At 46.9% G+C, this 137,455-nt stretch overlaps 25 protein-coding genes across 25 annotated transcripts; 13 read left to right on the top strand and 12 right to left on the bottom strand.

The window, feature by feature from the left end:
- Positions 1-33,417: 33,417 nt before the first annotated feature.
- GGS23DRAFT_444548 (uncharacterized protein) lies at positions 33,418-34,439 on the bottom strand. The gene is made up of 2 exons (XM_051513957.1): positions 34,231-34,439; positions 33,418-34,167 (listed from the first exon to the last, which is right to left on the bottom strand). The coding sequence occupies exons 1-2, from the start codon at positions 34,282-34,284 to the stop codon at positions 33,919-33,921; spliced, it is 303 nt and encodes a 100-aa protein (XP_051367270.1). The 5' UTR covers positions 34,285-34,439; the 3' UTR covers positions 33,418-33,918.
- A 1,421-nt stretch (positions 34,440-35,860) lies between these two features.
- GGS23DRAFT_589828 (thioredoxin-like protein) lies at positions 35,861-37,222 on the bottom strand. Its single transcript, XM_051517650.1, has 2 exons — positions 36,979-37,222; positions 35,861-36,802 (listed from the first exon to the last, which is right to left on the bottom strand). The coding sequence occupies exons 1-2, from the start codon at positions 37,083-37,085 to the stop codon at positions 36,241-36,243; spliced, it is 669 nt and encodes a 222-aa protein (XP_051367269.1). The 5' UTR covers positions 37,086-37,222; the 3' UTR covers positions 35,861-36,240.
- Positions 37,223-38,114: 892 nt separating this feature from the next.
- GGS23DRAFT_444476 (NAD(P)-binding protein) lies at positions 38,115-39,652 on the top strand. The gene has a single exon (XM_051513956.1). The coding sequence runs from the start codon at positions 38,393-38,395 to the stop codon at positions 39,314-39,316; it is 924 nt and encodes a 307-aa protein (XP_051367268.1). The 5' UTR covers positions 38,115-38,392; the 3' UTR covers positions 39,317-39,652.
- On the bottom strand, positions 39,486-43,025 carry GGS23DRAFT_618952 (ankyrin repeat-containing domain protein; the record flags this gene model as incomplete). Its single annotated transcript, XM_051520971.1, has 6 exons — positions 39,486-39,979; positions 40,068-40,352; positions 40,434-40,693; positions 40,823-41,218; positions 41,308-41,654; positions 41,776-43,025. 6 exons carry the CDS (start codon positions 43,023-43,025, stop codon positions 39,656-39,658), a joined length of 2,862 nt encoding a protein of 953 aa, XP_051367267.1. The 3' UTR covers positions 39,486-39,655.
- A 2,371-nt stretch (positions 43,026-45,396) lies between these two features.
- On the top strand, positions 45,397-47,796 carry GGS23DRAFT_444385 (aldehyde dehydrogenase). Its single transcript, XM_051513955.1, has 3 exons — positions 45,397-45,643; positions 45,708-45,749; positions 45,879-47,796. The coding sequence occupies exons 1-3, from the start codon at positions 45,585-45,587 to the stop codon at positions 47,329-47,331; spliced, it is 1,554 nt and encodes a 517-aa protein (XP_051367266.1). The 5' UTR covers positions 45,397-45,584; the 3' UTR covers positions 47,332-47,796.
- A 1,546-nt stretch (positions 47,797-49,342) lies between these two features.
- On the top strand, positions 49,343-53,184 carry GGS23DRAFT_444326 (bifunctional P-450:NADPH-P450 reductase). The gene is made up of 6 exons (XM_051513954.1): positions 49,343-50,319; positions 50,424-50,540; positions 50,604-51,611; positions 51,672-51,974; positions 52,045-52,358; positions 52,424-53,184. Exons 1-6 carry the CDS (start codon positions 49,477-49,479, stop codon positions 53,097-53,099), a joined length of 3,261 nt encoding a protein of 1,086 aa, XP_051367265.1. The 5' UTR covers positions 49,343-49,476; the 3' UTR covers positions 53,100-53,184.
- Positions 53,185-54,278: 1,094 nt separating this feature from the next.
- Positions 54,279-56,196, top strand: GGS23DRAFT_444251 (FAD/NAD(P)-binding domain-containing protein). Its single transcript, XM_051513952.1, has 5 exons — positions 54,279-54,745; positions 54,828-54,922; positions 54,974-55,038; positions 55,095-55,479; positions 55,540-56,196. Exons 1-5 carry the CDS (start codon positions 54,622-54,624, stop codon positions 56,077-56,079), a joined length of 1,209 nt encoding a protein of 402 aa, XP_051367264.1. The 5' UTR covers positions 54,279-54,621; the 3' UTR covers positions 56,080-56,196.
- A 119-nt stretch (positions 56,197-56,315) lies between these two features.
- Positions 56,316-56,759, bottom strand: GGS23DRAFT_601380 (uncharacterized protein; the record flags this gene model as incomplete). Its single annotated transcript, XM_051519196.1, has 1 exon — positions 56,316-56,759. One exon carries the CDS (start codon positions 56,757-56,759, stop codon positions 56,316-56,318), a length of 444 nt encoding a protein of 147 aa, XP_051367263.1.
- Positions 56,760-56,976: 217 nt separating this feature from the next.
- On the bottom strand, positions 56,977-57,604 carry GGS23DRAFT_601379 (uncharacterized protein; the record flags this gene model as incomplete). The annotated part of the gene is made up of 3 exons (XM_051519195.1): positions 56,977-57,099; positions 57,185-57,277; positions 57,341-57,604. The coding sequence occupies 3 exons, from the start codon at positions 57,602-57,604 to the stop codon at positions 56,977-56,979; spliced, it is 480 nt and encodes a 159-aa protein (XP_051367262.1).
- A 531-nt stretch (positions 57,605-58,135) lies between these two features.
- Positions 58,136-59,271, top strand: GGS23DRAFT_444205 (DOC family protein). The gene has a single exon (XM_051513951.1). It carries the CDS (start codon positions 58,506-58,508, stop codon positions 58,965-58,967), a length of 462 nt encoding a protein of 153 aa, XP_051367261.1. The 5' UTR covers positions 58,136-58,505; the 3' UTR covers positions 58,968-59,271.
- On the bottom strand, positions 58,838-59,985 carry GGS23DRAFT_444295 (uncharacterized protein). The gene is made up of 4 exons (XM_051513953.1): positions 59,503-59,985; positions 59,324-59,452; positions 59,162-59,271; positions 58,838-59,071 (listed from the first exon to the last, which is right to left on the bottom strand). Exons 1-3 carry the CDS (start codon positions 59,810-59,812, stop codon positions 59,198-59,200), a joined length of 513 nt encoding a protein of 170 aa, XP_051367260.1. The 5' UTR covers positions 59,813-59,985; the 3' UTR covers positions 58,838-59,071; positions 59,162-59,197.
- A 2,981-nt stretch (positions 59,986-62,966) lies between these two features.
- GGS23DRAFT_589767 (integral membrane protein DUF92-domain-containing protein) lies at positions 62,967-64,980 on the bottom strand. Its single transcript, XM_051517649.1, has one exon. It carries the CDS (start codon positions 64,709-64,711, stop codon positions 63,548-63,550), a length of 1,164 nt encoding a protein of 387 aa, XP_051367259.1. The 5' UTR covers positions 64,712-64,980; the 3' UTR covers positions 62,967-63,547.
- Positions 64,981-65,545: 565 nt separating this feature from the next.
- On the bottom strand, positions 65,546-66,800 carry GGS23DRAFT_601374 (uncharacterized protein; the record flags this gene model as incomplete). Its single annotated transcript, XM_051519194.1, has 4 exons — positions 65,546-65,617; positions 65,754-65,908; positions 66,308-66,438; positions 66,742-66,800. 4 exons carry the CDS (start codon positions 66,798-66,800, stop codon positions 65,546-65,548), a joined length of 417 nt encoding a protein of 138 aa, XP_051367258.1.
- A 468-nt stretch (positions 66,801-67,268) lies between these two features.
- Positions 67,269-68,685, top strand: GGS23DRAFT_444054 (NUDIX hydrolase domain-like protein). Its single transcript, XM_051513950.1, has 2 exons — positions 67,269-67,358; positions 67,420-68,685. Exon 2 carries the CDS (start codon positions 67,649-67,651, stop codon positions 68,273-68,275), a length of 627 nt encoding a protein of 208 aa, XP_051367257.1. The 5' UTR covers positions 67,269-67,358; positions 67,420-67,648; the 3' UTR covers positions 68,276-68,685.
- Positions 68,686-71,071, top strand: GGS23DRAFT_443800 (phosphoglycerate mutase-like protein). Its single transcript, XM_051513949.1, has 3 exons — positions 68,686-69,511; positions 69,623-70,567; positions 70,755-71,071. Exons 1-3 carry the CDS (start codon positions 69,095-69,097, stop codon positions 71,052-71,054), a joined length of 1,662 nt encoding a protein of 553 aa, XP_051367256.1. The 5' UTR covers positions 68,686-69,094; the 3' UTR covers positions 71,055-71,071.
- Positions 70,575-72,580, bottom strand: GGS23DRAFT_589757 (protein prenylyltransferase). The gene is made up of 2 exons (XM_051517648.1): positions 72,470-72,580; positions 70,575-72,362 (listed from the first exon to the last, which is right to left on the bottom strand). The coding sequence occupies exons 1-2, from the start codon at positions 72,476-72,478 to the stop codon at positions 71,088-71,090; spliced, it is 1,284 nt and encodes a 427-aa protein (XP_051367255.1). The 5' UTR covers positions 72,479-72,580; the 3' UTR covers positions 70,575-71,087.
- A 696-nt stretch (positions 72,581-73,276) lies between these two features.
- GGS23DRAFT_608157 (WD40 repeat-like protein) lies at positions 73,277-75,369 on the top strand (the record flags this gene model as incomplete). Its single annotated transcript, XM_051520165.1, has 4 exons — positions 73,277-73,856; positions 73,910-73,952; positions 74,007-74,421; positions 74,479-75,369. 4 exons carry the CDS (start codon positions 73,277-73,279, stop codon positions 75,367-75,369), a joined length of 1,929 nt encoding a protein of 642 aa, XP_051367254.1.
- A 1,871-nt stretch (positions 75,370-77,240) lies between these two features.
- Positions 77,241-78,031, top strand: GGS23DRAFT_608156 (microtubule-associated protein; the record flags this gene model as incomplete). The annotated part of the gene is made up of 3 exons (XM_051520164.1): positions 77,241-77,330; positions 77,688-77,905; positions 77,980-78,031. 3 exons carry the CDS (start codon positions 77,241-77,243, stop codon positions 78,029-78,031), a joined length of 360 nt encoding a protein of 119 aa, XP_051367253.1.
- A 2,138-nt stretch (positions 78,032-80,169) lies between these two features.
- Positions 80,170-82,323, bottom strand: GGS23DRAFT_608155 (LIM-domain binding protein-domain-containing protein; the record flags this gene model as incomplete). Its single annotated transcript, XM_051520163.1, has 6 exons — positions 80,170-80,658; positions 80,734-80,760; positions 80,816-81,127; positions 81,196-81,504; positions 81,584-82,189; positions 82,252-82,323. 6 exons carry the CDS (start codon positions 82,321-82,323, stop codon positions 80,170-80,172), a joined length of 1,815 nt encoding a protein of 604 aa, XP_051367252.1.
- Positions 82,324-84,820: 2,497 nt separating this feature from the next.
- On the top strand, positions 84,821-85,927 carry GGS23DRAFT_589736 (uncharacterized protein; the record flags this gene model as incomplete). The annotated part of the gene is made up of 2 exons (XM_051517647.1): positions 84,821-85,529; positions 85,789-85,927. A coding segment is annotated over exon 1 (233 nt), but the record flags the coding sequence as incomplete, so codon positions are not given.
- On the bottom strand, positions 85,789-89,086 carry GGS23DRAFT_443555 (HbrB-like protein). Its single transcript, XM_051513947.1, has one exon. It carries the CDS (start codon positions 88,608-88,610, stop codon positions 86,052-86,054), a length of 2,559 nt encoding a protein of 852 aa, XP_051367250.1. The 5' UTR covers positions 88,611-89,086; the 3' UTR covers positions 85,789-86,051.
- Position 89,087: 1 nt separating this feature from the next.
- GGS23DRAFT_443567 (uncharacterized protein) lies at positions 89,088-90,219 on the top strand. Its single transcript, XM_051513948.1, has one exon. It carries the CDS (start codon positions 89,422-89,424, stop codon positions 89,743-89,745), a length of 324 nt encoding a protein of 107 aa, XP_051367249.1. The 5' UTR covers positions 89,088-89,421; the 3' UTR covers positions 89,746-90,219.
- On the bottom strand, positions 90,191-98,441 carry GGS23DRAFT_608153 (SPX-domain-containing protein; the record flags this gene model as incomplete). The annotated part of the gene is made up of 11 exons (XM_051520162.1): positions 90,191-90,307; positions 90,393-90,819; positions 90,873-90,981; positions 91,052-91,098; positions 91,132-93,493; positions 93,561-93,623; positions 95,236-96,013; positions 96,077-96,421; positions 96,482-97,682; positions 97,766-97,917; positions 98,340-98,441. The coding sequence occupies 11 exons, from the start codon at positions 98,439-98,441 to the stop codon at positions 90,191-90,193; spliced, it is 5,703 nt and encodes a 1,900-aa protein (XP_051367248.1).
- A 1,259-nt stretch (positions 98,442-99,700) lies between these two features.
- GGS23DRAFT_443307 (uncharacterized protein) lies at positions 99,701-100,878 on the top strand. Its single transcript, XM_051513945.1, has 2 exons — positions 99,701-100,618; positions 100,798-100,878. Exon 1 carries the CDS (start codon positions 99,878-99,880, stop codon positions 100,475-100,477), a length of 600 nt encoding a protein of 199 aa, XP_051367247.1. The 5' UTR covers positions 99,701-99,877; the 3' UTR covers positions 100,478-100,618; positions 100,798-100,878.
- On the top strand, positions 100,614-102,329 carry GGS23DRAFT_443312 (uncharacterized protein). The gene is made up of 4 exons (XM_051513946.1): positions 100,614-100,618; positions 100,798-101,430; positions 101,498-101,845; positions 101,905-102,329. Exons 2-4 carry the CDS (start codon positions 101,101-101,103, stop codon positions 102,271-102,273), a joined length of 1,047 nt encoding a protein of 348 aa, XP_051367246.1. The 5' UTR covers positions 100,614-100,618; positions 100,798-101,100; the 3' UTR covers positions 102,274-102,329.
- The last annotated feature ends 35,126 nt before the right edge of the window (positions 102,330-137,455 follow it).

Here is a 137,455-nt window from a genome sequence, read left to right as displayed (position 1 = left end):
CGTAACACGCTATAATAGGCCTTATACCTATATAGAGTAACTATAGCTTCCGTAAGTACAGGCTATGCCATGCTTATTATTTAATTTATTACCTAGTTAGATTACTATCTTTACCATTTTTACCTTAATTAAAGATCCGTTTTCGCTATTATATTCGTCGTTTTCCGATTAGTATATCTATCTTAATTATAAGCGCTTAAGTTATTTTATTATACCGCTATAGCCGAATAAGTAACTTTTGCGTTTAGCCTTTTTCCTTTCTTTACCTTTTATACCTTCGGGTTAACGACTACTATATCTTTATAACCAAGGGATATACTTAAGATACGATAATTATATTAGATTCCTCGTCTTTCGATTAATATAGCGATATTAGTTTTATTTATTTTAGATTATCGTACGTATTATAGTCTTCGATAAAGTATACTTTCGAGTAAGCCTATCCGGGTCTTTAATATTACGTACGCTTTACTCTTTCTTAATAGCTAAGAATAACGTAAGTTAAAACATTTACCGCTTAGGAGGTACCCTCGTCCTATAGTAGTACGGTAGATCTAGGCTACGTATCCTTTTCGATATTTATTTATATAGGTCCCGTACTTATATTTTCATTAATTAAACTTAGACCTATAGCTATTACGGCCTTATAGCTATTTATTTATTTCTCGTAACGCCTTTTCTCGCTATCCTCGTTACCCTCTTTTTCTCGTCTCTCCTTTCCTAGCTACCGTTTTTAGCTAGCCGATTAACCGATTATAGCTATTTATAGTTATAATCTTTAGTTAATCGGTACTAAGCTAGTTATTAGTAGTTAGGTAGCCCTTTTCGTACCTCCGTTAGCGTACCTACGCTACTCCTCTTTAGTTACGATATAAGTACCTACGTACCTTATACCCTAGTACTAATTATATATCTTCTTCTTATTTACTTATAAAAGAATACTCGTTTATTATAAAATAATATAATAAATTCTAATAAGATTTAAAATTTTATATTTTTATTTAATATTATCTTTTAACGATTCGTTAGTACTCTTTTCTTTATTTATTAAATATATCCTATTAACGGGATTTTAATCTACGAATTTTAAAAAGTTATTATATATAAAATTAATTGAAATTAAATTACTAGATTTTATACGTATAATTTTAATATATTTATAAGAGAACTATACGTATTATTACTTTTAGCTAAACAAGATAGGTAAATATTACATCATTATTTTAAAGTAAGTTATTATTTCTCGATAGGTTATAACTTTCGGCGAATTCCTTAGTTAATTTAGGGTAAGTTCCGGGTATTAAGGTAAGTTTAGGGTAAGTTTAGGGTAAGTTTAGGGTTACTTAAGGGTAACTTAAGGATAGGTTACCTTATAGTAGGTCTAGTTTCGTTAGTTTCTCCTTAGTTATATTAAATGCGTTATAAATTTAGTTATGGTAATCGGCCCTTACTTATTTTGCTTACCTTAGACTTTTTCGGAACCATACTACTTAGTACCCTACCCGTATAACCCGTATAAATAACCTACTTAAGGTCGGTAGGTATATAAAAAGGCAGATGGTTTACGTAATATCGCGTAGCTATTACGCGTTTTACTTATTAATAAAACTAATAGGTATATATCTTAATAATAAGATACTAACGGCTACTATAGGGAGCTATCCTTAAGGCGTATTAGTAATTAATTTTTAGGTAACCTTTAGTAGGTTCCTATTACCTTTACTAAAGGTATAGCGACCCTTTTAGGGAACCTTTAGTAGGCTACTGCTACCTTTACTAAAGGTATAGCGACCCTTTTAAGTAACCTTTAGTAGGCTATTACTACCTTTACTAAAGGTATAGCGACCCTTTTAAGGGACCTTTAATAGGCTACTACTACCTTTATTAAAGATATAGTAACTCTTTTAGGTAACCTTTAATAAGTTCCTATTATCTTTACTAAAGGTATACCGACTCTTTTAGGTTATTTAATATCCGGTTACTAGTCGTTTTAATAGGTATTAGGGCCTTTTAATAACTCGCTCCTATAACTATAGAGGGGTAAGCGAATTCCTTTAATGCCTTTATAGTACCTTTAAACGTTAAGTACGCCTGCTATACGTTAAAAGATAAGTCGCTCTAGGGCTTTTTAGGGTCTCTATCGTTTATAATACCTTCTATATAAAGGTCGGTTTAGCGATTAAAACCTTATTCTCCTACGGCGTATTAGGGCTTCCTAGTAGCTTCCCTACCCCGGGGTAGCGAACTCCTTTAATACGGTATACGAATTAATCTCGTAGTAGGTCTTTTAATGCTTTTACCTACCTTTATAAAGGCTTTCTTATATTTATATAACGGTCGTTTTACGGGTTTCCTTAATTACCTCGACGAATTACCGCTCGGTAATAAGAGGATTCGTAACGTCGTTAGCTCTTCTTTATGTATTAAGACTTCGGCGTTTTCGCTAGGTTAACGTATAAAGCCTAGAAAGTCTAGTTATTATTAGGCGTTTCTTTCGACTTAATAGCGGTTAATTACGTTCTATAGCTAACTAATGAGATATTAATAAGTATTACCCCTAAGGTATATTAATAACTAATTTTTAAATAACCTTTAGTAGGTTACTGCTACCTTTATTAAAGGTATAATAACTCTTTTAGGTAGTTTAATATCCGGTTCCTAGCCGTTTTAATAGGCGTTAGGGCCTCTTAGTAGCTTCCTTTTATAACTATAAAAGGTTAAGCGAATTCCCCTAATGCTTTTATAGTACCTCGTATATATCTTAGTAATAAGATCCTATAAGGTACTGCCTTTAGGGCGTATTAGTAACCGATTTTTAGATAACTTATAGTAGGTTACCGCTACCTTTACTAAAGGTATGGTAACTTTTTTAGGTGGTTTATTATGCGGTTATTAGCCGTTTTAATAAGTATTAAGGCCTTTTAATAGCTCCCTCCTATAACTATAAAGGGTTAAGCGAACTCCCCTAATACTTTTATAGTACCTTATTCGTATCTTATTACTACCCTTAAGGCGTATTAGTAATTGATTTTTAGGTACCCTTTAGTAGGTTACCGCTACCTTTACTAAAGGTATGGCGACTCTTTTAGGTTATCTAAAATTAGGTTACTAGCCGTTTTAGTAGGTATTAATACCTCTTACGAGCTTAATCCTATAACTATAACGAGGTAAACGAACTCCCCTAATGCTTTTATAGTACCTTTTTCGTATCTTAATAATAAGATACTAAAGGATACTAACGGGTACTACCTTTAAAGCGTATTAGTAACTAAATTTAGGTAACCTTTAATATGTTTTAGCTACCTTTACTAAAGGTATAAGTAATTCTTTTAGGTAGTTTAATATTCGGTTACTAGCCGTTTTAACGAATATTAAGGCCTCTAAGTAGCTCGCTCCTATAACTATAAAGAGATAAACGAATACCCTTAACGCTTTTATAATACCTCGTTTATCTTTTAGAATCGAGATATTAAAAGATTCCGATAGGTACTACCTCTAGGGCGTATTAGGAATTGATTTTTAGGTAACCTTTAATAAGTTACCGTTACCTTTACTTAAGGTATGGTAATTCTTTTAGGTAGTTTAATATTCGGTTACTAGCCGTTTTAATGAATATTAGGGCCTCCTAATAACTTGCTTCTATAAATATAGAATATAAATAGGTATAATTAGGTATTAAAAAGCCTTTGAAAGACTATTACTACTATAAAGTTATAGCGGTCTTTCTAGGTAATCTAATATCCGGTTAGTATTCGTTCTAGAGGGCATTAGGGTCTCCTAGTAACCCTTCTTCTAAGAAGGAGAGTAAACTCCCCTACCGCTACTATAGTACTTTTAATAATAAGCGCGCCTATTACTATATATAAATCGAAAAGTCGTCTTAGGGCCTCCTAGCGCCGGTTAACGTCTCTAAACCCCTCTTTTAGAAGGTTATTTTAGCGTTTAATCGCCTATCCCCTATAGCGCGTTAGGGCCCCTTAGTAACGGTCTTTTTTCTAAAGATAGTAAACTTCCTTAGCGTAATACGACCGCGATTTTATAACAGGCTAGTATTGCCTTAGCCTTTTATAAAAACCCTATTTTCCTTTATATAATAATGATTCTACGGGTCTTTTTACTTTTCTTAGTAAATCGATACTAGAGCTATAAAGTAACCTATAACGCTATTATATAGGGCATATAAGTAGCTACTTTTTAAATAACCTTTAATAGGTTACGGGTACCTTTTTAGGTACATAGTAACCTTCTTTAGGCAGTCTAATATTTAGCTATTACGTATCTTAATAAGCGTTCGGGCCGGCGTTTAAAGGGCCTCCTAATAACCTACTTTCTAATAAGGAGAGTAAACTCCCCTTACGTACGTTCCTACCGAACCCTATAACGGTAAGCGTATTCGTTACGTATTAATAAGATACGTTATCCTAAGGCCTTTTAGCGTTAATCGACGTTTATAACGCCCTCTCGGGAGGTCGTTTTAGCGTTCGATCGCTTATTCCCTACGGCGCGTTAGGACCTTCTAATAACTATCTTTCGAAGATAACGAATTCCCCTAGCGCGATACGACGAATCTTACGACGGATTATACCTTTTATTATTTTTTTCTCTTACCGCCGTAACGGTCGTCTTACGGGTCTCCCTAACTCCCTTAGCTATTATAACGCTAGGTTATAAGAGGGTTCGTATCGTCGTTAGATATTCTTAAGGTACTAAGGCTTTAGTATTCTCGCTAAACCTACGCGTAAAGCTTAGGAAATTTAATTACCGTTAGGCGTTTCTTTCGACTTAATAACGGCTAGTTAGATTTTATAGTTAAAAGGAGCTAGGCGGCTAGCCCGCTCGGCCCTCGCTTTTTATAAAGCGTCGAAAGATACCTACCCGTCGGACTTTGCCCTTTACTAATACCTATTAGGAGCGTAGGTTTCCTCTCGAGGCTTATAAAGCCTACCTTTTATTCTTTATCTACGGGACTTTAAAGCGTAAGGCGGATTAACGCCTTAGGAAATATAAAGAGGTAAAGCGAAACGCGACTTTAGCGGTAGTAAAACCCTCCGTTCCTCGCTACCGAAGCCGTTTATAATTAAATCCTTAAGCTAAGTAATAAATATATTCCCGTAATAACGTAAATAAATACTTACCTTCTAAAAGAATAAAAAGGCGAGTATCTAGCGGAAGGCGGTCGCCTATATAACTAAGGATAAGGTAAGCTAGAAACGGTTACCGCCTAGAAGGTACCCTCGTACCGGTAGAACTACCTTCGTACCTTATACCCCGGTACCTATCCCGTACCTTCCTATCGCTTCCTTATAACTATCTCTTTACCTTAAGTTAAATAATCGCCTTAATTACGAATCGATATAGTATTACTTACGTTATACTATTAATCCTATTAATTATCTTAGGGTATTAGATATTAAATTAAGCTTTATTAATATAGCCGGCTAATCCTACCGATTAATCCCGCTAACCTCCGTTTCCTAAGCGTATATAAAATTTTTCTATTATTACGCCTCCTCTTTTTAACCTTCTTTATTTTTCCTACTTATCGGCTCTTTTTTTTATCGCTTCGTTTATTTATCTTATCCTTTTTTAACCGAATAACTAACTAAGAGCCGCCGATCTACCTAGGTATTACTACCCCTATCCCTTTATTTCGCTATCGATACGCTTACGGTACGCCGTCCTTCGATTTCCTTTCTCCTTCTTAAGTTAAGCCCGGCGTAATATAGTCGAAACGTTATCGTTAATATAACCTAAAACCCGCCTACCGAATACGCGTCGCCGGTAAAGAACGTAAATCTCCCGTATATAATTTACTTTCGATATCGCCTAAAGTACTTTAAAATGCCGTTTCGTTCCTTATATATATTCCCTAACGCCGCCTCCTCGAAGTACGGCTTCTATACGTACCGCCGTAAGGAATATACCCTAGTAAGTTATTATTATAGCGCGCGTTCCGGACGCGTTTCGCTAACGTATCTATATAGCTAATTAACGGTATTACCGGTAATACGCGCGGCTTATTCGTCGTAATTAACTTCGTTAACCGATACTACGAAGTAAAGGTTAACGAAGACGGCGTACCGGGCGAGTTTATATATTCGTCCGACCTTCGAAACGCCTTCGCTACCCTTATCTACCGCTTCTTTTACGCTTTTAAGTAAATAAAGAAAAGTTATAGGGCTAGCTTCTACGAAAGCGGCGCTAAGCGTAGCCGCGTAATACGTTATCCCTATAATAACGACGCGTTATTAACGCGCTAGCGTTTATCGTATATATCGCGGGTATTAATTCTTATATATAAAGGATTTAAGAATACGAGTTATAAGTAACGAACCGTCGTAACCTCCTCGCTACTTGCTACCCGTACCTAAGCCCTAAGGCCGTAAGTATCCCCCGTTTCGTATATAACGCGTCGTTTAACCGCTATTTCTAGAACGACGTCGCCTTCGCCTAGTAATAGCTTTAGGTTACCTACCGCTTAATAAGCGGCGACGCGGGATTCTCCGCCTGGATTACCGCGAAAAACGTATTTATACGTAAGTTAAACGAGATTATAAAGGAGTACCTAATTAATACGGAATACTTTAATAACTAAAACGAATTCCTAGAGCTTTCCGCCGACGATTAAACGGCGCGCTAATAACGTAAAGCCGGGTACGGCTACTTTTTAATTTTCCCGTCGCTCCGGCGACGCTTCGGTATCGTTTTAATAGTATTATAGCCGGGCTCCGGTATTTTATCGCTATCTTTTTATTCCGCCTTCGGGTATTTTTATAGAGTAGTTCTTAGGTATCCTTTTTAGGGAAATTTTAAAACCCTTAGTTTTAAGGCGGTTTTCTTTTCCGCCTTTTTTAATTCTTCGTTTCGAACTACTTAATTTTAATCGTTACGTTATTTATATTCCTTTCGGACCTATTAGTTATATTCCGACGGCTAGCCCGTTTACTTTATAAAGTAAAAGGTATTTTTTTCTTTTTATCGCTTTCCCTAGACTTCTTCTACCTCTTATTTATTATTATTTTCTTCTAGTTCTAGTATTATTAAGAATTAAGGCTCCTATTTCTATTTCCTTACTTTCTAAGGTTCTAATAGGAAAATAGGGAAGACATTATATAGCGATACGCCGAAGATCCGATAGTATTAAAAATCCGGGAGAGTTTAATAAATCTAGGTACTTAACTTTAGATTAATACGTTTAAGCTTTAGATTCTTTATAAAAAGTTCTACCTAGCTACCTCTTTTTAACCTAAGGAGCTTATAGCGTTTATTATAGTACTTCGCTTACGATTCGATAGCCTTTTCCTAGTATAGTCGCGCCGCGCTCGCCTATATTTTCTAGGATCTCTATCCTTTCCTTCGCCGCCGGTACCCTCCTTTTAAGGACGTTATTACTAACGTTAGATTTTAAAAAATTAATAAGTAGTATCTCATTAGGGTTACGAATAATAATAATCGTATTATTACGTTCCTAGCGTTATTATAAGTAAATTATACTTCGTTTAATATACTCGGCTAATTCGTTTATATATCGCTAACGAAATATCGGAGGTAGTATTCTAAGGTTTAATTTGCCCTTTTTATTTACCCGTTTATCTACGGATAATACGCTATCGAGAGCTCTCTTTTTATCTTCGAGTAATAATATAAATTAAACTAATAATCGCTCGTAAATAAGCTTTCCTTATCCGTAACTATCCTATCTAAATAACCGTATATTATATATATATTTTTAATATAGTAATTTTATTAATTCGGTAACTAATAAGGTAATAGTAGTAGGGAAGAACTCTATTATTTTCGTATAGCGATTTACTACTACGAGGATAACGTTTACTTTAACCTTAATATTAAACTTCCGAGATTTCCGTTATAAAGTCTATCGAGATCTCCTTTTAAGAGCCGGTTAATAGGAGTAAAGACTATAATTCGCTATAAAAGTAATACCGAGGCGCTTATATCCCTTAATAAACCTAATATCTTATAACCTACTTTTTTATATTTAGTTTTATACCTCTTTAGTAATAATCGTAAAAGAAAAACTCGTAAGTCTTTTTCTCGTTAAGATATCCCGCTAAAGGGTCGTTATAATAACGTATTATAAGCTTTTCCCTAACGCCCGGCTCTATAAGTATATAAATTCGGTTTTAATATCTAACTAACCTATTTCTATTAATCGCTAATAGGAAGCTATCGGCTCTAACGGAGCTATTCGCTACCTCTAGCTCCTTTCTTCGCGTTTTAAGCTTAGGGTTACTCTTCTAAATACGTTAGAATAGTACTCCTATAATTTCGGTAGCGTTTTCGTATATCGTTTCTTAAATTATTATTTCGCTAATTCGTCGCTTACGGATAATCTATAGAATATACCTTAAGTATTCTTCCTTAAAGGATTCTCTATCCTTATTAGATATTTTAATTACGACTAGCTTCGCTTCTAGTAATAATAGTAGTTCTATTTAGGCTCCTTTCTCTTCGTAATAATCGGGTCGCTTCGACGGCGTATCGGCGGGATTACGCTTAACGCTACGATATTATATTACGAAATCGTAAGGTATTAATTATATATATTACTTATCCTACCTTTCGTTAAGCTTAGGTTATTTTATAAACGTTTAAAGATTATAATAATCCGATAGTTCCGTAATAATATATCGACTCCTTTATATATAATACCTTTCGTATTTAAATAATTCTATAATAGTTATTAACTTATAACTAGGAGTTCTATACTAAAGCTTTACGCCTTTAAACTTCCTCGATTAAAACGCGGTAAGGTAATATAGGCCTTTTTCGTTTTATTCTAATAAAATCGCCGATATAACGTACCCGGAAGCGTTAGTTTCGATCTTTATATGCGCTTCGGGATCGAAGTATCGGAATAGTAGCGCTTTCGTAAAGGCGTCGTATAAGCGTCGAAACGCTAGTACCTCTTCGTTTACGAGCTAAAGTTTTCCTAGTTTCTTTCTATTAACGCTTCCTTTTAATAGTTTATAAAGAGTTTCTATTATACGGAAATATCCTTCTATAAATCTACGGTAGAAGTTATAAAATTCTAAAAACTATTATATTTCGTAAAAGGTCGTAGGTTCTAGCTAGTTTCGGATAATATCTACCCTTTTCGAGTCTATCGATACTCTTTCTTATGATATATAAAACTCTAGGAATTCGATATTATTACGATAAAAGGAATATTTCGCTACGTTAGCGTAAAGGTCGGCCTATTATAGTCTTTCGAGGACTTAGCGGAAATTATATATATAAATTTCTCGGTCTTATACGAAAACGAGGATATCGTTAAGGTACTTTATATAAACGATATCGATTAACCTATAAGGCGCCTTATAGATATAATTTTAAAAGGTAATAAAGATATTAGTTAATTTAAAAGGCATTATTAAATATTTATAGTAATTATATCGAGTTCGGAAGGCGGTTTTATACTTATTACCTTCCTTAATTCGTATTTTATAATACGCGTCCTTTAAATTTATTTTTAAAAGAATCTTCCGAAGGCTTCCGATACCTTATCGAGAGTTTCGGGTATAAGGAGGAGGGAGTATCGGTTTTTAATCGTTCGTTAGTTTAACCTTCTATAATTAACGTATAGCCTTAATTCTCCGTTCTTTTAGGTACGAAGAGAATGGGAGCTCCTATAAGGCTCTTCGATTCTCGTATACGTCTAAGTTTTAAGTTTTCTTATATATATTTCCATAGCCTATCGAATTCGTTTTAAGCTAAAGGCTATATAGGACTTTAGGGAGGTACGAAGTTCTCCGGCGTTTCGATAACGTAGTCGGCCTATTAAAAGAAAGGTAGTACGGTTATTTCTTTATTATCGAATATATTAATAAAGTCTCGTAACTCCTCCGGTAAGTTTTCGATACGTCCTAGTAACGATACCTCCTTATTAGGTAATAGGATAGGTTCTAGTTATTAAACTACCGTAAAGACTTTCTCTTTATTCTTTCGTACGTATTTTACGAACGGATAAGGTTTTATAAATTCGTACGTTAGTTTTATAATCTTAAACTACGACCGATTCGTTTCCGTATCGAATAATATACGCTCGTGCTTTAATATTATTATAAAGAATAATATAGAGCTCCCCTTTAATTTAGGGTCGCGGTCGGTTACTATATAAGCGCGTTTCATTATCTTCGCCGTACCCTTATTATCGGTAAGTTATAATAATATAATATATATACTATAGCTTAAGTACCGTAAATCGCCGATAACGCGTAGTCCCGGCGTTATAAGTTTAAGTCGCTAAAGCCTCGCTTACTTAACGAATTTAACGCTAATATAGTTTATTTCGGCGCCCGAATCGAAATCGACGTATATTTCGATAGTCGTTAATACTTTTATTATAGCTTTAATATAGAACCGTATTATAACTTCTATTAATAGGTAAGGCTTTATAGGTTAGCGTATACCTAAGGATCCTAGGCTTTTCCCTTTCCTTTAACGAGGCCTCCGATATAAGTCGAGTTTCTCTTAGGGCATCGGTTAGTTAAGTACGCCTCGCTATCGTAAATATAATACCTTAAGGTATTTCCGTCCTAATTTATAAGGTTCTTTTTAAGCGAGGTCGTAGTATCGTCGTATCGTTAACGTTCTTTTAACGTAGCGGTATTATTACCCTTATTAGTTTTCTACGGGAGCGTATCCTCGGTATTATTTCTTTTCTTCCAAGTTAGGCTTTAAATAGACTTAATTACTTATTAAATACCCTACTTAGTCTTTACCTAATCGACGATACTTACGCGGCTCGTCGGCCTTTCGCTACCGAAACTTTTTAGGTATAACTTAAAGGATACGTAGAGTTTAGCGTAAAACGTTAAGGCCTTCTGGCTCTTTAACCTAGGTTTACTTTATTTTCCGATTAAGTAAGTAGATATTAAAATGCTACGGAAACTAATTAAAATATTATTAAACGTTCTCTATCTAATCCGCTAATTTATATTCGGGGTTAGTTCCGTTTTTTAAGAGGAACAGAGCCTATATTTTAAATATTTAAAGTCTTTAAACGCTACGTTTCGCTATACTTACGTCGGTATCTCGCTCGTATAGTATCTTTATAGTATTCTTACCTTTAGTTCTATATAGCGGATAGCGTATAGGATCTATTTCAAGGTCGATTTAAACTTCTTAGGGGCGTTAAGATATATAAGGTCGAGATCCTTTAGCTATTCTTCGAATGTCCTAAAGCTAAAGTCTCTTTAGAAGATAGAGGTCTCTTTTATCTTAAGGTCGGGGTCCTGGCTTTCGTTTAACGAACTAATGTTATTTCGATAGCGTCTACCTATACTTAAGCGCTTATTAGAGTTACTATAGACCTCGTTCTCTAATTCTTTAAAGCGTTATTAGGCCTTTTTAAAGGCTTTAAGTTATCTAATCTTCTCTTTAACTTTTTAAAGGTTCTCTTATAGGATATTTAGTTCGGTACGGAAGCTATTACTCGCTACGCCTTCGTAGGTATCGCTTTTTTATTAGCGAATTCGTTTATTCTAGGAACTATTACGAGTTACCTACGATTCGCTTCCTATATATTCGTTCTCGCTTCCTCCTATAATACGGGCTATCTTTATTAAGTAGCTTTTGAAAAGTACTTAAATTATAATAAAATCCTTAAGCTAGGTAATAAGTACATTCTCGTAATAACGTAAATAAATACCTACCTTCTAAAAGGATAAGAAGGCGAGTACCTAGCGGAAGGCGGCCGCCTTTATAGCTCGGAGCGGGGTAAGCTAAAACGATTACCGCCTAGAAGGTACCTCCGTACCTTATACCCCGGTACCTATCGTATATCTTCTTATGGCTCCTTTATAATAAATTATAAAAGTATAGTTTATCGATCCTTTAATCTCTCGAAATTTAAGGCTAGATATACTAGAAAAGTTACTATGGAAATAACTAGCTTATAGCGGCTAAGCGTTTATAGCGACGTCGCTTTTAAATCCTTTAATATCGGCTCTTTTTATTATACCGAAATAAAATTTAATAAGCGTTAGATTATTTACCTACTAATAAGAAATTTAAGCTAGGTTTAGACTATCGTAGAATAGGTTGGTTTTACATTATTAATAACCTCGCCGTAATAATAATTTAACTTAGTACGAGAAGAACCGTTAATTTAAATAATTAATTCTTATAGCTATCTAATTAGATAGTACCGCGACGCTATTATCTATTGGATAATAGCTAAATACCTTTAAGTTAGAATTTATATTAGAATGCGGTAATACCTCCTATACGTCGTAGATAGATAGAAATAAGCTCCGGCTTCGTATCTTAGTTAGCGATTACTCCGCCTAGCCGGAAGAGGCTCGGTAGTACTTCGCGGATTATAATTTCGATACGTATAGGGTTAAATCTTTTATAAACGACTTAGCTATACGAAAGTATTTTATAAGTAGTAGAATAGCTTTATTATTACGATTTATTAAGGGTAAGTCCTCCTTCGTTTAGATTTATTATATCGGAGCTACCGACGAAAGCCGGAGTAGTAAGAAAAAAAACTAAAGAAGTAGGATCGAGTTTACTTAAAAGGGCGTTATAGAACCTCGGAGTTAGTTAGTTTAGGATAGGGTATTACTTAAGGGTAGGTTAAGGGTAGGTTTAGCTTAGGGTTAAGTTAAGGGTAGGTTAAGGGTAGGTTTAACTTAAGGTTAAGTTAAGGGTAGGTTAAGGGTAGGTTTAACTTAGGGTTAAGTTAAGGATAGGTTAAGGGTAGGTTTAACTCAGGGTTAAGTTAAGGGTAGGTTAAGGGTAGGTTTAACTTAGGGTTAAGTTAAGGGTAGGTTAAGGGTAGGTTTAACTTAGGGTTAAGTTAAGGGTAGGTTAAGGGTAGGTTTAACTTAGGGTTAAGTTAAAGGTAGGTTAAGGGTAGGTTTAACTTAGGGTTAAGTTAAGGGTAGGTTAGGGGTAGGTTTAACTTAGGGTTAAGTTAAGGGTAGGTTAAGGGTAGGTTTAACTTAGGGTTAAGTTAAAGGTAGGTTAAGGGTAGGTTTAACTTAGGGTTAAGTTAAAGGTAGGTTAAGGGTAGGTTTAACTTAGGGTTAAGTTAAGGGTAGGTTAAGTATAGGTTTAACTTACGGTTAAGTTAAGGGTAGATTAAGGGTAGGTTAAAGGTAGGTTAAGAGTAGGTTAAGGGTAGGTTTAACTTAGGGTTAAGTTAAAGGTAGGTTAAGGGTAGGTTTAACTTAGGGTTAAGTTAAGGGTAGATTAAGGGTAGGTTAAAGGTAGGTTAAGAGTAGGTTAAACTTAGAGGTAGGTTTAGGGTATCTTAAGGATAGGTTAAGGGTATGTTAAAATTAGACGTAGGTTTAGGGTAACTTAAGGGTAAGTTAAGGGTAGATTTAACTTAAGGGTTATTTAAGGGTAACTTAAGGGTAAGTTAGGATAAGTTTAACTTTTAGGTAACTTAAGGGTAACTTAAGGGTAGGTTTAACTTAAGGGTAGGTTTTAAACCTACCGGCGGTAGTCTCTTATTATCTATACTAAATACGTCTTAAATTTAGCTATAGTAGACCTTACTTACCTATTTTATTCCCCTTGGACTTTTTCGGAACGATATTAATTTAGTACCCTACCCGTATAATCCGTATAGATATCCTACCTAGGGCCGGTAGGTATATAAGAAGGCGGGTGGTTTATATAGTATGTAGTTATTACGCGCTTTACTTATTAGCGGCCTTAATAAGTAAGCGGCTTAGTAACGGATTACCGCTAGCTTTAGTAGGAGGTTATTACTAATAGGTATTACCTTTAAGGCGTAAAGATAACTAAGTATAGGATAGCCTTTAATAGATTATTACTACCGTTATTACGTTATAGTAGTCTTTTTAGGTAGTCTAACGTTTAGTTAGTACTCGTTCTAAAGGGCATTAAGGTCTCCTAATAACCCTTCTTCTAGGAAGGAGAGTAAACTCCCCTAACGCTACTATGGTACTTTTAGTAGTAAGCGTACCTATTATTATATATAAATCGAAAAGTCGTTTTAGGGCCTCCTAGCGCCGATCGACGTCCTTAACGCCCTTTCTTAGAAGGTTATTTTAGCGTTTAATCGCCTATCCCTTATAGCGCGTTAGGGCCTCCTAGTAACGGTCTTTTTTCTAAAGATAATAAACTCCCCTAGCGTAGTACGACCGCGATTTTATAGTAAGTTAATATTACCTTAGCCTTTTATAAAAACCCTATTTTTCCTTATATAATAATAATTCTATAGGTCTTTTTACTTTTCTTAGTAAATCGATACTAAAGCTATAAGGTAACCTATAGCGTTATTATATAGGGTACGTAAGTAACTACTTTTAAGATAGTCTTTAGTAGGTTACGGGTACCTTTCTAGGTATATAGTAACCTTCTTTAGGTAGTTCGATATATAGCTCTTACGTATCTTAGCAGGCGTTCGGGCCGGCGTTTAAGGGGCCTCTTAGTAACCTACCTTTTAATAAGGAAAGTAAACTCCTCTTACGTACGCTCCTACGGTACTTTATAATAATAAGCGTATTCGTTACGTATTATTAAGATAAGTTATCCTAAGGCCTCCTAGCGTTAGTCGACGTTTTTAACGCCCTTTCTCGGGAGATTATTTTAACGTTTAATCGCTTATTCCCTACGACGCGTTAGGGCCTCCTAGTAACGGTTTTTTATCTAAAGATAATAAACTCTTTTAGCGTAATACGACGGATTTTACGACGGATCCTTACTTTTTATTATATCTTTTTCGTATTAGCCTAGCGGTTATTTTACGGGTCTCCTTAATTACCCTAGCTATTATAACGTAAGGTTATAAGGGGTTCGTAGCGCCATTAGACTTTTTCGAAGCGCTATAACTTTTAGCGTTTTCGTTAAGCCGGCGCGTAAAGCTTAGGATATCCGGTTATTATTAGGCCTTTTTTTCGACTTAATAACGGCTGGTTAGGTTTTATAGTTAAAGGAGGCTAGGCGGCTAGCCCGTTCGGCCCTAGCTTTCCGTAAAGCGTCGGAAAATACTTACCCGTCGGGTTTTACCTCTTAATATGGTATCCGTCGGAAGTATAGGTCTCCTTTCGAGGCCTATAAGCTCTACCTTTTGCCTTTTATTTACCGGGCTTTAAAGCGTAGAGCGGATTAACGCCTTAAGGAATATAAAGGAGTAAAGCGGAACGCGACTCTAGTAATAAGGGAGCCCTCGGTTCCTCGCTACCGGGGCCGTTTAACTACCTTTAGCGGTAGTAACCGGTATTAATTCTTCCGCGTTACGAAGCGCGGTCGGCTAACCCCGGCGTACGATAATTACCTAGTTAATTTTACAAGTAGTTATATACTTATCTTAAAGATTAAGCCATATATATTTAAATATAAGTAATTATATAGCGAAACTACGAACGGCTTATGAAATTAATTATCGTTTATTTAATAATATTTTTATTACTTAAATAACCGTAGTAATTCTAGAGCTAATATATATTAAGAATCCTAACTTACGGAAGAACGTATTTATTAGATTTTAATCTAATACCCTTTAGGGCTTCCTAGTAATTTATAATAACTTATCGGATCGTATGGCCTTACGCCGGCGACGGTATATTTAAATTTCTGCCTTATTAACTTTCGATAGTAAGGTTTTAATCCGCTATAGTTATAATTAGTAACGGATAACGGAGGGTTAGGGCTCGACCTTAAGGCAGGAGCCTAAGAAACGGCTATTATATTTTAAGGAAGGTAGAATAACTTAAGACGGCTATTATTTTTAAAGAAGGTAGCAGAGGGGTAACGAGGAATAATAAAAGGATAAATAAAGGGTAAGTCCGGTACTAATAAGCGCGGTAGTTCTAGCGATACTAGAACCTCGAACTAAGGAATACTAAGAATTTATAGCATATATAAATAAAATATATACTAAAGGATAGATTCGTTATCCGCGATCCTTAAAGCTAAGAAAGGTAACATTTCGTATAGGGATATAAAAGGACGATAGCTACTAAAATAAATACTCGTTATTAAGAACTTCTAAAGGTAATATTTCATTTAGGGAAAGTAGAAATATAATACCTATTAAAGCTAGTATTCGGTTTAAGGACCTATAAAGCTAAGAAAGGAAATATCTTATTACGCGGTTTAGCGTAGGAGGCTTTATAGAAGGCTACGTATGGAAGTACGAGAAACGAGATAGCAGACGCCTAACGGCTAAGGGTCGTAAAGATCGTATCCTATCCCTAAAACGGGAAGCGGTACGCCGCTAGCTTAAGGAAAGGTTAAACTCCCGATAGAAAGGAGCCGTCGACGAAATTAAAGGTCTAAGTAACCTTATAAGGAATTAATAAGATCGTTAATCGTATAGCGTTTATTCGGATATAGAAGGTTAGGTTAATAGGTAGGTTAACCGAAGAGGTATAATCCTTAAAAAGCTAATAGAGATAAAGTTAATTAAGTTAATAGGATATATTATATCTTCGAGGCTCGACGGCTCGCTTAGCGAATCTCTTATAGACTAAATAAGGGAGTATCCTTAGGTATAAAGGTTTAGGGGACGGGGTACGGGGGGTTACGATAGCTAAAACTATTATTAAATTAAGAAAGCTAGAGATTTAATACCTAAGGGCAGAGGTATTCGGCTTAGGGGTATCTTTTAAGAAGGTACCCTAAAAGGGAGATATTCGGTTATATAAACAGAAACCTTAAAGAGATAATACCTAAGCTAGTTAGGTATTTTTATCTAAGGAGCCTCGTAATTATTAAGGAATAATACGTACGCGCGGTTTATTACGTATATAATAAAAATACCTTAGGATAGGGTAGGCTAGAAAGGTAATATCTCGTAGGTAGGTATTCCTTATTCGGGCCCTTTAAGAGGCGAAAGAGTTAAGAAACGACTTACCGTATTTATAATACGGAAAGAATACGGACTTAAGAATAATTCGACGGTAGTATATACTTCTTAAGATCGGGTTATTATTTTATCTAAAGCGGTTTAAGTTTCGTACCTTTTTATTAATACGAATACCTCGTAATTCCCGCGGTTATATACCCGCTTTATTAAAAGTTAACGTATTCGCCCGGCTCGGTTAGGTCGTTTTCCTTTTCCTTATCTTCTTCCTCCGTATTATCGCTATCGTTAGCTTCTTCGTTCTTCTCGGAAAGCCGTTCTACGACCTAATAAACCTCCCTTAATTCTATATCGAGGTACGACTTATACTTAAAAGCTATACCGATAAAGTCGAGGTAAGGATTAAATAAAACTATAAAATATCGGTTATATTATATCTTAAAGTCCGGCCGAGTTCGATCGTCGGTAAATACTATACCAAGCGAAAAGGTTTCGTTATAAAGTTCGTCGTTTATAGTTAATATAGCCGGATATTATAACGGTACTATGGTTTCGGTATTAAAAAATACGACGAAATCCGATATAAACGAGTTAGGTTTAGGGTTTTATATCCTAAAGTACCGTAAGGAAAGACGGAGGAAGTAATCGGATTTATCGACCCGAAACGCGTCGAGAATTAAAGTAAGCGTCTTTAGGTAACGGACGTAAGCGCGAGGGCCGAAGTAATTAATAATATTAAGGACTTCGTAATATCCGGGCGATAAAGGAGAAAGGTTAGTTATTACTAACGACCTCGTAAGCTTATCTTCGAATTAAATAAGACCTCGCGTAGCCTTACGTATTTACGCATATATTAAATAATCGTTTAAGCGGCGTATATAGTAGCGGTTTAAGGCTAATTTATTACCTATTACTAGAACGGGGACGTAATAACCGATCCCGAAGAACGTAGGAATATCCGAACGGGCCCTCGACGATTACCTAAAGAAAAACTTAGTCTTATTAAGGCTCGGCGTTATAAGGATCTTAATCCCGGCGTACTACCGGATATAAGCGACCTAGGCTTTAGCGAAATAAAGGTCGTTAGAATATTCCGTAACGATAGTTTAATATAAACGAACGAACCTCTTATTAGCCTAGGACGCCTTATTATCGTACGTATCTAATATAAAGGCTACGTAAACTAACTAAAAGGCCTAATTCTTATATAAGAAACTAGCTAGTTCTAATATCCTAATAAAACGGCGGGCGCTTACGGTAGGAAATGATAGTAAGCCGTCGGGTCCTCTTACGGACGACTCGAATACGCTACGCCTTAATATACGGTATATTTCGGCGTAACGGGTAAATATATCTATCGAAGTTAGGATTAATATATAGCCGTACGGGATATTAAGTTTAAAGATCGCCTTAAGTATTTTTTTCTAATCGCGGCTAATACCGGCGATAGCCTCGACGAGCGGTTAATAAGCCTCGAGGAATTCTATATTAAAACGAAATGCGATTTAATCGAAGGTAAGGCTAAAGTACTTATTACGGTTAATCCTTTTATCGCTCCGATACCTTCGTACTTAAGCCTCTTTTATTTACGAAAGGTACCTTAGTTTCCTTACCTATAATATCTTTTCGAATCTTAGTATATAACTTACGGTTAAGCCGGGTTTAGAGGCGTACCGCCTCGGCTAGCCGCCTTTCGATACCGACCCCGCGGCGCCGGAAATCCTTAAGGTTACCTAAAGATCGGAACGGATAATAAGGCCCTTTCATAAGAACGTTTCGTCGGGAAGCTATAATATACCGAGGCGTTCGTTAACTTTACCGACGCTTAGGCCTACGTATTATCGAACGCGTATCGGGTCTTATCGAAAACCGCGGAAGCGGATAAAATACTTCCTTTTTTAGATCTACGGCTCTCCCGAAGGTATACCGTTATTATAGGATAAGCGTAAGAAGGATATTAATAGTTAATTCGTCGCTATATGTTTTATTTAGGTAGCGTTATCGAAGTTAACGCGGGCGGTTCGGTTATTCGGTAACGCGAAAACGGTAAAGCGTTCGATAGTAAGGACGAAACGGGCGCTACCGGCTAAGATAAAGGCGTTTAAATCGGTAGTAGGAACAACGAAGAATGGAATATAAAGGCTTAGTTCGAAGAAAATAAACGAACGCCGGCCGCGTAAAAACGGAAGGAATACCTTAGCGGTTAGGTTAGTAAGATAGGACCATAAAACCCGGTATTCGCGCCGGAAACCGAAGGATAAAGTAGATCCGGGGGTTAATATAATATCGAACGCGCTTAATAACCTTTCCTTATATATTTAGAAGACTTTTAACGCATAGTCGCGATTTAAATAATACCGGCTACGACCGGCGGGGTAATTAATATCGAGTTATTTATTAAAGAGTTCCGGTCCTAGGTATAGGATATTTAATAAGGATAAGGAAAAAGGAATCGTATTTAAACCGAAGTTAATATATAACTTATAGTTATTATAAATCTTCGTTTAATAAAGGCTATCGTCGGTAATAAAACGCTCCGCTCTCGGGTTTACGAATTAAGAGTTAGTTAGATTTATTAAACCGTACTATACCTAGTATTACGCTTTAAAACCAACGAAGTAATTATAATTACGATTAAGGAAGGTATATACGTACGTCTTACGTAATATAAACGTTACCGGTAAGAGATAGGTTACTTACGACCGCTTATTACCGTTTACGCCGAAGGCCGATAGGTCGCGTATACCGAAGTTTACTTACGTAAATTCCGAGTAAAACTAATAAGGGTCGTATCCGTTAAGGTACTTCTAATGGAACTTCGTTACGGCTTATTCCGGAAAGTTTACGGCGGTAAGGTCCTTTAAGCCGTAAGCTTAGTAAATTAATATCGGTTCCCGGAAGTAACGCGAAGAATAAGCATTATACCGCCGTTTAAATTCGTTTTAAAAAACGCTAGTATATTCCGACGATAGCGGGAACGACGTAATACGTAAGTATTCGTTATTAATAATAGCCGCCCGCGTATGCGTTTAGGCGTAATTCTACGCGTATTATTATAATACGACCGCCGGGTAGGTTATACGGAAGGCGGGAAGGAGGTAGCCGTTTACGAGCTCTAAAGTTATTTCGTTAGTTAGTAAGAGGAACCCGGATAAGCCGACTTTAAGAGCTAACGGAAAAAATAAAGATATAAACGAAAGGCGGTCGTTATTAAAATTACCGAATAATATATTTCGAGTTTTATATAGCTTTACGCCGTCGAATAAGTAATATATATTTTATTAGATAAACCGGCTAAAGGGCGATAAATAAACTATATGGAAGTCCGATTTAAGGAACGCCTTAAAGGAGTAGATCCGGATAATATAGCTATCGATATTATATAATCGATCGACGGAAAGGCTTAGGTATTACCGCTAGACTTTCCGTTCCGTATACGGGAAGAAAAGCGGCCGCTTTTCGTTATCCGAGAATATAGATATATAAGTAAAGTTATTCGATTCGTAACGTATCCGGTTCTCGTTAAGGTTACGGATATCTCCTTTAAGCTTTTTATATAACTCGGATACGGGCCGGTTATTAATAATAATAAACGTAGCCTCCTTTATAAACTAACCGCGGGAATACGTAAGTAAATAACCTTAAATATAAAGTATTAATATTAATACGCGGTAAGCCCGGGTAAGGAAAGATATCGAAAACGACTTACCGTAATTATAATACGCGAAGAATATAGCTTCGAATTATATTAATAACGTATCTAAGGCCGCGTTTACCGGAGTAAGGAATTATTAGGATAGGTTTAAAAAGGTAGAATTACCTTAAGTAACGTTATTCGGGACGGTATTTAATTAAAACTTATCGCGTAATAGGATATCGTAAATATCCGGGAAGTCGGCGGGATCCGGGGTAAAAGGAAAGGAAGAGGATACCGAAGGAAAACCGGATACCGAAAAACGGAACGGGAAAGAAGGCGAAGGTACCGAAAAACGAAACGAAGGAGAAGGCGAGGATACCGAAGAACGAAGCAAGGGAGAAGGCGAGGGTACCGAAGAACGAAGCGAGGGAAAAGGCAAGGGTACCGAAGAACGAGGTAAGGAAGAAGGCGAGGGTACCGAAGAACGGAACGGAAAAAGCGGTAATAACGAAAGGGAAAGGGCCGGTAGCGCGGAAAGGATCGGCAGAAAGGATAAGGAAGAATAAGAAGAACGTAAGAATAAAAAGAGCGAGTCTTTCGACCGAAGCTCGTCGTTTATAAACTATAATTAATTATCGTCGCTTTCGGTTAATAAATTAAAGCTAGGCTTTAAAAATATATAAGAATTAAACGATCCCGAGAGTTACGAGGATAGGTTAATAAGAGGAAGCGGGCCGTTAGGATTAGAAAAAGTCGGCCGAGGAAATTACGAAAGTAGATTAATAAATAAAAGCGAGCCGCTAAGGCTAAAGAAGGTCGGCTAAAGGAATTACGAAGGTAAATTAATAAACGAAAGAGGGCCGCTAAGGCTAAAGAAGGTCGGCTAAGGAAATTACGAAGGTAGATTAATAAATAGAAGCGAGCTATTAAGACTAAAGGAGGTCGGTTAAAAGGATTACGAAGGTAGATTAATAAATAGGAGAAGGCCGTTAAAGCTAGAGGAGATCGGCCGGAGGGATTACGAAGATAGATTAATAAACGAAAGAAAGCCGCTAGGACTAGAAGAAATCGGCCGGGGGAATTACGAAGATAGATTAATAAACGGAAGCGAGCCGTTAGGGCTAAAAGAGGTCGGCTAAGAGGATTACGAAGGTAGATTAATAAACGGGAGAGGGCCGTTAAGGCTAGAGGAGGTCGGTTAGGAGGATTACGAAGGTAGATTAATAAACGGGAAAGAGCCGTTAGGGCTAGAGGAGATCGGCTAAGGGAATTACGAAGGTAGATTAATAAACGGGAGAAGGCCGTTAAGGCTAAAGGAGGTCGGCCGGGGGAATTACGAAGGTAGATTAATAAACGGGAAAGAGCCGCTAGGGCTAGAGGAGGTCGGCTAAGGAAATTACGAAGGTAGATTAATAAACGGGAGAGGGCCGCTAGGACTAAAGAAGGTCGGCTAAGGGAATTACGAGAGGCTATTTAATTACGAAGGCGTCGACGATTACTAGAACTACGAAGGTAAACTAATAGGAAGAGGCGGGCCGTAAGTCGGCTAAAGGAATTACGAAGGGCTATTAATTTATAAAGGCGTCGACGATTACCGTAATTACGAAGGTAAATTAATAAGAGGAAGGCTATATAAAATATACCTTATCGAGTTTACGTTAGAAGAATAAAATAAAGGAAAGAGTTTTATATACTTAAAACGCAAATATTAAGATCGTTAGTAATATCCCGGAGGATAGTTTATTAAATAAGAAGGCGTCGCCGGGTTATATATTATTATTAACGGATACGTCTAGGAGTTCTTCTTACTATAGAGGAATTAGCGATAAGCGACGACCTTTTCCTAGGAAATTCTTTAAGGAAGGATAGAATGAATAAGAGATCCCGAGACGGCGATAGACGAGGAAATGCTATTATTATAAAAGTAGAAGGAATGAAACTATAATTTACGGAATAAAGTAAAAAGGGATAGGATTAAAGAAGCGCGACGATAAAAGCGAGGAAGCGAGAGGAAATAAAAGAAAAGAATACCTTTTTCGTATATAAGGAGCCGAGAAAAGTATATATGGTTTATTACAAATGATCTAAAGATCTTAGGAAGACTAACGAAAACGAAACGTAACGGAAACACGAGAAAGAATACGGATCGAAAGAAGGTAGATTAATAAATAGGGGTATAGGAAGCGAAACTAAGGTAGATTAAAAATAAGAAACGGAAGAAGAAACGAAGGTCGAATCATAAGGCTAGAGATAATATAAAGTAGCGATTAGATTATATGGAGAGAATTAAGAAACGAAAAGGGGCTAAATATTTATTAGGATTACGTAATAAAGTCTAAAAGACCCGGAACCGAATAATATTCTTATGCTAGGTCGGGAAGGAAATAAGGTACGTAGCTACGTACCGGATATTTATATTACGGAAGGTATTTATATTAAGAAAGTAGGGGTTCTTTTTCGGTTTAAAGGGGAAATAAGAGAAAAGGAATAGCTTTCTTATCTTTCGGAAAGTACCTTACCTTATAACCTCCTAAGGCCCGGGTACGTACCTAGGCTAAGATACCGGTACGTATTTACTATCGATAACGTAAGTACGTACCTACGCCAAGCTATCGGTACGTACCGGATTTTCCTATACGTAGAGAAACCCTTCCGTAAGAACGTCTAGAAAGATAAGAAAGCTATTCCTTCTATCTTAAATCCGGTACGTACCGATAGCTTAGCGTAAGTACGTACTTACGTTATCGATAGTAGGTACGTACCGGTATCTTAGCCTAGGTACGTACCCGGGCCTTGGGAGGTTATAAGGTAGGGTGCTTTCGGAAAGATAAGAAAGCTATTCCTTCTCTTTCGACGAGGGATACGATATACGGGACGATCTCTTTACGTAAGGCTCTTATAAGTATAAGGATTCTATGGGATATTTTTAAAAAAAAGAAAAAAAATACCTCGGTACGATAGAAAATTTCTAAGTTTCGGCCGGTACGTACCGAAGTACTTCGTACCGGCTAGGGTTTATTAATACGGTACGTACCGAAGTACTTCGTACCGGCTGCTGATACGGTACGTACCGAAGTACTTCGTACCGGCTAGGGTTTATTAATACGGTACGTACCGAAGTACTTCGTACCGGCTGTTAATACGGTACGTACCGAAGTACTTCGTATCGGCTAGGGTTTACTAATACGGTACGTACCGAAGTACTTCGTACCTACTAGGGTTTACTAATACGGTACGTACCGAAGTACTTCGTACCGGCGAAAAATCTTTTATTTTTAACGTAACGAAAAAGGATATATAGGATATAAGAAAGACGTTTTTCTACGAATTATAATAAGAGAAAAAGGGTTATAACGTTTAAAATAATAAAGAAATTTTTTACGTAGAAAAAACGGAAAAAGTATCGGAAAAAAGAGAAAACTTTTTTCTTCTTATCGTATAAATCGGCGGATATATCCTTAGAGGATATAAGAAATTTTATACCTTCTCCCGACGTAATACCGGATCGGATAGGTATCTTTCGAAAAAGAAAAAAACTCGCATACCGGAACGAAAAATAAAAAAAGTGGCAAGCGTCGATCTTCTTAAATTCCGAAAAACGTAACTCGGGTTTTCCGCTACGGGTTTTAGAGATGCGGGATCGAAAATTCTACATTACTATAAAGAGAAAAAGGAAATTCGAGTAAACCCGAGGCGAACCGGATCCGACGTATTTTCGTCGCGAAATGCTATAAAGACCGTTCTACGATACTTTTTAAAAAAAAAACATATAGAAATATTCTTCCCGATTTCTTAATAAGATAATAAGAATAAAAGTATAACTATTTCTATATGGAAAAGATATCGTTATAAAGAGCGAAAAATCTATTAAATTCGTATAAGATCTTTATCGCTATCCGATCTATAGAAAATATAAAAAGAAAGATGGAAGATATAAGGTCCGTAGAAAAGAATAAGGTTTTAAATTTTCTCTTTTTCTACCTTACGTAATATATCTTTCTTATAACCTTAAAAAGTAAAGAAAAATGTAACCTATTTAGTAACGAAGAGCCTGATTTTCTATCGATTTTATTCCTCGTCTTCTCTCGAAAAACGTACGAATAACGGCGGGGTAGGAGGGGTACGTAGGGTACGTACCGCCGGAGCCTCGCCCGCTAATAAAGGCCTAAGAAAAGGTAGGTCTACCTTCCGAAAAAGGTAATAATAAAAAGTGTTTAGAATCGCGAGAAACGGATGTAGGAAAAATTTCATATGCAGGGGTTTTTGAAAAAAAAAACAACTAAGTCCCTCGTTTCCTATAGACCTAACCCCCTAACTATCTCCCATGCCTAGCTTAGATCCTTCATTAAAAGGGGGTTACGATTTATCCTCGCTCGAAGGTAGGTAAACCGCTCGTTACGAAATTTATAACGTATTCCGTTAATAAAAAAGAGGTAGATACCGTAAAAGTACCTAAAGATACGATCGAAGGCTAGGGATCAGTAGGAAAAGAAAGGCTATATACCCGCGTATTTAACGGTATCGGAAGAGGTAAGCCGGCGCTCGTAATACTAATAAGGTATCTCGTTAAATACCCTATACTATTAAACGAATAAACTAACGACGTAACGAGGATCCGTCGCTAGTCGACGGAAATACTCGTTAATCGGGTCCTTATTATTAATCTCTATAAATAACGTCCGGCGGCGAAAGAACTAAACGTAACGAACGAGGAATATAACATAGCTCTAAAGGTAGGTAACCTTTTAAAAGTCCTTACTTATAATCTCCTATACGATATACCGGCCGGCTACCGGCCTATCTAAAAAATAAAACCAAACGTTACGAATTATCTTATTATTAATTAATATAGCCTTCGATTAATAGATCTTATTAATATTAAGAGTTATATACTTAGCGCTATTAGTTTATTATCCGAATCCCTTCGATGCCTCGGAGTTACCGGCCGATAATTACTTTCGGGCTTTAGTTTAACGGACGGAAGTACGGGACGTACGGTACCTACTAAGGCTTAGGAATTAACCGATTAACGTCCCGGAATTCCTCGGTAGAGGATAAGCGGCGGAAGGATTCGTCGGGTTACTTATCTATTAAATTTACCGGCGGCGGTATCGACTTAACCCGTTAATGCGTTACGGCCTTCTTTTTATCCTTCTTAGCCTTTTTAAACGCCCCGGTAATCTCTTCGTCGGTAATTCCCGTAGTCTTTAACTACTCGAATAGCTTAAGGACGGTCGCTCGGTTTAATTTAAGGAATTACTTTTAAATAATAGGATTTATTATATATATATATATAAGAAAAAAAGAAATAGGAACGACGAAATTATAAATCTAGAATTAAGAAAAATCGAAAAACGAATTAAAACGAAGATAAAGGACTTAAGGAATAAAAGAAAAGAAGTAGATTAAGACCGTAAAATAACGAGAAATAAGAGGAAAGGTCGGACGAGAATAAGAGAGTCGAATACGTTACCTAGGTCGTAAGTACCGTACTTAAGAGAATCTCGATAATACCTACCTTAACTTACGTTTAATTATAAGTCTACGAACGTACGTACTTATTACTTTACTAAGAGTATATAATAGGAAGCTATAAGCTAACGCGTTTCTTATTATAACTTTATACGTATACGGGGGAACGCGTTTTCCTAAAGCGTTAGCCGTAAAGATATATCTAACTATATCGTTAATACGTCTCCCTTCCTCCCTTTCTTTTTCCTCTTTAGGTATCCTATTTCGAAACCCCTCCCCTTATAATTATTATATTCTTATTAATTTCTAGCCTACCTTTCTTATTATTAATTTAAATTCTTATTTTTACCTTTAACTTATTATCTTTTTCCTCCTCCCTCTTAATTCTTTTTATTTATTTTTACGATATCTTTCCCCCGCTCCGCCGGAATCCCCCTTTCCTTCTCCCTTCCTTCCGTTTATAGAAACGTACGTCGCGCCGATCTAGCCGACTTAATTAAACTCCTACGGGAAATTTACGGTAATAAAGATAACTAAAGTAATATAGAGGAATATTAGCTTAATATTTTAAATAATTACGATTCGGGAAAGGGTCCGATCGAATTAAAATCCGATATAACCTAAGCCCTCCGGCTATTCGTTAATCGATTCCGAACCATAAACTAATAGCTATAAGAATAAACGAAAGTAGCCCTAGCTAATTCTCTCGTATGCCTCGCCCGCTACGACTACCTTATTAACGAAAATATCCGCGCCCTTTATACCATAACTAACTACGGCCTTAAAAGCCGAAAGGCGGCCTTTAAAGTAAACCCGTATTAAACGATAGGTTATCGATCGGTAGAATCGTTTAACTTCCTAACCCGCTAATACCTCTTCGATAACCCTACCTTTACTTTAGTTTTTACGATCTATACGAATCTAATAAACCCCGAACGAATTATTACCGACCCTTTAAAGTTCTTCTAAGCCTATTTCGCCGTAATACTATACCTCTCTAAGCCCCGGAAATTATTTAGCTTTAATATAGTTAAAAACGGCGCCTTCGATCGGGCGGCGTACGCGCTCGGCTAGCTATAGCGAGTATAAAAAGACGGTAATCTCGAGCCTAATATAATCCCTTAGTCTACTTATTACGTCGCGTTAATAAACTAATAAAATAGCTTTAGTTACGGTTTTTAAAGCGGTATTTTACCGTATCTTATCTTTAAACGACCGATCGAAGTCGCGCGCTAAGCCTAAGAAAATAAAGGGCTCGATTTCCTTAATACCATAAGAAAATACGCCGAAGTAATAAAGTAATTTTATAGCGTTCGAGTTTTAAAAGGAAGGGTAGGTATCGTTAAGCGTCTTCGGTAAGCCGTAAATTACTAAAAGCGAATTAACCTTATTAACGCTATAATATCCGCTTAGAATACGCCGATCGGCGAGTCCCTTAACCGTAAATCCTTCGTTCGGTTTATCGTATGAACCGAAGTCCGTCGTTCTTTTATAGCCTTAGTACCTAATCCCCCTTACTCCCTCGTATCGGCGGACGTAAACCTCCGCTATAATAACCTCGTTAAGGTTATAACGCGCCCCCTTCCTCCCCCCGGATTAAAAAGGATTAAGGCTTTTTAATCGGGGGAGACCTTTATACCGTATAAGTAAAGGAAAGATACCTAATTAATCCTTAGGACGCGCCCGCTTCCTTATTATTCCCTTAACTAAAAGGGTTAGAACGAAACTAAGAAGAAGGTAACCGAAATAAAGAAAGAAAACGCCGATCGGGTTAGATCGGTAAAGGTAAACCGGGCTAAGTTAGTTATAAAGTAATAGAAAGGCCTCCTTATAATATTAAACGAGAAGTTAAAGGCGCGACGGTAGTAATTAAATAATAGCCGGTAGAATAAAGTTTCGCGGTAGTTTTTAAGGGGAGATATTAATCAGGATATACCGTATTATCCTTTTTAGTTTAATTATTTCTTACGGTATAATTAAACTAAAAAGGCTATAGTAATACGGTAAGACATACCCTCTTAATATATTACGTAATGCGCTACGATAAGCCTTATACCTATATAAAGTAACTATAGCTCCCGTAAGTACGGGATATACCATACTTATCATCGAATTTACGACCTAGCTAAATTACTATCTTTATTATTTTTACTTTAATTAAAGATTCGTTTTTATTATTAGATTCGTCGTTCTCCGATCAATATATTTATTTTAGTTATAAGCGCTTAAGTTACTTCGTCGTACCGTTATAGCCGAATAAGTAACTTTTACGTTTTACCCCTTTTCTTTCCTTACCTCTTATACCTTCGGGCTAGCGACTATTATATCTCTACGACCAAGGGATATAGCTAAGATACGATAACTACATTAAATTCCTTACCTCTCGATTAATATAGCGATATTAGTTTTATCTATCTTAGACCATCGTACGTACTATAGTCTTCGATAGAATATACTTTCGAGTAAATATATCCGGGTCTCTAGCATCGCGTACGCTCTACTCCTCCTTAGTATACGCAAAATAAGATATAATAAGTAATCGGTTCTCCTTTACGCTTAACTTAGGTAATAATCGATCCTAGGGTTAATATTAACTCTAGCTTATCCGGGTCTCCGTTCTCGAGGTAATATAGTCGCTTATTATTCCTATAGTAGAACCGATTCTACGTTATATTTATTAATAACGGATGGCGGCTATAGTTATAAAGCCGATCGAAAGTATTATAAAATTAATATTCGAATTCCTTATAGTTATTCGTTTAGGTTAATAAAATCTTATTACGTATACTTCGGTAATTTAATATGGTATTACGTTTAGAACTTATTAAGATCCTTCCGTTAGTTTATAGGTTATAAAGACTTAGGTTCCGAACCGCGTTTACTAAGAACGGGTTTTCCTATTAATATTATTAATCGGCGCCGTACGTATCCTTAGGGCTATAAAAGCTATTCTCTTAACCGTAGTTTTACGAAGTTATCTTTATCTCTAAAGCGTTAAGTCGGTCGTAAAAGGCTTATATACTAGCTTCTTAACTAGTATTTAGGTAGCCGTAAAAAGGTCTAAGCTATAAGGAAGGCGGTAGTAAAGGCATTTAAAGGCTAGGAGTCGTTAATCGTTAAATTATTTATATTATAAGCTTCTCGGGTTCTTCGAGAGTTACCGTTTTTTACTATCGTCGTTCTTCGGCTTAGGCCCTATCGGTAATTTATATTACTATACGTCGTTCCGCTTACTTATAAAGCTAGATATATAAAGTCCGGTAGTCGATATTTCCGATCTTATTATAATTATAATCTTCCGTTTTATAAAACTTTATAATTAAGGATATCTGGAGTTTATCGGTTAGGTATCCTACTTTTTAGGAAAGCTTTCCGTTATCGTTTACGAGCTTAAAAAGACGTTTATAGTTTATAAGATACGTAAAGATCGCTTTAGGATCGTTAATTACGTTGCTTCGTTTTAGCTATACGAGTTTACGTTTAACGTTAGCTTAGCTTAGTTTCTCGGTAATCCTAAAACGGTACTTTAAGGCTATAACGATAACTCTTTAGATCGTTTAATCCTTCGTAACGTCGTTAATACGCTTCCTAATAATTTTAATCGCAATCTATTCGCCGATCTCCTTAATCTTATCGTCGTTACTTATACGGTAGCGGTTAAATAATCGATCCATCCTTTTTAGCTATTAAGTTACGTTATATTTATTAAACTTAAGCCTAGGGTAATTAGTAAAGTTAGGGAATCTAATAGCTAGTATTACGATAGTCGGGATAGCTATTGGTATATTCTAATTACTAGAGGCCCCGTTATTACTATTCTAAAATAACGCTATAAGGATTAGCGGGATAAGTATAAAGCCGCGGGTAAGGGGTAGCTAAGTAAGAGTTTTATCGTCGTCCTCCTTCTCTTCGGGCGGATATAAAGGCGGAAAGCTAATATCGACTCTTAAGGTTTTTAATAGTAGTTTAATCTTTATTACTTTAGGTCCCGATAGCGATTTATTCCGTTTCCTAGCTATAAACTCCGTTTAATCTAACGGTACGAGGTATAAAATAAAAAGAGGAGTAGTAAGGGTTTTATTATCTAATATAAGAGTAAAGGTATAATAGTTATTATTTATATCCTAATACTTTTCCTCTAGTATAGGTATGTTATTATTTATTATATTATTCCGAACGATAGGGTCCGGGTATTATACGAGCTTCTCTAGTTAGCTAACGCTTAATTAAAGTACGATACGTATTTCCTAAATTAATAGTTTAATTATTATAAATAAATCGACGATAAATCCTCTTATTAAGGTCTAGAACTCCTAACGTATAACCTTCGTTAAAGTAATACGTATAGAAAATGGATCCCGAGTAAAGGATCGCGTTAGATACGATACCGGTTATAGCTATAGGCCGGTTTCGATCTAACGGGGATTATTTAATAGTATTAACGGTATTACCGCTAGGCGCCGTTTTACGTCTATATTAATACTTCTCGCTATACTAACTATTAGTTAGTAATATAAGGCTAGCCTATATATAGATATACCTATTAGCTCGACTCTAGTTCCGTTTCCTTAATCCTTTATATCTACGTAATCTTATTAATATTAATTCCTAGTTCTTTTTAAAACTATCGGTTATTAGTAGTTATTAGTTTATTAATTCTTATTTATATTATTAATATAAATATCTATATTATATCGTATACTATATCGTCGAGTTACTACGCCTAGGTATCCTAAAATACCTTTAGTATAATAAATTATTAGTATTTATATATTTAGTTTATATCGATTAATAAGTTTAAAGGGAAAAAGAAGCTATCGTAAGATCGGTTAAGGCATACCTATTATTAGCCTTTATCCGCCTTTAGTATTAATAAGGGAGTAGCGGGTCGTATAGGTTATCGTAATTTATACTAAGGCGCTCGTACGTCTAGTTTATATAGTAAATAAATAACCATAAGGGGGCTATCCTAATCGCTATAAGCTTTATTTACTCGTACGAGATATATTATATTATTAGCGGTTCGAGGGAGCGGTTAGTATCGAAGGCTAAGTACTATTCCTAATAGCGGTAGTATTACGACGATAATTTCCTAGGCTTACGAGTACCTCCTTATAAGTAGGTAAAAGGTTATACGAGGTTTACGTTAATCGCTATAAGCGCTATTTATTCGTCGTATTAGATCGTAATATCGATAGCTTATTAGCGTTATAAGTATTAAGGGCTAGGTAATATCCTAATAGCTATGGTATCGTAAAAGTTCCTAGGCTTATACGTACCTCTTTATACCAGATAAATAACCATAAGGCGGGATACTCTATTTCATATAAAACGCGGACTACTTCGCGGGTTAAATAGCGGCGCCGACGGCGATCGGTATCCTCTAAATCCTAATAGCGTAATAGAAACTCCGTAAACTAAAGGTTAAGGGGTCGAAAAAAGTTATAAGGTAGTCGCTACTAAGGAGGAATAAAGCGTACGCGATATTAAAGACCCGGATAGGTTTACTCGAAAGTATATTCTATCGAAGATTATAATACGTACGATAATCTAAGATAAATAAAACTAATATTACTATATTAATTAAAAGGTAAGAAATCTAATGTAATTATCGTATCTTAGCTATACCCCTTAGTCGTAGAGATATAATAGTCGCTAGCCCGAAGGCATAAGAGGTAAGGAAAGAAAAGGGGTAAAACGCAAAAGTCTCTTATTCGGCCATAACGATACGACGAAGTAACTTAAGCGCCTATAACTAAAATAAATATACTAATCGAAGAACGACAAATCTAATAATAAAAACGAATCTTTAATTAAAGTAAAAATAGTAAAGATAATAATCTAGCTAGGTAATAAACTAAATAATAAGTATAATATATCCCGTACTTACGGGAGCTATGGTTACTTTATATAGGCATAAGGCCTATCGTAACGTGTTACGTAATGCATCAAGAGGGCATGTCTTACCGCACCACTACAGTATACCTTAAAATGAGGCCCGAAAACGAACTAAGAATGCCTCTTTTTAATGGAAAACGACGAACTGGAGTATTACCTTTTAGTAAATAATAACGAAATAGGGGGTACTCTTATACGAGCGGGACGAGCTTTCTGAGACCCTCTATACGAAGAAGTTAAAGCGGGATAAAAATAACGAGAAAATAACTAAGCGTACCCGTAGTCTAGATGCCTCTTTAATGCCTGGGTTCGATTACTAGCTAGATAGAATATAAAACGTACTTAATTCCTAAAACCTCCTATCTAAGGTACCCTTACTAAACAATACCCTTTAACTCTCGAGGGTTACTTATATAACGCGTATTATATAATCAGAAGGGCTCGTACTCAGCTGGTATATAGGCAGTAGAGGGAACTTTCGGGCGGACGCTAGCCATTTCGGGGCAGCCGTAATAGGGTCTGCGTCCGGCGTTAGTAGCTTCTTTAAGCATTTCTTCAAGCATTTCTTCAAGGTATACTCTAAGAAGCCGGACAACCGTTCTTATGGGTATGTACGTGGACCTGCCCTTGGCTGCGACGGAGGGTCTGCGATCCATACCTAAGCTCAATGGCGGCGAAGTACGCGAGATAGGCAAGATCACAGACTGGAAATCTGGTGCCACCGTAGCCGGCAGGAATTTCAGGGATAGCCTCGTGGACGGGTTCACAGATCTTGTCCGCGAACCCATGAAGGGGGGCAAAGAAGAGGGGGCGCTGGGGGCAATTAGAGGTATCGGAAGGGGGTCTACGAACATGGTCGCTAAGGTATCTTCAGGTAAGCGCACCCCCTTTTACCATTCCATTCTTAGGAGGCATACCGTTAACGTGCTTGTGCTTTTCAAAGGGGCGATAGGGTTGTTGACCTACCCCGGCCGCGGTATCTGCAAGAGTATCTCCGCGTCCGTTCATGCCGCAACCGTCGGGTCTATCAACCATGCTGGACGGTCCGAAGGGCGGTATTTAGCTAACGATTCGACCGGGGCTTGCGGGAAGATCGACGAATCGTCGGTGCTGCAGTCATTCGACACACCTATGTCACGCTAGCGCGGACAGCCCTGTTCGAGGTCGACTTTTACAGCTCCCAACACCTACCACCATTGTTGGAATATGAATATACGTGACGCATGCCTTTAGGGGGGGTCGCCATGGTTAACTCCGAAATGGTATCTGGCTTATGTAGGGTGACCTCATCTAAATGTGAAAGAGACTGGTGGTCCGACCGTTGCGGTTTTCGATATTTCTCGGGTCATTGCCACCTTCAGACCCATTGATCTGGGTTAGAGCTTGCTCGACAGTCTACCGGGATCTAACGATACTTACGACTCAGGCTCTACGCCAATTTCCGAAGCAGATCTCCATTGCGCTGTAAACTCACGGTGGAATCTCTGGGGCGATCTGCCCGTCCTCAGGACAACTTTCGATAACACGAAGACGGCTGAGTTCAGAGCGTGAGAGCCTCAGATTAGGAGCTTCAGGAACCCCGGCCCCTATGTCTCAAAAGACGAGATAGACAATTCAGTAGCCGTCGCGTGCTTCTTAGGATCGGCCAGACAAGTGGCTTCAGCTGGCCTGAAAGAGCGAGGCGTGATCAACACGGCCTTGGATAGGAAGACGGTGGGACCGATGCTTAGTTGACATTGTCGTAGATGCCAGGAGAGGAGGCGGGTGGTTGAATTTAAGTTAAGTGTTATAGATGATGGCCATCTCTCTCTATTACACCCCCCGCGCAGATGATTGAATTACGGGCCTCACGGGCAACGACGCCACGTCCATGAATTCAGACTGGCTTGTCGGGCTGGGTCAAAGGGGCCCTTGCCGGGTTGTAGATATTGGCGATACCACGACGTCTTCGCGCATGTCTCAAGAGCGCGCCTTACAAACCAGGTTGGTGAGGCGTGCATGACTTGAATAGCACAAGAGTCGGTCGGGTATACAGGCCAACCATGCCACCACTTTGGAGAGCCAGGGCACAGGTCTAGGCTCGGTGCCGGTTCTGGATCTAGCCGCACACTTGGGCCAGGGCCCTCTCTCTGCAGTTGTTGCCGCCGTGCTGCCAGCACTGGGACTGGATGTAGTTGACGGTCGAGAACACGCTGTAGATGCACTGGGCATAAGCGGACGAGGTGGCGCACTTTGGGGCGCACTGCGGGCAGGCATCGGCGTACGACCCGGCCGCTTCTTCACAGACGGTCAGGTCGGGTGGGCCGGTAGGAGTGGGCGTGGCGCTGATAGTCGAGGTGGTCAACGACTGCGGCGACGGTTAGAAATCTGCCACGAACGGAAGCGGTCGCGTGAGCATGGGAAAACATACCTGGGCCAGAGCCACTGCGGGCAGCGCTAGGGCGACGATAGAGGCGAACTTCATAATGGCGGCGATCGGCGAGGCGGGATTCGATCGGGTGGTCGGCGCAGAGAGGCTGGGAGAGCGAGGGAAATATTCCGGTATAAGTCGAGGGAATTATCCCCAAACAACAGAAGTCTGCCCTACCTTATATATATGGCGAGAGAGTGCGGAAAATTTGCCTGGTAGAGGCGTTCGGATCTGGATCATCGTGTGGGGCGAGGAAGCCTAACTCAGCAGCTCCGTCTTGTCAGATCCGCCCTCTCCCGGTTGGCGGCATGGACATTGCAATCTCCCTTCACCACGGATCCCTGGATCCCCTATACTCCGTAGTATGTTCAGAGTATGTATACGGTTAGGCAGCCGCTTGCCCCTGGAAATCGGAAACGTATACATATGTGCACATTTACCCAGCATAGGACCCCCTGCTCGAATATATCCCTACATTTGCAGTGGAGTCGCCGTCTTGACAGAACACCAAGAGGCAAATCTAACCACCGGACAGCTCGAAGCGTTGAGCCGAGGAGGGCGGAATCGGGGGTGTAGCTCTTGTCCCTCTGCGGACGCGAGTGTCACAGAGTCCAGTGCCTTTGAGCGGTACCGACATGTGGCCGGGTGTGGGTGGTAGAAATGAGGGCATCGCGCGAGTGGTGCGCCAGGACGGTGCTGACGCAGCAGAGGAGGGTCCGACGAAGGGCGATCGTGGAAGCTCGCGATCGAGAATGGCCAGAAGTTACCTGGGTCGTGGGCGTAAAGCTGGGACGGGACCCGGGGACTCCTGCCAGAGAGACGGATCCGGTTCGGGGACGAGATGGTTGCGAAGCTCTAGAAGAAGTCGTGGCATTTCTCCGCTTTTCTCGGCCTCACGACGCGATGGGCCGTAAAGAAAAGACCGAGTGAAACCAAAAAAAAAAAAGGGACGGCATCTCCGGTGGTGGAATGAGATTCTAAGCCGGCCGCGGAGCTCTTGTCTGGGGTAAGCATGCGTGCGGCGGTCTCATCATACTGATGGACTCTCGCGCCATCGCTGGCAGCTGGAAGAAGAACAGCTTTCGCAATTTTCGTGGGGGCCCATCTGGCCCCCTGGATAAAGATGCATAAAGGCCTGCCACGCTGCTGCTCCTATCGCTGTTGCTTGACACAACGTACACAGGATCGACTCCGGTTCAATTCTGTGCTTCTTTTTCGCCTCATGCTCACTGATCGCACACTTGTTGTCCTCGTATCAATCCGAATAGCAGAGCATAGCGAAGAAGTGCTGATGAACGAAGCGCGTGTCATTTCTGGGGTACTACGCAGCAACTTAATGGTGAGATGCCCTGGAGTATAAATGGTACTTGGGCAGGTATGCAATGGCTGTATAGGTAGAAACGCCAAAATCAATCCCGCAACGGCGTCTTGCCATTTCCTGAGGTTGCTCTGGGTATTATATACGCATGTGTAGGTATGTCTATGTCTACCTCTTACCTTGCTTGAAGGAATTGTCGTGCCCCCCGTCCCCTCCCCTCCCCTGGGCGCTGCCGAGTGCTTGGCTGCTGCGTCATTTCTCCGTGATAATCTGGTTCGAGGGATCTGTGGAAACCATCAGAGTCCCCAACACGTTGAAACGAAATTAGTTACCATCGTCGTCGCGCTCCTCTACATTCCCCCGACGCGAAATGCATCCTATGGGAGACGAGGGAGTGTTACATACGACACTCTCAGCCGGGCGTCTCCATTCGCGGTGACGTGAACGGGCTGCATCTTCATGTGACTACCGGCCTTAGTGTGCCGTCGTAATCAATGTCTCCAACTGTGGTGAGGGGTAACTGCTTAGGTTGACGTATTGATTCAGCCTCATCTCTACCTCAGTTTAAGAACAAGCACGCCGTCCCGCTTCTAATTCTTCTATGCGGCTTGTGCACATTCTATGGCCTTGCCCTCTTCCGTGACCCTGCCCTCTCCGGCACCATTGCCAGTGCCCGTGCTCCCTCCTGTGCTTCAATTGACCCTCAGCCGCTTCTTACCCTCGCCGTTTCCGTTGGCGGTGCCGTTGCCGTTAGCGTCTGCACCCTCCTCCTGGGCGGCGAAATACTCCAAGCTGCCCTTGGGATCGGCCTTCATACCCTTGCTGCCGTTCTGCCAGCCGGCCGGGCAGACCTCGCCGTGCTCGTCGGTGAACTGGAACGCCTCGACCAGGCGGATGGTCTCCTCGACGTTGCGGCCCACGGGGAGGTCGTTGACGGTGATCTGTCGCAGGACGCCCTTGGGGTCGATGATGAACAGGCCGCGCAGCGCGACGCCCTCCTCCTCGATCAGGACGCCGTAGCTCCGGGAAATCTTGTGCGACTTGTCCGCGACGAGCGGCAGCTCCAAGTCGGCACCGAGGCCACCCTGCTTGCGGGGCCGCTCGGTCCAGGCCAGGTGGGAGAAGTGCGAGTCGGTGGAGACTCCGAGCACGGTCGTGTTGATGGCGCGGAAGCGAGGGAGCGCATCGTTATACTGGATGATCTCGGTCGGGCAGACGAAGGTGAAGTCCAGCGGGTAGAACAGGAGGACGACCCTACGCGGCGGAGCAGGCCAAGTCAGTTGTCAGCTGCCACGGCTGCGAGCCACGCCCTCCCGCTACGAGTGCGTGGTCTACCCCGCGTGTCTAAGACACGCGGGGACGGACGACAACGACCGCGACAGCACGGACAGGAGACTGAAGCGCAGAGAGGGAGAGAGAGAGAGACGTACCATTGGCCAAGATAGTCGGACAGGGAGACGTCCTTGAACTCGCCGCCGGGGAGGACGGTGGTGGCGGTGAAGGCCGGAGCCGGGCGCTGGACGAAGGCGGTAGACATTGTCGGCGATGCAGACAGGTGATGGGGATAGAGCGTGATGGGGCAGTGCGGATGTTGCTGCGGGTGTGTTGTTGTCGAGGGAAGAGAAGAGAAGAGAAGAGAAGAGAAGAGAAGAGAAGAGAAGAGAAGAGAAGAGAGACGGTTCGGAAGAGAAGAGTGTTCGGGCTATGGCCAGGTTTACCGTTCTCGGTGAATGGATGGTAAGGGAAAGAAGGGCATAGAAATGTGGAAAGGGGGGCCCGTCCGGGTTTTGGCGAGGAAATTCCAGCGCCGCTTAGGCCCCTGGGGTTGCCCTGGGTTGCCCTGGAACCGGGGGATGAGGGAAGAGGTGCGTCGGCGCCTTATCGGAGCAAAGTGCGATTGCGCAGAGAGAGGCCGGGATGGATCGACGACATCAGATAGGGCGGATGGATTGACCGACCTTGACAGCTCGCGCCCGCCTAGATCCCCTAAGCCTACTTAGGCCGTCCTCGGGTCACCCTCTGGCTCGCCGCGGTCTAGCTTCGCGGTTTGCTCCGTCTCGCCATCTCGCCAATACCGCCTTTTCCACCCCCGATATCGCGTGATTTCGCTGAGGCGTGTCGCGTTCACGCGTCTGCCTCCCCTCTCCCCCAGATGAGCGAAATAGCGAAGAGTACCAAGTGGCGCTGTCAGGAATCGGGCCTATCCTTCGTCAAGTAAAGGTACCTAATATCGGAGCCAGGCCGGTAAGTACAGGAAGATACCTGGGTACCGTCCATGGCAATCCTCCCTCCGAGGAAACCCATCATATTCCATCTTATCTTATCTCATCGTAACCCACCACACCGCACCACACCACACCTCTCTTCTTCTTATGACACTTTGCATCCGCCGTCACAGTGCCTTGCTCTTCTTCTTCCTATTTCGGACTTGCATGTTCAAACGTAGCCGGGCTTGGACCACGCCAAATGTCCAAAAAATAAAAAAAATAATCAAAAAAAAATAAAAACTTGCTCTTCTTACCTGCATCCCCACGCATCGGAGCTGGGGGATACGCCGTCGTCACATAATCAATTCCACAGTCGGACGATGCGGATGGGAGAGGTGCTGATGACGCCAATCAATCGATGACTTGCTTCGAGGATGGGCGCGCGTGCGCTTACATAGATACTCCGACCTCGAAAAGACGTGGGATCGATAGAAATATGTTAGGTTTACTGTAGCTAGCTTCCTAGCTTACCCCGTATTGGCGATTCCCAGCCTCTCCGTACTCCTCGCCCTCTTTCTCCACGCAAGCTCTCGCCCCGCCCGTCTCGGGCATTCTACCGCATATTGCCAACGTAACCATGCTAGTCCTTGTCACTGGCGCTACCGGCAACATCGGCCGACATGTCATAAGCAGCCTCCTGGCTAGGGGCCATCGGGTCCGAGCCCTCGCTCGCAGCCCCTCCTCGTCCTTCTCGTCTGACACTTTGTCGCGCCTCGAGAGCGTCGTGCCCACCAGCGGCTACGACGATGTCGCTGCTTTAGATCGTGGCTGCGCCGGCGTCGACGCCATCGTCAACGCGTACAGCGGGAAGCCCGAGCTCACGCTCGAAGGCCAACTCCTGCTGCTCCGGGCGGCCGAGCGAGCCGGCGTGAAGCGGTTTGTCGCGTCGAGTTGGAGCTACGACTGGACCGCCCTGCAGCTCGGCCAGCACGAGAGCTACGACCCGTTTATCGCCTTTCGTAACCACGTCGAGCTCACGTCCGAGATCCGACCCATCTACATCCTGACCGGCGTCTTTGCCGAGGTTTTCTTCGCCGTCCCGGGACACGGCGACTTTACCCCCCGAAATCACGGATGCTGGGATCCGCAGCGGAGAAGACTCGAGATCTGGGGTACGGGCGACGAGCCCTGGCAGTGGACCACCGAAAAAGATGCCGCCGAGATTGCCGCCGAGATTGTGCAGCGGGACGATGCCGCCGAGGGCGGGTTCTGGCGTGTCTGCTCCGGTGTGAACACGCTGAGAGAAATCGCCGCCACGTACGAGCGCGTTCGGGAGACGAAGGTGGACGTTGAGGTCATGGGGGATGTAGCAGAGCTCAGAGAACAAGCCATGCGAGCAAGACGTAACGGATCCCGGCGCAACTTCTGGCCATACATCGGGTGGTTCTACCAACTCTTTACCGTCGATGGGACGTGGACCCTTACGCGCCTAGATAACGAGAAGCTAGGGGTTCCCACGACAACCCTAGAGCAGTTCTTACGAGAGCACCCGACCCTCTAGCAAATGAAACGGTATTTGGGGCCAACATGCTAGTTAGTATGGAAAGGTTCGTATATATATTATATATGCCTATCCGCCGCCCCGCAGCTGTGATTTGCGAGATGCGGCTCTATCGTCCGCGCATGAACGTACATAGGGTAGATGAAAGCATCGAACCGTTGTCCATATTAGTACGGTATCTTCAGGACCGACTGTCGTTCGTCCGTACCTCCGCCTACCCAGAACCGCCGTGGCAAGGAAAGATGGATATCTGTCGAGCTGATAAAAACGATAACAAAAGAGAGGGGGAACAGGTCAGCAAGTAATAGTTAGTTCGTGTCATCTCTCGGTCGGGCCTCTCTACGACGCCGGCTTCGCAGCCCGTAGTATCCGAAGGCCCTCTTCCCAACCGCGCTGTTCGGCGATCTCCGTTATCGTCATCCCCGAGTCGTCTTTGGCGCTGAGGTCGACACCGCACTTGTCGACGATAAGCTTCAGTACGTCCGCGTCGCCATTCTCGATAGCTTGGATGATGGCGTTGTGGCCACGGTATATCTTGTTGGGGTCCGCGCCGTAATTCAGCAGCAGCTCGATGATCTCCGTGTCCGCCCCGTGGGTTCGCCGGAGCGCCTTAACAATAGGCAAGTGCTCGCCCGGGGCATTGACATCGGCGCCGGCCTCTTCCTACAGATTCGACATTCGTCAGCACGCGCCGTCCTTCGTGCGGGTATGTTGCGTTACTCGGCCGTAGACGGGGCGGGGGACGCCTTACCAATAGATAATGGACAATCTCCTTGCGCTCCTCGCGGATGGCCGTCGTCAAAGGCGAAAACACCCCGCCGTTGCGATCCTCGACGCTCACGCCTGCCTTGAGCAGCAGCTTGATGCTCTCCAACTGGTTGGCCACGACAGCCATCTCCATCACTCCCTTGAATGCGCGCGGTTCCGCCAACGCCGGCAGGAGGCGCCTCAGGATTGCTGGTTGACGCACTGCCATGCATACCGGCCAGTTCTCTCCCCTGATGTTGGGATCAGCTCCGCGGGAGAGAAGAAGGTCCTATTAGACGCATCCAGAAGCCATTAGCAATCGTACTCCGCTCGTATTCGGGGCAGAGAGGCGGCGCGGGAGCTATCTTACCACCAGGTCGGAGCGGTTCTCGCGAATCGCCGTGGTCAGCGGCGTGGCGCCGGTCTTGGGGGTCTTGTCGTTGGGGGAGACTTTCCCACTGTCTAGGAGCCAGTACAGGGCTTCGACATTCTTGCACTGGACGGCTGTTTCGAGAATACCCCTAGGAGAGTTGAGATCCGCACCAGCGGCGACAAGTGGCGCGAGATACTGTGTCCGGTAATGGGTAACGCATTTGAACGCGGGGTATTCAGCACTAGGTACGTTCGGGTCTAATTGTATTGTGGGAAATGGTATTAGCTTCTTCCCCCTCCCGGTCTGATAACAAGAGAGAGCTGGGGGTGAAGAAGACGCGAGCCGTCAAAGGAATGGGTGAAGGAAGCAGAAGGGAGATAACTTACCTGCGCCGTGGGCGAGCAAGATGTCGAATATGTCGGCACGGTTATCTCGTATGGCTGAGCACAGCGGTGTGTAGATGCCGTCCTTCTTGGCATTAGGGTCGACGCCGGCTCTAAGCAGCACTCGCACAGAGTCGATGCTATTGATCGATGTAGCCAGTTCCAAGACCCCTGGGGCCTTCTTAGGATCGGCACCGCGATTGAGAAGTAGCTCGAGGATGCGGGGATGCCCTGCCGCGGGCCACAGCCTAGACGCCAGAGATGTTAGCGGTCGACTTGGGATAGAGGACGTGGGATTAATTTTCGGTGCATCCAGTAACGCGCCGGTCACGCTAGCCGTGGCCGTGCGCCTTGTCTGTCCCGTAGTGGATTGGATATCGTGATCTGAATAGCCACTCACTGCGATGCGTCAGCTTGTATTCAATAGCTAGCCTGGGCCTAGCCGGCAGAGCCCTAGAGTCTGGCCCGGGGATGTTCTCTTCCTTTACGTACCATATGTTTCGGCCCGGGGAGGTTGGGGTTGGCTCCGTGGTCCAAGAGGCTCGCAACAACATCGACACGATTTGACTCTATAGCCTCGAAGAGGGGCGAGTGCCCCTGTGTATTCTTCGCGTTGGCGTCGGAGCCGTACTCGAGGAGCATGTCGATGATCCTCTTGGTCCGCTTTTTGACAATGGCCCTCATCAAAGTGGTGTCGCCATTAGCCATGACGTGGTTCACATCGCCTCCGTAGGTGAGGATGATTCGGGCTAGATCAAACTTGTCCTCGATGATGGACATGCCGAACGGCGTCTCGGACTCGGGTCCAGCCGCGAGGTTGGGGTCCGCGCCATACCTGCGATTCGGCACGATCGAGGTCAGTAATCACAGTCTTCGTGCGTGGATAAAAATTAGGTTGGGGAAAGGGTTATCCATAGTGGTGTTCGGTATACGTTCACTGCCAGAGACCGACTTACTTTAGGAGCATAGTAACGGCATCCCTAAAGGATTCCTCGACAGCCGCATATAGAGGTGTCACGTTGTGATGATCTGGGGCATTCGGGTCCGCCCCGAACAGAAGCAGGATACGAACGGTCTCCGAATCGTGCCGCATGATGGCTTGGTTCAGAAGATGGGGATCGGAACCGGTTTCGGGGGAGACGCCCCGGTCCAGCAGCTGCTCGATCAGCTTATGATTGCTTGTCTCCACAGCGGAGATCAACGCCTCTCTCAGTGCGGGTGTGTCTGCACCCACAGTGTTTCGTGGAGTCCATCGGGGCATGGTCAAAGGATCGGCCTTCAACCGGATGACCTTGTACGGCTCGAACGATTCCATATCGTCGACCAGGGTATCTACCTCCGTCATAGCGCCTGAAGTCCCGGAGCTGTGGGCGTTGGGACGATCCAGAAGATCGACCGAGGATACCACGCGCTCTCGGGCGCCACGGGAAGATGAGCCGCTCCCCATGGTGTAATTTGATATGGACGGTTCTCTGTGGATCTCGGGCAGGAGCTGGAGTCCCGGATTGTGAGGATCCTCGCGGGTCCTCAACGAGGAGTGGTCTGTCACCGAGCTTTTGCTCTGGGGCGCGGGCGGAAGCGGCCAAACCGGCGGGATCTCTTGGACCGGTTGGGCTTGGTGGGCGACCGCAGGGCTGGTATTGACAGGCTGGAGCTTCGGGGCACCTTCGACTGTTCGCCCTTTAGACATGCGTTCCAGGGCGGCGGCGAGGCCCGTGTACCCAATGCCTACCGACTCGTCAATCTTGTCGTCTCCAAGAGACCACTGGAAGACGAGTGCGCTCATTCTAAGGGCCTCCCTAGTCTTGGCCAGGCTATCTCGCATCTTCTCCACGTCGTTGTCGGCGAACATCTTGCGCCATCCCTTCTGGATTTTCCCCATGGTACCCTTCTTCTCATATTCCAGGAGGCGGCTCAACATGTGGTCGAGCACCTGGAAATCCGTGTTGGCTCCCCTGAACTTCTTGTCGAGCTCCGACATCATCTCGGCGGGGAATCTCTGGTTGCTCCTCGAGCACTCGGTCAGGCCAGCCTCAAGTGACCACATGATTCGACACGTCTCCAGAAAGTCGTGTGCCAGTTCGTCGAACTGGTGGCCGTGCTTCTCGACGGTGCCGACATATTCGAGCATGTGGATCGAGATCTTGTTACCCAGGACCGTGGCCTTGTGGCACTGACTGACCACAGACTCGATAGTGGGAGCCATGGCGACTAGGTGCCCGGAAAAGAGGTGTGATTTTGGGGGGGGGGTTAAAAACAAGAAAATGAAATAAAAACCCCCGACTACAGCCTGGCGGGGGGAAGGGTCGCCGGGTTGAGAACCAAAAGATCGGAAATGAAGTCAAGAGAGCCTTTTCTCGCCCGACGACGGATGGAGGGGAAGTCCTTTATGTGATGATCTTGCCCGTGTGCTGGATTGGGCATTCAGCTGCTATGGTCCCACCAGATGTGGTCTGGCCGCGAAGCGTCCCTGGTCGACGAGATATCTGTTCAAGCTGCTAACGCCTACTACGTAGGTAGTCTTCCCCGGTGTGATTCGCACATTTTGCCGTCTGTGCGAACTGCCTAGTCTCGACCAACAGGTTTAAAACCCCCGGAGCCAAGGATAAGCCCTGCATAGGGTCGAGATTCCGCTGGACTATCGAACGCTACTAAAATGTGTATAGAACTCGGTTCGTCGCTGGCGTAGTTTCATGATGTCTGGGTTGGGCCGCCCCACCTAACCGGTCTGGCCTATGAAGGACTATACTCCAAGATGGATGTATTCAGGCAGCAAGAACATAGCCAGTCCGGATGAGGCAGAAAGCTACTAATATGATACTACGCAGCAGGCGGGTGGGTGTAGCGTGTGGACCGTGTAGACCCCGAGATGGGTGTGTGGAATGCCGTCTCGCATTCCCGGCAGTCTACAGCAGCCAGGGCTTGGCTTTTTAATGTTGCTCGTGGAGAGAGAGAAACGCACACACACTCACACTCACACAGAGACAGAGCTGCCAGAACAGCACGTGGGAACGGTTTCACGTCCTACCTACCTACCTACATAGTATGAATAGCGTAGGCCTCCACAGCCACCGCATGAGCGCAGTGGAGGGTTCCCCCGGTGGCCTATGAGGGCCGATTCAATAACCGGTTCTGTCTGAAACCCTGTCTCCTTTGGTGTATAGCAGTCTGAGATAAGATCTGCTCGGGCATTGCTGTATATAATAAGCGGATTGGGGACTCGGGTGGCCATGTGCGCGCACATGCATACTCATAGCCAGGTATAACGTAGCAGTGTGGCTTGCTCACATGACAGGGGGGCTGCTTGCTCTCCTTCTCTTTCTGTCTCTCTGTCTCTCTACTCGACTCTGCCTCCGTGCTGTTAGTAGGGATCTAGAGAAGGGGCCGGACCTAACTCCGCGCCTAAGCATACCGCGTAGGGATGTAGGCCTCAGCATCTGCCTACTCCCACGCTGTCGGAATGCGGAGCCCAGAGACGTGGCGGCACACTAGGTTGAATACGAGATAGGAGACTCGGGCAAGCCTAAGGCGTTTGACCGAGTTGCTAGCGGCTGGGAGCCGAGACCCGGAACCAAGGGGGGAGAGCCCAAGGAACTAGGTCTCACCGGCTTCGCATCCGCATCTTCTCCTGGCGCTTCCGGTAGCCTCATAGTGAAGCGGCGCAGAGGCGTCGGTAATTATTTTCCAATTGCGGAAATCTGGTTCCTTTCTCTCCAATTTACGGGTCCTGTTAGTGCACGCCTGGCTGAGCAACTATTAGGTTGCTAACCCCCTGGCTAACCGAGGAGATTTCGCGCCAGTGTGTGCCTACATGATGGAGGAGGCAACAAACCTGGGCCGCCGAGCATGCCACCGCTGTCTGTTCGTCTGTCCATCTACCTAGGTAGCTATCTGCCTGCCTGCCTGTCTGCCTGCCTGTCTGCTGGCCTGCCCTTCTTACTCTACTCATACACTTGTCTCTCCAGCGGCTCGATGGCCTCTATGTATGTGCATCCTGGCGGTGGCTCACGTATGCATGTACGCAGGCAAGCAATATGCATGTAGGAGCGGATCTCTGTTTCGGTATTGTCTTGCAGCGGCTTATGCAGATTGGGAGTTTGCGGCGTCTTGGCGGTGGATGGGGAAAACGGCCGCCGTGGCTAAGGAGGGACCTAGTGATGTGAGATAATAATACACCCTGTCCCAGAACCCCTCCACCATCTTGTCGTCGCCAGATCCCTCGATCCCTCCTGGCACGCGCTGCGTTGCCTGTATGTCTTTGCAAAGCCTCACATGCAACGCGCAGATGACATCGTACATGCATACCTCCCTCATGTATATTAGCAACCACCCGGCACATCTGAGACAGCGTACGCCATTGCGGCTGCAGCCCGGGATTTGGTCAACGGGGGGTCATGCCAGGGGCCGGTATTTGAGCCCATCATACCGTAGGTATTACCACCCTACCTTCGGTGCGTAGGCACCTTTCGTAGTTAGACAGGTATGAGGTATGTACGTAGGTGGTATGGGCCCCGGCTTATCTTCTGTTAGGGCTAAATGGGTGGAATCCGTTCGATGCGATAGACAACAGGCGTTGAGGTGCTATCTCGCCGCCGCCCATGGCAAGATAAGACTGGCTGACTAGTTCCGTCCTGAGATCGAGACCGCCACGTTTCCCCTCGTGCACCTTCGCCTCTCCTCCCCCAAACTCCTCAGCCATCGGCCGTCACAATTACAACCCCAACCGACAGGAAGCGCCCGGCAGGAATCTCTCCTGGCACGGAACATGGCGCCGAATTGCCTCATGTGGGTTGCTGGTAGAGACCAGCCAGGCGAGGCAATGCTGTGAGTCGGGGCTCGCCTGCTTTACCAGCGCTCGCCCGCGTGGCCACGCTGACGGCGACCGTAGCATGCCGGTGGAGGACCCCGCGACGGGGGAGGTCTTTGCCCAGTGAGCCTATCCGTTTTGTTAGGTGTCTGGGGGGGGCTCGACTCGTCCGTCGGGATACCGGGCGTGCGAATATCTGTATGGGCCTCGACGCTGACCCTCCCCTCCCCTCCCCACCTACCTTCTTACTAGCTGTCATGCTGCCTCCACCTCCGACGTGGAGCGCACCGTCGCCCTGGCCCACGCCGCCTTCAGCTCGGGCACCTGGGCCAGATCGTCCCGTCACCACCGCGCCGATGTTTTGGAGAAGTGTGCAGGCCTCCTTGCCGAGGCCCTGCCCGCGCTTATCGCGGTTGAGGTGCGGCAGACGGGCCGCGCGATTCGCGAAATGAACGCCCAGGTGCCTTCGTTAGTGCGTTGGTTCAAGTATTACGCCTCACTTCTGCGCGTCGAGGAACGGCCCGTGCTTCCGACGAGCGGGAAGCTGCATAACTTTACCGAGCGTCTTCCCCTCGGCGTGGTGGTCCAGATCACGCCCTTCAACCATCCGCTCCTCATCGCCGTCAAGAAACTCGCGCCTGCACTGGCCGCCGGAAACAGTGTTATTGTTAAGCCTAGCGAGTTGACGCCGTTGTCGACATTGCTATTGGGTCCCATCCTCAAGGAGGCAGGCATTCCCGATGGCGTATTTAACGTGTTGCCTGGGCACGGCGTGGTTGTGGGCGAAGCGCTTGCGAAGCATCCGCTGGTGAGGAAAGTAGACATCACCGGAGGGAGTGCTGCTGGTAGGGCCGTGGGGAGGATCGTCGGAGGAAACCTCGCGAGGTACACGGCCGAACTCGGGGGCAAAGCGCCTTTGATCGTGTTTGACAAGGCGGACCTACAGCTCGCCGTCAACGGGATCGTGTTTGGGAGTTTTATTGCCAGCGGGCAGACCTGCATCGCGAGTACGAGAATTCTTGTCGATAATACCATCTTGCCGCAGCTGTTGGACAAGCTAGTATCCAAGACAGAGTCGATTACGCGTCGCATGGGTTCCCCCGGGAATTCGGGATCGATGATGGGGCCGTTGATCTCAGCGAAGCAACTGGACGGCGTTGAGGCATTAGTTGCCGAAGCGATAGAGGGTGGGAAAGCCAAGGCGGTCACCGGAGGGCGCAGGATGCTCGGTACCAGCGCCCTGGACGGGACGGATTTCTCCCAGGGATACTTCTATCCGCCTACCGTCCTTGTTTCGGGGAAGGGGAGCAGCATTCTCAACACGCGTATCTGGCGCGAGGAGGCGTTCGGGCCAGTCATCGTGGTCGTGGGTTTCGACACCGAAGAGCAGGCTGTCGGTCTGGCCAACGACAGCGAGTACGGCCTCGGGGCGGGGATATGGACTCAAGACTTGGCACAGGCTTTCCGTGTCTCGGAGCAGATTCATTCCGGCATCATCTGGGTGAATACCCATCATCGTAACGATCCTAGTAGCCCGTGGGGGGGCTCGAAGCCGTCGAGCGGTGTCGGGAGTGAAAATGGCATGGATGCCTACCATGCATATACGACGATAAAGAGCACGATCATCAACTACGCATCTACCGAGGAATCTCTTGCCGCCGACGATTGGTTCCGCGAAGGGGGAACCGCAGTGCGATATGGCTAAAGGTCATACACAGGACGATAGCACAGTCCCAAATGCCAAACGCAGAATTGTGCTACTGTTCTCTGAGCCTCTCTCCCTCTGCGTAAATCATTTCAAACGGTTCCTAGGTATAGGTAGGCATGCACATTGGTATCCTAGCTGACTAGGCGCTTTTTCGCACACCTAGCTTCGTGCCTAGGCCTCGAGAAAGAGACAACTAGGTGTGATATCTGAATAGGCAATACAGCTGAGCGTTGCTTTTCTGCAAGTTAGAGCACGTGCCTAGGCGCCCTGAGATGAAGCGACTTGAAGGGACCGGCGATTCTGGACATCAGTTTGGACGGCCGTTTGGTATAAATAATATTCTCTTTGTATAGGGGCATGTGGCGGCGCGGCTAACTCAAGGGGTACCTGCGACCGCGTCGGTTTAATGGAAGCTGTTAGAAACTTTTATTTAAATGAATTAAACTCCCTACTTTATATTAAGTATTATCTTTACTCTCTTTACAAGTAATAGAGCTTTTAAAAATATATATCTTTAACTATAGTAAGAAAGTATACTTAGCTAAGTTTATTCAAGTTAATTTTTACTTTAAAAAATGCTATATTGTAAAAAAATAAATAGTAGTAATACAGTAGTACTAATATAATAATAGTAATATAATAATAGTAATATAGTAATAGTAGTATCATATTAATAATATAATAGTAATAATATAGTAATAATATTTCCGGTACCTCGTAGCATGTACATAAGACGCAGGTACTTCGCCTTAGGTCTGTATGAGCAGGGCAGTTATGGCGCAATCAGAGAGCCGGGTGAGGCCCGCTAGGAGAGGTACCCCAGGTAGATTGCTATCCCGAAGCCCTCATAACAATCCTTCGTGACGGATTTCCTAGCATGCCCTGCACCCTAAATTTACATTACATCTCCATCCTCACTACTGGGCCTGCGTGGCGCCCGGGGCTCTCCCTTTGTTTAGGCCGTTGGGCCGTCGCTGGCAAAAACAAGCCCGACCGAAGACACGTGAGGAGTCGGAGAAATCTGTCTCCACCACCTTGGCAGCAGAGAACCCCGCTCCACCCCCTCCCTCCCCCACTCCCTCTGGGGAAATACGTGTCAGTTACGGGAAGACATGCCCAGACACTTACTCGTCGGGCAGAGGGCAAGCGTTCGGTAGCATCGCTAATCGATCCCTGTCGTTTCTCCATTCGTGCTGGGGGAGGAGGAATCGTGGCCTGGTAGGTAGGTAGGTAGGTATATATGGCCGAGGGGAGCGAGCAAAAGCAGGCTGTTGGGCGTGGATTACGCCGACTTTCCGCCTCCGGCCCCGGCCCACTCGGACCCCGATGCTGTGAGTGGCCCCAGTATAAAAGGCAGCGATCTTATTACCTAAGCCCTCTCGATCCCTAGCTCATTTCACCCTACCTCTTGAGAACGCTCAGAGGTAGAGAGGTACCCTAGCGGTAGAGGCCCACGATGCTATCTCCCACGTACCTCGATTACTCTGTTGCGGGAAAGGGTCGGCAGCGTTATCATCCTCCTTAGGCCCCAGCTCGTGAGCCCATCCGGCTGCTTCTCGACGTCCTCGTCGTACCATGATGCCCGCGTCTCAGCTAGGACTCTACTATATATCTCACCCTTGGGACCCGCTCCGCGTTCCGCGGACGTCGGCCGTCTACCTAGCGTATACCTAGGTGTGTACTGTACGGGTCTAGGGCAGAGTGGCCCAGGGGGGATGCCGATGATGGACTACGGGGGAAGAGACAAACCGATGCGGGTCTCTCGACGTATTGGCCGGCATACACGGCGTTAAGAATGCCAGGATGAACACGGGTGAACTACGAAGCCGCCTTGCACCTCTCGCTGTCCCGCCGCTAGGCATCATGACGGCCATGTAGGAATAGTAATACTAGTATAAAATGCTCACGAAAGAACGCCAGCTTACGGTCGAACCCTGTTGTTGCCTTCTGCCTGCCCACTGCACACATCACACATCTACTTTACCAGTGTCTGGAAGAGTGCTCTAGCCTTAGCTCCTGTCTCTGTCCTCCAGACGCCTATTTCTGGGCGTGCGTGGACCTCTCTCTCTCTCTCTCTCTCTCTGTCTCTCTCTTTCTCTCTCTCTCTCTTACTCTCTTCAACCTAGAACTCGACGCAGAATAATGGGCGAGCCGATCACGCCTATCCCCGAGCCGCCGGGTCTGCCATTCATCGGCAATGTTGCCGAAATCGACCCTACGTCTTCCCTCCAGTCCTTCCAGAGGCTCGCCGATAGATACGGCGAGATTGTTCGGATACGTATCCCCGGGCGGTCTTTGGTCCTTCTGTCCTCGCACGCCCTGGTCAACGAGGCCTTCGACGAGAAGCGATTCAAGAAGAGACCCAGTACCGTGCTGAGGGAGATCCGGGAGGGCGTACACGATGGACTGTTCACGGCATATCTCGAGGAGCCCAACTGGGGCATTGCTCATCGGGTCCTGATGCCTGCTCTCGGACCTATGGGTGTTCGTGATATGTTCGACGAGATGCACGATATCGGCTCGCAGCTGGCTCTCAAATGGGCGAGACACGGTCCTGATCAGCAGATCAACGCGCCCGACGATTTCACCCGCCTCGCGCTAGACACCGTTGCGCTTTGCTCGATGGGGTTCCGGTTCAACAGTTTCTACTCCGAGAACTTGCATCCCTTCATCAACTCCATGGCCGAGTTTCTTACAGAGTGCGGCCGGCGGTCTCAGCGGTTACCCCTCCCGTCACTCTTTTTCCGAAGCCAGAATCAAGCGTTCCAGCATCACATCGGCGTGCTTCGCGCCACGGCCGAGGCCGTTCTTAAAGAGCGTGTTAACGACCCCACCAACAGCCGGAAGGATCTCCTCACGGCCATGTTGAAGGGGCGAGATTCGCTCACTGGAGAGAAGATGACCGACTCATCGATTATCGACAACTTAATTACCCTCCTGATTGCCGGGCACGAGACCACGTCCGGAACCCTCTCTTACGCCATGGTGAGTTGTTCCCTGGGACCGTTCGGCCTATTCCTAAGCCAAAGGGCATCCCTACTCGACCCCGACTCGACCTGACTCTCTTTGCTGATATCCCACACTCGTAGCACCGTCTATTAAAGTCACCCGAGACGTATCGGAAAGTGCAACAGGAAGTGGACGAAGTCGTGGGAAAAGGCCCTGTCACTGTGGAGCATATGAGCCAGCTTCCGTACATTTCTGCTGTTCGTTACACCCACCCGAGCGGATGAGCCCATCTGCGAGCACGGCGATACTGACCGGTCTAGGTTCTTCGGGAAACGCTACGCCTGGATTCGCCTATCCCGTTCTTCGGTGTCACGGCCAAAGAGGACACAGTACTCGGCGGCAAGTATATGGTGTACGAAGGGGAGTGCTGCCTCGTGCATCTCGCTAAATCACACCTCGACCCTACGGTTTTCGAGGATCCCCTCTCCTTCAAGCCAGAAAGAATGCTTGATGAGAATTTCAAGAAGCTGCCGAAAAATGCATGGAAGCCCTTCGGGAACGGTGTTAGAGCGGTAAGCAGGAGTCCCCTACTCCCTAAAACTTCCCGCGTCTTTGCTAACCCTCGCATTCCACAGTGCCTCGGAAGGCCATTTGCCTGGCAGGAAGCTGTCCTTGCTATGGCCATAATCTTCCAGAGTTTCAACTTCGTCCTGGCTGACAACGACTACGAGCTCCACCACAAGCAGACGTTGACTATCAAACCCAACAACTTCTACATCCGAGCTATACTCCGGGATGGACTCGACCCGACCAAACTTGAGCACCGGCTAGCTGGTACTGAAGCCGCACCCCGGAGGCTGGCCGCTCGTGCGGAGAGTAGCGCTCCGAAAAATCAGGATCAATCGATGACCATCTTGTACGGCTCGAACAGCGGCACGTGCGAATCCATGGCGCAACGGTTGGCCTTTGACGCTGCTTCGCGTGGGTTCAAAGTCTCTACCCTCGACTGCATGGATGCAGCCGTCGAAAAGCTTCCCAAGGACGAGCCCATCGTCATCATTACTGCCAGCTACGAAGGAGAGCCCCCTGACAATGCCGCTCAGTTTGTTTCGTGGGTATCTAGTATTGAGGAGAAACTAGCGCTCCGTGGGTCCTCCTACGCAGTCTTTGGATGCGGCCATCATGACTGGTCGCAGACGTTTCATCGCATCCCCAAGCTCATGGATGGGAAGCTTCACGACCTGGGTGCGGTGAGGATCGCCGAGATGGGTCTGGCGGACGCAGGTAAAGATGAGATGTTCATCGTTTTCGAATCCTGGTTGGATAACGTAAGCCTTCCCTCCCACTCTTCTCAGCGTGTGGTGTAGGTTCAGTACTGACAAATTTAGACGTTATGGCCCTCCTTGGACAAACTGGGGGCCAGCAAGGGGCAGGTGGCGCCGCTGAGCACCCGAGGAAGTTTGCTGAAAGTCACGGTTTTGAACAACCGCTCGTCGATGCTCAGGCAGAACGTGAGAGAGGCGAAAGTCACGGCCGCCCGACAGCTCACCGCAGACGGCGAGCCGCTGAAGAAACATATCGAGATACAGCTCCCCGCTGGTGCTACTTACCGGTCCGGGGACTACCTCACGGTCCTGCCCATCAACCCTGCGGAGACTGTGCAGAGAGTTATGCGGAGGTTTGAATTGCCGGTAACGTAGCCATGTACCTACAATGTGACTTCGTAGTTCGGCGTATCGCTAATTTGAGGACGACCTACAGCGAGATGCGAGCATTAAAATCGAAGGGACCGGGATCAGCCTTCCCACAGACGAGTTGATCTCCGCCAACAGCATCCTCGGCGGATTCGTCGAGCTCTCGCAGCCAGCCACAAGAAGGAACGTACTTGCGCTAGCCGATGGTACGGATGACGAGGGCGATAAAAAAACGCTGAAGAACCTGGCAACGGACGCCTTCGACACCGAGGTAATCGCTAGGCGAGTATCGGTGCTCGACCTACTGGAGAAGTTCCCGTCGGTCAACATACCTCTGGGGCAATTCCTGTCCATGCAGCCGCCGATGCGCGTCCGCCAATAGTAAGTCGCTCCTATCCTTTGTTACGCGAGGCGAGTGAGTCCTTGGCTTACGGCTCCTCTCCCAGTTCGATCTCGTCGTCCCCTCTGGAGGACCCCTCGATCGCCTCCGTCACATTTTCCCTGGTGTCGGGGAGAGCAAAGTCGGGACAAGGAGACCACGTCGGCATCGCAAGCTCGTTTCTGGGCAGTCTCCAAGCTGGTGACATGCTCCAAGTGTCAGTCAGACCGGCCCATTCGGCTTTTCACCTGCCAGCAACCCCCGACAAATCGCCGTTGATCCTGGTAGCCGCCGGGAGCGGGATTGCTCCCTTCCGCGGATTCATTCAGGAACGCGCCACGATGATCAAGTCTGGCCGCAAGGTGGCCCCAGCCGTGTTGTATCATGGGTGCCGGAGCCCCGGGGGGGACGACTTGTACGCGGACGAGCTCAAGGACTGGGAGCAAGCCGGTGCGGTGGTGGTTAAACGAGCTTTCAGCAAGGCCTCGGAGAAATCGGGCGGCTCCAAGTACGTTCAGGACGTCGTCTGGGCCGACCGCAAATATTTCCTCGAGCTCTGGGGGAAGGGCGCACTGCTATATGTCTGCGGGTCGCGAAAGGTCAGCCACGGAGTCGAGGAGACGGTCCTTCGGATACAGAAAGACGCTGCGGAGGAAAAGGGCGAAGATTTCAACGACGAACAAGCGAAGAAGTGGTGGGACGAGCAGAGGAATGTCAGGCATGCCACTGATGTGTTCGACTAGAGCGCTCGTGCTATATTAATTATGCGGGAGCGGAAAAGAAGGAGAAGAGGCTAGAATAAAGGAAAGATGCGAGGAGTTGAAATTATTATTATTATTTTTTGGTTTTTTTTTAGCGGGCATTCTAGCATTCATCTATACTCGTTTATTTGCAAGTGATCTTGTTGCAAACCTATGCAATGGAGCCATAGAAGACAACAATATAGCTAGGAGGTAGGTAGATAGCCAAGCGGATCTGATAGCTGTGCAGTATTACTAGGTAATAGAAAAGAAGCTGATAGAACCGTTTTCCTCCCCATTCCCCCCTCCCAGAGCCGCACCGGGCTCCAATGGCTGGATCGCGCACGCCTCCATCTTTTCGGGCTTGACACGTGTATCCCGTAGGTATCTCGTAGGTACGGTGTCGCGCAGGCGTAGAATATTGCTTTGCCCAATTTCTTCTCGCTTGGGTTTCACTATTACCTCCTTTCTCATTGCTACCAGTCGCATGCGAAATATTCCACATAAACATTTCTCTCAGCTCATTCTCTCTCTCTCTCTCTCTCTCTCTCTCTCTCTCTCTAGGTATATATCTTCCTAGCACCCTTCCCCGCCCGCCCCATTTCATGATCCCTTCCATTGATGGCAGCATCGGCACCGTCAGCCTCTTTCGGGATGTTCGTGCTCTCGCCCATTGCTCCCTACGCCCTCGGCACCGCCTTCTTGGGGAGCGGGCTTCTGTCCGTCTTCGCACCACGAAAAGAACACGCTCGCATTGGCCTGCCGCTTGAGTCCTGTACCGCAATCGCCCCTTCGACTGCCGATCCAGCCCGTCTTATCCCGTCGCCACTCGTCTACTTTAAGGGCATCCGCGAAATCACATACGGCCTGTTGCTGCTGACGTTGCAGCAGCAGGGCAACGAGGATGGCGTTACAGCAGTGGCAGCGGTCTTATCGCTGGCGAAGTTCGGGGACGGCCTGGTGGTCTGGTTCAACGGTGGAGATGATCTCAGAGGGAGGGCTCTGGGCCATTGGCTAATGGGTGCGAGCTTCCTCGGATGGGTGTTCTGGAGATGGAGTGTTTAGACGTCCATATCCGATAGCTGGTATCGGCGTCGTGTGCGGTTGGGCAGGCAATCTATCACTGGCCCGAAGGAACGAAGAAATGCAGGTATACCATATTACCTCCTATATACCTACCTACTGATCCCATCTTACGGAGATGCTCTGGGTTCGTTCCGCCGTGCCGCCCTGTCTACGGCCATCTATAGGTCGTCTTAACCTGGTATAATACTCTCCGATATTACGAAATAGGTAATACTCCGCATGTCGTAGGAATGCTACAGGCAGGTAACTCCGTAAACGGTCCCAGGACATGATGGCCTTGGTCAGGCTTACTCTCACGTATTATCACTTTTCCTTGGCCAACATTTCTACGTCGAAAGCACCATTTTAAGCCAGAATAGATAGATCTCCCATTTAGTGGATCACCCATCGTGATAGGAACGCAGCGAGCGACCCCGACTCGCGCTCTGGGACCTACGAGATGGCGCCGGGACAGCAGCCAATGCACGTATTGATTATCGGTGCTGGCATTGTCGGCCTTACCATTGCTCAGGGATGCCGCGAAAACGGGATCCCATACACGATATTTGAAAAAGATACACAAGGTACCTAGTATTACTACCGGTCTAGGATGCGAACCAACCAACTACGGTGCGATATATACTGACGCGACGAGACGTTGGCCAGGGAGTCGTCCTCAGGGTTGGGCTCTGACCTTACACTGGTGCCTAAATCCGTTGAAGAGAACGATCGGAGCCGAAGCTGCGGCGGCACTGCCTGCTGTGAGTGAAGCAACCTCTCCCTGTTGTCCGGCTCCAGCTAACACCGGAAAGGCTGTGGTAGATAGATCGCTGAAGAGTGATAGCGGTAACTTTTTATTCCTCAACTGCCAGACCGGGTATGTTAGAAGCCGCTGCAAACTATTATAGGATGCCACTATTCATAATATTGAAGCGACGTTCGTTACAAGATACCCCCCTCGAAGAATCGACTCCGGCTGCATCGTCAGAGGCTCAGGGATGTCCTTACCGCTGGCATCGAGATCCACGAACAGAAGAAGCTCGTGTCTATAGAGGAGACTGACGATGGGGTGGAGGCACATTTCGAAGATGGAACCTCCGCAGCTGGTACCTTGCTCATCGGGGCGGACGGGAGCAATAGCAATGTCCGCAAGCACCTGTTGCCGAATGCCTACGCTCTCACCCCCCTGCCGGTTAGCCTCATCGGCGTCACCCGGCATCTCAGTCCAGAGCAAGCTGCGCCGATTCGGGCTCTGGGCCCGCTACTGTTCCAAGGGTTAGACCCCAGCACTGGGAACTTCCTCTGGTACAGCATCCAGGTGAGCCTGCCATCCCCGACGGTGATTCCGTTCGAGGGACTGTTTCTGACAGCCCAGTAGGACTCGCATGAAGAGATGCATGGCCAGGCCTCTTTTGATGCACAGGTTATCATCTCTTGGATCGTGAAAGATTCCCTTTTGGATGCTATCCCAGAGACGGATAAGGGGCGTGTCGAAATGATGAAGCGGAGAGCGGCCGCATTTGCGGAGCCGCTCCGAAGCATCGTGGCGGATATTCCGGACGACCTCACCCCCACCACTGCCCTCAAGCTGGCCGATTTCCCCTGCCGTGAATGGGACAATCGAAATGGGCGTGTGACCCTCGCGGGAGATAGCGCCCATGCCATGACAATGTATCGTGGGGAGGGCGCCAACCATGGGATTCTCGACGCGGCGTTGCTGGTAGATCAACTCAAGAAAGTGCACCAGGGAGAAATAAGCCGGGAGGATGCCGTGGACATATATGAAGCTGAGATGAGACCCCGAGGTCTTGCCGCCGTCCTGAAGAGCCGTGATGCTGCACTGATCGCCCATGATTGGGATGCCATCACGGAAGACTCCCCAATTGTCGGAGCAAGACTCCCGCCTCCTACCGCGTAAGACCGTGTGGTTTCTTCCCCTATTATTGCGGGACGTGGCTGGAGGGGCGATTACTATTCTGGTTACATGTCACATCTGAACGGGGAGTTGTATAACCCACCCGAGGCCAGATGGAGAAGGAGGAGAGAGAGAGTCGGAATCATAGCCATCATTCAGCTGAAGTATTGCAATAACAGCACTTGGGGGATGTTCATAGCTGGTGATTATTACATCCTTGCATTGTCTATCGCAGGATGTTACAAGTTAGCTGCATACATCATGTCGTCCCCCCAGGTCTTCGGGAAAAGGACGAAAACGGTTCTAATCCGTGTTTCGGTATTCATGAATCGATCGTAGGACTCGATAAAAGCTCGGAAGAAGGGACTTGTAGTCTTGCGAAGGTCTTCGTCAGGAGCGTAATCATCCCCGATCGGGAAGTCGTCCGAAAATATGCTCGTTCTTGGGTCATCAAGAGGCTCAGGCTCTTCAGGCCGTTTCCATATCGCCTGGCCGAAGACGGGACCATATTCGGGTCGTGCTGGATAGAGGAGAACAGGAGTCCGGTTTGGACCGTCTTGCGCTGCCTTTTGGGACACTGGGCCTTCTCCGGAGCGTGCTTTGGGCTCGTCATGGCATCGGCTGTTCCCCTGGCCCGCCTGGGGGGTGACCGAAGGGTTGGGATCGTTGTCGTTCTGAGACATGACGCTGTGGATAGAGATGAAGAAAAACACAATGGAGCGGGAGAGGTGGCAAGCGACGATACGATTCCGGCGGCGGCTATGTAGTGATGGCTGCGTGGTTGAATGCAGCGTGAAGGAATGGGAGCCCTACCACCCCTCCCGGGCATGACCTACGACTGATGGGCGCCAGAGCTCCGCGTTCCCTGCTCATCTGGTAGAGGAGGAGCTTCTGGTACAGCTAAACGATGCGCGTCCCGAGCTGGCCTCGTAATCCGTTGAAGGCCGGTCCGGCACGCTCGTCGAGGAAGAGGTCCACCAGGTTCCAGTGCCAGTCCATCCTCGACACGACGTAGGAAAGGCCCTTTCAGTTGATGCCCGGCTCAGTGAGGGGGTTCGAGAGCACTTGGTGCTGTTAGCATGCGACGCGGGGCGGGTGGAAGACTGACCTCCAGGGCGGAGCTGACGCCGACCCAGGCAATGGCAGCTTCCGGGGAGGTCTGGACCGCCTTGCCCACTAGTCCCCTCACGATGCTGACTGTCTGGACGGCGTCGCCAATCTTCTGCTTGAGGGCCGCTTATCTGGCCGTCTTCTGCGGTCCGACCCGGACGAGGCGCTCCATCAGGTGCCATCTCTGCTCCGGCTCGATCTCGTTTGCGGTCGATAGAAACTTCTCGTATGCTGTGACTATCTTGGGTTCGTCCGCCTTGGGCTCATCGTACGCCTGGTTCCGGAACCGCGCCTGGAGGTCTGCTGAGGAGGGCTGGGCAGCGACAGCGGGCTGCGGCGTGTTGGCCGGGGAGGGGAAGCGATGGGGGGAGGTCAGTGGTGGGCTGCGGCTAAACATCCGCCGCCATCGAGACTCCATGATGTTTGCTAACCGCGACGACAACACGGTAGGAAAGTCTCAGGCCAGAGGTCTGCGACTCGCCGACAGCGTTAGGTATCCGGAAGGAGCGCCATTTTGTGCTGGTGCGGAGAAGCATAGCTGGAGCTGGCTGTCGCTGCAGGTTAGCAGACGAATATAACGGCGATACAGCGCATCAGGCTGCCGAGGGAGCATTACTGATGTCGAGTCGTGGCCCAGCGAGTTTGTTCAGAGCGCGTCGGGCGGCTGGGGCGGCCTGGTGGGCCTGATTGGTCCCGGGTGTCCGTGCTCGGCGTCTCGGAGGCGTCACCAACCATCACGCAGCAAACGTGTGATGCCACGACATTGCCCGACTTCCCAGCAGCCAGCGCTCCTGGAAATGAAGGGCTCTGATACCGTAACGTTACCGGGGCGGCAGATGCCCATTGAGGCAATGCCGCTCTAGGCGGCGGATAGCCTCAAGCGCGACGCCCGTCTCAGGGCTCGTGAGCCTGCGGTAAGCCTAACTGTCAGTCAGTCGTAGCAGGAGCGACGAGAAGCACGCGAGCGATTTGGGGAGCCTGCCATATCGTTCATTCCATCACTTTCTGGGGTGCTGCCCACCCCTTCGCCTGCGATCCGCCTGTACGTCGCTCGCGACCCCTACATCATTGCCGTCGCAGGTGGTGACGCCCAGCGTATGTCAGATATCTGTGCTATTTCAAGGCACCTCCCTGCTTTTGGCCAGGGAAGAGCGAGGATCACCGCTGACACACGCCTCACCTTCCCTCCGACCCTTGTTGAAGCATATATAAATTTGACCGACATCCCCAACCCCCTCTGTCAAGTGTGGTTATTGTCTGTCTTCCAGAGACAGAAAATCTCAGCTCGCCCCCATTTCTTGTCCTGATCGCCATCAACCATGTCATCCTCTAGGGGGGTCCTTCGCTTCCTCAGGACTATCCAAGTCATGAGGCTCTATGAGACTTATATCAGCCGTGCCAGCCCGACTCAACTGTCGCTGCTGGAGTCCGCCGTGTCCTCGCCACAGAACAACAAACACTACAACGGCCAGGACGATGTTTTTCAGCTGGCGGGAATCCTTGCAGAAAAAATTATCCGGAACCATGCTTACCAGGACGGAAACAAAAGGACTGCGCTCCTGGCGGCAGACATGTTCCTGAAGATCAACGGATTCCAGTTGCAGAAAAAACCTTTTGACAGAGATGAGGTCAATGACGGTCTGAAGGATGCACACTTGGCGGTCGCGGCGAATCGATGGACTGCCGGCAACCTAGCAGAGCACTACAAAGGCATCGCGAAGCCTGTCAGCAAAATATGCCGCGAAATTCGACAATACGTCAAGGAGTCTGAGGAGTCCTGATGGTGTTTGCCGCCTAGTAACTGAGGCCGTTCGACACAAGCAGCAAGGGAGCGGTATCTAACATCTTTAGCAAGCGAAAGGGTGGCGGCAGCGGCAATGGCTAGCTGTAAGAAACGGGACTTCATTAGGTTCGATTGCAGGAATGATGGACAGCCGTAACAGAGATAGGTCGGCGTATCAGACCCGGCAGTTACAATATAGATTTCTAGCCCATATACCGCGTGATACTTCTACGTGTGCTTGAGCGCCTCCAACGTGTCCTTGAGCTCCTCAGCGCTATCCCTCGATGCCCGTTCAAAGTCTTCTAAAAGGAAGGTTAGATCTTCAGAGTAGAGCACCGAGATCTAGACACTTACCGTCGGGGGTCCCATCAAGTGTTAGGGCATGCCAATTACCCGATAGCCAAAGCGTGGCCGGGCTGGTATCGCCGGTATTCTGGCGAGGAAGGTTCTGAGTGATCTCAAGCCGGGGATAGGGTACAGCCTCTGGAATGTATCAGCAGAGGTATCATGGAAAATATCACGAGGGAACGAACTGTGAGCAAAATAAAGTGATTTGTGGTTGAAATCCAGTGAAAGTTTCTTCAAATCTTGTACAAGTCCCATTCCCGTCTGCCGCGTGATTGAGGATCTAATTGCGTTGCTGATATCCGGCTCAATATAAACATATGCTTCGTGTGGCTCGCCGATCCGGATCTCGGTTTGGGATGCAACCGGGAGCCCATCGTCATCGATGGTTATGAATTGCGCCTTTGCACAATGGAAAGGGCGACGGTGAGGGACTTGGGCGTTTACACGCCTCATAAGACCAGGTCTTGGTCGGGGGAAATAGCGGCACACTCGCATTTTGTGTGAAGGCCTGACGATGTAGCAATGGTAGAAATACGATGAGGTTGAGAGGAGGGTCGGCCTGCGCAGGCAGCCACGAGTTAAGTGGCTTTAAGAGCGCTGTCGGATAAATACATAACCCGTTCCATCTATTATACTAAAATTAAATATGTTCAGAATCTAAAAGTAATATAATATATGTTTATATATAGAATGAATAGTTATAATATGTTGAATTTCTTCTTATGCTATATTACGTAAATCAAGGAAGCTACGTATAGCAAGAGTGTGTGTAAAAAGCTATCTTATAAGCAACTAGAGCAAAAGCAAAAGAAAGAAAAAGGTCTTGTTTCATTTCAAAACTAACTAAAGGAATGAAAGCAACGAGAGCGTATATATAAAAGCTTTTATTGTTGAGGTAAGCAATAGGGAAAAGCAACTTAAGGAGCTATCTATACATAATATACTAATTAATTACTAGTTAATTACTTTTATAAAATTGCTTTATTATATTCCTATAAACAACTCTATAAATACGTTATTATTTAAAGGATACTCTGTTTTTGTTAGTTAAAAAACCTATTATAGATTACTAAAATAAGTATATTTAAATAAAATAACGTAATTAATAAAGTTTTAAACTTTTTTTATTAAGTATATTCTTATTATTACTTAAATCCCTTATATATATTATTATAGTACGGTAAGACATTCCCTCCCGGTACATTACGTAATATACTACGAAGGGCAATCTAGGATATCCGTACCTATATGAGACGGCCAGCTGGAAGGCTTTGATATAAGAGCAAGAGACCAGCAGTAGGTGAACGGTATTTGAAGAGTATCCGCCAACCCGGGCCCTTCAGAGGTTGGCACGGGCTCCAGGTCTAGTGATTTCCTCCAGCTGTTCACTACGTCCCCTAATCTAGAGGATGAATTAGCTAGTTAGCAGGGCCCCCCTCCTTACATTCCGGCGGTTAGGGTGCGTACCCTTGCCAAGTTATCCATTCCACGGCTAGGTACGAGATGCTATTTGCGTAGCCAACTGGCACCGCGGAATTCTCAAGATTCATGTTGGTCAACGGATGTGGGAAAGCTTTGGTGGCGGTCCAAGGCATAGTGGACATTAGGTGCTACGGAATTCCTAGCGCCTCGACACAATGGATATGGGCAAAGCTCGGAGGATTCGCGATAATGGCGTCGGCGAGGAGCGGGTGCAAGGTAACGGGGTCTGGCTTGATACAAGAGCTCCAGCATCCTCTCAAGATGTCGGCCACCATCTTCCTCTTCTTCAGAACGTCTCTTGCTCGTAAGCTCTTCGTACTCGGGATGAGCCCAGGATTTTTAACCATGTATGCCACCAGTTCCGCCAGATCTCCGCCGATGGGATAAAAGTCGAGCCCAGCACTCCGGACAAATTTGGCAAAGGTGTCGTGCGTGGCCAAGCGGACCCGATGGCCTTGACGAAGGAGCGTGGCACCGAGGGCGACGAAGGGCTGAACATCGCCACGGCTCCCGACCACCTGGGTGACAATATTCAGCTTGAGGTTAAAGGGTCGACGTTCGAATTTCTCGTAGGGAGGTGGGCTGTTACGAGGCAGCTCCCTCGAAAACCCGTCTACAACCCTCGAGAGGGTTTTAAACAATCTCGAGCGAACGTCGAGCTCGATCCGGCCATCGTCTACCAGAAACTGTGTGGGCTGAACCGCGTTACCGTGAGATGATTTAAAGCCGTCAAGGGTATGCCATTACCTCCAACCGTAGGCGTGCCGAAGTTGATACCGTCTGCCACATGGTCCTCTAATTCCGACGACGAGCAAGCATGTAGCGATGACCTGACGTTAGGGCCGCGTGGCTCATCCATGGCCTACCCCAGATCCTGAAGCGGGAAAACAGAGAGACGAGAAGAAAGAGCAGGGCAATATCCAATCGCCGCGCGCGGAGAATGGTGAATATGAGGCGCGCCCCCATGGAGGAGATGTCGGGGGGGGGATTTAAGACTTAAGTAGCCAAATATCCGCGAGGCCAACTCCTGAATCGGCGAAAGGCAAAAAGGGGGCACTGACAGAGGGTCGAAGCGACGAGAAGCTACGCAGGGAGCGTCGATAGAGCTTCGAAGGGAGATGGCAAATAGCAGCTACTCGTCGGCGGCGTTAATGTCGATGTAGGTGAAAGTGACTGCACGGCCTGGGCGGACCGAAGTAGGGGTCGTGATGGACCTCTCGACTCATTCCGGCCGGGGGGGGATGTATACGAGGCGACGCGTGGGACTGACAGCGAACGTTCACGACATCTCCTGGTAGCTCGGAGCCTGTTTGGCTGCAATCCGGGCAATGCGTCTTTCCCACGGCTCATTTTCGAACCCTCAAATGGGAAATTCGGCATTAGAGAGCGACTCGCGTCGCGCGACCCCAGCCAGGACGGAATCCGCTGGGACTGGCGCTACGGGAGGACGAAAAGTGCCGGCAGGCCAACCGTCCCCGTATGCAGACGAGGCGTACTGCCAGCTAAAATCCGAGATGTTCGTATAGACACTCGCGTTATTCGGATTCGGATGGTGGTGCGGGTTGCACGAAGACGAAGCGAAAGGGCAAAGCCGCCATTATCTTCCCCACCAGATCGAGAGAAGAGTGAAAAGAGTGAGCCGGGGGCGAGATGCGTCAGCTCATTATTATATAATAACCGTCGCGTAGTTCGCCGGGAGAGTTCTGTCTCTTTTCTTTTTCTTCCCCCTTTTCTTCCCCCTTTTCTTCCCCCTTTTCTTCCCCCTTTTCTTCCCCCTTTTCTCCCCCCTTTTCTTCCTCTTCTTTCCTTAGCTTTCGATTGGGAGCTTGGGAGGTGCCTAGCACGGTAAAGAGGTAGGGGTGCTATTAGGTATTTATCTAGGTACCGTAACCTTTCCATCTTGCTCTCAGAATTTATGAGTGCAACCAACTGCGATGCTGGCTCGGCTCGGCTCGCGAAGTCGCAGCCAGAAAGATATCCACCGACAACATCTTGGGGGGTCGAAGGCATTCGGGATGTGAACGCTTCAATCGCGTACCTCTAGATAGGTAGGTACACTACGTAGTATCTCCGTTGACTTGATCTAGACGACGATCAAGGAGCCAGCACGGGTATGCGACGAGGCGGGTATTGCGTATGCGTCACGGCGGATGGAACCAAGAATTTACATGCGTACATATATGCTACTCATGTAGCAACCTACCTACCTAGACAACACCCACCATGCCGATTATTGTAGGCATCTTGTCTGATGGCGCATGGGGCCTCCTAGAGCCGACAACAAGGGGAGACCTCAGGTTGGTACCTCACCTCACATGCGAAATTTACGAACACCATCCGAGAACACCATCCGTGTTCCCGGGTGCCCTTTGACGCGGAGTTACGCAACACTCTCGTCCGTAACCCCATCACCTAGGAGTCAAAGCGCACCGGAGGCTTGTAAACCAAATACATAGTTGCCATGTGATGTGACGCGAGGAGGTAGACCAGCGTACTCGAGTTCATTGTGCATGTACGTAGCACGTTGCCGAGCCGGTATCCTGCCTACCTACAAAAAGCCGTCCGGTGTCCCATCATCCCAAGCCATGCGAAATATCACCTATACCAGTACAAGATCGATTGACCATATCCCTACGGCGGCCTAGAGGAGAAGGTAACCATGGGAAAGGGGTCGTTCATTCTTAGGAGCGAATGCCTAGCCCTACGGCGGACCGCCCTTCGCCCATTACTGGTAACCTATCCTGACTCTCATGGCCTGAAGATACTTCTAAGGGGTAGCCCCCAGTACCAACCCGCCGCAACCATGGCGCTGACACTTATAATAAATGCCATGAGGAAATTGACCTGATTATTGTCCAACAAGTCCAATCCGCTCTCGGCTACCCGCGTAGGCTTCATATCGCCAAAGTGGGAGCTGCGGTGCTTGTCCTTCGGATCGTACGGATCGCCAGCCGGTGAGGTTTTCACCTCGGCGGCGGGAGTGGACCGCTTCCTGACAGGGCTACCTCCTCTGTGGAGGATCTGGTCTGTAATGACGGCTATCGTCTTCTCGGGACGCTCGTGGGTGAAAGGATCAACATCGCCGGATGCGATGACGCGAACACCGCCATCCCCCTCGACGATCTTCCCAGACCGCACGTCCCGTACGCTCCGCTGGAACCAACCTCCTAGGAAGCTGTCCAAAAGGCTACCGAGCGCTCCCCAGAGGGTCAGACCTAATGCTAGCGTGGCCTTCCGGCTGAGGGTCCAGCTACCGCCACCGCTGAATTTTCCCTGGGTATCCTCGCCGCAGAGCGGAAGGAAAACCAGAGAAGCTGTCACAATTATCACAGAGCCGAGAAGGCCGGCGACCAACCCCCAAAGCGTGACGCCCCCATTCGTCCCCCTCGGCACCTTTCTCAGCGAAAGAGAGGTGATCAGCCTCGGAGGGCTGCTCGACAAGATACCGAGCTCGGAGGAGAAGGTGTCAGCACAGACAGCGGCGTAGTTGGCGATGATTCCGACGACGAGAAGGTCGCCGCCCCATTGATAGCAGGAGGAGCCCTCCGAGGATTCTCCGCGCGAAACGGCGGCGTCGCGCCGCAGGCGCAGCTGGTAGGCGTGCAGGAGGGATAGGAGAGAGGCTGCGAGCGAGTTGGCGAGCACCTGCACATGAGTCCTCGGGCCCTCGGCGCCAGAGCTGCCCTGGGAGTTCAAGGTCAGGCCGGCCTTGACATCGGCCTTGATTTTGGTCACCCGGGTTCCGGCGAGGAAGAAGACGCAGAGGAGGACGAAGGGCAAGTTCCAAGGGTGGACGGCATGCGCCGCAGCGGTCAGGGCGGCCGCGACGATGCCAAGTGGCGTCAGAGATTTGTGAGCGTAAGCTCGATAGACGAGCGCGAGGGTCGCGGGGACGGCAATAATCGCCTTCATTCCGAAGAACTCCGAAGAACCAACTCGAGAATCAGATGCTTGAACTGCCCCCCGCCCCCTGTGCTTGACTCCGGCAGATGGAGAGGAATCTGATCGCACGTTGAACCAGGTCGGTTAGGCAGAGGTAGACGGGTAGAAGAGAAGCTGATTTTCCAGGGTAAGCAGCTAGACAGACAGACAGCAGGCGTTATTTGGAGGTGATGCTATGATGTTATAGGTACGGTCAGGTACCCTCTCCTCTCTTTCCCGGATGCCGCATGACGGCACCGCCTGCAAAGAAAGTACTCAGGTGCTTGGGTACTTCCGGCGGGCCCTTGCATCGATGGGGCCGGGTACATTACGCCTAGCACTATGGTCTCTAAGCGCCCCCGACGGGCCGCCGTATAGTAGGTACCTCGCGTAATCTGTCGTGGCCTACAGGGCCAGGTAGGTACCTCCTAACCCCAGGTACACGTGTCCCGACCCCCAACGCAGGCAGGAGGGAAATGACCAGGATCCAGCCAACCTCCTGTCGCGAGTTCTTCAGCCACCCATCAAGAACGGCGTATATACATACCTCCTATACAAGAGATACCTGTAAATACATATTCACGATACCGCCGATGTCCGGCTACCATACTAGGACTTCTCGGAGATATCCGTAAAATAAACAGAAGACTTCGAGAACGGATATCCAGGATAATATATAGAACTAAGCTCTGATTTTATGCCTACCCTAAGCCCTACGAGACACTAGTTGGCGTCGGAGACCCACGACTTTCGCATACGACTCCTACCCACATGAGGAAACGAGACCTGCTCTCCGACGCTAGAAGAGAGGACAACCTTTCCGCTCTATAGAGGAAACCCAGATGGGTTCCAACCGAGGTCCTGGGGGTTGACGAAGTTGACGCTAGATTTGTAGTTCTATCAGCGCGAGTCACCCCAAAGCCTCAGGAATAGATGGTCATTGTACACTTACGAAACAGTTTTGCTCTCTCTCGGTTTGAGTGTGAAATCTTCAGGTAGGTCAACCTCGACAGGGAGGTCTATTGGCACCAACCCTCCAAATGTCTTTCAGTCTCTTGGTGTATCCGCTCGCGGCAAGGAGCCAACCAAGGATCTCTGCGCCGCCAGCGCTCTTGGCTGGGAAGTGGTAGTCGGCATCGCGGGCGCCATTGTTCCTCACGTTTACGGGGTGAGACGCTTGGAAGTGCGCTGTGTCATTCAAGACAAATTATTCGTAGTCGACGGCCGTGCTGTAGTTGACAAGTTGAGCCCGTTGACTGACCCATTCCCGACTTGCGCAACACTAGCCCCGAGGCGGTAGTCAGTATTGGCGCCATCAAACTACGACAATGCTGCCCCGCTGGCGATGATCCTTTTACGCAGGACATGAGCGAAGTCTTCACCGTACACATGGCGACCGCCGAGAGCGCCAATATAGGTATAAAGCCGCTACACCAGCCACATAGGGTGCAGCCATGGATGTCCCGCTCATAATCCCGTATTCTCCGTCGAGATATGTACCAGAGACATTACCACCAGGTACGGCGATATCAGGCTTGATATCTAGGTTATAAGACGGGCCCCACTGCGTAAATGTGTTGGACTTACTACCATCAGGGTCCGCGTAGCCGACCGGGCTTTCTGGGTTAACGGAAAAGTCGGCCGTAACGGTACCGCCGGCCTTAAGAAAGTCGATGATATACGAGTCTGTCTTTACCGCGGCACCGGGAAAGATGGGGCTGTCGAAAGATTTCACAACTCGGATGCCCTGAGCTGATATACCTAAGCCTACCCCTTCGAGTTTTGCCTATGATACTAACAGTTAGCTTGCCCTGGTGAGATATGGAGCAAGGCGTGTCTTCACGTCGGTGATAACCTACGGGGGCATATTCAATAACGTAGGTAGCTCCTCGTAATCGGAGCTACATTGGTGGCGTTGTCGACCGGGAGGCTCAGAGCTTCAGTACCCCCGGCGAAGGGGAGAGCCAAAGAGAAGAGCAAGGATCGCATGCTACCATTCGCAGCTTAAGCTTAGGGCATACGAGGAGCCAGTATAGTCGGCTCCCTCATAGTGAATGAGCGTGATCATCTTTATAGTCATCGCGTGTCGGATTGAGCCGAGATCGGTCGTCTTTTCTTTTGCCGCTCCGTCCCCCATGCGGAGGGAATTCATGATAGGTACGAGATTCTTTCCACCAGTGTCGTCAAACAGGGTCACGGAATGCCTAGAATCCACGACGGAATGGTAAGATGTTACGTTGGCCCGCGGCCTTATAGACACCGATCGGGTAGAGAAAGCGAATGCTAGGTATCCCCACGCATGGGTAGCATTCGCATGCCAAGACGTTGCGTTTACTCAGGGGAAGGATCGGCCACGAGGTCAGATAAGGCACCAGTCCCGCCTCTCCTCGTCGTAACGTCGAGTCGTCTACGTCTCTCGGGTTGGAAACGGGTACAGGCATCGTCGAAGAAATCAGAGAGCCCTATAGAGGTCTGAATCCCGCCCGCCTGGGGTGATTACGGCTACGCGACGCCCCTGGCAGGTACCCAGGTAGGTACGTTCCCGCGATAAGAAGGATGCTTAATAAGAAAGCTTGCTGTGTAACCCTGATAAAGGCGGGAGTGAATTAGGAAGGTGTCGTCATGGGGGGGCGGGCAGGTAGGTGAACGAACACTGCATCTACCCAACACTACTCACTATCTTCGGGTTTCTGTGACAGAAAGCCCATCTCTACATAACACCGCACCATCAGATGCTAGACTCTTCCTAGCGGTCTGATTGGAACTCGGTGACCTAGACTGGACGGCTTGTTCTTTTACCCGGACAACTGAGCTGTGGATCAGTCACGGCCATCTCGTTCTCGGCTTGGCCAGGTCATGACGTGCAGGCCCTTTCCGACTCGCCATCCTATCACGCCGAGTAGGCCCAGCCAGGCTCATTGAACCACCATGTCGAACAAGAAGATCCAGGAGCCGGTCATCACGAAGGTGTCCGAGCTGCCCGTCGAGCAGGCAAAATGGGTGACGCTCAATAGGGTCGACTACATCGACCAGGCCGGCAAGGCGCGCACGTGGGAGGTGGCGACGCGCAAGACCCGAGGCAAGGCTGGCGTGGACGCCGTGGCCATGGGGAACATCCTCCTGCATCCGTCGCGCCCGGCCTCGACCATGCTCGTCATCCAGTACCGACCGCCGCTCGACGCCTACACGGTCGAATGGCCGGCCGGCCTGATCGATGCCGAGGAGACAGCGGAGCAAGCGGCGGTGCGCGAATTCAAGGAGGAGACAGGATACGACTGCCGGCTATTGAGCATGAGTCCTGTGCAGGCGGCAGACCCCGGCCTGTCCAACGCCAACATGCAGATGGCGATGGTCGAAGTGCAGCTCGGGGAGCGCGACGAGGAGCCGGAACAGCGTCTCGAGGACGGCGAGTACATCCAGCGCGTAGTCGTGCCGTTGTCGGAGCTCTACGACCGCCTGGTCGAATATTCCAAGGCGGAGCGAACGATCGTCGCGGCTAAGCTCTTCCATTTTGCGGCGGGTATGCAGTTCGCGCAGACCCAGAAGTATTTCTAGCTGCTGGAGGCCCGGTTCAACTCACCTTGCCGGAACCCACCGGCCTCTCTGCCGTATCTACCTAACTACCGGAACCGTGGACAGCATAGTCCGCAAGACTTTTGTACACGCTAGTGCCCTAAAAGTCCGAACAAGAGAGTCTAGCCACAAGACAGACGGACAGAGGGACGAACGAAGGATGCTTGAATTGCGCAGAGGTAGACACTGTATATACCTAGGTAGACTAGAGTAAGACGATGAATATTCACCTAGGTGCGGTGCTCGGAATTTCCCGAGGGGATCAAAAAGCAGGCGGAATCATCGCGCAGTCGGGATGCCTGGTATGGAATGAATTCGGTTGGTACCGGAGCTGAATCACCCTCTCCTCTCATCCCAGCGATCGCACCAGCCAGTCATTGCGTGCGCCCCGAGAACGTGTGTGCCAAGCCACATTCATCTCTGTACGGCAACCACCAAAACGCAACACGACGACGCAATATTAGTCTGGAGATACCCACGCTCGCTAAGACGATCCCCAAGCCTCAGGATGCTACTCGGATTCCACTCCAGAATGACGGCCTAGCCTTGGACCGAGCCTCATCATCGCTCCGCATTGGTCGAATCCGACGACGCGTGCCCACGCGCATACTCACCCTAGCTTCATACCTAGATTCCCAGATCGAAACGCTCGCCACCTAGCCTAATCGAATCGTGCGTGATGTCGCGACCCTTGTATGCGTTGCATATCGGCGCACGCATAAACAAATAGATCGAATAGAGAAAATCTACGTCTTCTGCTGGGGGGTATAGATATAGGTACCCTGTATAAATAGGCGAGGTATGCCGCTTTGCGAGCAACGACAAGTGGTTGTTCTCGTCGCCGCTGCCTGCTGCGCATTCGCTTCCGTGTTGTATTCCGTCTCCTTACGCGGACGAGTTGACGCGGCTGCCGCCAATATGGGGTTGCCGCCGATGAATAATAGATGGCCATCTTCGCTTCTGGCGTCGTCCCTCACCGCCGCCGCCGCCGCCGCCGCCGCCCAGAACATTGACTTGGGATGGTATCCCCCGAGCGGCACGTCCATCAACAACCTAACTGCCGCCCTCAACGGGCAGGGTGTCTACGGGTTCATCTTCAACACGTCAGACACCCCGGACGAGCAGTACGGCACGTACAATTGGTGCAACATGCCTCACGTCCGGAGGTCGGAGTACGTTAAGCCGCCAGCCGAGTACGAGCTCAAATACGTCGAAGTAGTCAGTTCCGCCCCCTCCCTTCTGCTTTTCTCTCTCCCCTTTTAGAGGTCTCTGTTTTAGTGGGTAGGTATTTAGTAGTCCGGGTATGGTGGGCTGAGCTCGATGTATCAGATTCAAAGGCACCACAAACGAACTCCGTATGCGAGCAATGCCTTCCCCGTTGAACCTTATCGCTGGAACTGCGACGATCAGGGGCTCTATTATTACGGGCGGCCTTTCGACGGCGATGCCAAGCAACCCGTCGAAGGGTTCTGGAAGGGCTACATCTCATCGGTCAACCCCTTCACCCCCTCGGGCTGGATCGGGTCCTGCCAGTTTCCTCAGATCACCTCCGGGGGGCTTGACGACTCTTGGGTCCACGGTCGGGATCTCTACGAGGTCTACCACGACTTGCTCGGGTTCCTCCCCGGCAGGGGCGAGGACTGGAGGGCCAAGGTCGCGTATCGCGTCACCCAGAACGTGATCACGAGCCAGGTTGCCGGCATGCTGGTCAGCGGCATGTGGCAGACGACCGAGTCCGTCCCGCTGATGATCCAGGCAGCCAACGTGGACAGCCTCGAGCCCCAGTACAGCTGCAGCGTGGGAAGCCGACTCTTCAACACCATCAAATCTTCTTCCAACGCCGACTGGCAGAACCACCTAGATGCGGCCGCCGACCTGTTCGGCCACCTGGACAGCCTCTCCGGCGTGCCTCCGAATGATTCCGGCTTCCACGAGAGCTTCGACCATTATTTCGACAACCTCTCCGCGCGGCAATGCCACGCGAAGCCGCTGCCCTGTAAGCTGGAGAACGGCACAAATTCGACTGCGTGTATCGATCAGGCAACAGCCGATACGGTCTATCGTCTAGGCCAGTGGGAGTATTCCCAGATCTATCGTGATGCGCCCACCTCGCTGGCGGCTTCTTCTACCACGTATGGCATCTGGGTTGCTGAGCTGACCGAGCACTTGCGAGGCGTAATAGCAGGCAAGGAGGCGCCCATTTACCTGCACAATCTCGCGCACGACGGTTCCGTTAGTCGTCTTTTGAGCATATTACAAATTGACATTATGGTGGTAAGTCTGTTTATGTAGCTCTAAGTGCCCCGTACGAAAACAATCGACGCTCGTCAACCCCCTCGTCGTCACGAGGTGCCCACCACCTCTTTGTGTATGCCCAGAGAGTACCGAACCACTAAGGCATATAAACCATTTCCCACCATCGACTTCTAGGCGTGAAATCGCTGACACAAGTTGCTCATAGTGGCCCGGCATGGGTAGCGAGATCGTCTTCGAAATGTACGAGAGAAAAGGGAACGCGACGGGTCCGGGGCCATGCGGTAGCCCCAGTGTCAGGGCTAGGAGGGCACAACCCAGCCGAAGGAGCCAAGGCGAGTTCTTCGTCAGGGTATTATTCGGCGGGCAGCCGCTGAAGTCCTCGAGCCCGAGTCTCGGTCTGATGGACATGGTGCCCGCTGAGACGCTCCTCGCGTACTTCGACGGGCTCGTCGGGGAAAACGCCAGTTTAGTCGTGGGGAAGTGCAACGGGACGCTGGCTCTATAGGGGGCGGAGCGGTGACAAAAGTAACTTGTGACTTTAATGTCGATCTGGGTCTAATTGTTTCCCTACGTCGACCCACCTCCCCTCTCGCACCGGGTCCAGTTGTCGAACCTTCGCCAGCCATCCGTGGGGATCGTCGACTTGGGCACCCTCATTTCCGCGCTGCCCAAGACCACGGAGGGCTACAGTGTATGTGAGTAGGGCTTCGTAAATCCATTTTATATCGTCGTAATCCTCTAGAAGATCCTTAATGTAATCAATTTCCTCGTTTATGTAAGCCGCCCTCTGCTCAGCGGTCAGGGCCGGTACTATGGTGGTGCCCGCGTGATCGGTGATCTGGGACAGCAGGTACTGGTGGTAGTACCAGAGACTCTGATCTTCAGGACCAACATTGAGCGCTTCGTGGATGAAAGACAGCTCCTTCTTGAGGAAAGCCTCTCTTGCCGCGGCATCAGCATTACGTTCGTCTAGCAGACGGGGCATCAGCCGACTCCGATTGTGCCAGGCGGAAAAGTTGGATAGGTCGTGACGTATCATGAGTTCCGTGTAGGCAAACTCGTCCTCGGCCATGCTCTTCCCTCCCAGCGAAGCACTTTCCAGCGTGGCGACTACGTATCTCCGGTAGTCCCACGCGTGGAAATTGCGCCGGTCTCTGGTTAGCATCTTGGATGCCAGAGCGAGCTCCGCATCCCATATCTTGCGTGCAGCCGCCAGGGGAAGTCTCACGATGGCCTGCTCGAGCAGCCACCTGCGATACTTCCAGATCCAGTAACACTTTGGAAACTCGAGGAGGAGCGGGACTGTGAATGCGAGTTCGGATTGTAGAGCGCTCACGTCGGCATCGGCATCTGCGTCCGCTCCCCCCTCCTCCTCCCCCTCTACCTCCCCGCTTCCTCTTTCTCCTCTTCTTTCCGCCTCGCCATCAACTGTAGTACCATTCTTCCCAGCTGTCGGGGAGAGCTGGCCTTGCCGGGTCGCATCCGAGGACGAGGGCGAGGAGTCGTCGGAAGACGGTCTCGTAGTGGCGCTCGGAGAAATACTCGGCGACGCCTTCGAGGGCGACGATCCACGCGAACGTCCGGAGAATGATCCAGAAATTAGACAGCGGCGACGGACGTTCCATATGGTGTAGTACTCGGGATTCAGGCGCAGCAGCTTGGAGGTGAGTTGGAAGAGGGCGTCGTCGTAGCGGTTGGAGGCTGCTTGGGCGCGGACCGAGTTCTCGAGTTCGCGATACTGCTTGATCCTGTCGGAGTCTCGCTGACGGTGCTCTTCGGTTCGGGCGGATCGACTAGTGCGGGATACGCCGTGCTGTCGATATCGTCAACCCATCAGCCACACACACCCACGTCTACCCTCGTGCGTTTTCTCTTTGCTCTTTCTGTTTAATGCGGTTGAGTGGTAGCAGACTGACATACACTTGCCATTATCTCGGTTGAATCGGCCGTGGGGGATTGTGCTTGGGATTCGCGTACAAATACTACTTGGCAGACTAGCACGAGCCGGAAGATGAGGCAGGGTAAGATGGATCTCTGTTCATTTACCACGAGGCCACCCCGAAAGCAAGAAAGCGCACCGGCGGAGGGTTACTAGTGGCAGTACGTGTTAGGTGGTTAGGTACCTAAGGTACCTAAGGTAGCAGCCCGTAATCCGGCTGAGTTCCATTGCGAGGTAGATTAGGTACTTAGGTACCTACCCCGCCTCCCATCTCCTCCCCCATTAGCGCATATTACCTGTTCCGAATACCTCATAACCGCTATAGGTGAATTCCACGTACCTAACCGCACCTGGGCCGCCGCCCGGGTTCGGCCCTCATCTCAGACTTACGGACCGCTGCCGTCGGCGACCAGCAGGCAGGTTCTACACCGGGAATGGCAGCACGTCTACCGAACCGCCAGTCCTGTGTCCCATCTTCGTCGCGGCGCGGCGACCCATCGTAGGGGCTTCCACGGCAAGGTGCTCGCAACTGCTTTTGGGCGATAGGGAAGTTTTATTGGAATGTCCTTTCCTCACCACCGCTTCCCTCCCCTCCTCCTACCTCGATCTAGGGCGGGGAGGAATTGGCCTTACGCCCTGGTAAGCACCTTATTCCCTCTCCTCCACACCCTTCCCATAAAGCATGGGCAGTACGCTCCTAATAGTTTTCATCTTCCCTCCTCCTACGTAGTTATGGCATCTGAGTAGACTTCATTCCTTCATTTTTTTTATTTCTTGTTTTCTTCAGCATGCCTATTGCGTCGCCTGACCGGTTCGTGCCGTCTCGTGTACCTCTTCAAGACCGTTTCCGAGCCACTAAGCAGGCCCACGAGTTATCGCCGTCGGAACGCTTGCATCGAACTGAGGATTCTGCTTCCGATGTCTTCTGCTTCGCGTCCATGAGGTCGGCACTCATCCCCGCACGGCGAGCCTCGAGGTCTGACGGTGTTGAGCGACAAGCTGGCGCCATCCTGAGTCCGGACTCCTCGGGGCGACAGGTCAGCAACGGTGCCGTGTGGTCCGTTGGCGGTTTAGCTCCCGGAGGGGTCGGTGTTGACGATGGCCGCGGTCAGCGGATGCGCTCAGGCAGCAATGCCCGCTATTATACCACCTCCTTCGCGGACGCGCAGCCCAGGTCGGAGGACGAGCAAGAAAGGCACGAGGGTCGATTGGCTTTGGCGCTGGACATAAACCGCATCCAACGGATGTTAGACTTTGGCCAGTATTCCACGTTCCCTCGTTGCAAGCGTAACGCCATACCGCTGCCATTGCAAGGGACGAGAACGATTTGGACCGGGAGTGGATGGAGCAACGGCTGCCATACGTCCAGTACGCCTAGGACCTTTCGCTCTAGCTTTCGACGGGACTGACGGGGGCCGCAGACACTCGGAGAGAAGAGAGACTTCTTCCCAATGCCCCATTCAAGTATGTGAGGTCCCCTAGCCCGCTTTCCTTCCTTCATGTTGAACAGTCGACCAGAGTCTTGGATGCGCCTGGTCTTCGAGACGATTTTTACTGCTCTATCATGGCCTACTCCCGCACTCGCAATGTCTTGGCCGTCGGATTGGGCAACTTACTCTATGCGTGGTCGGAGCCTATGGGGGTAACGTTGTTAAATGCCGGGCTCCAGGACGGATCCTGGCTGACCTCCGTCGCCTTCTCGTCTGACGAAGGAGACAAATCGATACTCGCGTTTGGCCGCTCAAGCGGAATGCTCTTCCTGATGTCGCTCTTGGACGGCCGACCCCCCAGTTCCTTCTCGGGCGTGTGTCCTCGCTTTAAAATCCATCAACCAGCGCCTGTAGCTTGCTTGTCCTGGCGCCCCGCGGTCGCGCTGCGGCCTTCCCGTAGTGAGCTCAACCCCGGCGTTCTAGTCAAGACGGAGGACCTTCTTGTAGGCGACGACGCGGGTGATATCTACTACTACTCGGTCGAGTGGCCCGCAACCTAGGAAGTGGCTCGAGAAAATTGGCGTGGCACTATGACTTTGCTCGCGCGCATCAAGGTTCACTCTCAGCAGATATGCGGCCTGGCATGGTCTCCTGGCGGTGAGCAGTTCGCTACCGGTAGTAACGATAATCTGTGTTGCCTCTTCAATGTTGACAGGATCATCGACACGAGGACAAGCCCAGGCTCCCCGGCTCCATCCGCGAACAACTTCCGTAGCGACGGAGGCGAACCTACCGCTTTGCCGTACACAATAAATCCGGGGAACGGCGGCTCGTCGCCAGGCACCCGGGCCGACGACTTGGGGTTCCTGCCGGTCCAGCGCCAATTTCCGGTTGGTTCAGAGCAGCATCGGTGGCGTCACGGCGCGGCCGTGAAGGCCATCGCATTTTGCCCGTGGCGTCAGGGGCTGATTGCCACCGGCGGCGGATCCAACGACAAATGCATTCACTTCTACCACACCCGGTCGGGCGCCGCGCTCGCCACGATCTCAGTCGCGGCGCAGGTGACATCGCTGATCTGGAGCACGACCCGGCGGGAGATCGCGGCGACGTTCGGGTACGCGCATCCGGACCACCCGTATCGCATCGCGGTTTTCAGCTGGCCGGATTGCCGGCAGGTGGCTGCCGTGCCGTGGGAGGGGGAACACCGCGCACTCTATGCCATCCCGTACCCGGGAGGCCCGAGAGAGGCGTGCCGGGCGAGGGATCGGTCGCGGAGCCGGACGGCGGAGGAGGGCTGCATCGTGGTGGCGAGCAGCGACGAGAGCATCAAGTTCCACGAGGTGTGGGTGGCGTACCGCAAGGCCACCACACTAGGCAGCGGGATCCTAGGCGGGAGCGACATCTTGGAGATGGGAGAGGGCATCGACAAAGAGGGCGACGTGATTCGCTGAGGAGAGGAAAGGGGAGAGGAGTGAGGAGTGAGTTGGAAGTAAGGAGGCACAACATGGATATAGCATTGTTCCGTGGGGGGTTGCGGCGGGTGAGCAAGTTAAAATCAATAGGGACTCGTCGCCGACGATCAAGAAGACTGCCAACGCTAGGTAGTTAGTCAGCTCTCCGGTGCTGGGCGACTTGCACCTTTCCAAGCCTCTATTTCGGGTACCTACCTGAGCGTAACACGCGGACGGGCTTCTCGTGGTCACGGGCAAATCCTGTTTCGCAAAATTGTCTGTCTATTCATTCGGATGTGACTTGCCTAACTAACCTAGCCGTGCGAGTCCCGGGCCGGGGGAGCAGATACCCGGGAATTTTGGCAAGTAATCCGGGTTAGGCATGGGTATGGAGACCTCGGGTGGTCGGCGCAACGAGTCCAGCGCCCGTGGCCGTATACAGGCTGAGGGAGTTCTTGCGGCGTATGTAAGTGGTCTGGAATTCGATCGAATAGAAGTATTACATAAAGGAGGTAGGCAGGCAGACACGGGAGAAGTCCTGACATTTAGTCATGCATGGAACGGCAGCCAGGGCAGTGTGTTCGTCATCTGGGTATGGAAATACCTAGGTACCTAACCTACCACATTCTGCATTCTAGGTACCCAGGTACCTCAGGCAATCAAGATGGCTGCTGATGGTGGTAATAATAATGAGCAGTCCCTCTTCAGTCACGTTCCTCATTGTCCACCTGCACACACACACAGGGTCACCACTACCTACTATACTACCTAGCGCCGGTAGGGGCTTAGCGGGTAAGGCAAATGGATGCCCCCCGCATGCTCGTCTTTCTATTCTATAGGTAGGTACCTGTAATACTTGTAGTTACATACATAAGTACCTAAGGTACCCTAGGTACCCTGGGTTACCTCTAACCTAGTAGGCAGGAGGCAAGCTTATGATGTATCTACCTAGGTACCTACCTCACAAGATACCTAGGTACCTACCTCATATTTCGTCATATCTCGGAACGGATTTGCCTCTAGTGCTGTTGGTTTGCAAATCGTACCTAGGTACCTCCTCGTCCTACTGATGTGATGAGGTACCTAGGCATTGTACCTGGGTACCTAGATTAGGCATTATACGCATGCGTACGTGCCGCCTACTGTAGAGATCGGTGACTCTTGTCAGCAGCCCATTTGGTCATCGCAGCCACTGCCCTCCTGGCAGGCCTCTTCCCTCCGCCAAATCACCTGCGACACCCCCAGCCAGGAAAAGCGGGAAAGCGATGATGGGTGTGAGCGTAAGTACCTGAGGCACAGAAGGAAATTGCTGTAGAGGCTTGCGCAGGAAGTTGCCTTGCGCAGGAGGTTAGGTACCGATGGAGGTACTGTACCCGTCTTAGGCACCCGAGGAGGTACGTCGCAAAGCTCTGAAAGTGACAACATGACCAGTACAGGTACCTCTGCTGCTGGCTCCTTTTTTTTTTTTTTAAGAAAAGGCCCCGTGAAAGGGCAGCCTTGACCCTCTCCCCGGCCTTCTTCTGCTTCTCCCTCTTTCCCTTCCCCCCCCCGCCGCCCCACGTAGAACCCGCCTGTGCCTGTACCTGTGCCTTCTTGCCGTAGAGGCTGGACGGCTCTAGCAAACGGCCCGTCGACATCACCTGGTTTCCCTTATCTCCTCTGCCTTTTCCTCCTCTGCCTGCGCCCTCCATCCTCGTCTTCGTCTTCTCTCTTTTCCATCTCACTTCGTCACCCCACAACCACCTCGACCACCTCAACCACCTCAACCACCTCAACCACCTCGCATCCGCGACACTCATCTATCCTGCACAGCACAGCACGCATCGTTATTATTGCTCCCCAGCCGGAATCGCAAGCCGTTTGTCGTCAAGATGCGATCCAAGTTCAAGGACGAGCACCCCTTCGAGAAGCGCAAGGCCGAGGCTGAGCGTATTCGCCAGAAGTACGCCGACCGCATCCCCGTACGTATCTCATCCCTCTTCTCTATCGGCCGATGAATTATCCATCGCCCCTTGCCATATCCCTCCATCATCGCGTCTGCGAATAGCGTGCGGAGGTGCGCCCAACTCCTTCAACCCAACTTACCTCCGCGTCGCTGTCGCCGTCGTCATTTGCCGCCGTCATTCACCATTGTTAAAAATGCTTCCCCACACACTCTCTCTTCCGGCGGTGCCTACGATGGTTGACGGCATCCTCTCTGCGTCTCTCCCGACCTGCTGGCCGCCTGCTTCTAGCAACACCCCACCTATCTCACCGCCTCGCTCGTTCCCCCGCCTTTTCCTGGATTTCCGACTTTCTAACTTCGGGATGCATCACAGGTCATCTGCGAGAAGGTCGAGAAATCCGACATAGCAACCATCGACAAGAAGAAGTACCTCGTCCCCGCAGATCTCACCGTCGGCCAGTTCGTCTACGTGATCCGAAAGCGCATCAAGTTGTCTCCCGAAAAGGCTATCTTCATTTTCGTAGACGAGGTCCTGCCACCGACTGCCGCGCTCATGAGCAGCATCTACGAGGAGCACAAGGACGAAGATGGGTATGTGACCCGCTCTTACGCTCTCCCTCGATATTTTCCGTCATCATAGCAGCTGACAATCTACCTCTGTGCAGGTTCCTCTACATAACTTATTCGGGCGAGAACACGTTCGGTGAGGCTGCTTAGGCCTGTCCCTTCCATCTTCCCCTCTTCGCACTCTCATACGGCGTTTTGGTTTGATCCTGGTTGGACGACAACGACACGGCTGCTGGTGGCGACGGACGATGGACTAGGCAGAAGCAGGCATGGCTGGTGATTGACACAAGATGCGTCACCCCCCCCGTCTCATCGCTCCCGGTCCCGCAGGGGTGGATGAAGTTAGATGCTCTGCTGGGGCGGCTCATCGTAATGCCACTTTAATATCTGCCCACCAAGTCATGCATACGTTGTCAAGCTCCAGAGTGACATATCCAGGTGTACCTTACGATTGTAACAGACACGCCTGGCTAGGCACGGTTCTTCATCCCTCTAGTTGCCCTACCCGCGAACTCCGTCGCAGGAAATTTGTACTTGATATTTAGTCGAGACATTGCGTACATTCCATTTGATGCTTCAACCCGTGTCACAACCGACGTGTCGATAGTTTCCACGCCGACCTGTATCGGCTGCCGTCGGAGCCAAATAGGCCGGAACCCGGGGTTGGAAATAGCAGCTGGACTCTTGTTTTGTACCGTTGCGTTCCGCATCAATAGACAACACTTCATCTCCACAAGCAACACCGTTCACAACTGTGACGACGGCGACGACGTAGCTAGCTACGGTTCATTTAGTAGTTCCACCACCGGTACTTCTACTAGTACTGGTTCCTAGCTTCTAATCACGCGCACAAGGCGGAAAGATGGCTCCTATCTACCTCGAGATGATATGAAAAGTGTTTGGTATTACTCATCATCTCGTTTCTTGGGCAAGCCGAGCTGCGTACGACTTAGCTGAGGGAGGGGTAACTACGTAGTCGAACAAAACCCGGGTCCTCTCCGCCTCCGGACCGGGACGTGAGTATATATTATTATATGTTTATTGGTTGTAGCAGGCGTACGTACGCACAGCATACACATATCAACCCGATATTCTCTCGTTAGAAGAGAGAGAGGGGGAAGGCAGGGAGGCAGTGTGCAGGTATTTTAACGTAGACTATAGAGACCGGCCGGAGACCGAAGTACAAGCACGATAACGGTAAGTAAGGTAGGCAGGCAGGCAATGCTTCCTTAACTATCCCGAGCCGGGCGAGGTCCCGCAGGCCCGGGTTGCACGGGGCGACGGCACGCGGCCACTACGCCGTCCGTAGGTAAACGCGTCCCGCGCCGCCGACGGCTTTGTCCCGAGGGCGAGAACCCAGTGCAACTTTTTGTTTTCGTCCTTGCTTTCCCACATCATAGCAACGCGCAAGAGCATGTCTATTTGGCGCGCCGACTTCAGGTGGGGGTAGGTCCGAGGTAATAATAAAATGGATATCGTGATCGCCCGTCTTTCCGCCTCTCTCCAACTGAGGACCGTACCGAGAGAGAAAAATGATATGACAGAAACCCTCACGCTCGACTGGGGTCTAACTTCAGCCTCCCTCGCCACACCTCGAACTCAACAGGTATTTTCCTAAGGTGAGGGGGGAGGGGGGGATAACCAAATATCGAAAATAAAAACCAGCTAGGCAGAGCTCTCTCTCTCTCTCTCACACACACACATAAGCCAAAAGCGCTTGCGCGAACAGTTGCGAGGAATATCATACACGAGGCGAACACTAGAAACTCCTGCGATTCGCCGAGGATTAACTCCAAAGCGGTAGCATCCGAATACAAGCGCGTCAAGGCTCCGATCCAATGGAACCTCCATAGAGTCAACGCCAGATCATCCACCCACTTCTCTTATCTCTTTCCTCTGTCCCAGTCTCTCTCACTCTGCACCGCTTCCTTTCTTGCTCCGCCCCGCCCCGCCCCGCCCGGTTTGGCCCCCTCCCCTCTCTCATCCTCTCCGCGTGGTGAATTGATTACTGAAATGGAGGAGCTTAAAGTGATTATTCTTGCGCGGCCGGAAACGTCAATCGTAGGGGGAATCGCTTTAAAAAAAAAAAGTCTCGAAACCCTTCCGAGTCCCCAAATGATAATGCAAACCCTGAACGTCCAGCCCATGTAATAGTGCATACGAAAGAGCCGAGCAGATGGAAAAACAGTATAAAATTCCGTATTCAGAAGCGACGCCGGTATGCGAGATGTGTTTTATTTCTTCGGAAACCTGCCGCTCCGACAGCGGCCGAGATGGGTAGGTATTCATCACGCTGGGTTGCCTTTTAGACGCTTCTGCAGTCGCGGCGTCGGGGGTTTCTTGCCGGCTATCGTTACGACCCCGTTGACCTGAGGACCCCCAATACTTGCCGGCGTAGGTGCGCCGCTCTCCTCCTCCGTCTTCACCGTCGACGGCCTTCTCCGCTTATTGCTCGCGGGACTCGTGTTAGCACTGGGTCCGCTGGAACTAGTTCCTTGTTGGCTCTGCTGCAGCTGCATGCCCGGCGCCTGCATGTGTCCCTGAGCAGGACTGCCTAGATGAGGCGAGTTCGGAAGTTGGAGATGCGTGGCAGCCGGCGAAGCGCCCATGGGAAACTGGTTAAAATTAGGGGTCCGTGGGTTTGGCGGACCGTTAGCTTGCGCCTGCCCATTCACCCCTGGTTGTTGTGGCCCGTTCGTGATATTCTGGCTGACGTATTGTTCGAGCGCGCCATAGGGGGATAAGTTGGGATGCGCGTGGTAGAAGTTGAACAACGGCTGGTCGAGTCGATAGGTTAGTTCACTGCCTCGAAATCTCGAAAAGATCGTGGCCCTTGATCATTCATAACTCACATTCATTTGTCCGACGACCTCGATGATCTTGGGGTGTCGTGTTAGTGATGATACACGTGAGGCGGATGGGGGCGCGACATACCTCTAGAAATTGGAAAACAGCCTCCGTAATGCCAATGTTCTGCTTGACTGCGGATACAGGTAGATCGATATCCGGAGGTGCGTATGCCGGCGACTTCAGCGACTTTTTCCCTTTCTTGCTCATCTCCGGTGACGACCGCGTGTCTTGACCATTTACCTTGCGCCACTGCTTAACCCATAGGTGGGCCGGCTTCGCCGCCTCGATGACCATCTTCCGCGAGTGGTATTCCTCGTGGCTCTGTGTGATAAACTCTAGGAGCTCTAGCTTTTGGTCGCTATCGAACTGGGCCCGGAGACTCCCCGTTGCGACGACCTAAACGTAGGCGTATCAGACGTCTGGCACTTGGACGGTGGCTTGGCTTTCCGCCTCGTACTACTTACATGAGAGTTGTCGAACCAGTAGGTGAGACTCGCTTTCTGGTTCTCGATGAAGTGGCAACCGTTCGGTAAAGGCCTGTCGGTGATGCCTTTCTCGAATGTCAAGTTGATCCTCCTAATACCGCTCTCGAAATGTGTATGAAAATATCGGGCTAGGGCAGGTTGCGTTATCTCGTACTGCTTATCCGCGTGCTCTTCGTTCGCCGGCTCGTTTCCGATATAGAACAGGGAGAGTCTAAAGACACCACGGGGTGAAAAGAATTGCGTTACAAAGCCGTTCCAATATGTTAAATCGTCCTTTGACCTCGAGCCCTACCCCAGCCGACACATTAGCAATCGCGTTCCGCCTACCGAGTGGTAAGGCTTGGGTAGGGGTGATGTTGGGACTAACAGGATAACCACTTAAATGCTCGCCGAACTGGAGCAACTTTAATAGACAGTGACCTTTCATGCCATCATTCTTGTGCTGTAATTGGTGGAGATTATTGGCCAGCTGCTGTTGGTTGTGGCTAACCTGAAGCATCTGCGCCGTGGGTTGCTGAGGTTGGCCTTGTTGACCGTTCAGCGACTGGCCCTGCCCCTGAGGTTGCTGCGGCTGGTTGCCCTGGACGGGGTTAGGTCCCTGATTCTGCGGTTGGTTGGGCTGCACGCCGGCAGGGGTCGGTGCCCTCTGCGGCCCTTGGGGGTTAGGTTGAGGTTGCGGACCCGGTTGCGGGCCCGGTTGCGGCTGTCCTGGTTGCGGCTGTCCCGGTTGGGACGGCTGCCCTTGCGGTTGCGGCTGACCTGGCGGTTGGGGTTGGGATTGGGGTCCTTGGCCTTGGGGGCCTTGCGAGGCCTGCTGCGCCATCGACTGCGCGATTTGCGCCTGCTGGAGGCTCTGCATATGTTGCTGGCTCATCGGTCCCGAATGGCCAGGTTGGCCTCCCGGATGCATCTGGCTATTTGCTTGCTGGTGGGCTTGATGCTGCTGCATCGCTAGCTGCTGCGCGAAGATTTGCTTTACGGGACGCGGTTAGTATCCATGTAGTAGTAGTGATGGAATCGGCGGGGTTGATTCACCTGGGCATGTTGAGCGTTGTGATGCTGTCCCTGTTGCGCAAGATGCGCCTGTGGGAGATGCGCCTGGGGCATACCGACTCGCTGCATCGTGCCTGCGCGACTCATGGCCTGGAACTGAGCCATATTCACGCCCTGCATGTTCATTGGGATACCACCGTACATCTGCTGCTGCAATAGGACTTGTCGCTGGTGGAGCATCCGCTGCTGATGCTGCATCTGCGCCATCACTTGCGGGTTGGGCGACACTGTAGGAGCATAGCCGCGTCAGCACGTACATTCAACAGGTCTGGGGAGAGAGGAAGTGGGGTGAGCATGTCTTACTTGCGTACTGCTGAGCGTGCGGCTGCGAAAACATCTGCTGAGAATTCATATGCTGAAGGGCATGAGCGTTCGGGCCGTTAGCACCGGGGGGCATGCCTCCCATCATGGCAGCCGGATTGACCTGCCCGCCGGGGCCAGACACGGCCATATGGGCACCCATCTGAGAAGGCATGCCCGGCTGGGCGCCCGGCTGACTCGGGTTGTGAGCCATACCCGGAGCACCCATAGGGTGACCGGGGTGGACGCCGGGATGCTGCTGCATGCCGGGATGGAAACCACCTGGTCCCAAACTGGCCATCATTTCTGCTGATGCCGACTATCCACCGCGTGGATCCTAACGACTAGAGGCCGTCCCAATCTCATACGCTTCCTGCCTGTCCGTCCGCGGTGGCGGTCTGGGTGTGATCGACCAACCGACCTGACTGGCAGCAGGAAAAGTCGGGGACCACGACGGACCACCGGTTTCTCGTCGTTGGGCTGAGTCTAACGAAAGCGGTTTGCTAGATACTCGTGGGTTGGTGCAAGTGCGACCTGACGCGATGTCACCACTGATGGGGTGATGAAGGTATCCAATGGCGCGGCCGCGAGGCGGCTCGAGCTACCCACCAACAAGGGACGATAGGGACGCTTTCCTCGAGGGTCGGTACGTAGAAAGGATATGTAGCCACGACGCTACGTGAGGCGACTTGAGGTAGAAATGGCAGGCAATTGAAGCGACATGCGCAGGCCTAGCCAGCCAGAGAGACAGAGAGAGATGGGGACTAGGGAGATGCGAGACGGCAAGAGAGTTTATCGGGTGCGGGGATGGGGATCTGTTTTTTTTTTTCTCCCTCCCTCGCGCGCCAGGCGTAAGCACGGTAGACTTTGGCCGGCGAGTCGATAGAGAGGATATGTCAAGTGGAAGGCTATGTCGAGGTAGTTCGTCGGGGGGAGGGGGGGGGCTGGCGGTGGAGGACGGAGATACGCGGCCGAGACTCAAGCGAGACCGATCGCTCTCCTCAATAGCATTCCCCCAGCGGTAGCAAGTCCGTTCCGCGTCGGAAACAATTGGCCGGGTGGTGACGTTGCCGTTGCCGTGGCCAGGATGGCTCAGGAGCCAGGCAAGGGTGGACGTGTACGATGCGATTGCGATATGGGGAATGGGTCGGCAGCGCCGGGCGGTGTTGGGCCTGGGTGTGGGCTTCGGCGTTGGTGTTGTGAGAGCAAAGCAGTACCGGTCCTAGAGATGCGGACGGCGATGTTTGTGCGTTTGGCGGCAGCGAACTCGGCTCAGGCACGGTTGAGGGTGGTGCTCGGTCAATCACCAGGATACGAGATGGCGCCAGCCCGAAGCGAGAGGAACGGGAGAGGTGTACGCGTATGGGCTGTTGCGTCCCTATTGCGGATGTAGAGATGGGCGTCCGTGTTGTCGCGGGCGCGACGGGGTGCAGAATGTGCCAGCGACGGGGGGTTGTGCAGGAATGGGTTCCGTGTGTAGGCCAGCAGGCGTGGTAAGCAGGCCTGCTGTATGTGTCTGGGTGTGTGCGTGCTTGTGTGTGTGTGTGTGCAGGTATGTTAATATGTTCAGCAGCGTTGAGTCGATCTCTCGCGACAACGTCGGCCGGTCATTTCTGGGAAGATCAACCTCAGTACCGAGTGCTAAGCCAGGCCTAATAAGCAGCAGGACGAAGAACCCTTCCGCTGCGAGCCCGGTAAGCCCAGCAAGGCAAAACAATAATGCGAAGGGCGCCGATGGGAAAAAGTGGCGGGTGGTCCGTAGGTATCAGCCCAGACTAATTGGGGGAGAGGAGAGAAAAAGGTAAGGGGAAGAATAAAAAAAGGGTGCGATGTGGGCTGGCAGCGAGCGCGAGGTGGGAAAGCCGAGCAGCCAGGCGGAGGAGCCAGGCGGAGGAGGACGGGGCCTTGATACGTACAAACTAAGTGTACCTACCTACCTGCCTGCGCACCCCGAGGTACCTCCCTCCCTCCTAGCCCAAGGCGAGGCGGCGAAGGTGTGAATGCTGGGAGATGGGGCTGAAAAGTGTGGCGACGCTTAGGAGGTACCTAAGGTACCTAACCCATCATTCGGTACGCTGACCGAGGGTGAAACGCCGAGCCACAGACTTGCGACTACTACTATAGTATTACCACCTACAGGCTACAGTACCCCTCTAGGTACCTAGGTACATAAGGTAGGTACGCATACCTACGTGTAGATGTGTTGAGTCACATGACCTCCCGTTCGTAATCAGGTACGCATGTAGGTGCTACCTGCACGGGTCCACATGTCAATAGGCCCCACAATAAATTTTTTCCTCGTAGCTTCAAAAACTTGCCTGGTCACCCGCAACAGAGCTTCTTCTTCCTCTTCTTCCCAATATCCCAATCGATGGTATCTTCCGTTGTTCTCTGCCCTCTCCCCCCCTCTCCCCCCCCGGCGCGCGGCTGCGGGCGACATGGTCGACGAGGCCGCGCCCGCAGGATTGGGATGCTCAACAGCCGTGCCGTAGCTAGCAGCTCGCAGCGCGATGGCTGGATATGCCTTGGTTAGTCTCAATTTCTTCCTCTTCACTTCCTTCTAACTGCGGGAAAACGCACCGCTGGGTCGTGTCGCTCCCCGATGGATTATCAGGATGACAACCAACATAAACATGTCTTCTTTTCCCAACTGAATCGACCATGAGAGAAGCTCAGTCTGTTCGGGCAATGCCACATCGGCGGCGCCTGTTACTTGCCAGTATACTTTGTCTGATTTCCCCTCCCTATGAGCTCTGTGCCTCTGATACTCAACCCTCTCCCTCCAGCGATGGCGAGGGCACTGGACGCAGAGGCCTCTGCTATCATAGAATGGGGGTATCCAGAAGGGCCGCTCGCCCTCGTTTTTTTCCCAATCCGGGGACGTCGTTCTCTAGCTAACCCAACCCCCAAGTATGCATATGCGACCGGCAAATCATCTACACGGCTTCTCCAAGAGTAAGGTCAGTCTACGAAATTTCTCCTCGTTTCAGGAATCCTTCTTGGCCACCTCGGTCTGTCGAGATTCTGGCCGCGTTTGTTTGTTTCGTGATGATATTTCCAACCACATTCGCAGTTTCCACTCGAGCTTCACTCAGAGCCTTTTGCGAAGCAGATGAGGGCATTTCCTTCCTTGGATGTCTGATAGAACATTCTCAACGCACACTAGCATCTTGCTGCCAATACTTTGATGTTGGGTTTCGGCTAACCGTATCCTGGCAGATATTTCAACCGCACCCTCGGGCCATCAGCTACCGTCGATCGCGTTTCGCGATGAGTAACATGAACCGTTGCGTGGTCAAACTCCGTATCGTTAGATAGAGATATATTCGCAATCAACAGTCCCCTTAAAACTCCTAGCCGGCGTTTTCCTCGTAACCTATGTCCGTGACAGATCCTATACCAACCCGGTTTGTGACTAGATGCCCAAAAGACCACTTCAGGTTTGTCTGTATAGCCGCACCGCTCTCGTACACTGCGAGCCCTCATGAAGCCACCTCGACGCCTTCGTGTATCCCCTCCCTCGGGCTCAGGTGGCCGATAGAATTGTTGTTTTCGTGCCTCTTGACCCTTCCCCCCACCATGCCCCTCCGGTTCCTGCCCGTCCGCCCCCTGCCCAACCAGTTCAGCTTGAGCAGCCGGCCCAGCTCCGCCACCATCTTGCTCCCGTCGTCGGCCCCTACCGCGTTGGCGCCGGCGTCGACGCTGGCCAGCACGCTCATGCACTGGAGCATGCGGCCCACCATCTCCGTCACCTGCTTGCTGTCCTCGACGTTCTGCTCGCGCAAGCTGCCGAGCGCGTCCCTGCCGCCCCGGTCGCCGCCGCCGTCCCTCGTCTGCGGCGTGAAGGGCCTGAGCAGACTTCCGGCGCCCGCCGAGGCCGGCTCAGACACGCCGCTGCCAAAGGATACGTTGCTGATCGCGCGGCTCCGCGACGGGTTCGAGTCGTTGCCGAAGACCGTCGTCGAGTTGGAATTGTAGCTGGCGACGCTGGGGTCCAGCGACATGGCCGTCCCCGGCCGTCCGGAGAACCCGTCGACCGGCGACGTCGAGAGGGCTGCCACGTTCTCGTTCAGCAGCGGCGGCGACGCCAAGGCGAGCGAGGCGAGGGAAGACGGCAGATGTTCGAGGGACAGCCGGGAGAAGATGGTCTTGAGCTTCTCGTATCGGGGTATGATCAAGTGGTCGCGGTAGGCTATGAGGACGAGTCGCCGAACGTCTAGGACGGCGGAAGCAGGGGATACGTGGGGCTGCTCGGGATTCGGCCCCGGAGAGCTAGCTACTACGCCTCCCCAGAAGTCCCGTGCCTTCTCGGGGGTTAAGAGGGACCCGGAGCCAGAAAACTCCAAATCCAAAGGCAGGAAGACGGCCTGGATGTAAGGCAGAATGCTCGTAAACGTAAAGATCCACAGCTCGACTAGCGCAGGGATCAGCCTATCCTCGGGAGTCTTGCGTAACGTGTGGTCGAGGGAGGAGAAGCCGGTCGACAGCAAATCCCGCAGGTCGTCGATGATGATATAGGCCGACCGACGCTGGATGCAGTGTTGGATATGCATGACAACAACACGGTTGAAATCCTCTACCGGCAGGCGCAGATCCTCCCCCTCGAATATGACGAGGAGCTTCCCCCTCAGATACGGCCAGGCATCGTCAAGGGACATGTTATGAAGACCATATTTACCAAAGTCGAGGGGGTCGAGGAGATATGAGGGTGTGTTGGACCCGAGACTGCCAGGCCCGGACCATTCAGCACCAGGGCCGAAAGACAATTCGTTGCCGTCATCTTTCCTCTTCTCGCGTAGTGCGCGCCCCCCATGCCGCAAATCGAGGCCGCTCACGCTTTTCCCGAAATTGTTATTGGGGCCGGGACTCGGCGGCAGGTGGAAGCTGTACAGGCTCGACGGCGCACTCGGGTCGACAGGCCGCGAGTTGCTAGCAGCAGAGGACAGGAGTAGGTGGTAGTCGTCTTTACTGCTCAACTTATGCTTCTGACGAGATAGGAAGTGGTGCCTGCGTTCCTTGTCCTTCTCCTTACCTTCCCCCCCCGTGGTCGCGTCGCCAGGTCGAATAGTCACGGCAGACGAGTTCCCCAAACTGTAGAAGGACTGCGAATCGGCGAGACTAGTGGTACTAAAGTTGGCGCGTTGTAGAGAGGCCAGAGCAGAACCAATCTTTCCCGGACTCGGAAGGGGTCGATCCTTCGCGTCGCCCTTGGTCTCGATCTTCTTTGGCCGAGAGAAAAGCTTTACCTTGGACTTCTCTGCCTTTGCGGGCTTCTCTGGTATCGCTACAGGGGGCGGTACGGGCTGATCTGGCGGCGGCAAACCTGGCGAGGTTTGAGGAGATCTCGGGAAGACAACATTGGCGGCGGCGGTGGCGGCGGCGGCGGCATGGCTGCCGAGCAGGCCGTTATGATATCCCTGGGAGCCAAAGCCGTTATCTCGCGGGCCACTCGCCTCGGTCAGGCTCAGCATGGGAGGGCTTCGGGGGCCGGGACCAGGTTTGGGGCCCGGCCTCTTGGCAGCATCGTGGGCATCACTCCCAGGGAAGGGAACGGTCTGTGATCGGTGGCGGCTGTGCTGCTGGTGCTGCATGGCGGCCTGGGCGGCTATCTGGCTGGCCGAAAGCGCGCCGGGCTGCGGCTGGGCCATGGCGACTTGGGAGAGGTTGGATGTGCTCGTGGAGGGCAGCGTGGGTTCGAAGAGGCCTTGAGTTTGGGAGTGCTTCCTGACGTGGCCGACGCGCGCAGGCGGGAGAGTCAGGGGCGAAGCGGTTCTGGCGGAGGGAAGGTCGTTATTGGTTCTGTTGGGACGGGAGAAGTTTTGCGGGCTGCTGGTAAGGGATGAGCCACCGGCGAGGCCACCAGAGGTAGAGGGGCCTCTAGTCTTGGGTAGGGAGATGGTATCGTCGCTAGAGGAGGATTCTATCCTGCGGATCTGAGGTCGCGAAGGGGCAGCGGAAGCGGCAGCGGCAGCGGCAGTGGAAGAAACAGAGCCGGGCAGAGGCGAGAAGCTGCCCGGGGCTCTCGGTTGGGATCGCTGCATTGTGTCCGCGCGCGCGCGCGCCTGCGTGCGTGCGTGTGTGATCGAAACGTCCGAGTTCCCAGCCCAGCTCCGTTACATCTTGTGCCAACCCTGCGATATATGTGATCGGCTCCACCCTGGTTTCTGATTTGTCGCTGTATGTATATACAATGCGTTCCCAAGGTAGCTTGGGTAGCTTGTCGGGTAGCTAGTTGTAGGCAGCGCACGGAGGCAAGGCGTCGTTTCGCGATCCGCCGAACTTGATTCGTATCGCCGAGATCGCAGCGGTGCAGAGGCGGAGGACAGGTCGGGTGAATCTTGTCGGCGACGGTAGGGAATGTAGTAGTAGGGAGGAGGCAGGTTGGATGGTTCCTCCATGGAGAAAGATAAACCCCAGGATGGTGAGATGTACATGACATCTGGAGGTACCTAGATAGGTTGGGTGTAGGTACCTCCTAAGGATAGGAGGAGGTTATGTGCAGCAGGTACCCCAAGTACCCCTTCTACAACGCGGGTACATCAGGGAGGTGCTATAATAGGTACCTATCTCAGGGTAGACGGGGAGGAGGGGTATTGGAACCCGGCAGTGATGCCTCAGGTACTAGCATGGGGCAGATTAGGTACCTGGCGCAATACGATACCACCCTGTGGTCTCATCGTGTCCGCTCCCTGCTGAGTCTCTTCTGCGCGACATCTCGCATCCCACCTTCAACTCGTTCCGCACAATAGGGTATATCCGTCGCCTCTCCCCCGCTGCCCTCCCCCAGGCGCCTTTTCGCTACGCGGACACCACCCCTTACGCATCCGCCGATAACCACCGCAGCCGACGACCATGGCCGCCGAGCACGTCAAAGCCACCTACGCCAACTCCTCGACCTCCTCGCCTTCGCCCGCCACCGCCCCCTTCGCCCTGCTCTCCGCGCCCCTCCCCGCCCCCGTCGCCGGCCCCGCCACCGCCTATCTCGCCGCCCTCCGCAGCGCCGTGGCCGACCTGCAGGAGCGCACCAACGCCGAGCTGACCGCGCGCATGGGCCACGAGACGACCGCCGCCGCTTCTACCGCTGCTGGTGCCGGCGGTGCCAGCGGGGTCGTCGACGAGGCAGCCGAGGAGAAGAACTACGGCGAGGAGGTTGTCGAGCAGGACGACGAGGTGTAGCTGGATGCACGTCCGAGCAGGGAATGGCGTGCGTGTATGCGCGGCTGGTCGGCGGCACGAGCTCCGTCCGAGACGATCATTTTCTTGTCGCTCTCGGCTGGGCTACCAAGCACGGCAGGCGGTGGACTGGAGGCCGGCGCAAAATTACAGCGGCACAGCCGCCGAAATGCATGAATATCAATTTGACTGCTGCGGTCCACACGTTGGCAGGCGAATGGGATATACCCCCATCACCACTATCGACAACCACTCCCGCAACATGTAATACCCCCCGGCGTCTTATCTAGGGTATCCTCACAATTCCAGAAACAGAAACATGCCCCGGTTTCAGGGACATGTAGCGCAACTCCCGGCACGGTCCCTTGCTTCCTCCTGTTCAGCCAATCTATCAGGCGGTCTTTGCCAAAAACTCGCTCTGGGCTAGTGCCGGCGTCTGAGATGGGCGTCAACGCGGGTACAGTCGCTTCCGCAATTTCGACCTCATTCCAGCTGGTTCAGCCATGCCTGCCCCAAGAACCGGCAATCCGCTCCGCTCGGCTGCCACTCGCGCTACGTCGTCTCCCTAAACACCCGTAATGGACCACACTGTTGTCAGGAAGCACGGCTACCACACTATTACCTAATCTCTTGTGGCAGACGCCGCATACTCTCTCTTCGCCGATGACTACCCTTCTGTTGCGCCCGGATTGGCCGCCGGGGATGCCGTCCCCAAGCAGCAGCAACGCTTGCGCGTTCACCAGCTGCGTTTTGCGCAAACCCTCGACGATTCTCGATTCTGATATCACACTATTGGCCGCGCGGATGCGTCCCCGGAAATACGACTCGAGCTCCGCGATGGGGATGTCGTTAGGGATAAGCGACAACGTAGACTCTGCCGGAAGACGGGAGCCGTGCCTGGACAGCAGCTCCAAGGCGGGCTCGAGGTTTGGTTTGTTAGGCGGTGGTGGAGTCAGGTATAAGGAAAGGAGCATGTGATATATGGAAGGCGCCGAATCCGGGTCGTTCTGGTCGACCGAGGGCGCGGGAAAAGATTCTCGCCGAGTGCTAGGCAGTGCGTGGATGCGATTGCAATACCTAGTAATCCAATCGTAAGCAGTGATCGTTGCCGGTGAAACACGTACACATACTCTTCTGCTTTCGCATAATCTTGTATGTTGAACACGTAAATCTCGAGAGCTTGCTTGTGCGATCCCATGTTGCTGAATACTATGGCCCGGGCCTCGTAGAACGCCGGGTCTATACATATGTCTATTAGCGGGCGGCTCTACTTCTCTTCGAGATCGGATATGCTCCTTTGGTGACCTACCATCGCGAGGGATGATACTGAGAGCCCTGCTGAGACTGTATTGCTGACTCCCCTTCAGGAAAGCTACGAGGCTCGCCAACCGCTCGTTCCACAGCTCGTTTCTTTCATCGGCCTTTAGGGCTTGGACGAGCAGCTCCACCAATCGATTGTGGAAATCGGGCGTGCCGTCTTCCAGCTCCGTGATGATGTGTTGCAAGTACCGGATTTCTAGGTAGACGTGGATGGTACCGAGATAGTTGACAACCTTCTCTCGAGGCAATGTCTCCGCATTCTCGCTATCGGCCACAAATATTTCTAATCCCTGGTCTGGATTGCGCCGTAGAACCCAGCTCGCAAACTCGAGGATAATATCGATCATTTCTGGGGGTAGATTCTGTAGATATTTGATGGTTCTTTGGGGGCCACGGAGTTGTTCGGGTATGGCCACTTCAGCCTCGTCGTGGCCATTGAGGTCGAGCGTGGCCACTTCGCTTTCCGCATCGGTGTCCCCGAATTTGCGGAGAAGGGTGAGCGCTTCTCGGTGGAGCTTCTTGCCATAGAAGAAGTCGACCAATTCGTTGTACCGGTTGTGCTTGAGCAAATGTTCATTCACCACCGCAGGGTCGCAGAAATTCGGAATGCGGAAGAGAGAGCCCGCAAGGGCAGGTGTAACAAACATCAGCCCACGGAAGAGAGTCGTATCGACCAGGGTGAACGTCTCCCTGAGCTCCTGTTCGAGTTGCTCGTCGGACTCGGAGCGAGGGTGTGTCAGTAAGGCGTCCAAATTCTCATCTATGCTTAGAGACGAATCCACATTCGTTGCGGGTTTGCCTAGCTTCAGCTTGCCCGTTGCAGGGTCGATCCACCGCTGGAGGCGCGCCCTCGTGCCGGCAAGATAGCTGTTGAGTTCCCGGACAGCCTTGGTCAAGTCTTTCCCTTCCAACGGTCCATCCTCACACGTAGTCTTCGCCTTAACCTGTATGCTCGCTGCGTCGTCGTTCTCGGCGGCGGTCGCCCTCTTAGATGAGGCGATGGACGCCGCATCCGAGTCTATTCTGCGGTGCCCGCTCATCCAATACTTTGCAAAGGTGGTCGGCCTAGATGGGGACGCGGCGTCGATGCCGGCATCGGCCTTTGCCGTCGTTTCGCCGTTGGCCTTTTCATCATCCTCGTGATCTTCCTCTTCCGAAGTTTCCTCTTGGGGCGTTTCGGCGGCGAGGTCGCCAGCAATCATCCTGGGATACAACCTGAGGACCCTCTGGGGAGGCGCGTGCACTTCATCCTCGTTAAACAATGCTAGGCTTTCCGAGAATTTCCTCTGCCTGAACAGGACCTCGGCTTTCAACATCTTGGCTTCCCGTAAGGTACTAGTCTTGTCCTTCAACAGCGCGTCTTCCAACATGCCGAGGACACTTACAGCTTCGTCGTACTTTGCTTTGTCGATCAGTTCCTGGACCTGGGTGTCGTAGTCGGTGGCTTCCATCTTCCACACAGCCCTCTCGCTGCTGATATGAAAACCCTTACCCGCATGCGCGAGGCTGGGCATGAGAGGCGGGAAATGCAGCTGTGCTGCGCCGGGGAGCTCCATCGTCTGTAGGAGGCTTAGAGTTTCCGGGTTCCGCACCTCTAGCGAGCCCTTGGCTGGTGGCTGAAGAGCTAAGATATAAGGATAGCTGTATCCGATGCTTTCGGGGGCGCTTTGCCAGGGAACCTGACGCTTGTCCAAGACGTTCCCATCCGTATCGATGAAGAGCGAATTGATGTCCCTCGCAAGTAGTATCTGCCCCTCGGCCAATCTCGTCACGAGCGGCTTCGGCATGTACCCTCCAAGTCCCATGTAGCCCATACTCGCGGCACCGAACCTGCCTCCTTGGCCTCCAGCCACGGCGGCGCCGACGCCGGCGATCTCGTGTATTTGCGAGGTAGTCACATCGACCAGGACATACCCTGCGTTCATGCCGCAGACCACCTTGGTCGCGTTTGCCCAACTTAGGGTTCTGATGGCCTCGGGTAGCACGATCTCGATGACCTCGTCACGCAGTTCGCTGTCGTGCCAGCTCCATAACAGCAGGCGCCGCTTTATAGCCACGGCAAGGCGGCTGATGATATCCGGAATGCCGGTTGCCGCATCCTTGACGATGTTGCTGGTGACAGCAAAGCACGTGGCATTTTTGGTGCGGGATATCGTCTCTATCAGCTCGTAGGTATGAATGTCGTGGAGAGAGACATAGTAGTTGGAGAGGGACACGAGAGTGTTGGCTTCTTTGATTACGGCTAGCTGGTCGATCGCACGCGTGGAGAATTTCTCGACTTCGCGGAGGAGTTCTGCGGGCTTGGGTTCAGGATTCGGATCCGGCTGCGTCGGCGTCGGAGAGGAAGAAGCACCGTTGGACGGCTGGGACGGTTCGTTCAGGCGGTATATTCGTAGGGAACCAGTGTTCAAGCCGACAAAGACGCGATCGCCTACGCAGCACAGGAAGCTAGGTCAGTACTCGAGCCGACAGAACTAGAGACAGGCGAAGAGACACACCGTGGGCCAAGATAGCCTCTATCTTGGACTTGTCGCGCTGCTTGAGCTCGATGATGGGGCGGGCTGTGAACGCGGAGAGCATGGCGCTCCGATGCTACCTTGGAACGATAGACATTGATTATACGAGAGGAATAGTTAAGCAACAGTACCAGTTAGCAACCCCAAGGAACCCGGTATTTGCGAAGCTCTATGCCGTCAGGTGGTTGCAGCGTTATGCGAGGAACGGAGAGGGAGGGAGGTAGGATGTGTGTGCGTATAGGCGGAGTAGTGGAAGTGGTGAGCATAGAATGGATGCCATGTGAACCGGCTTCGTCTCCCTAGCTGGCTCCGAGTATAAGAAGAACAACAACCCCGGCTACCATTGGAACTTGACCCATACGTACCTGGTACCTACGCTCAGTCGGGCGAGGTACCCAAGGTACCTCTAAGCAGGTACAATAACATCATCGCAGATAGCTCGGCCAATAAGCATCGGCAGGCATGGACGGCCAAGGCCGCAGTACCCTACCTCTACCTCTGAAAAGGTACCTCTTAGGCACCTTTTGGAAGGTTAGGTGGGTATCTTTAGGGAACTCAGGGTAGGTTTTATAGGTACCTACGTATTATGAAGCACCTAAAGTAATACCGCCTAGGTACCTATATGGCAGATCCGTTGGGTGCCCAATTCACGTACGTCTCTATATCCCCTCATCTTCCACGCCCAACGGTATAAGAAGAGGATAAGGCAATAAACACGATTGGGTATCTCCCTACCCACGTATATAGGTAGGTACCTAGCGTGTGCAGGACATTCCTATACGTGGCCGGACCACATCACTTACGCTGGCGAACTCAAGCTGTTAAAGATAACGAGGAGGGCAACGACTATCTCAACCAAGGTAGGTTAGGTAGGTAGATGAGGAGGTAGGAGGAGGTAGAGGGTAAAGAGCATACGACAGTTGGAAACGAAAAGAAACCCATGTGCCCAAGAGGAGGTATCTAGGTAGCTAGGTAGGTACCTGGGTATCCGATATATCCGATAAAAGACTGTGGTTATTCGTCCGTTTTATACTACAAAGAATGCCAGGTATATACCAATCTGCCTTCTAAAAGTAGGCCAGGATAAGCAGACACATGAGAGATATGAGGCACGTAGCATATGTGTGCATGCGTGTGTGTCGTGTGTGTGTCGGTGCGAACCAAGGAAAACGCGAATGGGGGACATGATTCTGCACTTTGGGCTACTTGGCAGTATCGTGTCCCTATACTGAGCATGTTCCATATGCCCTCGTAATGTCCCCCGAATAAGGGGAACCGCTACTATCTGTGTCTTACACCACATCCATTGGATAACCCCGGGATCTATAGTGGTAGCCGTCCCGGATCTATACAACCAAAACCATATAAGTCAGCTCCGTGGCGACGGGCATAGTCCATATACCCGCACTCGCTTCACCCATGTGCCCCCGTTTGTTATTACATCCCGATAATCCGCATGGCGCCATACCCGATAGTCACCGAAACCGCCAGGGTGAGCACGCTGCTCGGGATGCCGCGGCTGATAAAATGACTGACTTGCAAATATCGCTGTCCGGTAGCGTCCTCCTTCATGATCGCCGCTATGTATTGTTAGAACATCGGACTCGAGAGTTCGCAGCATTGGTGGTGGGCAGGGCCAAGTAAAAAAAAAACTCACTCATATTGGGGAAACCGCTAGTCGGCAGCGCCATCGCGGCGCTACACATGAGCGCCGCCGCCATGACGAGCAGGTTGGGGTGAGGCTCGTCCATCGCTTTTCCAATATCGGACACGAGTGGCAGGATAATCAGTGCGGCCACCGTGTGGCTGATGAAAGTCGCAATGACCAAGGTCAGGCTCGAGAAGATGAGCAGGACGCCGTACAGGTCCATCCCGTCAACCCTCTCGGATATGGTCCTGGCCACCGTGTGAAGAAGCCCCGACGACTTGACAGCCCTGCCGAGGGATAGACCACCTGCAGCGAGGATGATGATGGTCCAAGGGAAGTTGTTAAAATCCTCCTTGGTGAGTATCCCAACGCCGAAGAAGATCACGATCGGGATGATGGCAATGACACCCATATCACCCAACGTCGACTCGAGTTGATGGCTCGCGCACCAGAGTCCGATGGTGGAAAGGCATATGATCGACACGAACCACTGCAAGCCCGTGAACGACTCCTTCACCGACCTGATCGGCACGATGGTGACGCCTTTTCCGGGCTGGAACGTGGCAACAAGAAGGACCCAAATCAAGACAAGCGACACGATACCCACGGGTATCACGATAAAGAACCATTCGCCCCAGGTCGGAGCCGGTTCCATGACGCTCAACGCGACCAGATTCTGAGGTGAGGCGATGGGGGAGAGCATCCCGCCAATGTTAGACGCTAGCGCGATGCCCATGATCACGGCTTTGGACATGTTGGAGTCCGAAGGAAGATTACGCAGCATAGGCTATAAAATAGGAGATCCTTCCTGTCAGTCAGCCCGCGAGAACCTCGAGGGGTGTTCACATACCTCGACGATGGAGAAGCAGAGCACCGGGGCGGCAACATTGCTAACGAGCATGCTGGCGAAAGCGGCTACAAACATGACAGCAACGAGTACCGTCCTCGGCTGCGTCCCCGCCTTGCTAAGAACAAAAGTTGCGATTCGCTTGTCGATCTTGCATTTAGACAAGGCTGCGGCGATGGTGAAGCCTCCCAGCAGCAGCATGATGACAGGTGTCCACATAGCCGAGAATATATACGCGGTTGCCGCCTTCGAGTCTAGTCTATCGTACGGCGCGTTGTCCGAACGGACGACTCTCAGAACGACACAGAGGAACGGTATCAGGAGCGACGTCACGAACAGCGGTATTGCCTAACGGAGGCGGTTAGCGTGCTCTACGCACGGGGCGCATAGCATCTCGACATCTCTCACCTCGGTGGCCCACAGCAGACTAACGAACACCAACATGGCTAAGCAGTTTTGCTGTTCGGGGCTTTTCATGATGGGAACGAACAGGATCGCGAAGAAAACGGCGATTATTCCGAGAAGCGTAAACATGGCCGAGCTAAACAGCCAGGTCGGGCAGGTGAACCGTCCGAAGGGCAGGACGATTTCTCTCATGGGGGTCACGGGTGCGTCGTCGCCTTGCAGTCTCACCCCCAATCCATCATTCCGCGCGCCGAGGAGGCCCTGGCCGAGAGTCGCGGCCTCGGCACGACGTTCGAGGCCGATGAGGTCTCGCCATACCGTATTTCGTTCCCAGACGACGTGCTCCCTCAGGTGCGATCGGAGATCCTTCTTAGCCAGATCTTCGTCGCCTTGCCTGACGACGTCAGCATAGGCCTTCTCCAGGGCCCCGATAGTTTCCTCGATGTGCCTAACAGTCTCGGGTAGGAAAGGATACGCGACCTCGACTACATCCCTCATGTACTTCGGTCGGAATTCCCTATCGATGATCTTGTCGAACTTCTTGAGCACCTTGCTGAAACCGGTCTTGTTTAGTTGGACATACGACTTCAACTCGCAGAGCTGTACGTAGATATTGGTGATGCGTTTCTTCAACACGATGCCAGGGGAGAATAGATGGGCCGTCTCTGCGAAGTCGTCGTAGCCGACACTATATCTACGCGCCGACCTTGTGAATTCAGTCGAAGCCGTCAGGTCGGTAGAGGCAGCCATCGCGCTTGGGACGGTACGGCGTCGGCCGAGGGCGCTACCGAGACTTGGCCTCCTCCGCTTGGTGAGGGCAGAGGTCTCGTCCTGTCCGTCGTCGTCATCCTCGTCACTGTCCTCGATGCCATCATCGGTCGAACGGGCACTGCGGCCGCTCTGGGTGCTCCGAGGGCCGGGAGTGGGCTTTACTTGGTCGACAGTCAGATGCTGCGAGGTGGGTCTGTGCGGAAGAACGGGTTCATCGTGGGCATCTGCGTCGAACGATCCGACATCGCGCAGAACGTCGTCGGCCTCGTCCAAGAGCTCCTTTTCCTTCACACCGAAGAAGGAGGAGATTTTCTCTAGCTCGACATCCAAGGCTCGACCAAAGACAGCTTCGGGGTCCTCATTCTGGAGGAGGGGCCGCGTTTCGACATCAGAGGTACCGGGCTGGTGGGTGCTCTTCTCGAGCCCGTAGATCCTGAGGAGGCTCACGTCAATCCAGGTCGAGGCAGGCAGACGGTGATGGGGGGTGGAGGGGATAGAGGACAGCGGTAGACTCACAGTTTCTTGAGGCTGCTATAGGCGAGGTAGTGGCTGCTCCAATCTGGCACGGCATTGAACTGGATGCTGTGAGAAAACTTCATGTCGTCGCGCTCGTCGAGCCTGCGTCTCTTCTCGTCCCTCTTGGCTTTTCGTCGGCCGTTCTCGTCGGGCTGGCGTGGCCGAGACTGCTTGTGTCGGCTATCGAGCTGGCTGAGTTCGTAAGACTCGGCCGAGATGGCAGTGCTCCCTCCTCTACCCTTGGGCTCCGTCGAGGTCTGGCTGGAACGCTGGCGAGCTCGTTGCGCGTGAGCAGTGTCGCAGGAAGAGGAGGGGTCCACTGAAGACCAGGAGGGTGTTATGGTGGAAACCGGTTGGGATCCGATGCGAGTTGGTGGAAATCCAGATGCATGCGAAAGACGCCGGCGGCAATAGTGTGTCTGGACGGGTTTCTTCTCTCCAGGCGGTAGCGGCTCATGAGACCTGATGAAACGGGTACTCGGGCGCAATAAGCCGATATAATGATAATGATATCCTGTTCTCGGGCACCACCTGGGGCCCGGGCCAGTGACGGTGAGAGACAGGTTCGGTCTACATGCATAGACGGCAAGGAGGGTAGGTAGGCAACAGGGAGCAGACAGATGGCAATCTTATCGGAAGCCTCCGTGTGGCTCCACACCCCTTTGCTTAGATACATATAGGGCACTTAGACATGGGTGCGGGTCGATATGCAGGTACAAGAAGCTCCGCCAACAGGATAGAACTTGTATGTGCATAGTACTTGAATCTCATTGTCCAAACAACCTGCGCAGTTAGATAATATTATCTCGTCGTATTAAAGAGCAGGACTAGTAGCCTGTCCCCCTAATCTCCCATTCCTCTCCGAAGACATCATATTACATGTCGCGTAGCAGTTGAACCAGCCCTTATATGCCTCCATACCGCACAGCGTAAATGTAGGCGTCTACGTTTTACGCAACATTACAGAAGGTCAGTCAATTGCGTACCTACGCTTACTCGGAGAAAGCGATCTCAGCCTTCTCCCGACCGACTGAAGCCACGAAGATGACTTCTATGCAGCTCCCAGACCCCTCGCTACGCGAAACAATGAGCCTCAAAGGAGACCCCAGATCCCGAGTTCCCAGTCGCCGGGACACATTGCCAGGAATTGTTTTGGGGCATCTTCAGCTTTGTACATGCCACTAGTGAAGTAACGTCCTGTGTTTTCCGGACGGGTGGTGGAGGTATCGAGCTGGGTCGGGTCTCGGTGTTCAGCAAGCCGGATCGAAGCGTCCGACAGCGCCCCGATCGCAGAGCTCGTGAAAATACCGCCGCATGTACGGCCAATAGCTCTCTACCTCTTCATAGCCCGATCGACGTATTAGCTCCAAGAACTGTGCTGTCCAGGTACGGATCGGCCACCTAGGACGATGAACGAAGGCAAGGAAGTATTAATCCATATCTACCTTCCCAGCCCTTGGGTATATCGTAACACATCAGGGAACTGCGTATACACAACAAACAACGGAGGGGGCATGCCGTCTTGGCCCAGTTTGCGTCAACGGCTTTGGTGAAAGTAAAAAGCTTTCCCCGGAGGGCAATCCGGCCACGGTACTTGGTCCGCTGAAAAACAGCCAGGAGACGAGGAGTGGTGGCGGAGTAAGAACACCAACTCAGCTGGATCGGCAACGGGGCTCCGGCGTACCCAGGACAGCTTCCGGAGCTGTGAGTACCCGGGTATGTCGATATCAGCGTTCTGGTATCGATAGAAAAGCTCATAGGTAGGTAGGTAGTCACGAGAGAAGCAGGTTACAAACGGGGTTACAAACGGAGTCGCAAACGGAGTTACAAACATAAAAGGCTTCCAAGCGAGACACGTCCCGCACCGAGTCGCGCGCAACCATACCATAGCCAGCCCATAACTTTTAACGACAACCGAATCAACAGAGCAGATAAACCATAGTGTTTTTAGACGCCCCCCCCGGCCGACGTTCGTGGCGCTTTTGTCTAGATCTGCGCACAAGGCAGAGGCACCTACCGGCCTTTTTTTATCTCAATCCTCCTTAGGAAGTAATTAGGTAGTCTTAACGCTTCTTTGAGACTACCGATTCTCCGACACAGGGTCACATTAACATGGATTCAAAGCCAGAAGCTTCGCCTCCGTCAGTCGCTATGGCCCGAGCCCAGGCTACAACCGCACCGCCGCCAAGTACGCCAGCATCCATCCCAGCCGTTATCGTCCGGTGCGAGGGCGAGAAGAGTAAATTCGCGCCTTGGTCCGCCACCGCAATCAAGGCTGATCACCCAGTCTTCTCCAATTCCGTACCTCCCGTTCCCGGACGCATCGAGATCCCGCTGGTCCTGCACCGTGTCGGCACTCAGTCCGTAAACCAGGCCAGCCTCGACAACCAGATCGCCACCTACCTCAACATAGATTCAGAGTCTGGGTTTGCCCCCCCGGCGTGGCAGTCCCGCGTCGGCACCGTGCTGGTGGCGCGGAAGGACGGGAAACCGTTGCTTCCCCACCATCTGGAAGGCGTATGGATGTATTGCGACCGCATCCTGGACGTCTTCGGGGAAGGGGGAGGCCCGCCGACACGTTTTTATACCAGACAAGCGTTCGAGAAGTGGTGGAAGGGCTATTGCGAAGAACAGAAGCAGTTCCGGAAGGGGACCGGGGGCGAGGAGGACCCGGATGATTGGCGGGCGGTCAGGTCGCCCTACGAGATGTAGAGTTTCAGATCCCGAATAAGATCTGTATTTGTATATTGTGCTATCCCGAGATCGTTACCAGAGAACTTGTACAGAGAGACATCTGTTCAAAGGGAAGCATATGCCTTAGGTGCCTGGCTGCACTCGGGGGGCCGCAGCCATGTAGGTAATATCCGCCTCCTATCGGGTGATGGAGCTTGGCTCCCTCTCCCCCTCGCGTCAGAATCTCCTTTTCTCCCTTGCCCATCCGATTCCCCATCGCCTTCTCTGGGATGCGAAGTGTCCCTCTAAGCTGTTATGTGAAAGATACTAACACGTGTATATGATAATCCCATCCGAAGGCTGTGTAGAACTTCCTCAAGCCCGAAGCAAGTTAGGCAGAATGTTGGTGGCGAATGATGGTCCAGGCCCGTGCGGCCTAGCTGCTAAGACTGCGTCGAGGCCAGTCTTTTTTGATGTTGGGATTAACGAAGGCTCTAGCAGGCCAGGCCAATGGTCTTTGCCCTGTTCGAGATGCCCTGAGTATATTAAGCCTAACGGCTGCTTATTCCAACCTTGATCCTCGCGAATTATTGCGGCGATTGAAGCCGAGCAGCTATCCCCGCATCAAAGCTCAGATTCCCTTTCACTAAAGTGGTGCCGTCATGGCGCAAATGAACACTAGAGAGCCCGGGGCTGCGGATTTTGATGTCGAAACCCAAGAACGAGACGCTGCGAGCTTACAAAACCCACACCGCGAAATCTTAACACGGGCCATTCTCAATGTCCTGTCAGGTCCAATCGCAAAGATAACCTATGGCCAGATTGTGAACGGGCTTCCTCTTTCTGAAGTCACGTTGGATAGTTACGAGGGTACCATTGCTCGTGGACATCCCCTACTTGATCAACATCTGGAGCTGTCCTCAAAAGTTCTCGACAAGCTCGATCAGCTCTACTCGACCTTTGACCCTGAAACATTAAGAATGAGCTCGACGGTGGGTGGACTATGTCTTTGTTTTGCCTCTTGGGTTTGGGGACTAATTGACTTTGTTCTCTTTCCAGCTTCTCTCTGCTTTCCGAGCTGCTAGTCCTGGGTCCAGAGCCTTTCACATACGCCTAATTGGGCTAGTCGCTAGATCCGTTCATCAGATTGCCGTCTTGCTGTTCAAGCAGAGTCAGATACGTCCTGAAAGCGACCCTCTCCTATCGTGGCGGCCGAGCGAGGATTCAATGTCCCGCTCGTATCCAAAGGGATTTCCCCCGACCTTTTTTGCGCACAAATGGTACCGGGACTATGACCAATATCCTGAAGGCGTCGCTGATGGTGTGGGATATTGGGCTGAATCACGTATACTAGGGGGGGTGGTTGTATTCGACAGACGAACACCTGGGTCCGCGGAAGACGTCGAGGTATAGGGCTATTGATCCCAAGTTTTCCACGTTGATTTAAGAGCTAACTATACAACCAGACCGATGCGATATACTTGCATTCTGACAACCGAGACGGTACGTATCGTATCTACCGTCTACTTGACAACCAGAAGCAACAGCTGTTACAGTTTTTGCTCTCTGAAGTGCCACCATCATCATGCCCGCTTCCAATCCATGGCAATATGGATAACCGCAACCGTGTCGACCCTGAGGAACCGATGAAAGACACAGGGATCTATCGTGACAAATGGGAACGTAAATTGCGGCCGGATGATGAGGGGGATGCTCGTCTTAGGGATGTCATAGATGATTTCAACTACGTATCATACGACGAATGGGCAGATGCGCAATACCGGGCGATGATAATGAGAGAAAGACGTGAGCTAGGAGAGCATCTTGCGTGGTAACTACCCAGGTGTTTTTGTAAACTAATACAACAATGATCGTTCATCATGACGACCTTATTCTGTGCCGTCGGTGTGTGGCTCCCTTTACAGCAGCGGAAACATTTCCCCGAAGTTAAGGATCCAACCTGACCTTGAAGAAAGTCGAGAAATAAAATAATAATAATAATAATAATAGTTTAGCCATGATGGGAAACGGGAAGCAGCATATTATGCCGCCCCTCCACCCTCCCCTGGCGGCTCTATGAGCTGCGCCTTTCACCTAAAACTGGATGACTGAACATTAGCATCCAACCTGATTATAGAACTGGCCACCAAGGAGACCAAATGCTGCCCCACTTGTCGACTTTAAAGGTGCTGTTGGTTCCGATTCTTCACAGCCCAGCGCTTCGAGAGAACGGGGCGTTTGATATTCCCCGAGACCTTGATGCTCAAAGTCTGGGTAGAGCCCCGCAAGAGCGCGCCTTAAGAGCAACGACGTTCGAGACTTCTCGTCAGCTGTCGGCCATGGGTTACGTGTCAGGATTACACCTCATGGCCACTGTAACGGCCCTCGACAGCTTAGAACTATTCCGTCTAACTCGTTCCTGCCGTGACGATAGCCTCGAACCAGATACCTTGCAACCAGACGTGCGTGTGACTCGGATATGGAGGCTAAAGATGCCTTGCCGTCCCCGCACCATCCTCGTGTGCCTCGACAACCCCAAACCGCAGTGATGTGAGTCAATACAGCGCATGATTCCGCCACACGGCACGGTCATCACAGAGAACATTCTCGGGGAGGCACAGTACACGTAGGGAGACAGGTATTCGTACCAGTACTTATAGGTGTGAACGTGGTTGGGGCGATTGCATGTCTTCTACATACCCACCAACGCAAGCCCTGAATGTTGACACCACTTAAGGCAATCAATTCTACCTATTCATACTGGGGCTTAGGGCCATACCACGGGCTCCTTCTTGGCCTGTGGCCTTGGGTAACATTGCTCATGACCTGGTTACTTCTTTTTTAAGCTACGCCAATGGTGTTCTAGGTATTACTCTAGGAGGTATTGGTTCCTAACACTACCTTTCTAACATTAGCGCGTTGCGCGCAACGTCCGCGCTAAGCTGTATTCTTGAATAAGAACATTTCCTCATTAGCTCTATCTCTACCGGTTTTAAATTATTAGGATACATTTTCAGGTGGCTCCGTGAGGAGGCTGCAGAGTTCGGCTTCGGTGCCCATCGCTTGTTCCATGTTCTTCATTCGTTTCCTATTTGATTCACGATTTTATACATGTCGCAGAACTTCTGGATTTCCCGTGAAGCCAGAGTAGTTGACAAGCAGTTGAGTATTTCCTGTCGTGGGCTCTCCTGTGCCTTCCTAGCATGCAACAGGGAATCATAAAGGTTTCTTAGTACACATTGCTTCAGCACCAAGGTAAGCCCCAGAATTAAAAGGAGGCAGAATATCTCCTCCCTCAAGAGAGGGTAGACTCTGCGTTGAATACATGACTGTTAACTAACCCTCCCGGCCCCAAAATCTGCCTTGACTGTCCTGACAGCTTTAAAATCTGCCCGAGGCAGGAATTGCAAGTGGAAGAATGCAGACTTGATCCCAACAGACAATATTGTGGGCCTCCCCCCTGTTCCCAACTCGCGGGGGGGTGACGATTGAAATATGTATCTTTCGCTTTGCTTGTTTTACTTCACGATGTTATGACCATCTCCTTTATCTCTGCACCCTTCATTCTAACTTAGGAACAATGCCTGCTGAAGCAGCCGGCTGAAGTTACAGCCTACCGACCCAGAAGCTTCATAATGATCCAGTCGACGCGCTGCTGTTCTTGGGAGGATAGTTTGTGGACGCCTGTGGGGACCGTGGGGTGGGTGGTTGCCAAGGTTGAGGCCATGAGGGCGGATAAGTAAAAAGGGGGGGAGGGGAGGAAGACAGAAACAAAGGAGATGAGGAGGACGGTCATAATAACAACAATGAATATGGAGTTGATGTGTGTTTGCAGAATGCCGGACTGGCCACAGAAAAGGCACATCAGCCGGGCAGTAAGCGCCGTGGCAGAGGAGGCGTTGTTAAAGATCGACAGCAGGGGGTAGAAAGAGGCAACCGTTTCCGGGATAAACGGTCGTGGCCGAGAGAGGGCGTCCAGCAGGTGCTATAGAGCAACACTGCCGGAGGGAGGCCGGGGGTAATCGTGGCTGAGAAGAGTGGAGGGTCAGTAGCATGTTGGGGAGGCCACGAGACAGAGAGAGGGGAGGTGGAAATAGAATAAACGGCGAAAATGAGAGATGGGGGACGGAATATAAGACACTGAATAACGTGCTAAACTGTAATGTTGGTTTCTATATCCCTTGTTGGTTGTTGCTATCCTTGGCTTGCAGGGTATCAACGCCAACCAGGCCGACTTCGAAGTCCAATGAAAATATAGAAACTCTCCCTTTGGTTTCCTACGTACCTAAGCACTGGGCTGTGCCTACAGTCGGCCAGGCCATCATGTAATAATCTCATACCAACAACGACATGAACAGACACCAACAGCCCTATAGCAATACCACCGCAGAAGCCCTTAATGACTGGACTTTCCCATGTCAATAGATTTCACTATATATATCTGCTTCAACCCATCTCAGCCCTGAGTCCTCTCTCATACAGAAGTCTCCCAACCACAAACACCCTCTCTGTCTCCGTTGTCTTCTATCTCCCTTTATTGCGAAATACCTAAACTGGTGTCTATCCCGGAGCTGTCCTATTTGTCTATCTCACCATCTTTACCACATACTTTTCTAAGTTAATCATATACTCATATTCATTTCGGATATATCTCTCTACATTGCTCTCACTTGACCTGCTTTTCAAGAGCTCAAGGTCCATTCGCGTAAGAAAACATTATACTCTACGTGAATCTCTTAGAATCTTATGCTAATATACCGGGCCCATGCTAGAAATAAACCACCTCTACAATGAGCAACATCGACTGCCCTAAGTGCGCTGGAGATGGCATCTATGAGGTGAAGGTTGAAGAATGGGTGGAAGTTACTTGTGGGTGCGGTAATAACCCAGACTGCGACAACTGCGGGGGGGATGGGGTGTATTCTGAATGGCAAATGCGAATTGAGTACGTGGATTGCGAATGTTCTTAGTAGGTACTAGTGTCATCTAGTATCACGCTGGAGGTCCTGTTTGGAAATGAAACAACACTTATTCGACTTGCGTTTTTTAATTTTGGTGCAGGAGCTACAAATACAGCTGTTATTAACAGGAGAGTAAGGATGATGCAAGCACGAGCCTATAGTTTCTAACGGTCCTCGTCCTTGTTGTAACAGTCCCTAAGGCCTTTGTTCAGTGCCTCAGCTCCCTGCTGGTATTACATAGGCAAGTGAACATTTATATCCCATAGCTGGCTGTTAAGCTCGACGATCTCTGTCGCTGTTATTACCGAAAACTCCAGGTTGCTTGTTTCTGTCTTTAATTCGAAGGCTTGATCATTATCTTACAGAGATAACTACGACTTGGGAGTTGTAGGCATCATTGGTAAGGTAACTGGGACGCACGATGCTAGAGATAACTGCGTAAAGGAAGACAATCAAGTGTAAAGGGGAGCTACATTAAGTGGGAAAGGGCTATTAAGGCAAAGATGAGGGAGCAGTAAAGGTGCGCTGCTCATCTCGGTTCAAGGGGAACAGTCCTGGAAGAAAGCGTTGTCTTCAGCGTCTCCACCTGCCAGAGAAATGTGCAGAGATGAGAAATGCCGTCGATGCTCTTAAAGAGCAAGACAGAAATTCGATGTTAAGGATGTAAGATGGATCATGGCACCTAGCCATTACAGTAGCAGCTAGATTCAGTTACTATATATAATTTTAGAGGCTATCTCTATTAATTGCCACGAAGCGATTTAAACGTAGCCAGCTGCTGCAATGGGGGGAAGGATATAAAGGCATAATAAATAAGAATACGCCGTTGGTTTTTCTAACGTAATATAAAACGCCTAGACTCCTAGTAACATGATATAACTACAGGTCGAACTTTATTTTTACGTACTTTTCATTCAATACTTTGTGATTATTAAATATAATAATCTGTAAATCAAACTTGGCTATAAAATCCTCTTAGCTTTCTTTTGTTATAATTTACCCCGGCTCTATTGTCTTAATTATTAAAGGCAATATAAAACGGCTTGGTTAAGTAATAGATTCAGAACTGCTGCTATCGTTACTATTAACAACGCTACATTAAGCGGTTAAGAATCTCTGGATCCGGCTACCAACCACACCACCCTAATAGCTCCTTTAAGGTTAGATACATGCATATTCTAAACGAGCTCATTCTGTCAAAACCCTTTTCTATCCAGATTTCAAGCGCCCTTCCCAAGATACCGGAAAACCACGGACTCCAGGTTTACTCTGTTAGAAGCTGGTATCGCGCACCGGCCCTTATTCTGTATGCTTCGCGCTAAGAATTACGTAGTCAGCGCGTTATGTACGTGACAAGGTCCTAATTCGCATCAGGATATCCATTACAAAAGTTGGTTCAACCTTCTAACAAGGTATCAGCAATCATTCTCACGCTCCACTGTACTATGCCCGTTTCCGCCGCGTCCCGAAAGTCATCCCCATGATCTTCATTCGTAGCTTTGCTGGATCCTGCTGGGCGACGGTGATGGAACAGCATCGACTCCAGCGTCAGGCGGTTGTGGTGCTTGTACCCTTGGACACCCGCGCGGAAGAACCGCGGATTGATGCCAAACGTGTCACTAACATCTCTGAGTGCAATTTTATGCAGGATTTGCCTCGCAGCCTTTTGCGTAATCACGTAGCCTCGAGTGCAGACGCCCTCCTAGACGCGGTGCGCTGCTCGCATGCACCCCGGATACCGCTCTTTCAACATGAAGGGAACGTTGAAGATCCATCCGTTTCTAGGAACGGTTATGTCGTTGGTGTAGACCACCCGGCCCTTAGGTCCTAACGTTTGGTTGGCGAACGGGAACTGCATACTGCAGTAGCCGATCCAGAGGACATCCCAGCTATATCCGTACGCTGCAAATTCTAGGGGCAACGTAGTTAGGAGATGATGGAAGGGGACATCGGGAACGGCTCCGGGTGATTCATCTGATGCGGTCGGATAAGTACGGTCGGCGTAAGAGTTTGGAGACGCTTGTAGGTTTTAAGACGGCAAAGTACGCAGAGTAACTTCAAGGACGCTAAACGAAAGCCTGACGAACGGTGCAGGGGTAAATGAAATTGTCGAGAGTCTAGAAACAGAGGCAGTAAAGTCCAGGCTGCTACGGCTGGTTGCCATAGGCAGCGATTACTAAGGGTTGCTTAGGTTAATGCTAGCAATATCGTACTGCCTCTTTACCTGACGGACGGTAGATTAAGGCAGGCTAGTTCTGGGAAGAGGAAGACTGCACCGGCCAGGCGGTCTTCTAAGCCTTCCTATGGTAAGGCGCGGTTGGTCTGGTGCTAGAAACGGCACCAGGTAACGGGAAGCTGGCTCTGGGGGTTACAATCAGTGGGCCGTAACAGATGCGGTCTAGCTGCCGGCTTAGTGAATAACTATCCCGGCTCGCGCCCGGGTTGTCTATGAGAAGATGTTAAAGAAAGTCTCTAGATCGTCGCCTTCGCCTGATTGGTACTTGGGGCACTGTGGCACAAGAGGAGGAACTCCAGACACGCAGTTGCACAGGGTTATATGCCGCGCTTTTTAAGGAGGAATGATGTCGTCGCTAAAGAGGCGAGGATTTCCGAGGAAGGGCTGTATCTGGCTGGAGAGGACGGATGCGCGTGCTGGTGGGCTTAGGGTAGGTTATTCCCTTGCAACCTTCTGTTTGCGTGGCCATTTGGCAACCGGAGTCCGCTAAAGGGACTTGCCACCCTTTTGACTAATTAGTAGCAACTAGTCTATTAGGAAATAGAAGGCCATGGATTGGCCAGTATATACCTTACACACCCTCGGGCTCCCCGTATGGTTAACCGAATTGACGGCAAACTACTTAGCTGACTACATAACGAAGCTCTCGGTTAACAGGAAGACGGCCCCGGCATGCCCCTTGGGGCAGTACGCTCCCGTGGGCCCGCACGATCCTCACCGCGGTCCTACGGAGCACCGCTACGTACGGTACTGGTGTCTTTATCCCTAATGATGAAAGCCGACGCCCGGCACCACCCCTCGATACCGTTTTCCACGGCTACCTCCGCGCCGTCTTAGGAGCGCACCGCTCGACCCCTGCCTATTTACTAGGTTGCCCCTGCGGCGCCGACGACGAAACCCCGGCCCACGTCCTCCTAGACTGTCCCGACACTTCCGTCCGGCCCCTCGGATGGCCGCAGATCCCGCGTAGACTCGAATACCGCTTACGGACGGGACGGAAGGCCAGGCAGCTCCTCCGTTGGCTGGTGCGTAGGACGGCTGCCAAAATACCGGCCAGCCAACGAATTCGAGGGGACATCGACGCCGTGATACGGCACCGTCTTCCAGCCTCCCTTCCCCTCCTCTCCTCCTCCAATTCAATAAAACTTTCTTTCTCCTATTCCTTTGTCGTATTTTACATAGCATCGGACCCTATCTTCACTTAGCACTGCGATAGCTTTTTCCCCAAGCTAACGACCTGAACGATTTTAGCTTTTATAATTGTATCACGGAGGAAAATCCTACTTGTATAAGCCTATATCTACAAGTGGTAGAATACAGGCGCTTACATTTTACCCATCATACTACGTATTGATATCTCACAAAAGTATCAGTACTTCGAATTATTAAACTACCGGACCTCCGGTAGCATTAACGAGAGTTATCAAAACACTGTTCTAAAGTAACGGGTAGTTATAGTCGCAGGTGCCCTTTGACGATTACTAGAGCTCTCCCTCCAACTGTAATGGGCGAACTATCAAGGACCACGAGCAAATACTATCAGATGTTCCCTGTAGAACTACCTGTGCTCAGTATCAAGTATGTGGATCATGAAGTACCACATGACGCAGCTACGTGCATAAAGGCGTCAGGTGGTAAAGAACTTCCCAGATTTAAAAATAATCTTTTGTCTAGGTATCCCATTATCTCAATGAGCCGTATTTATGGACCTGTAACGCCTTGTGCTATACCAACAAAGTAGCCAAAGAAGGTCACAAAGGTATTGCCGATTTAAGTGATTTCATCTGCGCTATATTAATTAAAAGAGACCTTTGAGGCTTACGGGGTTACTAGAGTGACATGGAGGAACAGAGTAATCCAACTATATAATCCGCATAGCCCTCCACAATTTCTTCCTAAACTTCACCACTCAAACACTATTACATATCACAACAGCGCAACAACACGACAACATACTCATTCTTTTGACACGAATCGTCCAAGTATATCTATTACAAGAAAACCAGAAAGAAATAAAACCGTCAATATGAAGACCACTTCCGCCAGCACTCAGAAGGCCACTCGTCCAAACAAGGGACTCTTCGACTTCAGCGACTCCGACAGCGGGCTCAACGCAGGCAGCAGCGGCGCGGGATCGGGCCTCTGCTCGGTTATGTAAGGGTCCGGGCCCCACCTCGGGCTGCTCGAGTAGCGGCAAATACACACTCTCGTTACATGTACATTAGGGAATAATCAGGAGGGTGGGAAGACCGGCGGCTTGGGATGATGTTCGGGAAGTAAGCGGCTGAGGGAGGAAGGGGGTTCGAGGGTAGTGATTTCTTTGCTTTTTCGACAACTGGTTCTATTTTAGTAGTCATCACAATGATCAGAGCTCTGGTTTGGAGGAAACTCGCTTGTTCCCGGGTCTTGTGTGCGATGCGAACTTTTGTTTTATACCTACGACAATAACCACTGTAATGGTTAGATTCTTATCCAATATAAAATACGTCGAAGCACTCTGCGCTTCTCTGCGTTTTCGTGCCGAAAACCTAGGACCTCTCCGAAGGCCAAGGAGAAAGGGGTAAGTAGAAATCGACGTTTAATTAAACTACGAAAAGGGATTAATTAGTAATCGACTCTTAATTAAACGGGGAGAAACTGACCTGGATTAATTTATATATAAATAGAATTATAATAAGGAGGAAATAGATACGTTAGTATTATAGGCTGTATCTATTAGAGAGCCCTGGCTAGTGCTAAGGAATGGTACGTGATTAGCCTCTTAGTACCTACGGAGGATAAGGCTAGCTATTATAAGTACGGCCTATAGCGTATACTTTTCCCCCTTTTCTTTTTATCGAGTTTTAAATCGTTAATATACGGCTTTTACTTAGTAAATAATGAGAAGGAGCAGAGCGTAATATTACAACCGTGCTATACTTATTAGTAGTAGTTAGTAGTAGTTAGTAGTAGTTAGTAGTAGTTAGTAGTAGTTAGTAGTAAAGGTATTTATCTTAATGTATTACTAAATTGGTTATAGTTATATAATCTATACTTTATATACTTCTTAATCTTTCGTTTTAAGGTACGTATTAAGAATAAATTATATATTTAAGATTAATAACTAAGAAATTAGGTAACGATTAATAAAAGGAGAAGAGAGATTTCTTATCTTTTATATAGACCTTTTTACTTAATAGCCGGTATATTTTTAGTTTCCGGGTACCGCTTTTAAGCCAGTTATCGTTATTAAGAATACTACCGTCCTTAAGCTAGTTATTCCTAGCGTTAAAATTAGCCGCTTGTATTATAGCAAGTAGAATAACCTTTCTTTTACTTCCCTTTTCGTATCTTATAATCTATATAGGTTAATACCTTCCTAACCGTAGTTCCTAATATTATCCTCCTTCTCCTTAAATTCTATCCTAAATTTTTAAAGATATATTCTTCTTTTTCTTTTATTTTAATTTTCTTATTAAAATACCTATTACTTGCTTTTCTCGTTATTAGATTACTTTCTGCGACCGTCGTCGTAATCGGCTTATATCAGCTTTAGTATTAATTATTAATTTATGGATACTTTATTTCCGTTACGTCCGATTATCTTTATTTTATTATATTACTAAGGACTTATCACGCAGGCACTCGCTCTTAGTAGCAAACACCTAGCTTACCTAAGCTGGTTAAGTACTTCTATATATACCTATAGATTACTCTATACTCTTTAGTAGATTTCCTTCTTTCTAATTAGTTAATATATATCTTTTTATCCGTATTTTATTACTCCCTTTACGCGTATGTTACGTAGGCATGCGCCCCTAGTGGGAACCACCTAGCTTACCTAAGCTGGTTGAGCACTTCTATATGTACTCGTAGATTGCTTCACACTCTCTAGTATCTTTCCTTCTTTTCTAGTTAGTCAATACATACCTTCTCACCCGCATTCCATTGCTCCCTTTACGCGCAACCTAGTAAGCTATACGTAGCTCTCGCTAGCTACGTAACAGCGCAACTTAATAAGTTATACGTAGCTTTTAATAGCTACGTAATAATTATAAGCCCGGGGTACTTCCAAAGAGCTATTATTACTTAGGTTATTCTAACGTAAGTAAGTATCGTATATTTATCCATCTCTTACATCTTACGATCATTTTCCTTTCTTTCATCTATACCGGTACTCTGCTCCCGTATTTAGTACTAGATAGTTACTTACCTATTTACTATATTAACGAATACGTCTAAACTCTCTCTAGATAAGATTCTAGTTAACGTATACCTACGAACTTACGATAAGTAGCTACGCCAGTTCCTTACGCTTAAGTCAATAGTTACTTAATTTAATATTTAGAAAGACGTTAATCTAAACGGAGTTAAGTTTAACTTTAATCGTATCGTAGTTAATATTCTTAAAGAATATATTACTTAAGAGAACGTTTTTCTTAAAGATAACTATAAGAAAGTAATCTATAAATAAGTATCGTTCAATACCAAAGATCAAGAAGATTAACCGATAAAGCTTAAGGCTCGTATTCGAATATAATAAATAGCTTCTTATAACAAACTCATTTCTTAATAAATAACGATCGAAGCTTAGATTATAGTTATTAATAAATAGTATAGGTGTTTTACGGTTAGATTCTCGTATTTATCTCTATAGGTCTTCTTAAGGTAATTAATATAGAGATTTAATTCCTAGAGCTCGATTCGATTATTTAGAACCTCGTAAAGATTTTCTGTAAGTAAATTACTCCTACTAAGGTAGCTATTAAAACGCTCGTAAAGCGAGAGTACCGTAAGGTACTTTAAAGAGTAAGGGTAAGTACCTGGTAAAGAAGGAGCAGAACGTACACAATACTAGAATCCCGGATAGGGTTACTCGAAAGTATACTTTATCGAAGACTATAATACGTATAATGGTCTAAGATAGATAAAACTAATATCGCTATACTAACCGAGAGACGAGGAATCTAATATAGTTATCGTATCTTAGGTATCCCTCTTAGTTATAGAGATATAATAGTCGCTAACCCGAAGGTATAAGAGGTAAGGGAAGAAACGAGACTAAACGTAAAAGTTACTTATTTAGTTATAACGGTACGACGAAGCGACTTAAGCGCTCGTAATTAAGATAGATATACTAATCGAAAAACGACGAATCTAATAATAAAACGAATCTTTAATTAAAGTAAAAATAATAAAGATAGGAATCTAATTAAGTAATAATTTAGATAATAAGCTTAGTATAGCCCGTACTTATAGGAGCTATAGTTACTCTATATAGACATAAAGCCTATCGTAACGTATCACGTAATGTATCAAGAGGGCATGTCTTACCGTACTACTATAATACTTATAAAGCTACGTAAGAATAACTATGCAAATAACGTAAGTAACGATTAATCAAAACTAAAGATTAGAAGTATTCGCTTATCGAACGATATTAAGCGACGCTATTAATATACTAATAGTAAGGGATATTATTACGTAAGTTATACTCTTCGGTAATTATAAGGAATAACTTAGTTATATTACTATTAACTCAGATAGTTTTTTCACTTCGTTTAATAATAGGTAATAATTCGGTAGCTCGTTAAACATTAAATCGTATTAAACGCTTTCGGAAAGTACGAACGACTGGGGTAAAGCTTAGTTCGGTTAATTATTAGATTACGGTAGGAGTAATAATAAGAGTTAATTCGAATTTGAAAGCGTTACTTCCGTTAAAAGCTTACTTATTAGACGTAAATATAAAGAACGGAATAACATTAGGGATAAGAGAGAATACGGCCGCAGTGTTCATTCGATACCTCTTTTCTAAACTCGGTATAGTATCGTTAATAATAAAAAAGCGATTAATAGGCCGTCCGTAATTAAGAAAAAGAAAAGGACCGATAATTCTCGTCTAGCGAATAAACGTCGGCGCGACCGCGGTAATAATAATAAGAGAATTATTCTCCCCGTTCCGAGCTTTAATAAAAATACTTAATATATATAAAGATAGTTCTTTAAATACTCTATATTTACCGATAATCTTCTTAATAGCCTTTAACTTAACGACGGTTTAATTACGCGAAATAAGAATAAATATAGGCTTTTATTTAGTTATAATAATAAGCGCCCGGTTAAATCTCGGGATAGTTCGAATAACCTTTTTCGAGTCGTTTCCAGAGTCGCCTTTTATAGAGTTATCCGTAGATTCCATATCCTGAGGTACGAATTCGGAAGTATCTTTATTATTATTTAGTTCTATAACTCCTTACTTTCGAGTAATACGACGGACCTCCTTTCGCTTTAAATCTCTACGTACTTATTCTCTTTTAATATATCGAGCTCGTTATTCGTAGGCCTTACCTCTAAAGCTATTATCCTTATGAGTCCGCTTACGTATAACGGCCTTAGGCTTTAACTTAATTAAGAAAGCTCGAGAGAAGGACGGGACGCGACGGGGTATTATAGTGGTGCGGTGGATCTAGGCCACGTAGCCTTTTCGATGTTTATTTATATAGGTCGCGCACTTATATTTTCATTAGTTAGACTTAGACCTATAGATATTACGACCCATAGCTATTTACTCGTTTCTTATCATGCCTTTTTAGCCATCCTCCTTTACCCGTTTCTAGTTCCTTCCTCGTTCTTCCTTTTTCCTTTCCTAGCTGCCGTTTTCAGCTGGTCGATTAACTGATTATAGCTATTTACAGCTATATTCTTAGGTTAATCGGTACTAGGCTAGTTATTAGTAGTTAGGTAGTCCTTATTTCGTGCCTCCGTTAGCGTGCCTACGCTGCTCCTGTTTAGTAGCGACTACCTAGTAGCCTGAGCCGTAGCCTCACCAGTCTTAGGAGCGACTTTTTGCGACCGTTTTTATAGTTATCAGGTTCAGGATTCGTCGATCAGGAGATTCCCTATTTTTCAATTAATTAGGAGCTATTTTCGTAGCTCTAGAGCCGTTTTTTCGTGGCTTTTGGATTAAGCCTTTTCAGGTTAGGCATCAGGATCAACGGGAGGGCAGATAACCATAGCAACTATCTCTCAATAACCACGCCCTTCCATTAACTTTTAATCAGTTTACCTAAAAGCCCGTTCGCCGATTAATAGATCTATCTTATCCTCGTTTCTTCATTATCTCTTTTAAAGGAGCTATACCCGTTTTTACCCGGTTTCGCCTTCGTTTTTTACTAGTACCTAGATGGCAGTTTTCTCGCCCTTAGTTAATTTGACTCCGTTACCGCTACTACCTCTTTTTATACCCTCGCACGCGCTTAAAGGCATCCGTTCTTTACCGATTAATTTATTTTAATTATAAAAGGCTTACCGATAGCTCCGATCGCCCTTGTTTATCCCTGCCAGCTAGTTACGGCACCTAGGGAGGTTTCTCTTTAACCGATAGGTACCACGATACCCTTATAAGATACCGACAGACCTTATACCTACGAACCTAATCAGGGACCTACCGATTAACGCGAAAGACCCATATAGACGATACCGCGATACGAAATAGATACGATATTAAATAAAACAGCCTAGAAATAGTTATAGAATAGTTAGGATTACCTAGAGACCCCTTTTATCGCCCTTACCGATATATGGTTAGTAGGAAGAGCTTAGAGAGCCCCTAGAACTACGTACAGAGAAGGGATCGAGGATTAAGGGAAGCCCGGTAGATGCTGCCGGACGAATATAGGAACGGTTACCAGAAACGAGTCACAAAAACGGGCGTGAACAGGATATATTAGTTAGTTTATAGGATCAGGAATCAGTTGAAAAGGATCGGTAATAGCCATGAACGAGAAGGACGGGATTACGTTACATCGTATGGGATTATTTCTTTAGTTTCTTACGGGAGCTATTATAATAGGCTGCGCCTAGTTATAGAACCCTGGTTAGCATAGTACTAGGGTACGTAACCGCTCCTCCCGTATATAGCTAGCTCCTAAAGGCGCGGCCTTAGTAAAGCGTACCTTTCTTCCTTTTCCTCCTCGTATAGCTTCATTCCTTTAATTTATATCCTTTTACCTAGCGAATAACTCTTAAAACCGTAATAAAAAGCTATATCATTTTCTTCGTAAGGTTAGTACCTAAATATCCGATATCCGACTCCTAAATAACGGAAGATAAGTCCAAGGCCTAGGCGTAATCGAGCGCTTAGGAAGCGACGCTAGCTTATTACGTATTATTATAAGACCCTTACTTCTTAAATTCCATAAGAAAATATATAACCGATTTCCTACGAAGTAATTCCTTAATACCCGTACTACCGGTACCCGTATCCGTACTTAAGGTTATAGCTACCTTACCTACGGGCGTAAACGGAACTCGACGAAAATCCCTTAAGTAATACGAATAAAACGGAAAGGTTATATCGTTTTACTTCTACTTAGAAAAGCTATAAGCGAAAATCTTAATCGACGCCTCGGACGGCTTACTCGGTAATAATAACGCGATATAGTACTTTATCTTCGGTACGATACCCGAGGATCGGTAGCGGAAAATAAAATACTTCTGGAAATCCGGCGGTTTAAGAGGCGGGTTTTAACCTAAGGACTTATTAAGGTATATAAAAGAAACGTTCGGTAATATTTAAATTAAGAAGGACGCGTAATAAAAACTACGGAAACTACGGTAGAAAGAGGGAAAGACCTTCGGAAGCTTCTTACCCGACTTCGAAGAAATCCTAACGAACGTTAAAGGCTTTAATTAAAATAACGATAATAAGCTAACGTAACTAAAAGTAATATTATTTAACTACCTTTAAAATATATTAATCCCGATTTAAATATCCTAGGATTACTATACCTTTATCGCTTAAATTTATTTAATCGCGTAACGCTACGAATAAATAACCGAATTTAAGTAGCTCGCGAAGAAATTAAACGAAAATAAGCGTTACTCGACGACCCCGAGCTACGAATTAATATCCGCTACCTAGCGTTCGGATTCCGCCCGGATAGATATTTAAAGCGATACGATTATAACGGGCTTTATTAAATCGTAAGAAAAGCTCCGCTAAGCTTATAGCGGGTTTAATAACGGACCTAGTAATAATATCCGACGGATAAGGTAAGTACCTTAAGAGGAATACGAAAAAAGAAAGGCTTAGGGTAGCTACTTCCGCTACGGCGCTAGCTAATATTAGGTTAAGGACTACCTTTATTTACCGATTACTCGCCCGGGTAACTAAAGGCGGTTCTTATCCGTACCGATACGGATAACGTAAGTTATCGAATTATTATTAAAAAAACTAAAGGATATATTAGTTAATATAACGGCGGGAAAAGAATAGTTCCGTTATAAAGTCGGGCGACGAAGCCTAGCTAGGAGGTAATAAATAAATAAGAAGCTTATAAGGATAAAATAAAAAGTAATCCCTCGTTATTATTAATTATAGTTAATAAAACGTCGCTATCGGAAGCCTTTATAAACGAAGGTTACTTATGTTTTATAGTTATTAGTAAGGACTTATTTAAATCCCTTAATTTATCCCTTATTTCTATTTCTTCCCGTAGCATTAAAGGCGCTTTAAGCGCTATAAAAGAAGCGGTAATTTAAGGTATTACTTATATAACCCTAAAGATTAACGGATATACGTAATTAATATACGTATACGTTATTCCGTTATTAGAATTCTTAATAATTTTAGGAAAACCGTAATAAATATATAACGAAGTAGTTTCGTACCTATACGAAAACCGATTATAATACGGAAAAGTACGAATAAGCGTATAATATAAAGGAAAGGAACGTACGACCCCGCTTATAAAGGAATTAAAAGAGGCTTAATACGTATTAATTAATACGTTCGTAAGCTTAGTTAAGAGGATACGCCGTTATAAGAGAAAAGGAATAAATACGGAAGGTATATCGATATTCGCCGCCTCCTTAGTAAATATAAAGAAAGCCTTAAAGCCGAAGCCCGTAAAAACGAAAGCGGAGCTACGAAAGATAATCCTACGGGAGTTTTACGACCTATTCCCGTTATAGAAAAAGGAAGAAGCCGACCGTCTCGCCTCGTATCGCCCGGGTATTAACTATAAGATTAATATAAAAAAAGGACTAAACGGAAGAAAGAAACCGTTACCTTAAGGTTCCTTATATAGGATATCCCGGGAAGAGCTTTTAGTACTACGGAAAACGCTCCGCGACTTATTAAATAAGGGGTTTATCCGGGCTAGTAGCTCGGAAGTAAAAGCCTTAGTTCTCTTCGCCCGTAAGCTAAGAGGCGGTTTCCGATTTTACTACGATTACCGGGCGTTAAATCGCTTAACCCGAAGGAATCGTTACCCGCTTTCGTTTATCGGCGATACCTTACGTAACTTTACGTCGGTAAAGTAATTTACGAAGGTAGACGTAATCGCGGCCTTTTATAAGGTTTATATTACGGAAAGCGACGAATTTAAAACGGCGTTTAAAACCCGATACGGGTTATTCGAATAACTAATAATATCCTTCGGATTAATAAGCGTTCCGGTAACCTTCTAGAAATATATAAATAACGTTTTAAAGGAATTCCTCGACGACTTTACTAACGCTTATATAAACGATATCCTTATCTATACGAGCGGGTCCCGTAAAAATCATATAGCTAAAGTACGCATAGTTTTAAAGCGCTTCTACGAAGCCGGCCTTTACCTAAACCCCGGGAAATATAAATTCGTAATAACGATTATTAAGTACCTAGGGTTTATTATATACGCCGGTAAGGGAATATAAACGGACCCGGAAAAGATAAAAGTAATATTAAATTAAGAGGCTCTTACCTTAGTAAAAGAAGTTAGAAGCTTCCTAGGGTTCGTTAATTACTACCGTATATTTATCCTCGGATTTTCCGAGATTACCGCCTCCTTTATTACTTTAATAAAAAAGAATTAACCCTTTAAATAAAACCTTATTTACGAAGAGGCGTTTTAGCGCTTAAAGACTTTATTTACGTCGGCGTTTATTTTAACGTAATAGGACCTAAATAAGCTAACGTTTTTAGAAGTAAACTACTTAAGGTAGGCGCTCGGCGGCGTATTATCCTAATAGGCCGGGAAGAGGAAAAAGGTAGTAGCTTATTACTCTTAAAAATTAAAGCCGGCCGAGATTAATTACCCGATTTACGATAAGGAAATATTAGTTATTATTAAGTACTTAAAATAATAGGACGCCGAGTTAAGGAGCTATGAAAAATTTACTATCTTAACCGACCATAAGAACCTCGAATATTTTATAACCCGTTAACGCCTCTCGGAACGATAAGCGCGTTAAGTAAAGCTTTTATTCCGGTATAACTTCGACTTCGTTTACCGCGTTAATAATTAAGCCGCGGTTCCCGATACGCTTTTCCGAAAGAACTAAAACCGATTAAGTATAAACGATAAGGAATTACGATACTTATAACTTATCCTTAAAGGGACTCTTCGAAATTAAACCTACGTAATAATAACGTCTTAATCCGCCGGGCCCGATATTAAAGTTTTCGAAGATAACGAACTCTAATCCCTATAGGAGAAGACGGCGTACCTCGATACGCTATATTAATAAGCGTATTAAGTAGTAAAATAAAGCGCCCGTTCTTTCGCCCCGATTATAAAGTTAAAGGTATAAATCGCGGAGTATACGATTAACGCCGGAGGACGGTTATTATTTAGGAACCGGATATAGGTATTAAGAGGTCCGTTTCCCGGAAACGCGGGAATAAACTCCCGAGGTACGGATTAACTTAACGAACTACGAACGAAAATAATCCAGAAAGCCTACGATTTATACGTTATCGGTTACCCCGGCCGAAAGAATACTATAGCGATCCTAAGCCGAGACTTTTATTAACCGATACTTTATTAATACGTAAGGAGGTTTATCCGTAACTATAACGTTTACGGCCGCTTTAAGTTATAAAGGAAATATAAAAAAAGATTCCTTAAATCCCTCCTTATATTTAATCGTTACTTTAAGGATATATAAATAAACTTTATCGTAAACCTATCCTTATTAAAGGGTAACTAATATATATAAGTAATTAAAAACCGCTTAAATAAGACTATAATCCTCGAGCTTACGCTTATTATAAACGTAAAAGTATATACGGAGCGCTTCCTAACGTATTACGTCCGATATTATAACTAATTAAAAAGTATTATAAGCGATAAAGGATCGAATTAATTAAGCCGTTTCTAGAGTTATCTTTATTAATTAATAGGTATAAAGTAAAAACTAAGTACGGTATATTATCCTTAAATAAATAAAGGCTCCGAAAGGATTAATTAAGAAATCTAGGTAGTATTACGAAGCTATATTAATTACGAATAAAACGATTAGGTATAATAGCTATTTATCGTTTAATTAGCGTTAAACAGACGGCTTAATACCTTAATAAGGCTCTTTTCCTTCTTCGCGATATACGGCTTCGATTTAAATCCCGTACCCGCGGTTTCCGCCGACCCGGACGCGGAAATAATACCTTTACTACCGGAACTTTAAACGAAGGCGTTCGTAAATAAGGTTCGCGTAGTTTTAAACTTCGTATAAGTAACGTTAACCGTAGCCTCCTAGTAATACGAATTCTACGTAAACTAGAAACGATTCCCGGCCGAAAGACTCTAAGTAAGCGATAAAATATAGCTCGACCTTACTTATTATAATACGAATAAATTTAAAAAGAAGCTCGATTAATTAAAGGTAAAATATACGATTACGAAAATACTAAACCCGTACGTAATTAAGTTAGGAGGTATCTCGGCCGAGATCGATAATAAGTTTTACGTCGATTAATTACGGAAAGCGTATACGGACGAATTATTAGGCTAAACCCGAAACGACCTATAGCCTTTCTTATTATTTATCGAAGGAATTAACGAATTTATAGTAAAGGAAATCCTTTACGTAAGAAATAAGAAAGTAAGTAAAGGAAAACGACGCGAAATCTTAATACGTTAGAAAGATTATTAGGAATTATCTTAGTACTTATTATCTAACTTTATAAAAGCAGAGGTATTAAACGTTTACGAAAATAAGTACGGATTAATAACCGTAAACGACGGCTTAAGGGAAAAGTATATAACCTAAGAAAACTTAAAATTATAATTAATTAAGAAACGGAATACCTAAGAACCGGGCCGCGAGGTTAAATCTCTTTTTTAAACGTTATAAAGACGTTATTTAATTATAAAAAAAAAAAGGAAGGAAAAGAAGGGCGATTAATCGTCGTCGTCGTCGTAATCGCCGTTCTTTTCCTTCCCTAGAAAAAACTCGGAAGTATTAGCCTTTTTAGCTTCCTCGTCGAAGATAAATCGGACGGCGAAGGAGCGGCGGACGCGCGCGGCGCGGTTAGTACCTAACGTTTTTAAGGGGAGAAGGGAAGCTAAGGAACGGAAGCGGCGTTAGGAGCGGCGGAAGCGTAAGCGGGGACGCGGGAAGCGGGCCGGCGAGCGGGAACGGAAGCGCCGGGAGCCCTTTAAGGCGTTAATCCGTTCCTTTAGGGCCGAAACCGTACGCTAAAGGGCGGTATTATTAAAGCCGGGAACGGCGGGGGTAACAGGCGGGCCGGCGGGAGTAGCGGACGGGCCGGCGGGGGTAGCGACGGCGACGGTAAACGAACCGATAGAAATAACTTCGCTAAAGCGGGAGGCCGGGTTAAAGGCTCGGGCTATAAGGTTTACGAATTCCTTAAAAAATAGGAATTAATATATATATAAAAAAAAAAAAAAAGGAAAGGAAAAGAAGTTTAACGAGCCGATTAAGCCGTAAGTTAATAAGCGTTCGGTAGCGTTAGTAAAGATAAAGGCGTTCCGTAAGCGGGAGCCGTTAACGGAGGTACGACCGACTACTTATTAATAAATAGCGGAAAGCGTAACGACGGAACTAGGAAATATTAATAATAACTACTTATACGAGGTATACGTAATACCTATAACGGCTAATAATTATACTTACTAACCGCGTATTTCGCGTACGCCGGGCCCCGGCCCTTCTTATCGTAATAAATACGTAAAGCGCTTACGTAACGACGGTAAGGAAAGACGCGGGTATCCGCCGGGCGGATAACGGCCGAGCGGGAGGTAATAGTTATACGCGGGGCGGTAGCCGTACGCGGAGGAATAAGAGTTTAAGGGAAGGCGATAGCCTCTTAAGCGATAGGCTTAAGGCTAAAAGGAACGCTCTTTCGTTATAAAACCGATTAATACGTAATTAAGCGAAAGGAATAACGAGACGGAAAAGGTTAACCTTATTAAGGCCGCTACGGCGGCGATATTACTAGCGTTATTATTACTACTTTCGTCGGCGGAAGAAGCGGACGTAAAACGTCGTACGAGGCGACGGAAAGTAAGAGTAAGGAAACCTAAGGAATCGAGAAACGAAGAGAAAGATATCTATTAATATTACGTTAGCTAGGAATTAATCGAATACCTTACGAAACGCGCGAATTAAAAGGAAAACTATATCCCGACGAAATACGGCCTTAATAATAATATAATAGTAACGAATAGCCGTAAAAAAGGAGGTTTACTTACGTTAATTAAGGTAGCGGAGGCGGGAAAGTTATTATTATTATAAAAGGAGAAGAGGTTTAAAAAGAGGAATAGGAAGAGAAGTAAGAGAAAGGTTAATTAATTAAAAAGGAGAGGAAGCGTTATTAATTAAGAACGATTCGAATACCTTAATTAACGGAAAGAAGAGCTTATATAATAAGCTACGCTTAGTTATAGAACCCTGGTTAATATAGTACTAAGGTACGTAACCGCTCCTCCCGCATATAGCTAGCTCTTAAAGGCGCGGCCTTAGTAGAGCGTACCTTTCTTCCTTTTCCTCCTCGTATAGCTTTATTCCTTTAATTTATACCCTTTTACCTAGCGAATAGCTCTTGAAACCGTAATAGCTACGCTTGTTTTACCTGCTCGTTATAGTTCCTATTTCCTAACTATTGATCCTTATTATTTCTTAACGGCCCTAATGAACCTAGCTCGCTCCTAGTTAATTAGGGTTAATTAAGAATAGGTTGATTAGGTTAATTTATAGGTTTATAGCTCCGCCAGCCTAGTTATTATTATTAGATCTTTCCTATTATTTCCTATTAATTGTTAATTGAACTGGCTTAGCTCCCAGTTAATAGCGATTAAATAGGTTCGGGATTGATTAGGAATCAGGTTTAGGATCAGGCACGGCTGCAGTCAGTTACCTACCCCACCACCTACTTATTACTATTACAATCGCCTAGTTAACCTATTTCTTCCTAACTTATCCTATTAGTGAACAGGAGCAGCGTAGGCACGCTAACGGAGGCACGAAATAAGGACTGCCTAACTACTAATAACTAACCCAGTACCGATCAACCTAAGATCACAGCTATAAATAGCTATAATCGGTTAATCGGCTAGCTAAAAACGGCAGCTAGGAAAGGGAACTCTAGAAAAGGATAACGAGGATAATTAGAAAGGCATGATAAGAAATAAGTAAATGGCTATAGGTTATAATGTCTATAGGTCTAAGTCTAACTAATAAAAATATGAATACGCGACCCATATAAATACGCATCCAAAAGGCTACGTAGCCTAGATCTACCGTACCACTATAGCCTCCCCAGTTCAATTAATCCGCAAGGAGTAATTAAACTCCTAACAGTAATAGGTACGGTAGCTCTTATTTCCTGTTAATCCTAAATAACCTAATCAACCTAATCCCGATCAACCCTAATTAATTAAAAGCTAGCCAGTTCAATTAAAGGCCAATAGGATAAGTTAGAAAGAAACAGGGTGATACTAATAACTGGGAACGATTGCAACAGCAACAAATAGGTAGTAGGGTGGGTGACTGACTGCAACCGTGCCTAACTGTGCCTAATCCTAAACCTAATTAATCCCGAACCTATTTAATCGCTGCCAACTAGGAGCTAAGCCAGTTTAATTAACGATTAATAGGAAACAGGAAAGATCAGGAAAGGTCCGATAACAACTAGGTTAGCGGAGCTATAACTATAAGCTAACCTAATTAACCTATCCCTAATTAACTCTAATTAATTAGGAGCGAGCTAGGTTCATTAGGGCCATTAAGAAACAATAGGGATCCGTTAGGAAAACAGGAATTATAACGGGCAGGTAAAACAAGCGTAGTTCCCGTAAGAAACAAAGAAATAATCCCATACGATACAACGTAATCCCGTCCTTCTCGTCCATAACTAGCTTTACCGATCCTTTTAACTAATCCTAATCCTATAAACTAACTAATATATCCTATTCATGCCCGACTATTTCCTAACTTATTTCTAGCTATTCTCGTATAACCGTTATTCGTCCGGCAGCATCTACCGGGCTTCCCTTAACCCTTAATCCCTCCCCTGTACGTAGTTCTAGGGGCTCTGGCTCTTCCTACCAACCACATATCGGTAAGGGCGATAAGAGGGGTCTCTAGGCATTACTGTTCCTATGGCTGTTCTGTAACTATAACTGTTTTTTTTTTCTAGGCTGTCTTATTTAATATCTGTTTAATTCGTTCGTTTCGTTATCGTCTATAGGTCTCTCGCGCTAATCGGTAGGTCCCCTATCAGGTTCGTGGGTATAAGGTCTATCGGTATCTTCGTATAGTAATTAAGGGCATCGTAGCACCTATCAGTTAGGAAGGAGAAACCTCCCCAGGTGCCGTAACTGGCTAGTAGGGATAAAACAAAGGCGATTGGAGCTATCGGCAAGCCTCTTATAATTAAAATAAACTAATCGGTAAAGAACGGATGCCTTCAAGCGCGTGTGAGGTTATTGTTATAAAAGGGGGTAGTAGCGGTAACGGTATCAGATCAACTAAGAAAACGGCCATCTAGGCACTGAAAAACGAAGACGAGACTAGATAAAAAACGGGCATAGCTCCTTTAAAAGAGATAATTGAGAAACGAGGATAAGACAGATCCACTAATCGGCGAACGAGCTTTCAGGTAAGCCGATCAAAAGCTAATGGGAAGGCGTGGTTGTTAATGGTCGCCATGATTATCTGCCCTCCCTGTTATTAATCCTATTACCTAACCTAAAAAGGCTTAATCCAAAAGCTACGAAAACGGCTCTGGAGCTACGAAAACAGCTCCTAATTAAACGAAACTCTGGAGATCTCCTAATCGACGTATCTTGAACCTATTAACTGCAAACCGGTCGATTAAAAGGTCGCTCCTAAGGCTGAGGTAAGGACGAGCTACTAGGTAGTCGCCACTGAACAGGAACAGCGTAGGCACGCTAACGGAGGCACGAAATAAGGACTACCTAACTACTAACAACTAGCCCAGTACCGATCAACCCAAAATCACAGCTATAAATAGCTATAATCGGTTAATCGGCTAGCTAAAAACGGTAGCTAGGAAAGGGAACTCTAGAAAAGGATAACGAAGATAGCTAGAAAGGCATGGCAAAAAATAAGTAAATGGCTATAGGTCGTAATGTCTATAGGTCTAAGTCTAACTAATGAAAATATAAGTACGCGACCCATATAAATAGGCATCGAAAAGGCTACGTGGCCTAGATCTACCGCACTACTACATTAGCCTTTAATTAAACTAGCTAGCTTTTAGTTAATTAGGGTTAATTAGGATTAGGTTAATTAGATTTAACGGGAACAAGAGCCACCGCACCTGTTGCTATTAGGAGTTTAATTACTCCTTAGGAATTAATTAAACTAAGGAGGCTATAATAGTACGGTGGATCTAGGCTACGTAGCCTTTTCGATATCTATTTATATGGGTCGCGTACTTATATTTTCATTAGTTAGACTTAGACCTATAGATATTACGACCCATAGCTATTTACTCGTTTCTTCCATGCCTTTCTAGCTATCCTCCTTCACCTATTTCTAGTCCCTTCCTCGTTCTCCCTTTTTCCTTTCCCAGCTGCCGTTTTCAGCTAGCCGATCAACCGATTATAGCTATTTATAGCTATGATCTTAGGTTAATCGGTACTAGGCCAGTTGTTAGTAGTTAGGCAGTCCTTATTTCGTGCCTCCGTTAGCGTACCTACGCTGCTCCTGTTCAGTATATGTCGCTCGAGGCCGCGAAGCTTTACGATATTCTATATAATAATAAGGCCTATATAAGTAATTTAGAGTAGATAATTAATTATAAGTTTAAAGTAATCATTATACGAGAGTTAACTTACGTATCGGTATATAAATTATACTTTCTTGTTACGCTAAATAAAGAGATTATTAACTTTAACGTTGAAAAGGAAACTACTTATAATAATAACCAAGATGTAAATATTAATAACGATATTTCAGGTAGAGATACCTTAACGAGCGATAATAACGTTTAGAAACATATTACGTTATTCTTTATTATCGTTAGGTACATTAATAGGAGTAGCTTTACCGGCCGTTAGAGTACTCGAGATAACGGTAGCTTCTCTTGTAGTAGTAAATTAAGTAATTAACTTTACGTACTCAGCCGAAGCCTGGTCGGACGTAATAAGATTATAGGCTTACTCCTTAATAAATATTTAAACGTAGTTTCGGAATTAACTTATACCGTCGCTTAATAACTTAATAACGTTATCGATACTGTCGAGAATCTCTTAAAAGTTAATACAGTCGGATATTCTATTGAACTATTAATATTTAATTACTTATATCCGTATTAATATTATAAGAACAAAGATTTATTTTATACCTTACGTTTATTATATTATGTTACGTAGAGGTGGCTCCTTAGGTTGCCCCTCTTCGTTGCTTACCTAAGCAATAGGAGCTCCTATATTATAGTGGTACGGTAAGACATGCCCTCTTAATACATCACGTGATACGCTACGATAGGCCTTATACCCATATAGAGTAACTATAGCTCCTATAAGTACGGGTTATGCCATACTTATTATCGAGTTTCCTACCTAGATAGATTACTATCTTTATTATTTTTACCTTGATTAAAGATTCGTTTTTATTATTAGATTTATTATTCTCCGATTAATATATCTATCTTAACTATAGGCGCTTAAGTCGCTTCGTCGTACTGTTATAACCGAATAAGTAACTTTTACGTTTTACCTCTTTTCTCCCTTTATCTCTTATACCTTCGGGTTAGTAATTATTATATCTCTACGACTAAGGGGCATAACTAAAGTATAATAACTATATTAAATTCCTTATCTCTCGATTAATATAGCAGTATTAATTTTATTTATCTTAGATTATCGTACGTATTATAATCTTTGATAGAATATATTTCCGAGTAAACTTATCCGGGCCTTTAATATCGTATACGCTTTACTTCTCTTTAATAGCGATTACCTTATAACTTTTCGACCCCTTAACCTTTAGTTTACGGAATTTATATTACGCTATTAGGATTTAAAGTATACTAATCATTATCGGCGCCGCTATATAACCCGCGAAGTAATCCGTGTTATACGTTAAACGGAATATCCCGTCTTATAGTTATTTATTTACTATAGGAAGGTACGTATAAGCCCGAGAACGTTTATTACGATACTATTATCGCTAGGATGCTACCTAGCCCTTAATATTTATAACGTTATTAAGCTATCGATATTATAATTTAATACGATAAATAAATAGCGCTTATAGCGATTAACGTAAGCCCCGTATAACCTTTTACCTATTTATACGGAGATACCTATAAGCCTAGAAAATTTTCATCGTAATATTACCGCTACTAGGGATAATACTTAACCCTCGACGCTAACCGCTCCCTCGAACCGTTAATAGCATAGTATATCTCGCGTAAGTAAATAACGCTTATAGCGATTTAAGTAACCCCCTTACACTAGTTTATTTATTATATAGAAGACGTACGAACGCCTTAATTTAAATTACGATAACCTATACGACCCGCTACTCCCTTACTAATATTAAGGGCAGATAAAGGCTAATAATAATTATACCCTAACCGACCTTACGATAGCTTCTTTTTCCCTCTAAACCTATTAATCGATATAAATTAAATATATAAATATTAATAACTTATTATGCTGAAGATATTTTAAGATACCTAGTAAGGAGGAGCTAAGCGTACGCGATACTAGAGACCCGGATATGTTCATTCGAAGGTGCACTCTATTGAAGATTATAATACGTACGATAGTCCAGGATAAATGAAACTAATATCGCTATATTAATCGAGAGGTAAGGAATCTAATGTAGTTATCGTATCTTAGCTATGTCCCTTAGTCCTAGAGATATAATAGTCGCTAGCCCGAAGGTATAAGAGGTAAGGAAAGAAAAGAAGTAAAACGTAAAAGTTACTTATTCGGCTATAGCGGTACGACGAAGTAACTTAAGCGCCTATAACTAAAATAAATATATTAATCGGAGAACGACGAATCTAATAGTAAAAACGAATCTTTAATTAAAGTAAAAATAATAAAGATAATAATTTAGTTAGGTCGTAAACTAAATAATAAGCATAATATATCCCGTACTTACGGGAGTTATGGTTACTTTATATAGGTATAAGACCTATCGTAACGTATTACGTAATATATTAAGAAGGTATATCTTACCGTATTACTATAGCTTCCTTAGTTTAATTATACCGTAAGGAATAATTAAACTAAAAAGGATAGTACGGTATATCCCGATTAATATCTCTCCTTAAAAACTACCGCGAAACTCTATTTTACCGGCTATTATTTAATTACTACCGCCGTACCTTTAACTTTTCGTTTAATATTATAAGGAGGCTTCTTTATTATTTTACGGCTAACTTAGCCCGGTTTATCCTCGCCGATCTAACCCGATCGGCGTTTTCCTTCTCTATTTCGGCTATCTTCTTCTTAGTTTCGTTTTAGCCCTTTTAGTTAGGGGAATAGCAAGGAAGCGGGCGCGTCCCGAGGGTTAATTAAGTATCTTTTTTTTTACTTATACGGTATAGAGGTCTCCCCCGACTAGAAGGCCTTAATCCTTTTTAATCCGGGGGGAGGAAGGAGGCGCGTTATAACCTTAACGAGGTTATTATAGCGGAGGTTTACGTCCGTTAATACGAAGAAGTAAAGGAGATTAAGTACTAAGGCTATAAAGGAACGGCGGACTTCGGCTTATGCGATAAACCGAACGGAGGATTTACGGCTAAGGAGCTTACCGATCGGCGTATTTTAAACGAATACTATAGCGTTAATAAGGTTAATTCGCTTATAGTAATTTACGGCTTACCGAAGACGTTTAACGATACCTACCTCCTTCTTTAAAACTTAAACGTTATAAAATTATTTTACTACCTCGGCGTATTCTTTAATAGTATTAAGGGAATTAAGTCCCCTATTCTCTTAGGCCTAGCGCGCGACCTCGATCGGTCGTTTAAAAATAAGATATAGTAGAATACCGCTTTAAAAACCGTAACTATAGCTATTTTATTAGTTTATTAACGCGATATAATAAGTAAACTAAGGGATTATACCGGGTTCGAGGCTACCGTTTTCCTAGGCTCGCTATAACTAACCGAGCGCGTACGCCGCCCGATCGAAGGCGCCGTTTCTAATTATATTAAAACTATATAATCTCTGGAGCTTCGGAAGGTATAGCGCTACGGCGAAATAGGCCTAAGAAAACTTCGTAGGATCGGTAATAACTCGTTCGGGGTTTACTAGATCCGTATAGATCGTAAAAATTAAAATAAAAGCGGGGTTATCGAAGAGGTATCGGCGGGTTAGGAAATCGAACGATCCTACCGATCGGTAGTCTATCGTTTAATATAGGTTTACTTCGAAGGCCGCTTTCCTACCTTCGAGGTCGTAGCTTATTATAATATAAAGAATACGGATATCCTCGTTAATAAGGTAGTCGTAACGGGCGATATAAACGAAAGAGTTAGCTAAGGCTACCTTCGTTTATTCCTATTATTACTAATTTATAGTTTAAGGCCGATTAACGGATAGCCGGAAGGCCTAGGTTATATCGGATCTTAGTTCGATTTAGCCCTTCCCCGAATCGTAGTTATCTAAAGTACTAAGCTAATACTCCTTTATATTACTTTAGTTATTTTTACCATTATAAATCTCCCGTAGGAGTTTTATTAAGTCGGTTAAATCGGCGCGACGTACGTTTCTATAAACGGAAGGAAGGAAGAAGGAGGAGGGAATTCCGGCGGAGCGGGGGGAAAATATAATAAAAAAAAAAAAAAAGAATTAGGAAAAGGAGGAGAAAAGATAATAAATTAAAAGGGAAAATAAGAATTTAAATTAATAATAAAAAAGGCAGGCTAAAGATTAATAAGAATATAATAATTATAGGGGGAGTTTTCGGAATGGAATGCCTAAAGAGGAAAAAGAGAAGGAGGAAGGAAGACGTATTAACGATATAATTAGATATACCTTTACGGCTAACGCTTTAGGAAAGCGCGTTTTCCCGTATACGTATAGAGCTATAATAAAAGACGCGTTAGCTTATAGCTTCCTATTATATACTCTTAGTAAAGTAATAAGTACGTACGTTCGTAGACTCGTAATTAAACGTAGGCTAAGGTAGGTATTATCGAGACTCTCTTAAGTACGGTATTTACGACCTAGGTAACGTATTCGATTCTCTCGTTTTCGTCCGACCTTTCTTTTATTTCTCGTTATTTTACGGTTCTGATCTACTTCCTTTCTTTCATTCCCTAGGTCTTTTATCTTCGTTTTAATTCGTTTTTCGATTTTTCTTAACTCTAGATTTATAATTTCGTCGTTCCTATCCCTCTTTTTCTTATATATATATATATAATAAACCTTATTATCTAGAAGTAATTCCTTAAACTAAACTAAGCGACCGCCTTTAAGTTATTCGAATAACTAAAGGCTACGGGAATTACCGACGAGGAGATTACCGGGGCGTTTAAGAAGGCTAAGGAGGATAAGAAGAAAGCCGTAACGCATTAACGGGCTAAGTCGATACCGCCGCCGGTAAATCTAATAAATAAGTAACCTAACGAATCCTTCTGTCGCTTATCTTTTACCGAGGAATTCCGGGACGTTAATCGATTAATTCCTAAGCCTTAATAGGTACCGTACGTCCCGTACTCCCGTCCGTTAGACTAAAGCCCGAAAGTAATTATCGGCCGGTAGCTCCGAGGTATCGAAGAAATTCGGGTAATAAACTAATAACGCTAAGTATATAGCTCTTAATATTAATAAGATCTATTAATCGAAAGCTATATTAACTAATAATAAGATAATTCGTAACGTCCGGTTCTATTTTCTAGGTAGGCCGGCGGCCGGCCGGTATATCGTATAGGAAATTATAAGTAAGGACTTTTAGGAGGTTACCTACCTTTAGAACTATGTTATATTCCTCGTTTATTACGTTTAATTCTTTCGCCGCCGGACGTTATTTATAAAGATTAATAATAAGGAATTAATTAGCGAATATTTCCGTCGACTAACGACGGATCTTCGTTACGTCGTTAGTTTATTTATTTAATAATATAAGGTTTCTAACGAAATATCTTACTAGTACTACGAGCGCCGGCTCGTCTCTTCCGATACCGCTAAATACGCGGATATATAGCCTTTCTTTTCCTACCGATCGCTAGCCTCCGATCGTATCTTCGGGTATTCCTACGGCGTCTACTTTTTTTTTATTAACGGGATACGTTACGAATTTCGTAACGAGCGGTTTACCTACCTACGGGCGAGGATAAATCGTAATCCCCCTTTAATAAAGGATCTAAGCTAAGCCGTATGCCCGCTTATAATACGGGTAACGAAGGAGGAGTTACTATCTATACTAAACTCGAAGACCGCTACTTTCCGGGGGTCGGAAAGTAAGTAAGTTTTTAGTTTTCTTAGTAATTAATAAGTAAAGGATAAGATAAAAGGATAGAAAGGAAAAAAGAGGTATTAATAGGCGGGTATACGTTACTTTTAGCTTATTTTTAAACGCGTATTTCTTTTCTTTCCTTTTTCTTTTACTTTTATTAATATAAATTACTTTCCTTACTTTCCTTTTAAATATTAAAATATACCTATATTAAAATGTAATAATTACGTAACATTAGGATATTAATATCCCGGATTCCTAACGATAAACGTAAAGGATAACTTATTTAAGTATAGGAACGGGTTAATCGCCGTTAATAATTTATGGAAATATACTTTCTTTTAAGGTAAGAGATAAAGGAAGGCGTATTTATTAGTGTTATAATTTAAGGTATTAATTTCGTATATAAGCTATCGGTTTAATAACCATATAAGGATAACTTCTTTCCTCTTTTACTTAGAAGAGCGACTATATGTTAAACTCCTAGGCTTTATTCTTCTTCGATCGGTATAGGTAGGTTATTTTAAGGTACTATGGCCTTATCGTATTATAATAAGAGGGTTATTTATTAAATCGGGTCGATCTTTTCGGTCCGGGTTTATCGTTAGGTATAACTTCGTATCCTTTAAGCTTCTTATTTAATATTTCTATTATAATTCGTACCTTATCGTTCGGGGCTAATTATTCTTCTTCTTCGTCGTCGATTACCGAGGGTATAAGCCCTAGGCCTTCTTTAGCTTAAGGGTCGTTAGTAGTCGTCGATTCCTAGTCCTGATATTTAATCGGTAGTAGGCGTATAGTTTATTCGTCTTCCTTTAGATTCTCTAGCTCTTAAAACCTATTAATATCTTAAATAAATTTCCGTAGTCTATAGCCTAAAACCGGATATAATAACGTAACTCTATCCGGTTTTTTAAACTTATAACGACTATAGCCTAAATCTTCGGCGATTAAGTACGGTTCCTTCTAATAATACTTTAGTTTTACGGCTATCGACTTATTTATATATCGTAACGTATCGTATAATAATACGAGATCGTCGGTTTTTAAGGGCTCTTTTCGCATTCGGTAAGCGTTCTTTTCGTTCTAGTACCGAATAGCTTCCTTATATTTAACCGCTAGAACCTTAACTACGGTTAATATATCTTCCTAGCGTCTCTCGATTAATCGTACGCGTATTACTAAAAGCGATTCTCGGTCCGGGATATTCTTTTAGTTAATAATACGCTAAGTTAGGATAACGATTTCTATCGGAATAATAGCCTTACGCTTATATATTAATTCGTATAACGATATTTCGTATAAACGCGTCGAGGTTTTATCTACCTATATAATTACCCCTAATAGGTTCGTTTACCCCCGATCGCTACCGTTTATACCTTTTATAAGGCCTTCGCGAATTACTTTATACCTAACTTCGACTATATCCTAGGAGTACGGAAAATAAGTAATACCGACTTTAACTCGAATACCGATTAGCTTTATTACTTTACGGACCTCCTTTTTATTCTCGGAACTACTATTATATTTAATTACTAGGGGTACGCCGTACTATAGGAATATTTATTCCTAGAGGAACTTAGCGATCGTTTTAAAATCTATCTTTCTAATAACTCGGGCTTTGAAAAAGCCGGATAATTCGTTTCGTACTTTAATTATTACGATAAATCCGTTATTTATTAATATATATTATACGTTTATTACTTAATAAGTAAGAACGTTAACTGGCTTATTATATAAGGCGGAATCGACTTTCCGGGTATTATTTCCTTTTTAATATCTAAGATACGATTTAACCTTTCGAGCGACGTATTCGAATATGCCGCGCTAGTAATATAATTTAGCTATCCGATCGTAAGTCGAAGTACGTCCCTTATAACCGAAATCTTCGTAATAATTCTTAACTATAGCTTTACGTAATTTCTCTTAGTCGATAATTCGTCGTATATCCTTATACTTCTCGGGCTTCCTCTATAAAATACCTTCCGAAACGACGTATTTAAGCGCTTCCTTCTTAAACCGGGTTTATCGCTTTTAGTATCCTATTAATCGGTTATTTTTTAATCGGTTAAGTAGTAAAAATCGCGTAAGAAACGTTATTATTTCTTACGACTCTATCGATTATTCTTTTAACGGTTATAACGGTAGGGCTTTATTAATAGATTACTCGGCGACGTTAAATAATACGACTATATTTACGTATATTATATTAAGCTATATATTAATAAAATCCTTTATATCGCCTTCCTATTAATCGTCGTCGTCGTCGTTTGGACCGCTAGGTTTACGTAAGAAACCGTCCGTAGCGGAGTATTTCTTACCGGGTATATATTAAATATCAAAGCTAAATATCTTAATATAAGCTATTTACTTAGTAAGGATAGTATCCGGGAAACTAGAGAATCCGTCGTTAAGCTAGGCGATTAGTACTTTAGCGTCGGTTTTAAGTACGAAGTAAATACCGTAAAGGTAGTTTCGAAGCCGTCGTAAGGACTTAACGACTCCTAGATATTCTCGTTTCGTAGCGTCGTAACTTAACTTTGCCTTTTTATAAATCCCTAATTCGTATTTCGAGGATTTAAAGTTACCTTTATCGTTATCCTAATTTAATACGTAGCCTTAACCGTCTCCTAATGCGTCGACTTTTACTCGGATTAGCTATTCGATAGTATAGTTTAAAATAATTAATACCGGTACGTTAATAAGAGTAGTTTTAAGCGAATTTATAATATGTTATTAATCGATACCTTAGATAAAGTATATTCCCTTATATATTAATACTAGGAAGGGTTAAGCGATTATGGCGTAGTAATCGATCTATATCCTAAAGAAAACCGTAATACTAATAAAAGACCTTACTTCGTTTATATTCTTATATAACGTTTATTTTAAAATCTTAACTATCTTTGCTTCCGAGGACTTCCTACCGTTTATACCGTATAAATATCCGACGATTACCGTACTATCTTTATACTAAGTAAACTTAACGGCGTTAGTAATAATACCGGTTAATTTAAAGTTTAGGAGGACGGCGTCGATATTCTTTAAGTGCTTTAAGATAAAGCGTCGTATTTCCGGAAAAGCCTCTTAGTTATCGTATCTCGATACCGGCCCTTTAATACCGACGTCGTCGAAGAAAGGCTCATATTTAATAGGAATTAAATCGTAAAGAATTTATATAACGGCTTAGAGAAAAGCGGTAATTAAGTTCGTCGCGCCTTATAATAGAGTCGTTATACGTAAAAAGCTAATAAGAGTAGCGAACGTAGTTAGGTTACGGTTCGTTTTCGTTAGCGTTATTTAGTCGTACCTTAAGAAAAAGTCGACGATTATAAGGATTAGATATATAGCGAATTCTTAGGTAAAGGAGTTTTTATTTCGGGATAGAAAGGCGTCGCGAATGATCTAGGCGTTAAGTTTTATCGTAGAGTTAATAAGTCGTAAATTATTATCTTTCTTTTCGATTACGAATTACGTATTTCGATAAGGACTATAACTTTCTTCTAAGATTCCGTTCTTTAATCGTATACGTAAGATTTCGATTATTTATTTCTTAAGGAGTATTAGGATAGGGATACCCTTAACTTACTAGGCGTTATGTAGTACCGTCCTAATCTTATAGTCGGAGTAAACCTTAGGTCGGATTTTTCCGATTTTAGAGAAATCCTAGGCTAAGGCTATCTCTTTTCGGTATAAGATCTTAATAAGTACGTCTTTCTCTTAATCGGTTAGTTCCGTATCTAATAAACCGACTTTAATAGCGTTAAGTCTTCTTATTATTAATCTAATACCTCAGGGGTTATTAGCGAATCTTAGTATAATATTCTTATAGGGTTTATCGCGCTATAATACCTCTAGCGGTTCGTATTTCGACTTAACCTTTCTTATTACTTAATCCTTTTAATCGAATATTCTTAGCGGTATTTAGCCGTTTAACGATACGTTATTTATGGGCTAAACTTTACGCGATTTAGGCTTATATATAGTATTAATTAAAAACGTACGTTTAGCTTAGTAAGTTAATTCCGAAATAAAGGCTAGGTCTCGCTTATGTTATTTCGATTCTTACGTCGTATATCGAATTACCTTCGTAACGGCTTTACTAAAGACGTAAAGGAATTCTTCGTCGCTTAATCTAGCGATCGCTTTATTTCCTTCTTTTAGATTAAGTTCGAGGGCCGACGAGTCCTTAGCTTCGGAGATAGGTACTACCTCTATATCGTCGTTATAAAGGCGGGTATAATTAATTTTAACTTGAAGGCTAGCGTCGGTCTTTAGGTATTCGGTTAGGAACGCGTTTTTAGGCTTATATACGTTATTAAAGCGGCCTAGGGTATTAATGGTATTTAGTTTTCTTAATCGCCGAGTATAAGGCTTAGTAACGTATCGCTTCTTAAGTTAATAACGAGAGGGATTATTATCCGGGCCGAGCTAAAGTTAACGGTTCCTATAAAGGTACTTCCGTCGAATTCGAGTTTTATGCGAGACTAGAAGATAAAGGTTATACTAAGTAATAAGGGGTAACTAACGAACCTATCTTTAACGACGTAGATCGGTAAGCGAAGGTAGTAATCGGTAAGTTAGATAGGACCGTCGATTATTTCTATATATAAGGTCTTTATAAAGGATCTAAAACCTCGCTATATCGCCTTAGTATCGGTTATAAGGAAACGTTACTTCTTTACGTAGCTTTTTACGATTATATTAAACTACGTCCTTATATCGATTACCGTAGATACGAGAGCTTCGTTTCCGTTAGGTCTTACGTTAACTACTAGCTTAAGGAGAGGCCGGATATAGTTTTTAATATCCTTTACGATAATAGAATTTACCGTTATTTTATTCGAAGGGTTAATAAACGAGGCGGTAGTTTATAATACGTTAGGTATTTTAACGCTTTCTTTCCGATTCTTTTATACCTATTCCTTTATGATCTTAATAACCTTAAGCTAACCTTCGTTAATCTTTATAGCGCGTATCGTAAGGTATTTTATTATTTATTCCGAAAATCCGGGTATGAACTTAATTAGGTCGTCCTACGAAACCTCGAAGCGTTTTCTATTATTCTTATTAATCTTATCTAGTTAAAACTCTCTTAAAAGCTCGTTAATAATCTTCGCCTTCTTAGCTAGGTCGTTCGTATTCGAAGTAGCGTTTTTACCGGCTTTAGTCGGTTTATACCTAAGTTATAACGATAGGACTTCTATATCCTCTTAATCGGATACTTTTCTTTCGATATACTCGCCGTTAGGATCTTTAGTTCGCTTAACTACGTTAACTTCGATTAGGTCCGTCTTAATAATATCCTTATAATAATAAATACCTTCGTCGTCGATAAAATCCTTCGTTTAATTATAACCTAAGATCCCCGTTTCGTATAGTTCGTAGTTATATTTACGTTCGATTATTTAAATAACGTTAATCTCCGATATAGCTCTAGGTATCTCTTCCTACTTTAGTACTATATCTTCGTTCTTAGAATATCGTAGGTCGAGGGATATAAGCTTTAGTTTTCCGGTTAGATACTAATATACTATCCTACGTACTTACTCTAGAGATTTCTTACTTTAATATACGTAGAATAAGATATAGTAAGCGATTAATTCTCCTTTACGCTTAGCTTAGGTAATAATCGATCCTAGGATTAGTATTAACTTTAGCTTATTTAGGTCTCCGTTCTCGAGATAATATAATCGCTTTCTATTCCTATAGTAGAACCGATTCTAGGTTATATCCATTAGTAGCGGGTAGCGGTTATAGTTATAAAGCCGATCGAGAATATTATAAAACTAATATTCGAATTCCCTATAGTTATTCGTTTAAGTTAATAAAATCCTATTACGTATGCCTCGGTAATATAATATAGTACTACGTTTAAAGCTTACTAGGGTCCTTTCGCTAGTTTATAGGTTATAAAGACTTAGGTTCCGAACCGCGTTTACTAGGAACGGGTTTTCCTATTAATATTATTAATCGGCGCCGTACGTACCCCTAGAGTTATAATAGCTACTTTTCTAACGGTAATTCTACGAAGTTATCTTTATTTCTAAAGCGTTAAGTCGGTTATAGAGGGCTTATATATTAGCTTCTTAACTAGTACTTAGGTAACCGTAAGAAGGTCTAAGCTACGAGGAAGGCGGTAATAAAGGTATTTAG

This window comes from Durotheca rogersii (assembly GCF_024521655.1).
Source record: "Durotheca rogersii strain YMJ 92031201 chromosome Unknown GGS23scaffold_54, whole genome shotgun sequence".
Classification (NCBI taxonomy): domain Eukaryota; kingdom Fungi; phylum Ascomycota; class Sordariomycetes; order Xylariales; family Xylariaceae; genus Durotheca; species Durotheca rogersii.
The sequence above is the reverse complement of the archived record's forward strand: the minus strand, read 5'-3'. Positions and strand labels throughout refer to the sequence as shown.

Coding starts and splice junctions, on each gene's coding strand:
- GGS23DRAFT_444548 (XM_051513957.1), bottom strand. CDS start 34,284: ATGAAGTTCGCCTCTATCGTCGCCCTAGCGCTGCCCGCAGTGGCTCTG. Junction 34,168..34,230: donor CCGCAGTGGCTCTGGCCCAG/GTATGTTTTCCC, acceptor CCGTCGCCGCAG/TCGTTGACCACCTCGACTAT.
- GGS23DRAFT_589828 (XM_051517650.1), bottom strand. CDS start 37,085: ATGTCTACCGCCTTCGTCCAGCGCCCGGCTCCGGCCTTCACCGCCACC. Junction 36,803..36,978: donor TCCGACTATCTTGGCCAATG/GTACGTCTCTCT, acceptor TCCGCCGCGTAG/GGTCGTCCTCCTGTTCTACC.
- GGS23DRAFT_444476 (XM_051513956.1), top strand. CDS start 38,393: ATGCTAGTCCTTGTCACTGGCGCTACCGGCAACATCGGCCGACATGTC.
- GGS23DRAFT_444385 (XM_051513955.1), top strand. CDS start 45,585: ATGGCGCCGAATTGCCTCATGTGGGTTGCTGGTAGAGACCAGCCAGGC. Junction 45,644..45,707: donor CAGCCAGGCGAGGCAATGCT/GTGAGTCGGGGC, acceptor CGGCGACCGTAG/CATGCCGGTGGAGGACCCCG. Junction 45,750..45,878: donor ACGGGGGAGGTCTTTGCCCA/GTGAGCCTATCC, acceptor CCTTCTTACTAG/CTGTCATGCTGCCTCCACCT.
- GGS23DRAFT_444326 (XM_051513954.1), top strand. CDS start 49,477: ATGGGCGAGCCGATCACGCCTATCCCCGAGCCGCCGGGTCTGCCATTC. Junction 50,541..50,603: donor AGCTTCCGTACATTTCTGCT/GTTCGTTACACC, acceptor TGACCGGTCTAG/GTTCTTCGGGAAACGCTACG. Junction 51,975..52,044: donor TGCGGAGGTTTGAATTGCCG/GTAACGTAGCCA, acceptor GACGACCTACAG/CGAGATGCGAGCATTAAAAT.
- GGS23DRAFT_444251 (XM_051513952.1), top strand. CDS start 54,622: ATGGCGCCGGGACAGCAGCCAATGCACGTATTGATTATCGGTGCTGGC. Junction 54,746..54,827: donor ATTTGAAAAAGATACACAAG/GTACCTAGTATT, acceptor GACGTTGGCCAG/GGAGTCGTCCTCAGGGTTGG. Junction 54,923..54,973: donor CTGCGGCGGCACTGCCTGCT/GTGAGTGAAGCA, acceptor AACACCGGAAAG/GCTGTGGTAGATAGATCGCT.
- GGS23DRAFT_444205 (XM_051513951.1), top strand. CDS start 58,506: ATGTCATCCTCTAGGGGGGTCCTTCGCTTCCTCAGGACTATCCAAGTC.
- GGS23DRAFT_444295 (XM_051513953.1), bottom strand. CDS start 59,812: ATGCGAGTGTGCCGCTATTTCCCCCGACCAAGACCTGGTCTTATGAGG. Junction 59,453..59,502: donor ATCACTTTATTTTGCTCACA/GTTCGTTCCCTC, acceptor GATACATTCCAG/AGGCTGTACCCTATCCCCGG. Junction 59,272..59,323: donor ACTTGATGGGACCCCCGACG/GTAAGTGTCTAG, acceptor CCTTCCTTTTAG/AAGACTTTGAACGGGCATCG.
- GGS23DRAFT_589767 (XM_051517649.1), bottom strand. CDS start 64,711: ATGAAGGCGATTATTGCCGTCCCCGCGACCCTCGCGCTCGTCTATCGA.
- GGS23DRAFT_444054 (XM_051513950.1), top strand. CDS start 67,649: ATGTCGAACAAGAAGATCCAGGAGCCGGTCATCACGAAGGTGTCCGAG.
- GGS23DRAFT_443800 (XM_051513949.1), top strand. CDS start 69,095: ATGCCGCTTTGCGAGCAACGACAAGTGGTTGTTCTCGTCGCCGCTGCC. Junction 69,512..69,622: donor AGCTCAAATACGTCGAAGTA/GTCAGTTCCGCC, acceptor TCGATGTATCAG/ATTCAAAGGCACCACAAACG. Junction 70,568..70,754: donor TACAAATTGACATTATGGTG/GTAAGTCTGTTT, acceptor AGTTGCTCATAG/TGGCCCGGCATGGGTAGCGA.
- GGS23DRAFT_443555 (XM_051513947.1), bottom strand. CDS start 88,610: ATGCAGCGATCCCAACCGAGAGCCCCGGGCAGCTTCTCGCCTCTGCCC.
- GGS23DRAFT_443567 (XM_051513948.1), top strand. CDS start 89,422: ATGGCCGCCGAGCACGTCAAAGCCACCTACGCCAACTCCTCGACCTCC.
- GGS23DRAFT_443307 (XM_051513945.1), top strand. CDS start 99,878: ATGGATTCAAAGCCAGAAGCTTCGCCTCCGTCAGTCGCTATGGCCCGA.
- GGS23DRAFT_443312 (XM_051513946.1), top strand. CDS start 101,101: ATGGCGCAAATGAACACTAGAGAGCCCGGGGCTGCGGATTTTGATGTC. Junction 101,431..101,497: donor CATTAAGAATGAGCTCGACG/GTGGGTGGACTA, acceptor TTCTCTTTCCAG/CTTCTCTCTGCTTTCCGAGC. Junction 101,846..101,904: donor GGTCCGCGGAAGACGTCGAG/GTATAGGGCTAT, acceptor CTATACAACCAG/ACCGATGCGATATACTTGCA.